Raw genomic sequence first — 144,179 nt, 5'->3', positions numbered from 1 at the left:
CCAGCTCCTCCCAGCACAGTACGGTTTGTGATAATGCCAAACAGTTCATTGTTTTCACCTCGTTTAAGTTCGTGTGTTCGGATGACGCATGTGTCCCGATACCATTATTTTACATTGTTATTTCAAGTCTCTAGTATGATTTTATTTTGTCCACTACTCCCCCTCCCCTCTTTTTTCTCTCTCTGTCTCTCTCCCTTTTGTTCTCACTCTCTCTCTCTCTCTCTCTCCTCCCACTAACCCTTCCTCTTCCTATCTCTCTGTTTCTTGCTTTCTCTGAGATTCTTCCTCTTTTACTCCCCTCTCTCCTGCATGGTTTCTTCCTCTTGTATTAGTTTTTCTTAACCCCCTCATTCCTCACATATTTCGCTTTTTTTTTTGTTCCGCATACATCCAAAATCATTTAAAGATTGAAAAACTGTAGATCACTTGAGAAGAAAAAAATGCTTTTTTTTCTTCTTAATTTACGTGACCATCTTTCTTTTGTGTCTGTTTTCTTTGCTGGGGGGGGGGGGGCTGTAATCATTTACTGGTTTTCAACTGGTAAATCAACTGGTATTCGTCATTGGAGGTCCAACTTGGGTGACTTTTGCTCAATTTATAGTAAACGAGAATGATGATTGACAAAAGCTTGCAATTACCTCTATCGTGTTGGGCAAATTATCCCCAAAATTTTATACAGTACTGTAATAAGGAATGTTTATTTGAAAACTCTTCATGGAAGCCCAACCTAGCATTTAGGATCGAAAATGAAAAAGAAACAAATTCCATTGAGGGCGCTCATCCAAGCTTATGTGTAATGTGATGGAGCAAAGCGACTGAGCGTTCAAAATTTTTTCTACATTCACATCCTATTTCGTATCCTACGCCGCTGGGCGAGTGACGTTTTTATTATTCTGAAAACCAGCGGCCACGAGCAAACGAACCATGCAAGTCAGTGTGGAAGAAAAAAGATCACTGTTTGCAGAAGAAGATTACAATGTATAGGGTATATTTATGTTTCGTTTAAGGACACATTCACTCTGAACACGCCCGAACAGATTCCCCCCCCCCCCATAAAAAAAGGAACAAAAACAGATAACATTTAAAATTTTAAAAATTCTAAGGCAATTTCTATAACCTTATCCATTGCCTTTTTAATATGCGAGCATCACAATGGCGGAGAAAGGGAATCCCAACATTACTTTATATAGACAATATAATGGGGTATATAAATTGCCTGACTTGATTTCTCGAAAGTCTTTGCGACGGTGTTTCTGGACAATGGGTGTGTTTAGCTCTCTGTAAACGAATAGAGACCTTTTATGGGGGGGGGGGGTAGCATTTAAGCCTTAGTTCTTTAATTTTGTTGTTGTTGAGGTATTCTTGCTGGCTTTTGAGAGCACATCATTATTGACTAAAAGCCTTGCTAATGTATTTGATTTGAAGAAAACCGATCAAGCGTTATAAAGTTCGACATTTTTTTTACTTCTGCGTTATGCTTCACGCAGTGAACAAATTCATGTACCCTCTTTCTGTAGTATGCAGGACTGAAATGATCAACTACACGTATGTGTCGGTATTCCTCTACTCTACAATAAAGGTTATCATATTTATAATTCATTAAAACGATAAATAAAAACTATGTAAATACCAACTTTCCAGTCCACCATTTACTTTATTACTAAGCTTGCTTTTGTACATTTTTTGTTGCACACGATATTAAATACAAATGATAGTTACAGTACTCTGCTTTTTATCATCGGTATCAGAAAGTAACTAAGTAATCAAACATTGAAACGAGCTACAATACAGGATGTCCCTTAAAATAGAAACACAAGCTTATTTTTGTAAATCACTCAATTATCCTAAATTATTTTTTATCATTACTGTATACTTCACTGAAAAGCTCATTTTCCTTTATATCATATGACAACAAGAATATGATCATTTAATCACATATGACTGAATTAAGATGATGATAGTTGTTTTGAAAAGACAAATTATTTGGGAATATTGATTATCGAAACTCATCATGTAAAGCCTGATATTCTCACCTTTCATTTGAATGATTGTAAGGCTAGTCTAAACACCTACCTTTCACACAGTTAATCAAAAAAGTATTTCTCACTTGATTATTAATTTCGTCATAATGTAGTTTGTCTGCGTACCTTTGCACGTTTATAAATTATTTGTCTTACATTTGTATTGATATACGTACATTCCTGTCATATTCCGTCATTAATTCGTGTAAGTTAATCATGTATATGGTTTAGAGGCACTTAACCTTGATCGCTGTATAAAGGTTAATTATATATTTATTTATTAGCTTTGCGGCTATGTGCATATTAACCAAAAATAATTCAGGATTATTGAGTAATTTAACGATAAACTTCAATCTCCGTTTTTCAGGGACACCCTAAACAATATTGTTTATACTTTAACAAAATCGGTAACAAAAACAACCAAATAATCTAGAATAAAGTACAACTTTCTGAGTAAAAAAATAAGAAGCACAAGAACCTGTATATGAAGTATAATCATAGAAAAAATAGGTAACTTCAAGAACTGCATGTATTTGTCATTACTTAACAAAGGTTTAAAGCCAAAAAATAGTACATTTTGTATCTCCTACGGTTTTTCATTATTTCGTCTTCACTTATCTATTTATCGTCAACCACCGCAGGAGTATATATATATATACATGTACATATATTTTTTCACGAGATTTACAAAATATGTCGGTCAATTAAATCTGGTGTCACCGAAGCCACTGGCCCGTCTATGTGGTCTAGTGGTTTCATCATTGGCGTTCTCTGTCAGTGACACGGTTCGATTCCCGGTGGAGACAATTTTTTCAATCTTTGCAAAGAAATTTATAAAAAGGGACAGCAACGGGGAACTTTGCTTTTAGTTACATAACCATCATTGTCTAATTTCCTTTCGCATTATATTTATATATATCATGTCATGACTAAAAAATGACTAGAATGAATTGCATAACAAAACTATCGTACCATTATCGTCATCATTATACTTTTTTCAAAAATGGACAAAACACTTCTCTGAGTAATACACCATAAAGTATCAAATACACAAAAATCTTTTCATCATGAATACTTCGACAAGGTACATATACATTGTACAGATATAATTCGTCATTGTTTAATTTCGTAAAATAAAGATGATAACAAAATAATATCGATCACCTGATTGCCCGAATGGTAATTGCAAAAAGCTCGGGGAAGGGGATGGAGGATTCTGTATAGCCTTGTGGTTTAGGCAATGGCGTTCTCAGCCAGTGACCCGATTCAATTCCAGACGGAGAAAATTTGGTTCAACCTTTGCACAACAAAAATCGGAAAAGAGGACAAAAATGGGAACCTTAGATTTACCATTATTATCTAATTTCCATTCGCAATATACATATATATATATATATATATATTATTTCATGTGTAAAATTTATTAAAAATGAAGAGAATAAGAAGCCCATCGTACCATCATCATCACACTTTTTCGATCAATGAAAAGACCTCTTCTCTGAGTAATACACCGCAAAGTATTATTTATAAAATAAAATCATCTGATCATGAATACTTCGATAAGCTACAATATACATGTATATAATGTAAACATCTAACTTCGCCATTGAATAATAATTAAGACGATAACAAATAACAATCTTCTGGTGGCCTGAATATGTGGTGACGGAATATTGGTAATTAGATAATTCTCGGGGAAGGGGAATGGGGGGGGGGGAGGGGGTCAGCCGACACCCAGCCCACCCCTCCCCTTAAAAATGCTTACAAATAAATGAATAAAAAGCCGTTTACTTTCATAAAAAAATCCAATATAAATGGATACATCGCTATAGTCAAAACCTAAACTGTGCCATTGACCTTTGCATAATCGGTGGTGCCACTGGCATCTATGTCACTGCTCTAATTTCCTTTGTTGACATCTGTTGAATCCATTGGAATCGTGACGGCATCATCACTCCTCTCATTGTGTTTGGTGCATCATTGCATCTCTGCATCATTAGGGAGACTGACGGCAGCATCCTTGTTGGTGGAAGAAACATCATCGGTGCCCTTAGTAGCTTTCCTGACATCAGTTGAATCCAGAGTAACTCTGACCGTGTCAACATCCGTGATGGAGGGAACACCATCATCTCCCTTAGTGACATTTGTGACAGAAGCATCAAGAAGGAGACTGACCGTCACGATCCGTGTCCTTCTGTTCTTCGGTGGAACTTTGGAGATATTTGTTCATACGTGGTGTGACCCCTTCCTCAACCTGGCTATCATCAAAGGTCGGATTGAATCTACACAAGGGATCGGGATTGTTGTCTTTGGTAGGCAACAAGGAATTACCCGAGGCTCCTGGGCGCAGATTGCTTATCACGCCAGCTGACGAGGATTGGGCCGTCGAGTTCATCGCACCGCTCGAAGTGCTTGCTTCTTTCTTTAGGAACTTGTCGAGACAAGTTAGACCCCATTTCTTACGGATGTCAGGGTTCCGGACGCAGTAGAGTAGAAAGATGAACAACCCTTGGAAGGAATTAAGGACAATGAAGATTGGCTGAGCCACCTGTTAAACGCAAATGTTTCAGAAATAATAATTAGGTATATGGCATTCTATCTCATGTTCTTCATATACTTAACATCTAAAGAGGTATTGCTGGTGTATGTAATTATCAGAACTGAGTTCTCAAGATACTTTTTAGAAGAGATATATACCACACTGGAGTTAATTGGCTTTACCTGACTGAATGAGGGGATCAAAAGAAGATATCCGGTGACCCAGGTCAGACCGAGCAGGAGCAAGATGCAGATCGCGTTCTGGACGCGTTTGATAGTCTCTCGTCGTTCTGCATTAGCCTCTTTTTTCACCCGACCAGCGATTTTGGCCGACTCGCGAAATTTTCGAACCACCAGGAAGAAGATGACAATGTTGATGAGGAGGATGATGGACATGGGAATCAGAAGACCACCGATTTGAGCCCAGAATTGTAGGAAGCATCTGTTGATAGTAAATATATAATTTGTAAAGAGACTGAATTAAATCAATCAATACTATCTTAGCGATAGTTATGCGAAATAGCTATCGTCCTTAGAACATTTTAACTGAAGAATTTTCATTGTAAATAATTTCCCTTTATTTATTTTGGCAATTCCAAGCTTTCTTGTCCCCTGCGTTACCAACAACATCTGAGATTTTTAGAGTGTGGTGATTTTATTCAGTTGGTGACCTTTCTAGAGCTTGGAATACACCACATATCCATGAAAGTGATAATTAGATACCAATTACAGATCATGATTGCATACTTGCTAACTCATGAGATACCAAAATACCAAATGCCGTTAAACAAGATTAGAGTACAGAAACGTGATTTAGCTGAATCCGAAATTTGAAGATCGTTAAGTATACGTTATGCTATGCAATCTAATATTCAAGCTTAACTTTCAAGCGTTACCACTTACAGATCTTCTTGAGCATAAGAGTCTCTAGCTATAGCTCCAGTAAGAACCACGATAAGTGCAGGAATTCCTGAAATGACATACGTGTATACGGAAATACAATTTGATTAATCATTCATATTACGCCTATATTAGCTATTCCTTTCCCCGTTTCTTCAAGAGGCCTATTCATGACTATCGTTGTGCTGTCCAGCTCACAATTTGTTTCCCACGGTTATGGCGACACTACGATTACTTTTTTAAATGAATGAGATATCTTGATTATTATACTCTCTGGGATTTAGAGTCTTCTTTGTACAAATCACTTGCAATTGAATTGAATTTATTTTATTCTGCAAGATACAATATAATAATAATAAATGATGACAATAAAACAAATGTTAACTGATAACACAATACAAATAATTATTAATTAAGAAAGTTGCAGAAGAAGAAGGGCTATTATGATAATAAGCGATTGCTTGATAGCGTGATAGCCCGGGGAAAAGGGAAGGGGGGGATTATGATAACAAATTCAAACAAAAACTGATAATGGTGATGATGTTGATGATAATGAATGATGGTGAAAATAAAAATGAAAATATGCTGATGTAAACATGTCTGACACAGAAAACTTTTATAAGTATACGAGAGTTATAAAATATATTGATGAATGTTTATAGGAATTTGACAACGATATTGATTATTAATTCAGAACTGGGAAAAGATCAAACAATGTACTCTGATAGAAACGCATTCTTCGTAATGAATTTAGATGAATTTAAAGTTTTACATAGCATTCGAAGGGTCTTTTTTAGGAAGATTAATTTTTGTCTCATGAAGTATTCCAGTATTCCTAGGAATGCATGTAATTATATGTCGTATGTGTTCACTCCAGCTCATAATTTCATCAATAACGATACCTACAAATGTTGTACATTTCTTGCGTTCTAAGACTATATCATCAATTACAATATTATAAGGAAAAGCTGGGGTTTGTGCATTGACAGGTTTAAAGTGCATTAAGCTTGTTTGATTAAATTTAAGAGATTTATTACTTTTAAACCAGTTTGATACTTTTGGTAATTCTAAATTGAGTGTACAAATAAAAGCATCCAAATTCTCATGAGAAAGAAAAAAGGGTGGTGCCGTCAGAAAATAATATGTAAACTAAACGAGAGATGATGCATTGGTTATATCATTATACAATAAGAAAAGAAGGGGATATAATATTGATCCTTGTGGGACTCCACATTTAAGTGCAAGATATTCCGATAAAAACCCATTCTGAACCACATACTGTTGCGGGAATGAAAAATAATATTTAAACCACGAGAGAGCAACTCCTCGAATTCCATAAACTGGAAGCTTTTCAAGCAAAGTATTGTGATTTAGCGTATCAAATGGCTTTGACCAATCCGTACAATCCTCATTGCATGTTTTTTATTGGCCCTTGCATTTAATATTTTATCATACATATGAACCAAAGCTAGGTCAGTGGCAATGCCAAGTACAAATGGCAGAAATTACGAATTCATGTTCATTTTAAGAAGATGTCTGTTGCAGTATAGTCCGTCCTAATGTGATTTATTCCATAGTTAGCATGACGAAATGAATATAATATCCTGCCAGAATTCAGGAATTTTTTGTATTTATTACAAATCAGAAAAGATAAACATATCCTTTTCTATATGAATATAATCGCAGCGAAGCAGGCCGCCGCATCTTGCCAAACTAATCGTTTTATGGATACTTTCAATACCTACATTTATATGTTTAAATAATTCGGTCGAATGTTTCTGATCTAGAGACATTCTATCTGTAAGTAAAAACATACAGGCATTTCATGTTAATCGTATATAATAGTTAAGCACTATTCCTAGAACAAGGATTTAAAGAAAGAAATATCTCACCCCATGCAGCTAAGAAAGCCTTGATCATGAAATTCTGGATGTAGGTGTTAAAGATCTTCACAAAGAAGAGGTACATATTGTACCCTTCCACACCCATCCATGCAATGGAGGACAAAACGAAGAAGTGAACTAGGGCCGTCAGGAACGCACAGGGTCCAGCTTGGACCTCACGATTATCTCTGGTAGAATCCAGAGAGATCATGATGACAAATGTCGTGTAGAGACACAGCAAGGTCAGGCACAGACAGATCAAGATCTGGTTAGTCTGTTTCGTCCTCGAATCCCTATCAAGATTGCAACATTGAAAAAAGGTTAAGAAAGCGTCGAAGCAATATTGTATCATACATGTACAGGTTTACCGAGAATAGAAACGTCAAACAACAAGAAAAAACAAAGTGAAATTGAGGGGGAAACGTTTGTAAAATGAAGGAGATTACGTGATTATGCTTTACTTATAAACATGTATCTCTTCTATTACTGGGCACGAACCCTCAGAATTGGCACATCGTTGTATCGATGTATTGGGCGCTATATAAAAGCGGAATATTATTATTATTATTATTAACATTAATTTAGGTGTAACTATTCAGGACGATGTCAAGTGTGAATCATATGTACGCCAAAGGTGTTCGAAATACAGACTACACACCATGGGACAGAGGATTGATCTACGACTTTGATCGCATATCAATATATGATATTAATATGATATAAACAAATTACTATTGTAATCTATCTATGACCCTCGTCATACCACCCCTACATCATCAAGCAACTAATCTATGGCAGTTTCCCTTCTTCTCCTTCCACCTCTTCTTCTTCTTCTCCTCCTCCTCCTCCCCCTCCTCTTTCCCTTTCTATCTGTCTCCTTTGTATTACATTGATGACTGCATTTTGTTTTCAATAGGCTCACTTGTTCCACAGGTAGGTTGTCAATGTGACAAGAAGACTGAATATAGAAATACAGCATCCAATGTAAGTCAGGATTTTTAATTCCTTGGCCAATGGATCCTCCGGTCTATGGATATCCTGTAACATGAAAGAAAATTGAGCCCAAACTGAAACGCCTTCTTCGATTGCTCAAATAACACTGATTATTTGACCATCAGCTCTCATCAATTCTATGTGTCGTTAATTAATAACTGAGAAATTGGGGGTTTAATATACATGCAATAGAAAGTGGTGGAACCTCATATTAACAAATTGAGAAAAAGAAAACAATATCAATTTACTACCTATTACACAAGACACTACACCTTCAAACTTTATTTGATCTCAAGAGTGAGAATATTATTCGTACCTAATTGAAGACCAGCTCTATACTTCGCCGTTCTTCGGAAGTAAAAGGGGAAATGTAAAAGGGGAAGTGGTCGAACAATGACTGGTCGTCCACAAATACCTGGTAGAATTTTGTCACCTATCTGGAAAGAAGCTAGCTAGTAGCCTAATATCCGTTCGTATTACAGCAGGCGTAAGGTATATTACATAGTACATATTTAATCCGCAGGACCAAGTATACCCCTGGGTCATCAAGAGGATTATCACGCTATAGCTCTATTGCGTTTAGTTAGTCGGGTTTTAGTTGTCCGGTGATATAATAATGCCTAATTGCTTTTCACTGACCATTATAACAGCGAAGTTGGTAAGATGATCACATGCACAGCGCACGCCCTCCTCATCATAGCGCTCATCAGATGATGTGAATCCAGAAACAAGAACACACCCATCTTGGGACCAATCTTCCTGCTCCTCATCCCAGAATGAACAATTGGGATTCCCGTATCCAGGCTACACAACAACAACAACAACAACAACAACAATAAATGCATGGAACCATAATGTTTAAATAAAGCATGAAAGAAGAATGAATGATAATTTTGATTGGTTTAGTTTAAAAGCCTATTCTATCATGAGGGGAATCAAACACAGGAGTTGAAGAAGAAAAAATAGATTAAAAAACATATGTTTAAATTTTCACCTATATATGTACGTCTACAAATTTAATTATTTACAAATACTGCTAAAGACAGATTACAAAAATTATATGAAAAACTTTAATTAACTTTTATTAGTATAGGTCTTACCATTATTGTAGTGAAGGTAAAATTGATGAATTCGGTCAGGGCTGCTACTTTCCCTTGACCAATACTGAGAGAAATCACGGGCGAGTTAGCTGATCGATTGAAGACTTCACTATCTTCACTGATGTTGCGCAATGACTTAGAAATGAACAGGGCTGGAGTTGAAAATACATTGAAGTTGACCCGGACGTGTGCACTGCCATTCGACGGCGATCCTGAGAGTGGGGCCGTGGACGAAATGACGGATGAAACTGAAGGTGGAATGTTGACGTGAGCGATGATGGCTGGTCTGGTAGCAATGACGTCATCGGGGTCATCTTGGGTTGGAGCACTGATGGTAATATTGGACTTGGTCAGGTCTGAAAAACTGGATCCAGCTAGCGTAAGCACAATACCGCTCATTACGTCGTCAGCAAGTACACTCTGAACCTGTTATGTGATTATTATTACAATCATTATTATCATTATTATTATCATTATTATTATTATTATTATCATTATTGATGATGATTATGATTGAAAATGACGTGATTAACAGCATACACAGACGTCCAAGTAATTAGGCATCCACTAAATTCAAAATGTGATGTATCCCGCACACATAAATGCATGAATAATGATGTTGTTTGGTAGTTATTTTGTTAAAAAATAACGACAAATGGTGGCAGTGTCGCGCCTTGTTGGACACCAGATTAAACGAGACCACGATGGATAAATGGCAGTGTCAGGTTTTTCTAATTCTTTTATTTTGAAAATCCATGCGAACAATTATATCAACATGGACATGGAATTCTATATTTTAGTATACTGGTTGAAATAAAATTACTTTTTCATAGCCTATGATATACATGTAAAATCACCTGTACGGCTACATATGGCTGCTGAATGTTGAGCATCCCACCATCGGCAACCTCAACACGGCCGATTTGTTCCTCAAAAGCCTGGACAAATTTACTTATTGCCCCATCTTCTTCCTCTGCGGCTTCAAGTTCCTCTGTTTCTACCTGAGCTATATTGCTCACAATACTCGTTATAGACGTTGTTACCTGTCAATTCGAACACAAAAGATGAAAATGATTTAATCTATAGTAAGAGAAAGTTGCCAAATCGTGGAAATCAATCTCAATGACGATTGGGTATTAAATAATATAGCAGCCTTGGCACAGGTGTTATTTTAAAGCTGTTACACAACTTTTGGAAGAACCAACCACCAAGGGGTCAAAAAATATGAAAAGGAGTGGCGTGACAGACCTAAATATGTCATAGAACCAGTCAAATATTATACACACTTTCTAAACAGAGCCTGATACGGTGTTAGGCTCTAGTGAATTCTTTATTCAAAGTAGTTTAGCTCCAAGGCGTCAAATATTGTTCAAACCGGTTATGGGATATACCTCTTTCATATCTATGACAATTGTTTATATATGTATCGGAGGGAAGACTTATTTTTTTTCTCCATGAGATAATTATTATTGGAGCATAATAAAACTAATCAACCATCGCAAGTTCATGTTCAGTAGGATTGATCTGACATCGTGCAGAATACCTCTTCACTAGTAAGATTTAGTTGAAAAATGTTTGATGTTATCTCTGCCACAAGCTTGATGTCATCTGATGTGATATCTTCGATGTTGGAAGTAACATCTGATAGTTGCTGGCTCACTTCAACTGCATTTTCTTCATCTACGATTACCTAAAATTTGAGGGGAAAATATCATTAAAGGATGAACACATTGAGTGAAACGACTTTCCCTCCTCAAAGGTTGTGTGTCCCTTTTGCAGATTTAAGATATAAACTTGTGTTAATGCTTTAGTAAACAAGAGATACTACCAACTAAAAACTCCCCTGAAAGAGAAGAACTGGTAATTGCTTTCATGTGGAATTATGTCGACCGTTAGGAATTTTTGCAACGCGTTTCGAGAACTATGCGTAGACAATAGTATGATTTTCAGACCCTTGTACTGTACTTTTTGTGCTGCGCAAAGATTCAATTCAGTCAGTCATTCAATAGTGTCTGACAGTGGGTCTAGAAAGTAAACGGGTTTCCTTGCATACTTTGAATACTAGGATACTGCTAAAGTTTACATTTCACAAATAGGACATACGTGACATATTCATAATTTCTGCAAAGTTCTACAGAATTTGATGTTGGCTGAAAAAGGGATACACTACCTATAAGGTAACATTGAAGATAAAGGTGAGTTCTGGTAATGCGATTGCATTGTGAAAGAAAAGGTGTGGAATGGATCAGAAAAGTTGATCATATAGCATGTAAGTATTGGTGTGTAATGCAAGGTTCTGGAGTCATCAAAATCATCATAAATCTGGCCTAGTCTTGGTAAAGTAACAATCACTGTTCACAGAAATGGTGTCGGGCTAGAACCTTGATTTCCTTATCTTTCTATGCTCCTTACTCAGCCAGTATACATTTTCTCCCAAAATTATTTGGCACCTGACATTTATTGTAAGCTTGAACATTCAGTGTAAGTGTCGTTACATTCTGTGAGAATTCATTTTTTTTTTTTTTTTTTACTAGAACTCAAGTTTATCTTTAAGGTAACCTTACGACACTACAATCACACATAAGTAAGTTCCTTTTTTCCATGTACCATCTTTACTATAAACATTTTTTTAATGTGTCCCATAATATCTAATTTCACAACTCATAAACCGGAAGATGGTAGATAATTTCCGAACAAATTTTGCGGTTGCAATCGCCTACGGGTGTCAACTGATTTTAATTAGACCAACATCTTATAAATACAATAGTTCAGTAAAATTCTACTACTTCAAAGTATTTTATGGGTTTAGATGCTGTATCAAAAGGTAACTAATGAAGATAAGTAGGTCAGTTGCAAGTGCTCCTATTTTAGTATTAGGGACTTTTAGATTCGCACGAAGACAATGGGGATTGCTACGGTCTACGTCATTTTAATGCACTGCCTTGAATGGACGTCACAGTATCAGTCCACGCAAATCTAAAAGTCCCTAATGTCAAAGGATATGACAGAGAATATGTTACCGCCTTGAATAAAAATCGTCCAATGCATTTGTGAATGCATTTGTGAAAGAATCAGTATAATTGATTGACCATAGCTTTTGTTACCCTTTAGGCATGATCTTATAGTTTTCAAATGTAAATTAAGAATACACTCTAAGAAAAAAAAAGGGTGAGTAAGAAAGGAACATTAATGTTTAATCGGGTAAAATTGAACACAGTTATGGGTAAAAATAATTTACCGAATCGGGTGAAATCTACTTAATGATAGGTCATTTTATACTTATCTTTTTGTCAGGATGTAATGATCAGTGGTATATACAATGTACTAAACACAATTCATTTCATATCAAGGTTATTATTAAAAAGCCTCTTTTCATTGACAACATTTGAAAAGAAAAGAAAAATCCAAAAACCTCTGCAATTTCGCTGAGAATATCTGTGACCTTTCTAAATGGTCCGCAATTATCCACAGCTTGCCACTGGCTCTTGGTTATACCATCGCCGAAACACCGAGCCCGTCCAATGGGTTCCTTGGCTGTTCGGTATTTAAAAAATACACATATATATATATTGTTATACATATCAAAATAACACATGGCAAACAATTATTAACATATACGAAGAAAGAAGGAGACACCAATAAAGTACCGCCTGCAATTTTCTCATGCAATTCATGAACTTTTCAATGCATTCAACAATATGCGCGGATATAGAATATTAATTTAGGTCCGAATGCTGGGTGTATTGTGCATTTATTTTCTACCTGTGCCTCGCATAAATTCACTTTTATTCATGAAAACAGTTTGGGGGCTTGAATATCTATAGGGAGGGGCTTCAATAATGAAGTGAAAACAAACTACATTGGTTAGATTATGATATCATGATGTCAAGGCTATTTTGGAAAGGATATTGCCAGTTCACGGTTGCAGTCTGCGCATGAGCAGATAAAGGTCATCGCAGAAAAAATTGTGAAATGCACGGAGACGAAATACTGGAAACGTGCTCATGAAAGTTATGTAATCATTATTTAATTATGCACTCCATGATACACAGGTGGAAGTATTCTTTGAAAAGGGGAAACAAAGGCTATTTATGTAGCACCTCCATCGCTGTAGGAATGATTATTTCAAAATGTACAAAGTGCGACCTCTTCATGGTTTTAAGATCTGTGGATATTCGGGGTCATTGCAGTAATGTGCTAACCGTGAACTGGTCTATTGTTCCTGATCGCGTAGTTTCCATTCATTAACACGTTACCAAAAAACGCAAGCGGCGGGTTTTTTGCGGCGGATTACTTAGCCATATCTGTGCAAGCATAAAGGGAAATTGTCATATTAATGGTGCTTTTCACCCTATAATCCCCCGTCTAATTCCTAAAATTAAAAATGAATGAAAGACCATTAAAACCAACCTTGAGTAGTGTTGAATGGACACATTCCTGTTGAATATTCCCATGTTCCGTTTTCACCAACCGGAAAATCGACTTTTTCAAACCGAGGAGATATCCATGAGATGTTCTGGCAAAAAGCTTCACAAAAAAGAGTGAAACGAAATTAGTGAGAAAAAAAAAATCCCCTAGGAAACGTCAATTCCATGTTTGTTTATCTACTTTAAATTGAATTGCTGCAAATTGTACAGGACCTTGTATTTTTTTTCCTGAGAAGTACCCAATGCTAGGGAAGCTCAACGTGCACCCAACAGGCTACGTGTTTAACACGCCAACGTACCATGATTAAGACGGGAAGGTGAAAAGAAGAATTGTCAAAACTCGTCGCGGCGCCATATAAGTAGAGAAAGCGAGAAGGCGTGTATTAACAAGATGCTAAGGCGCCTTCTTGTCTTCTCGGGCCTAACAAAGCGCCTTGGTGAGTTTTATCTAGTCGCCTTCTAGCATTCTCGTCGTAAACATGGGGCCTTGGTGACTTTAACAACTCGCTTTCTCGCCTTCTAGGCCCTAACATTAACAAGGCGCCTTGGCGAGTTAAACAAGTCGCCTTCTCTCTGCACGGTAAAGCTTCCATACAATGCAGAGAATTTGAATTACAATAAACAAGAATTAAAATTAATAAGTTCTGTATTAAATGAAGGGCCAAAATGCAACAGAAACATACAAGACCCGCGCACAAAGAAACACTTGCCAATATGTTTTTTTTTAAGAATCTCCTTGAAAAACGTGGGCGATAAATCTAAGATAACTATATTTTCCCACGGTTCATTTTTTTAAAAGCTTTATAATTTCGAAGGTTCATAATTCCATAACAAAATTTACCCATACCTGAGGGTTTATAATTCTGAAAATTCAAAAGGGTTTCCTAGACCCGGGAGATTCGTAATTCCCAAAATTACACAAGGTTCATAATTGTGAAAAAGAAATGAGGTTAAATATTTAAAAGGTTCATAATATCATAAACGAGACAGGGTTCTATTTCTTTATCAGAATTATGAACCTTCTGAAATATGGACTGTTTCATTTTTGGAATTACGAATCCTTTAATATTATCTGAATAATTAACCCTTTTCCATAACCAGAGATTTTAACAAATGGGAAAATGCCATGGAACTGGATTGGTAAATATAAATAATATTCAAATAAGACAAATCAAGTATAATCACATACTCACTTGATAGGTCAATGGAAATGAACTCAACACGCATTCGAATACAGGTGGGAACCTTCGCTCCTATGACAGTAAACCACATCTCATTGGTACCTATAAAGAATTCATCAGCGTAATCTCTACATCCATGGATAGTTGCGATGACAGACTGATTGTCAGACGGATCATTACCTGTCCCCATTTGGACTGTTCCAGTACCATGAGCGAGATAAAATAAGTGGAACGCGATTCGAAAACCATGTGCAGCAGTTGTTTGTAGCAAGGTTGTATTGTACAATCGGCTGTAGCTGTTTAACGGTATGTAGACACAATGTGATTCACTTTCCTGCAGATATGTTGGTGAATTATCTGTAAGATTTTTTTTGTTGTTTAAAGACAAGAAAGAAAAAAAGATTTGAAAAAATAAAGACCAAGGAACCCCCACAAGAAAAATGTGATGGCAAACCTCCAGGCTGATCCAATTGTGTGTCTCATTAATAACATAACAAATGTATCCCATTTCTACATAATATACCTGACTTATAGGAATGCGCAAGACAATATTTTAAATTACATGTTCTCGTGTAAAAACGTTTACCCCGATGGGAAAAGACATCAGTTACTTTAAGTTAATCGTGAAAATGTTGAGAGTTTAAATATTTTGGGGAAATTGCTCTTTGTCGCCTTAAATTAGGGGCACGTTTAATGTTGAGAGGAAAAGGGAACACTTATCGAAAGGGATAAGATACTTATTGGAAAAGGGAAGGAGCACGTCAAGTACAAATGGTAATTATCAGATATGAAAAGGAGCACTTATGAGAATGAAAAAAGGGGCACTGATAATAAAGGAAAATGGGAACTAGACGAAGGAAAAGGGGCACGTGTCCAAATGAAAAGGAGACTTATCAGATGTGAAAAGGGAAAGGGGCACTTTTACAAAGTAAAAGGGGCACTTTTGGGGTACTTTTGGGGTACCCCCCCCCCCCCCTGCACACCCCACTGATGCGCCGCACAGTGGGCCAGGGGGGAACCAAAGTGCGTCCAAACTCTTTGTTGGTGATTTATTTATTTATTTATTTCTTGCCCGGTTGAAAGATAATACATTGAAAAATACCTCAGTAAAATATTTAATTCCGTATGAAAATAAGGGTATAAATTAACTCCTTCAAACAACAAAATCTTACATATTCACAGTTTTAGTGCAAAAGTGACATATTTTTCAATCTTTCAATTTAACATGAATTGTTTAAGTTATTGATATGAAATTTCTCCCACATACTCCTGATAGTTCATTTCACTGCATTAATGGGTTAAAAATTGATATAAACACAATGTTCATTTCCGCTTTAATTGTATTACCAACATTTGTTGATGTCTAAGCTTTAAGTTGATATCAGATTTGGCTGCGTTGGTTTGCGTTTTATTATGTTAGAGCCGATTTGCCTTGCAACATTGCCCCCCAAAAATGTGTTTATTTTGGTCCGCGGCTGAATCATGAAGGATTCGCGGTCATAAATCACGGTGCGTGGGGGCGAGTGACATTTGTTGCAAGGCAACGTTGCAAGGAAAACGGCTCTTACATAAATAACGGGCAGCATCGGGCACTAATTCAATAACTTCCTCCAAAAGTTATTCAAATATACAGGAAAAATTCTTACATGGAATAAAGCCTTCATGCTAACTTACACATCAAGTTTAAACGTTGATAAACAGGTAAATCGTAACCGGTATACGTTTATTCAATGTTACTTACCCCCAACTGCAATGTGAATGAGGGATGTCATCCAAAGAATGAAGATAAGCTGGACAACTGAGTGAGTTTTTCCGAAACACGTCGTCATTTTTATTCCGTTCATGCCACTGGGATTAAAATAAAAAATATGATGATGTAATACGATACAAATATTTCTAATACAATAATAATGACAATATTATCTTTAAAGTTTTCTTTTTTTAATTCTTCAATTTGTGAGCCCTCCACAGGTTATTTATAAATAATATTCACACAGATAAACAAATCAAATATATGTGCATGTTTAAACGCATTCAAAATATTTTTTATATACAAACAACAATTGTAGCAACTGCCACTTTACAGCAAAATGTCTTTTCATTCCAGACATATTGCTCCGGTTGTCTCATTTTCGCTCGCTGGACGTTTATAGCAGACGACAATCGGCGGATTTGACGACACTTGGTAGTGAATTTGTATGTGAGATTGCTTTGCTAAATATAAAATACATGAACATTTTCATATCTTTAAACTATCATTGATATCTGATAATTAAACAGTTATTAAAATAAACCTACCAAAACTACATAATACAATGAAATACTTGACTTAAAGTAGGGGAGTTTGATGTGGTGCACGGGGTGGTGCACAATTGCACCCCTTTGTAAATAATCGAATAGTCCATGGCGATCATGATTTTAAAGTTTTAGCTTACCTCGGCAAAAAGTTTGCTTATCTTCAATGGAAAAATTACGGTGGGGGGTTGGATGAAATGGACATAATGAACCAATCAGAACTGATGTATTATAATTCATGCTTCTTATCCTTCGTGTGCTTGACCTAAAACCTTACAATCACTTGGCAAACTGAGTCCAAAGTTCGACTTGTTTCACATGTGTTATGAAGGCAATGGCGAGCTTGCAACCTATTTTGATCAAATTACGGTGGGGGATCTTTCAAAAGTCAATGGTACATGAGGGTTCCAATGAAAGTGCTAGTGATAACGTACGTCGGGTTGGATGTGCGTTTCGTTTAAACAAAAAAAAAGATTTTTTTAACGATTTTTTTTTTTTTTTTTTTGGGGGGGGGAGGGGGGATTCCATAGGCTAACATGTTAGGCTGCTGACTCTGACGATAGGGGGCGTTGTCATATGAGACTAAACGGACATATATGATAGACTTACAATATATTTATCATCTTTATAATATTGTAAAACTTTCTTTTTCAACATATCAAAAAGCGGAACCATACTATTCAGTTTACAAATAAACATCTGTTGTTTAATTAATATAAAAATGCACTTTATGGCATCGTTTCTCCTATCTTCAAAGCCAAAAATTATATTTTGTAAAGTAAACAAAATTCGAATCATTGAGATTCTTCATAAATCGAGTTTAAGGTTTCATTTTCAGATTTTTCTACTAATCTCACGTTCATTAAAGAGATGTATTATATCTTCTATTTCTTTTTCACAAAATGTAATTTTCTCATTGTTTACTATTTAAATAAAGTTAATAATAATGATAATATATAAAATGTGGATTGGTATAGCACATTTTCCAGAGGATCCAAGGCGCTTTCCCCCATTCAACCAACAAAATAAGTAGAATAAATTGTAGAGGTATGAATTCAGATGTTTTTTGAAGCAAGTCAAGTGAAGCATTATTTATTATAAATGCAGGGAGTTTAATGGAGCAACGGATAGAAAGGGTTTGAATCCAGCATGTTTATATAAGTCAACATAAAAAATAAAAAACTCATCAGAATTTAATAAAATATATTTAATTAGAACAACAGCAGCAACTATTCATTTCATATGGAAGAAGTATGTATGTACAACTTAAATGGGAAGTCCGGTCTGATGTTGCTAGACTAACAGGGAGATTCGAGCAGAGATCGACGTGTTGACCTAGTGAAAGCCCTGGGCCTAATGCAAAGTTTTGGGACATTTTGACAATTGGCTGAATAGTGATTCTTGAAATTTTTGATATATTTGGATGACCCTGTGGATGTACTATAAGCACTTGAAAATTTAGCTCCTAAAACACTTCTGCTTTCGAGAAATTGAATATCAGCACATATACGGCCATTCAATGGTAGCTGCGACCATGAAAATCTCAGAATACACAGTTCTGATATATAATTTACAAACGGGAACAGCAATTCAGTCGATTTTAGTCAAGAAACGTTGTTTTAAAGCTAAAGTAATATCAATCTTGAGAGGGAGCTATACAACATAAAGATTTTATATTTACAATTTCATTACTTTAGACTCGATTTCAACCGCGACAATGATCATTGAATGTTGTAAAATCGCTCATTCTTCCTTCATGTTTATTTGATTCAAATTCATTACCCCATACCAAAACTTTACATTACCTTTAATGGTATTTTGACGGTATATAAGTACTAGATGAAACAATGGAATCCATACGAAAACAAAGTGGCAGTGGTAATCTAAAATTCTGCTTTATCTTCCTCTCCACTTTATTTTCTACATTGTTTGGGTCCCCCTTTATTTATTATTTCACTTTCTTCTCAATAATTTTCTTTTGACGGAGATTTTTTTTATGGGGACAACAGCCCCTAAGACGTACCCCCCCCCCCCCGGCCGGGCAAAACGCTAGTAAAAAAAAAAAAGCGATAGATAGAGAACGCATGTTGAAAAATGAAAATAACCACCTCGGACAATTCTCCCCTCCCCCGAAAAAAATATGCTCTAATCAAAACTAACTTAATATCAGGATGGACACCCCCTTTATGAACAGGGGGAGGGTGTAACTTTCGGGGGTGTAATTGTCCTCGGTGTGGTTGGCCTTAGGTTTCCTGGGGTGGGAGATTATCTACGGGAGGTAATTGCCTTAGATCATAGACGAAAACTATATACCCCAAGGACAATAACCCCTGGAAAAATACCCCCTGGAAAGATACCCCCCAAAGACAATCACCCCCACGTACAATTACACGTCTATGCTTAGATGGGATATTTCCTGGTGTAATTGTACGTGGGGGTGATTGTCTTTGGGGTTATCTTTCCAGGGGGTATTTTTCCAGGGGTTATTGTCCTTGGGGTGTATAGTTTTCTAGAGGATAATTTTCCGGAAGCTGAATGTCCAGAACGGGTGCAAAGCATTCTTAATTTCAAAAGTACGTTGAATTGGAAAAAAAATAGATCACCAAAAAAAATCAAATGATACATTAAAAAGGTTGTCAATACTCGCTCTCCGCTTTATAATCAGGCTTACATCCAGATAAACAAATCTTACATCAGGATCCAGGGGCTGAAGAGCCTAGGGGGGGGGGGGTTGGTTACTATCAGTTAGAAACTCCTACACTCTTGCAAGCACCAAACATTCTTCAACCACATTGTAAAACATGAAAGGAGGAAATTGAAGAGAACATTTCAAATGAGATCTCCTTCACAAATGCCTGCGACGAGCGGCTAAATGACCAGATACTAAAATAAAGTGGAGGGAGAGGAGAGACATTGAAGACCAGGTAGCAGCAGAGAATACTATCATCAAGTCTTATTGGAATTATCTTTTCCCACCCCTAGCCATCTTTTCGTTGAATCATTTTGTTACAGAACGACAAAAATTCACGAGAAATACAAAAACGTTCAAATTACGCACTCCATTAATCAGTGTCTTTAAAATGTCAATTCTTATTGGAAAAATGTTTTCCCACCTCTAGCCTTTTCCCTTTTTAAAGTCCTTTTCGATAGAAAGTACATATATATATAATTCTCCATTGTCGTTTATCCAAAGAAATTAAGCTCCTTGACTTCAATCTAGATAAATAAATCTTAAATCAAGATCAAATCTACACTCGTGTGGAAAAAACCGATTATTAGGAAATCTCTGAAATATTAAGAGACTTAACTTAAAGGAATAGAGGGAATTTACAAATGAGTTCATTTTCCATTGCTCTCAACATTGAACAAAGTCTATGGATTAGCTTCTCTCCTAAATCATCAGCTATGGAGATCAACCAGTGCACATTAACAATGGATGCCAAATGTATGTCTTAACACAAATATAGTAATAATAATCTTTTAGTCCACTCCAAATTTTATTAAACCGAAACGGAAATTATATTTGCCCAAGTGATCGTGAGCCCGGCAGCCACTGAGCAGCGCCAGATCGACGTTGCTCTATTCCTTATTGTTGAACGCCAAACAAGGTAGCAGCAAATCATTAACAAAAAATGTATATATCACTAAGTGATGTTTGCACTTCCCTAGAAAAGTAGGCCTAGTAAAAAATATCGGTAAATTTCTACCATATTTAGGGATTTGATTTTCTGCACTTCTTACGAAGTAACATTCTAATATAGTTATAAACTTGCATGTATACAGTATACACATCACTCTATAGAGAAGAGAGTCACAAATATTTACAAGATATGGATATGGATATACTAGGCAAGCTATCTTATCTGGGATGGTTAGTTATAACTCAGACAATAAGTAACTCGATCTACACGTACTCCTGTTGAAGCAAAGAGCATTAATGTTTTCATAGTAAGTGCAAGTATTTTCAAGTGGCGGATATACATCTAACTTTGATCTGGTTTACGCTTGGCGAGCGCACCTCTGAAGCACCAAATGCCAACTTCTTCGTACTGTGGAAAATTTCACAATTCTGCAATTAACTAGATTCTTTTCATTTAAAAAATCAGTTCCTTACTTTGACTTGAGGAAATGTTAAATGTCATTGAATACATTTGTTAAAGAAGGACGATAATTCTTGAGGGATAAAGAAGTTGAAATTACGCGCTCAAATAATCAGTGGAGAAAGTTCAAACGATATTGAATACAGATTGACTATAATTCTTTAAAGTTTCATTGCTAATTTGATTCATGTTTTTAAAGACCTAGCCATCCCCTAAATAACAGTCTAAGCCGATAGAAAGTATATATTTCTCCAGTGGTCATCTTCTAACTCCATGAGTTCCTCTGTAGAAACTGTGCTCCTTCTGATCAGATTGTATTTTATCCTGCATTTATTAAGGATGAATTTCCTGAGAAGTCTGGGATTTTCCTACACCTAGGCTTTATACATTTGATGGAAATTTAGATAGAGGCGGTTGAGAGCATTTCGGTTAAAGTTCAATGTTTTAATGCAGCACACACACTAACAAACACACAAACATGCAAGCGCACACGCACGTACCCCCTTTCTCCCTCACACAGTTGAAGAGTTCACCCTCATAGTTTTTTTTCCTTTCATGATATGAAACGGCCGTGTTTATGACGCACATACAGACAATCACAGCCTAGATTTCAATACAGATAATCATACTAAAACACCATTGAGAGCATCGTATCTGGAACTCGTTTTCATTATGAGACATGTATCAAGATTAATCAGCCTTGGTCTTTGATAGTTCCCCTTTTGTTCACTGCATTGGTCCTCGTTTAAAAGAATGATTTGTGAAAAACATGCAAACGTCTATTGCTTTTCAAGCACATTTGGAGAAGAGGAAGAGGACAATTTAAAGGTACTATGTCCCTTTTGCAGCCAACCTCAAATGCTGTAGAACTTTGCAGGAATTATGAATATGTCATGTATGTCCTATCTCTGAAATTTAAACGTTAGCAGTGTCCTCATATTCAAATTATGCAAGGAAAACCGTTTACTTGCTAGACTTCACTGTCAGACACTATTGAGTGACTGACTGGCTTTTTTTCTTCTTTGGTAATAACATACATGAAAAGAGTTGTAAAGGGTACATGAGTATTTGTCTACATCAATAACCAACTTTTTGTGATGGCCAAGATTAAACTGATTGAATCTTTGCGCAGCATAAAACGTATGACCATTCGGTACAATTGTCTGAAAATCAAGACTATTACTTTTGGGCTCTATAGCCCTAAAGTCGATTTTACAAATAATAGTCATTATTTTCCCACTTGAAGACATTTTTAAGCCCCCCCCCTTTTTTTTTAGGGAAGTTCTAAATTAGTATTATCTTTCAAATGCAGTTGGAATTTAATTTTTTCATTTTTTTGGCCTGCAAATGGGACATAGTCCCTTTAAAAACACCCTAGTTCGTTTTAAGGACAGGAAACTGTTTTCGAGATAAAAGTTTGGATTTAATCAAAATTCTGCATTTAGTTTCGGTCCTCGATGTTTCACGGCTAGATTAAAGTTCCGAAAGACAAATCATGTTGATTATCTTTTCTTTTCTTTTTTTTTTTTTTTCGGGGGGGGGGGGGGGCTTTTTTCTTACAGCATGTTACATTCGTATCGTAGGATCCAGTCACCAACAAGTTACTTTTTCAAAATGTGTGTTGTAGCGCATTCATGACTATATACACTTTAACAGCTCTTGAAATAATTAGCACTAGTAATTGTAGGTAGTATATAATAGAAAAGTTTATAGTTACAATAATTTAATATATCTAAATGTCACGGTCCCTATTATGATAACTATCATTTCATTTTTTGTTTGTTTTGTTTTCGCACAGTAGCGGGAAATAATGAAAATTAATTTTGTTATGATTGTATGTAAAAATGTTTGCACATTGTAAAGTTAACAGATGTCTCATTGTATGTAAAAGCAATTTTAAGTACTAAGTTTAATGCTTTTACTTATACCATTCAAATTAAATCCTTTGAGTTCTAAATTTGTATTTTACTTTCATGAAACAAGAATATAAGATCTGTGTATAACAATACAAATTCATTCAGGACACACAAACGTTGTAGATCACAGCTAATTTTCCAGATCAGTGATTTTCTTTCTTTAAACCTAGATTGAAGTTTTAAATAGTTTTAGAGTAACGAGTAATAATCAAACACTGCAAAAGACGGAAATGAAACGTGTGATGAATAAGCCCTAATGTTACGCCTGTGTCCTGAAACAACAGCAGAAAGAATGTATATGAAGGATCTCACTCTATGGAAACCGCGCTCTAAATCGAGTTAGACAAAAGATATCTAATGTTCCTACCACTCCCTCTTTATCTTGTATTTTTAAGTATCAGCTACACACACCATATAATTTAAAAACAGACCATGTGATTTTAATAGAACAGATGCTACTGCTCCGTCCGAGATTAGTATAAATCAGTTGCACGCCCAAGCAGAGGAAAATCTGATCATCTAACTGTTCATTTACTGCCGAAATACAAACACTTAATCAAACGAGAGAAGGTGCAGGTTAAGAAAGTGAAAATATGGCTGGGTGGAGATTGCAATCGAGAATCTTCAAACCTGTTTCGATTTAACTGTTAACTTTGATGAAGCGGTGGAGATTGTGAATGGTTACATATTATTGTGTCAATATTTACATGTTTGTAATACAAATGTCAAAATATTTCCGAATAACAAACCCTGGGTTACGAAACAGGTAAAAATATTTGTTGGAGAAAAAGAGAATTTCTCGTTTGATTAACGACGAGAATGATCTTAAACATTTGAACGAGGAAATTAAGAAAGAAATAGAAGAAACAAAAAGTGTTTACAAGGAAAAACTTGAACATGCATTTTGAGCAAATAGTAGTAAAGATGCATGGAAATGTATGCAAACAATGACAGGGTGCAAAAATAAAAAATACTACCCCAGATTTTGCAGGAGGTAATTGTGCATGACACTCCAAACGAGTTGAACAGATTCTATGCCCGTTTTGATACTGAAAGTTTTAATGTATGGAACAGTTAGTCAACAGGAAAACCAGCAGAATAGTTACAGATGAGTTAAGGAATTGTGATATCCATTTCTTGATTCTGGAAATCCATCTTGAAATATTCTGAAAGTGATGAGCACTGATCTTATCCTTTTTTTTTTTTTTGTGTATGATTGAAATTCACATTTACTTCCTTCTCATTTACAATATTGCAAACATGAAACAAATAGAACAATCTACAGGAATCGGGTAAATAAATTCAAAAGCATAAGGAGTCGAAAAACCCAGAAAGTAAATGCTTATGTCGGAACGCCCATTGCATTACACGTAAGGACAGGTGATAGTAGAAACTGAGAAGAGAGTAAGGCATCGGAGGATAGGTTCATTTAAAATACTAATTATTGTCTCCATTCCTTTGAGCCTTCTATACTAACATCGTTTTCTCTTTTGCAATGACACCAAACAGACTTAATATATCAGTGCACTAGAATTGTATTAATAGTAAGCAACATACATCTCATTTACAAACCGCCTGAGAAAACCCTCCTGAGGAGTATTAGAAAGGAGTACATAATTATAGGCCCTACATGAAAATGTTAAATGTACGTACGTATACTGTATGGGGTTGTCCGGGATGATACATCCGACCAGCGAAGCACAGGCGCACATACTTTTCAAGCTAGGAATTATATTACGACTCGACTACTTTGACACGATTTAAAGAACTAGACTAAGCGTAAATAGTCAAATCAGACTGAACGCCATAAATACAACCAACAACAACAACTGTTAAAGATATTTAAAAAAAAACATGGTTTCCTCTTCAACAAGGTAACTGACATTGAATAATAGTAACTTCTTCTACCAGAAGGTACCAACGTCAAATACAAGACGTAAATACAAGAAAGGAGATTAGCTAGATAAACACATTCAAAATGTTCAAAATGTTTGCAAAAAGAGTGACTTCTGCAGGCTGGATGGTAGAGTGTTCTTAAAAAAAACAAATTATTAGGGTAGGCTCCAATAATGGGGAGTGATCTCACGAGGATATTATTCCTGGACTATGCACACGCAGACCTTCAAAGGCTGTTCCTAAGTTTTTTGTTAACTATTCACCGAGCGGGGTAATGGTCGCTTTACATTTGCCAAAGTCGGCGAAATGTCGCTGACTGTTCTTTCAATTCGTCGACTATTCGTGAAATAGAGTTTTTCTTTTTTCTTTAACTTTGCTTAAATTTTTTCAGATTTAGACTCTCATTGACTTTCAAACACTTTTCGAATAATATAGGGTCGACACAATAATCTGTCAGTATTTTTGACAAATACCGATTCGCCTCCTATCCCGCTATCGTCAAACTTCCGCTGATAAGTGAAATCAAATCTGAAGTATTCCAGTACTTTGAAAATGGTTAATTGCCTAAATATCGTCATATTCGGGTAGCGAAATGCTCGAATGTAAGATTCTTGTATCCTGTCTAGTGTATCTGTTTGACGAAATATTATTTACCATCACCATAGTAAACAAATCTTATATATTTGCTCGCTCTGTTCGTTCGCAAAAAAAATAGAAACAGGATGGTTGATGTTTTAGCAAAAGGACTCAGCCCCCTTGCGGAAAAAATGAGCATGTATTCCTATGGGATAAACCAACATTTAGCATACGCATGAACCTATCACTGGGGTGAGTTAAATGGCTGAAAAGGTTCCCAACATTCCTCCATTGTTGTGATATCTTACCTTTACTTTGTGAAGGAAATGCAGCTTTTAAATGATGGAAACTAAGCTTCAACGCAGCTATTCATCGTCATCATGATTTTATATGGCAGATAGTCATCTGTACAGCAAGCGCAGTTCTGCAAACGCGACCGAACTGTGCTCGAATCAGGCGGCGAGGAGAGTGATGTCTAGGTGACAATGCTTTGCTTAGATATATGATTTAATTTTGCATGCATGGTGCACACGATCAAAACATTTTAGCCCATATACGGTGTTGAAACAGAGGAAACTTATCGTAGAAGGTAACTTTTTTTCGTTGTAATGTCACAAAAAAGGAAGCATTTGAAAACAGAAAATAAATGGAAAGAAGAGTGAAAAAAATTGAATGTACAATTCAGGAGCAAACAATAAACTTCCATTGATACAAAAAACATTAATATTTAATCAAGTGAAATACAATAGCATACACATAGAAAAAACATCGAATAATAATATCAATAGTATACAAATAATGAAGTCTTCTACTCAAACCTCTCATCCTATCTACAACTTTCTGGTTTACAGTCCGTTTCAGGACTATACTCACTTCCGAAAGATACTCTTTCTTCCAACCTCCACTTTCTCGCCTTTCTATTTCACTTCTATTTTCTATCCACTTTCCTTAGTCCTCCTAGGACTTTACACATGGTGTACCGTAAACCTCTACCGCGATAAATAATGAATGGTTATGGAATAGAATGTTAATCTTTGCTCTCATGAAAATATTCGCACTATTGAACTAATGAAAAACATTCATTATTCGTTTTATACAACATCGAAGAAGATCTAATAGAACGTTAATCAACAAATTATGCTTTACTCCTTATATTAAATATAAATTAAAGTTGGAGTCAAGCCTTCTCGTTAACATTCAGATTGCCTTTGTGTCAGATACACGCAGGGATACGAGCACGGCAGAGAGGTATAACCAAAAATGCACGGCGAATATAACCAAAAAATGCACGCCCGTGCAATAGAACATCTATTGAATATCATGTGACCAAAAATCCTCCAATCAAATGACAAGGATCCACGTAGGTGTTGTATAATAGACTTTAATCACGGCGTGCTTGCTGCTCTATCGGTCCCGTATGCATGGTCGATCAAGCTGTAGGTGTGTGTGGACTTCCCTGCGATCCGACTATTCCATGCGTTTCGAGGATCAACCATGGGATCGACAGAGCATCAAAGCCACCTAGGCTACATCAACAGGGAAAGGAAAAGAAATACCCACAAGTAAATGAAAAGTACAGATTAGACGGATTAAATACAAAAGGGAAACAAGACGAGTACTATTGATTTTATTATTCAACGTTTTTGTGTATTTGTATATTATTGTATTTCATTTAATTAAATGTTTTTTTTTTTTTATTTCACTGGACGTTTATTTTTTGCTCTTGAATTGTAAATTCATTTTATTTGAAAAAAATGATAAGCCATATCAAATGATTATATTTGAATTTCCATTTACTTCCTCTTTGTAACAAAACAACGAATAAAAGTGATCTTATTCGATAATTTTCCTCTGTTTGAACGCCGTAGTACATGTGCTAAGCATGGTGCACAACAGCAATTCATTAAAAAAATGAATTGATGTTGTGCACCATGCGTGCAAATCATATATCTAAGCAAAGTATTGCCACCTAGACATCACTCTCCTCGCTGCCTGATTCGTGAACAGTTCGGTCGCGTTTGCAGAACTGCGCTTGTTGTACAGGTTACTTTTCTCCCACATAAAGTCATGATGAATAGCTGCGTTGAAGCTTAGTTTCCATCATTTAAAGGCTGCAATTCCTTCACAGAGTAAAGGTAAGATATCACAACAGTGGAGAGATGTTGGGAAACTTTTCAGCCACCTTTTAACTCGACACAATGATAATTTCATGCATGTGCAAATTTTTTATTCATTCCTTAGAAATACGTGATCATTTATGTTCTTCTTGTGCGTGCATGTGCGTGTGCGTGTTTGTGTTTTTGTTCGTTTGTGTGCTGCATTATAAAACATCGATACTTAATCGAAATGCTCTCAATCGCCGCCATCTAAATTCCCATTACATGTATTAAGCCTAAGTGTAGGAAAACCCCGAGACACGTTGGAGAAAATACATCCTTAAAAAATGCAGGATAAAATACAATCTGATCAACAGGAGCAAAATTTCTTCAGACCACTGAAGAAATGCATACTTCCTATCGGTTTAAACTATTATAAAAGGGATGGCTAGAGTTCGGAAAACATGAATTAAATCAGCAATAAAACTTTAAAGACATTTGAGTCAGTCAGTATTCATCTCGTTTGAACTTACTCCACTGATTAATGGAGCGCGTAACTTGAACTTCTTTATTCCTCAAGAATATTCGCCATTCCTTAATAAATTTATTCAACGAAATGAATCAATTCTTAAAGTCAAAGTAAGGATCTGATTGTTTTAAATAACAAGAATTTGGTGAATTACAAAATTGTGACATTCTTTTCACAGAACGAAGAAGTTAAGATTTGGTGCTTCAAACGTGCCTTAACTTTATCTAGTTAGTTCATGGAGCTATCGCTAAGCCCAAACAAGGGTTAAGGTTACATGTTTATCCACCATTTAAAATTACTTGTACTTAGTATTAAGACATTAATGCTCATCGGAAGCAGTTTGAGATGGGGGGGGGGGCAGACATGAGTTTTACTCATTTAATTACGGTCAGATGAGCATATCTTGATACCTCATCTGTGATAGTGGCAGATCATTCATTCATTCTTTCTCTCAATCTTAAAACAGAAAATGAGGGGGTGTTCGAGCCCCCGAGCCCGCCGTTCTGCAGGCTCTAGCTGACATGTAGGCTTAAAATAAGCACATTTTTTTTGCCTGAATGTAAATTTGGTTTTTTTTTTTAACAAACGCATTAAAAAGTATAAATTACACACAGAAAATAGAAAAAATACCGAAAAATCATGTTATTTCAGCAACATTTGTGAATCACTGGTATCGAATTAGAAATAAACCACGCTTGAATTTTATTTTGGGGGTAATTGCCCCCTCCCCCACATCAGTACGCCAGTGTTTAGGGAATTTAATTCCTGTGTACTCTCCTTTTCTTTGAATGAAAGATAATTGTTATGGATTCAATTCTGGTCTTATTATTTTTTATTTCCTTTTTGGTTATCAAATACAAACCATTTTAGTCCTTTACTGCTGATTTTTGTTTGGGGGGATGCGTCCCCCCCCCCCCACTTCAGGTGCCTATAATAGCAAGTTCCTCATTGTCTGAGCTATAATTACCAATGCCAGACAAGATTTATCCATATCATGGAAATGTTTGTGACACTCTTCTCTATTAAAGGTACTTGTCCCTTTTGCCGCCAACCTCAAATGCTGTAGAACTTTGCAGGAATTATGAATATGTCATGTATGTCCTATCTGTGAAATTTAAAGGTTAGCAGTGTCCTCATATTCAAATTATGCAATTAAACCCGTTTACTTGCTAGACTTCACTGTCAGACACTATTAAGTGACTGACTGGCTTTTTTCTTCTTTGGTAATAACATACATAGAAAGAGTTGTAAAGGGTACATGAGCATTTGCCTACATCAATAACACACTTCTTGTGATGGCCAAGATTAAACTGATTGATCTTTGCGCAGCATAAAACGTATGACCATTCGGTACAATTGTCTGAAAATCAAGACTATTACTTTTGGGCTTTCTAGCCCTAAAGTCGATTTGACAACTAATAGTCGTTATTTTCCCACTTGAAGACATTTTCAAGCCCCACCTTTTTCAGGGAAGTTCTAAATTAGTATGATCTTTCAAATGCAGTTGGAATTGAACATTTTCATTTGTTTGGCCTGCAAATGGGATATAGTACCTTTAAAGGCATCGTTTAACAATCTGAAATCTGAAATGCACGGCCCAACGTGTTATCATTGTCTGTGATATGGTGTAATATTGAACCCCTTAAAAAAATTGCGCTTCAAAATGATCAAGATCGAAGTGCCTCGAAAAATTAAAAATCTTTGAATGACCGGTTTTACCATACTCGTTTTCCCCAATAGACTGTAGTGTAATGAAAACCGTTAGGAAAACGCAAAATTTGGTATCGATTTCCAATCATAAATATCTTGATAATCAGACAGGCGATCGGCTTTTAAAAGTCTTTGGGTCCCTGAATCACCTAAAGGCTTATAATTATCATTGCAGCATGATCTAAATCCAGGATTTTGTTTCAGAATCTGAGACAAAGTTACCGAATGTTATTTATCTAAATTGAAGTCATATTCCAAAGGGGAACGGCAGGTAGTGACAGACTCTCTCCTGTATCATTTGATTCTAAATATTTATAGAGTATTTGTGATCTATTTTTTCAAATGTAATATACGTACACTTTTGAAATTAATGATAGATAAAAGGAACTAGAAGTGAAAATGAGCGTTGTTTTTAAGCTGCCCTCTTCCTCTTCTCCAAATGCGGTTGAATAGCAAAAGAGGTTTGTAAGGTTTTCACAGTTAATTCCCACGATCGAAGTCAAATGCAGTGAATAGTAGAGGAACTATGAAACGTCAAGGTTGATCAATCCTGACTCATGAATCATAGGGAAAACGAGTTCGAAATGCGATGTTCTCACAGGTGTTTTTTTTTGGTATGATTATTGACATCTGGGCTCTTATTGTCTCTATGTGCATCCTATTCACGAGTGAGTCGTGCATTGTGTATTGGAGAAGATGTGGGTAGGCTTGTTTCATATCAGGAAAGCATCTTCAAGTGTGTGAGGGCGAAAGGGTACGTATGTCTACGTTTGCTTGTTTGTTTATGTTCTCAATCATCTCCATCGAATTTCCCATGAAATGTTTCTTGCTTAGGTGACGGAAACCCCCCAGATATATCAGAAAATTTAACTTTAGAATGCAGAGTGAAATACAATCTGATTACAAGGAGCTTAATTTCTTTGGTTAACTTTTGGTGGCCATGTCAGTTTTAAAAAGCACGGTTCCAGATGGCCCTGCAATAACTGGATTTATTGAGGGACGAACGCGGGCAAAATACCTTGTCGAAGGATATAAGCACCAAGGGAGGATCGAACCCACAACCTCTCGTATGAGAGTCAACAACCTTCACTAATATAATTATCAAAGTCTCCCACAAAGTTACAAAGGACATACAAGAGGAACCTCTCATTTTTAATGGGGCAATTATTAGGAATGAAGCAAGCACTTATCAAAAGTGAAAAGGGGCACTTCTCGTACCTGACAAGAGGTACTTATAATAGATTAAAAAGGGCACTTATGAGAAGGGAATTGGATACTTACTGCATAGGAAAATGGAAATTTGTCGAAGAAAAAGTGGCAAGTGTCAAAACAAAGGTGGGAATTTATGCAAAGTGAAGAGGGGCGCTTTTCCAATGTAAAAAGGGGCACTTCTTACAAAGTTAAAGGGGCACTTTTCTTGAAAAAGGGAGAGGGATGGGCGGACACTGTGAGAACGCCGCCTCTGTGCAGTACAACTAGCAAATGAAAGGGGATCTCAGAAGATACGTCACAGAGCTGCTAATTCGTGTTTGATCGATTCCACGATCAAAACTTCATAATTAAAAATAAAAGTCTTTAATTGTAATTTTCTTAATCTTTCACCAGAAACGTGTTAGACATCTCTGCTTTCACCGTATGACAACAGGTCGATCTCTGCTCGAATCTTTATATTTCTAGTAACATCAGGCCGGACTTCCCCTTTTGAGCTTAAGATACTTCTTCCATATAAAATGAATATTTGCTGCTGTTATTCTAATTAACTATATTTCACTAAAAACTATGAGGTTTTTTTTAAAGCAGATCTTCACCTATATAAACAGGCTGAATTCAAAACCGTTCTACCCGTTGCCCTGCGCCTATGGAATAAACTCCCTGCATTTTTCACTTGACATCTGAAATCATATCTCTACAATTTTGTCTTCTTACTTTGTTGAATGACTAAGTAACAGCGCCTGTATCCTCTGGAAAATGTGCTATACAAATGCCCCCTAATATATATATATATATATATATCATCATTATTATTGTATCGTTTTACATTATCAGATTCTTTTTTTTAATTCCAGTTGCATGAACGGAATGAAAATGACAAAGTATTTTGGGAAAACTCACTTAGTCGTCCAGCTTCTCCTCATTCTTTGGATGACATCCCTCATCCACATTGCAGTTGGGGGTAAGTAGAAGAAGAAGAAGTAGTAGTAACAAGAAGTCGAAAGATATTGATAAATTCAATCATACTGTGGGTTGGTAGTGTGTGATGGGGGGGGGGGGGGGATAGTGAGCACAATTTTGTTGGGTGCCCTCGAAAATTTGAAAAATCCCCCCCCCCCCCCCCCTTGAGCGCCAGGGGAGGGGACCCATCTCCCCCAAAAAGGGTAAAATTAGACGTGTTTTTAACTGTATTTTTTGCCAGGGGAGGATCCGCCACCGTGACCGTTTATTAATCAATAAACTAATGATATCAATACGCTGGCCGGCTGGTTGTGCGTATTAAACCAACATGGAAATGAAGCCAACAAAAATACAACATTGACATAGGCTGGAATAAAACGTATAGGGCGCTTTCTCGTTTTTCAACGGCTGGTTCAAATTATCGAATAGAAATGGTTATTATGGATATTTCAGCCGTCTCAGAACCGATTTTGAGTTAAGTTGAGTTGAGGTTTTTATTATCCAAACGTTCGAATACAGTAATATAACAATAATAACAGTAAAAAATGTATGTTTAACAAAATCTCGAATGAATAATAGGGACCAGAAAATAGCATGAAATGCTAATCATGTCTGGTACCTTTAAAGTACAGTATCTTTACATTTAACAATTTGTGTGTATATATATATATATATATATATATATGAATTATTGAATACAGGTACATGTTTGTGTGTACGAAGCCTAAACTTGTATAAATAGACATTCCGTATATTAGAATAATACAGTAAAGTATCATAACTGTCTACAAATATAGAGTAAATGTTCATTGTCTATTAAAAGGCAAGAAGCTTGGTTAAAAGGTGACCATAGTTATTCTATTAACATTTGTGCAGTACTACGAAAACAGGAAACTGAAGATTTTTCTCGTAGAGATAAAGGTAAATCTTTCCAGAAGCATACGCCTCTAGGTATGACACAGAAAATGAACCGTGCGTTGTCCCTACTTTAGGCATACTTAGCTTTTTATGTTCTCTTTGTATTGTCTCATATCTGTACTCTACGGAAGAGCAGTACTGAATAAGGGACTGTGACAATCTATTATTCAATAATTGATGCACACAAACACAATGGATAGTTTATTAGTTGATACAAATTTAATAACTTTAACTCCTGGAATATTGGTTTTGAATGTGCCCGGAAGGAACTAATGTTAAAGCTCCGAGTGCCATCTTTTGGCTTAGGAATAAACATTCCATATCAATTTCATAATTGCTTCCCCAACTTCAATTCCATATGTATGTGTGGTTGAATTAATGTTTATACAATAAAAACAAAATATTTCTAGGTACAAACTGTCTTAATCTCTATGTACCTCCAACCTTTTTCCCAATACACTTATTTACTCTTTCAATATGAGCTTTCCAAGTCAAGTGTTGATCTATATGGATTCCTACGAATGATGCAACATCCACCTTATTTATTTCTGTGTCGACTATTTTCAATACTCCCTGAATTACTACTGGTTGTCTACTCCCTCTTATAAGTAAATAATTATTTTTTAAAACAAATTTACTGTAAGTTTATTCATTTTACACCACGTGGACATCTTATCGAGATGCATATCAATACATCCACATCTATTACATTTAACTTTAAATATGTGGAAATGTATGAAACAAGTTAAAATCATCAGCCGTCAAAAAGTCGAAAATTGAAATAATCTGTCGACTTTGGCAAACCATGTATATAAATCAAAAATAATGTAGGTCCCAACACTGACCCCTGAGGGACACCACACGTATCACCTGTCGTAATGAACCATTTCCATCATAATTCACGAACTGAAATCTTTCATAAAGATAGTCTTTAAACCACTGAAGTGGCAGCTAGTCCCCAAATTCCATAATGTTCTAGTTTACCAGCCAGTATTGTGATCAGTATTGTGATTAAACAAAGATGATTTTGTAATTTAAAATATGTTCTTTCAAATTTGACACTCAGTTTTTCATTATCTTACAACAAAATTATTGTGTGTAGCGCCCTCTACAACAACAGATAGGTATGCCATCTGTTGTTCTATCACTTGGGTTTTTCAACATAAACCAAGGGAAAATGGCCTTTTATACAAGAATTTGATGTCTTTTCTATAAACGCAATTCATATATAGTCCATCATTCACCTGTATAGGTTCGTTTTAAGAGATGGAAGATTGAACGGTTCTTCTGGAAGTGGAACGTGTCTTTATTAGCTTGTCAGAAATATAATGTTATCAATGACATTATGAGGCAGCAAATAGAGGGCGCATTTTCCGGTGTGAAAGGTTTTTCATCGCTGGATGGAGAAGATGATAGAAAGAAAACAAAGAATATTAATATAAGGTAATGAAGATAGAAAGAGGAAATGATAGAAGAATAAAAACAAAGACCAACATATAAGGAAAGATTTGTGTTTTCCCTTTTAACTCTGTCCCTTTTTTTAACCTTGATATTGAGAAGAGCGGGGGGGGGGGGGGGGGCCGGGGGGGGGGGGAAGGATGTCGTGGTCGATGCTCCGCATGTTAGTAGATGCCGGGAAATCATCACTTATACGGGGGTTCAAAATAGCAACAACGAAAAATCGCCTCGCCGCTATACACGGCTCGTGGACGATGCTCAGACCCCCCCCCCCCCTAGCAAAAAGCTAGATTCGCCCAGGCCTTAGTTCCGAGCACTTCCAGAGAGGAGGCCTATAGCTACAAATAATTAGTTATTTTTTGACCAGATCGTCTTATCACTTTTTTAAAAATACCAGATTCTTGTCACTAATTATAATCTTGACGAGGATTTCTAGTCGCTTTTATTTTTAAAGGTTTCATTCTTAAATTATTACGAGAATGCAACTTGTCAAAACTTCTTTATAATCTGATTGGTCAAGGATAGGCCTACGGTGTAACATACATCTAGCAGAGAACAAATTATCTGTTATGTAACCAGTTAGTAATTTTCGTATTTTTAATGTATAAAATATTATATTCCACATAAGACTATCTACGGAACACTTCGTTGAACATCAGTCTGAAATTATCAATCTGTTATGCCTCAGTCACATCTTTGCGTATTGGGCTTGCGTATTGCTGCGTATTGCCCGAACGCAGAGATAGGCAGTCATACCCAATAAAGCGCAATGAAACGTGCTCACTGAGTACTCAATACGCAGACTAGCGCAAAGGCCTGCGTTTGCCGCTCGCTTGTTTTAACATTTTCTAAACTATCGCAAGCAAACGCAAGGTCAAATCACCCACGAGCGGATACGAGTGGCAGCCAGTGAATGCGAGCAACAACAGCGAGTGGCTTAGCGCAAGTATACGCAACCATACGCACCTCTTTTTTTTGGAGCGCGTGTCACTGCCTATAGCTGCGTTCCCTGCACGATTTACCTCGCCAGAGCTCGTTGTCTTTCGCATGATTGCGCGTATTGTTGCGCTGTTGCTCGCCTACCACTCGCAGCAGCAAGAACTGTTGCAATTGCCGCTCGCGCTCGCTACGCTGAGAGTCTAGCTCGTAAGCCGTTCGCTCTCTCTCACTGCGATTAGTTGCGTATAGCACCAACCCCGTCGCTGCGCTACATAACGTTAATAAATAAACACCATTCGCCTCTGCTTCTTCCAGATGAACCAAAAGGTTAAGCTTTTGCAAGGCAGAGCTCTGCTCCCGGGCCATTTTTTTTCTTCATCAGATTGATTTTTCTTGTAGATGTAGACTCGTCCGAAGCCCGCAAAATGACTTTTATTTATCCGCCGTCGCAGACCGAGCAAGCTGGCACGCAGCAGTACGAACAACTAACGAGCTAAAGCGAGCGAACACGCAGTGAGACGCAACGAGACGTCCTGGTGCGAGCGGCTAGCGAGCAGCAAACGAGCAACCCAGAAGGAAAAACCAGTTGCAACTGGTCCAGTTAAACCAGTTAAAGCCAACTGGTAACCCTGGAAATTGAAATGGGCCAGTTGAACCAGACCAGTTGAATTCTTACTGGACCAGTTAGAATTCGACCAGTTGAAATCCAACTGGACCAGTTAGAATTCAACTGGTCAGATTCTAACTGGTCCAGTTGGAATTCAACTGGTCAGATTCTAACTGGTCCAGTTAGAATTCAACTGGCCCATTTCAATTTCCAGGGTTACCAGTTGGATTTAACTGGTCTAACTGGACCATTCAGACCAGTTAGAATTCAACTAGCCCATTTCAATTTCCAGGGTTACCAGTTGGATTTAACTGGTCTAACTGGACCATTCAGACCAGTTAGAATTCAACTAGCCCATTTCAATTTCCAGGGTTACCAGTTGGATTTAACTGGTCTAACTGGACCATTCAGACCAGTTAGAATTCAACTGGCCCATTTCAATTTCCAGGGTTACCAGTTAGATTTAACTGGTCTAACTGGACCAATCAACTACCAATTGAAAACTTAATTAGTAATTAAAGGCATAAGTAATAGGTAGATAGGTAAAAGGTAGACCTGTTAACTAAATATTTTGAATATACTTGTATTTTATTGAATCTATTTAAGTCATAGTTAATGTTTTCCCTAATTCATGTTTAATTAAATGTTATTTACACGAAGTAATGAAATGTCCTAATAATTGGCAATTTGTATTTGTAGTATTTTCGAAATGAATTGCACATAACTAAATCAGCAGTAATTAAGGAATATACTGTAAATTCAGGTAAATTGTATTGAAACATAGATATGCACGTACCCCATATCCATTATGCAAATTAGCTGGTGTCAACTGGAAAAATGCACACGGACCAGTTAGAATTTGACCAGTTGAATTTTAACTGGTCCAGTTGGAATTCAACTGGTCACATTCTAACTGGTCCAGTTGGAATTCAACTGGTCAGATTTTTAACTGGTCCAGTTGGAATTCAACTGGTCAGATGTTTAACTGGTCCAGTTGGAATTCAACTGGTCAAATTCTAACTGATCCAGTTTGAATTAACAGACCAGTTATCAACTATGCCCACAGACCAGTTATCAACTGGTGCAACTGGAAATATGCTCACAGACCAGTTATCAACTGGCGCAACTGGAAATATGCCATGCACAGACCAGTTATCAACTGGTGCAACTGGAAGTATGCAAACAGGCCAGTTATCAACTGGTGTAACTGGTCATTATAAGGACTGGTTTCAGTTAAATGAAATGCAGTCGCACCAAATATCCGCTTGATGTGCATCATGGACCAGTTAGAATCAACTGGAACCAGTTGAATCTAACTGGTTCCAGTTGAAGTTAACTGGAACCAGTTGGAAATTTCAACTGGTGGTAACTGGTTTTTCCTTCTGGGAAAGAACCAGTTACGTACGCAACGTGGCGAGCAAACTGCGTATTGAATCGTACTGCTATGAGCAACAGCGAGCTATTCATAGGCAACCGTAGGCAGTCTTGGTACGAGTGGCATATACGAGCTACCTACGAGCTAGATACGCAATAGTGTGACTGCTACCTTCAAATTTGCCGCGTATTGCTGGGAACGGCTGCGTATTGATATCGGGATTGATATACCCCCGTACAGCGCAGCAATACGCAGCATCATACGCAAAGGTATGACTGAGGCATAAGATTGCCTTCCATGATAACAAATAAAATTGATATTGCTTTTAATAGTGACAAAATAAATTGGTGATGTTGCTTTTCTGTAGGCACGTAGCCGCGGGGGGGGGGGGGGGGGGGGGGCGGCACGGGAGCATGTGCCCCCAAACATTTTTCAAGATCGGCTGAACTTTTTTAGACCCCTTTTTTTTTTTTACCTCGATCGATTACATGCATGAATGTGCCCCCCCCCCCCAAAAAAAAAACAAAAAAAAAACATCATACTCTGGCTACGTGTCTGCTTTTCTGACAAAATCGAATGGTGGAATTGATTTGGTGACAGAATCATCACATGTGTTACACTTGGCGCCCCATAGGATTGACATGTGCGTTTGCAGCTGAACCAAAACAAACGATACTCTATAAAACAAGTGACTGGGGGTAATTTGAACAGCAAGCTATAGACCTAGTTCAGAAAGAATTTTATCGGTGAGTAGACTATATGTTACTCTAAGATTCATGTTTATTTCATTCTTTAATGAATATTATCTAGAGTCTAGTACATCATAAATGGAAAGATTTCCTTTTGCGACAGCCACCTAAAATTTAGGCGCTATTATAGTTAAGAACTGCATATTGGACCCAACATACATATAGGTGCATCACTATCCTGGCTGTGTAGTACTAAAAGCTGTGCTATTTATTCTGAACATTTCAAACACCACTGTATAAATTTCACTCAGAATCGGTAATTTAGTGACAATTGATGACACCTAAATAGCAGTAAAATACTTTTTTTTTAAAAACTTACTGATGTTAAGAAGAATAATTAAAAAATTCAAATTGTCAAATTTGCCGATCAGCCCAATCGGTGCTATTGTGTGCAGTTTATAAAATGATGTGTGGTGTGTGTATATCTGTGTATAATACCTTCCTCTCAGTAAATATGCATTAGCATTGACTCTCTATGCAGCTTTGCTTTGCTGGAGTGTAATAATAATAATAATAATAGCTAGTTCCTATATAGCGCTTTTCAGGACCGAAGGCAGTCTCGATCAAAGCGCGCTTTACAGATATATATATATATATATATATATATATATTATATATATATATATTACAAGCACTGCTTTTCAATATCTCATTCTACTTCATCTAAATCAATTAAGAATCATTGAGACGTGCTCATTTTATACTACATGTGATGTATTGTATAATTTTTATTTCATTTATACTATATATGTCTATATTTTTTGTAAAATGTGGAACAATAAAACTTGAAACTTGAAGGTGGGTGTATTTTTTGTTATCCCTCTCTCAGTCTCTCATTTGTTTTTTAATTGGGGGTATTGTCAATAATTGTTGAGGGGTTCTTCTTCTTCTTCCAAGAAAAGTGCTGCTTCAAGGCCTTGACGATTGCGCACAGTGTGTGCCTGTGAGGTGCCTGTGTGAGTCTGCTGGCCAAGATCCTTGTGCATATGTACAGGGTGCGAATAAAAACTTTTAATCCTGTGAGGGCAGTTAGGGGTTAAATGGGAGAAAAGTTTATTTTATTTTCCTTTTTGAAAAATATTTAAAAATCATATTGTTTCCCTCTTGTTTTTTTATACAGTGTATATTGTCAATACCGTATTTGCCGGCTATAAGGCCGCACCACGGCATAGGCCGCACCCCCAACTTTGACATTTCAAAGAGGGGAAAAAAAACCGGACAAAACAAAATAATCATAATTTTCTCGAAAACACTAATTTTTTTTTACAAACCAATTCGAGGCATCATGCTTTTCGGGTAGTCCTTCCATCTCAAGAACCGATTGATGAATTCCCACCAAACTCGATATGTATGGGGTCACAAGGTCAAAGATCACATGGCTCGTTATGTATGCCAAAATAGCTTGTGATCATGTTTTCTCAAAAACTGTTCAATAGATTCATGGATGGGGTCATCTATGTATCTTGCAGAGAAAATGAACTGTAGATTTTTTGGGTCATGAGGTCAAAGGTCATGGGGCTCATGTGTGCAAAGAAGCTTGTGAACGCATTATCATTTGAACCGACGTATGGATTACCATCAAACTCAGGACATGTAAGTATCTTGCAAATCCAATGAACTGATTAGGGTCAAGAGGTAAAAGATCAAAGGGTCATACAGGTATAAGAAAAATTAGCTTGTAATCACGATATTCTGAGAACCTCTTAATGGATTACAATCAAACTTGAATTTGAAAACTTGCTTCCGTTTTGGTTTGTAAATTCGCTTCCGTTTTGGTTTGTAAATTTGCTCTATGGTGGAGGCAGCATTTTTCGACTGCGTGCAGTCAAACATCCATCTAGCCTGATATAAATTGTCACCTAAATATATAAAATTATGTTGAAATGTAAGAAAGTTCACATCACTTTTAAATTCATGTGTTTTTTAAAGACTTTTTATATCTCCTCCCCCATTGGCCAAAGACTGAGTAATTGAACATACACGAAATTCCTTATAATGCTTATTTAAAGGTTTGTTAAATTAATTTATTGTCTATTTTTGATAAAATTTGAGAAGTCTTCTGCAGAAGACTCCCTGTCTTGTCACTATTTTATCATCATTTTATTCCAAATGAAATTAACTTACTGTATTACTTACAATGTACATGTACAAATAAAATTGTTTTCTAGTAACTTTTCCATGCATGCTCTAAAGGGAGTGTAGTATGCCAAATACCGGTTAACGCTATCTACGACTTCTTTTGGACAACTGCACGTAAATGAAGGGGCTTGATTTTAACGATCAGCGCGCGCTATAGCATTCGTGAAACAGACCAAAGTTCTCCTCACGCTTCGGTTTTGTGTATGTCGCACCATGGACCACCAGGGTTGCACGCACGTGAATACTTCGGTCGCATCGTAGTCGTATTATACCACGGAAAAGACATGTGTAGTCTTTTTGCCTTATAATACTAGTCTTTTTTTTTTTGCCTCCTTTTTTTAGAAACATTTTTTGTTTTAATTTAAATGGAAATTCATACACTGTATGTAGTAATTTCAAATTTGCATCTGTATCATGGTCAAAGGAAAAAGAAAAAAAAAACCTCTTGTGGAACTGACTCGATCCATTTCCATAGTATTTGTAGTACTATATGGGAAAAATCATAGCTGTGATGTAAATTGCATGAAATGCATGTAATACAGAACTTGTTTCTTCTAATTTGAAATGTATATCAGAAACTGGCAATCATTTTTACTTGGCCCTATTTAAAATTTCCCCAAAATATGTTCCACTTATGCCATCATTTCAATTTTATATGGAACAAATTATTAAATAAGGATTATTTATCAAATCAACCTTGATGTCTTTAGCCCCCAGCCCGTGTCCCGATGGCTACTACTCTCTGGCCGATGCCACCACCTGCATTCCGTGTCCAGGGGGCTACCAGTGCACCGTCCAGTCATCTGACCCCGTGCTCTGCACGGCTGGAACCTACGCACCCAACGGTAGCGTGGCGTGCCAGGACTGTATTGTGGGTTTCTACTGCCCCGTTGACGGATTAGTGGAACCAATCGGGTAAGGAAGAGTTTTATTTCTTGTTGATGAAATCTGAAATTGCAATTACCGGTATAAAGATCCCTGTAGTATTTAAAATAATTGTATTTCCATGTTTTAGCTTTTAAAAAAGACCGTTGAGTTCTGGACTCTAGCTGTTTCATAAAACTTGTTATCAATAAAAAGGTGCAATAACCTACTGAAATTGTGGCATTTGATTGGCTGAGAGCAAGTTGTCATTAGAAATTTAACACTTGTTATTGATAATCAGTTTTTATGAAAGGCCCTTTACTCTTTACTCTCATGCCCACTTAAAATGATATAATGCTGACAATGCCCAATGGAAAGGATTGTAGAATTGCTCACTTATTTTAAGTTCATGTAGACTGAAAGTGGTTAACAACTTAGGACCAAATTTTGATGACATGTTTGTGTGGTCCAGTGTAAAGTTGTAAACATATCTTGGTCTACTGGTCCAGTGCTTTCGTTGTTTTAATCTGCTGCAAGATTTGGTTGACTTAGCTTGTTGAGTGTTCATAAGTTACTTCACTATTCATGATTGTTATGATTTAAATACATAATGATCAAACTATAGTCAGCATGATAGTTTCTTTTTTTGGATGCAATTATGTGAGGAGTACACATAATCGTGTCTTTTGGCAAGATATTAATCTACCATTGCCACGCTCCACCCAGGTGAGGTAAATAGGTGCTCGATATGAAGAATTTGAGTACCTTTTCATGGTAGCCTGGCTACAGCCAGGTAATGATAAGATTGCAGGGCCCTCTGGGAGAACAGTATTAATTCCTGATGAGGCTGCCCTGTGTAAACAAAACATTTTATCATATTATCATTACAATCCTTAATCATTCATATGTACTTTTATGCTTATGGTATTGCTATTCCAGATGTATTGATGGGACTTTCAGCATTGAGACCAATGCCCTTGCCTGTATGGTCTGCCCGGCTGGGTCTGAATGCTTTGACCACTACTCAACCCCTTCTCCCTGTTCAGAGACGTACTACTCCCTAGGGGGCAATTCCACTTGCACCATCTGCCCTGCCGGATACAGGTAAATATAGAGCCCGTTGACACCCCCTCCCCTTTAGGACCCCTTTTTATGGCCTAGCCCCAGAGTTCTTTTTTTTAATCGAGCCCCATATTATTTTTGATGTGACTACTCCTTTGGGAGTGATTTCACATACACAAGCTGCAGGACAGCATGAATGTAATTAAAATAAATTCATAAGTATTATCAGAAATATGTGATGTTATACACATACATGTAGAAAATTAATTGACGTAGAATTTAACATTTTAATTTAAATTTTTGAATTTTTAACCCTACTCATATCGTATTTAAGAAAATTTAACGATTTTTAATTATACCTTCTTTCCTTTTTTATTTTGTTAGATGTCCAACGTCTGCACTAAACCGATCATTTGCCTAACTAAAGGTCTTCTAATCGTTTAACCCGAGTATTATTTTGTTCACATTGTCATACTGTACCAAATGACATAAATTGAAAGTTTTAATTCACTTCTTCCTTTTGTTAGATGTCCAACGACTGGTGCCAAACCGATCATATGCCAAGCCGGTCAATATGCAGGCTTGGGTCAAACATCCTGCCAAGACTGTCCTAAGGGATCGTACTGCCCGTACGAAGGGTCTAGTGCCCCCACAGTGTGTTCGGCTGGCTGGTATGCAGATTCTCTGGGAAATGCGAACTGTACTGAATGTCCCATAGGTAAGAATCTTTTTTTTCACATGAGCTTATACCCGCACACAATGTATGCACATTTTCCACTCCCTGGGGAGCATTCCAGCCAGTCGTCATTTTACAAGTGCACACTTTCTCGTCCAACCACATGAACTTTTGCATCCTACTGGGTACCCATTTAACATGTGGGTGAAGAGTAGCAAGTGCAGGTAAATATCTTGCCAAAGGATAGTGCCGTGTCGGGATTAAAAAAAACAACTTGACCTTCGCATCTCCAGTCAAGCGCCTTAAACCACTCGTGAGGGATATGATTGAAGAAATAAAGCTATTTGTGTGTTCTTTTTGTTAGGTTACCAATGTGCTGACGAGACGAAGGCTCCTCAGGCCTGTCCTCCAGGTTACTACACAGATCAGACAGGACAAGAGACATGTATCACGGTAAGTCATACGTGTAGTATAACAATCCCCAATGACAGTGTCATATAGCCCCCTCCCTCCCTTTATCAAATGTACCCCCAACCAACCTCTCGGATGGATCGGTGTGTGTAACTGCAGCCAATCAAATTACGACAAATTAACAAGGTTTTTATGGGAGTGTTTCTTTTATTCTTTGGTATGAGCGTAGCTTCATTTCTTTGACTCCTTTCTTTCAACACCGTTCTTTTCACTCCGTGAAAACTGTGAGAAAAAAAAAAAAAAAATGGGCATTAATTAGAATGCAATAATAATTACAGGTTTCTTAATACAAATTTGGGCGTGACCCATAGGCATTATACCAAACCTTGCCATTTACTTAACCTTACTATTTCTTTGTGTTTCCTGAATAGTCTTCACACTTCTTTAAATTAATACAACTTACGTTCTTATACACAGATTCATCAACATAAATTCTTATACATGGGCACCTGCCTCAAAGTTATGGCATAAATATCATAATTATACACATATTTCCACAACTGAAACACTGCAAGCTTAAGTACTGACCTTGTTGCCTCCTTTTAGTCCATTAACTTGTCTGCAGCTAAGAATATGTTGCAATTAATCATTGATTTCTCATTGTTCTTCATTGATCATTGTTTGACTTTGAAACTCTGTCTATAAAAGTCTGTCGCCGAAGATGGCGCTCTAACCTTTTGGTCGACTAAATCAAATACACTTACATGGCTCCTTTAAATTAGTACAACTAATTTACCATAATAAACTGTTTGACATACCTGCGATACTTCTTACGTGTTCTACAGAACTAACATTTCTAACTTTGTATGTATACAAAGCACATCTAGAAGTAAATGTAATGCATCTAGCTGTACTCACTAGCTTCAATCTATAAGTTTAACTGGTTTTACAACTTATAATGTTCAATTCTAATCCTTCTATAACAGACGTTCAGAGATCAAGAATCTAAACTAATGCATAAATTTGACTCTGTAACCAAAACACCATCCATGTATTGTATAGTAATACATGACTTCAAATTTTGTTTCAAATTAGTCTCAGCCCTAATTAATCTTAAAAATTATTTTATGCATGTATAATTTTTGTTAAATAACATTAACTCCTTAGTCTTGCATCAGACACATAGATATGATTTCATGAGCATCAACCTTATGTCTACAATTCATTTTGCAAACAAATGAAATGTCACAAGGTAACAAGTCTGACTTCAGACCCTAGTAAGTTTACACTGAAATGAATAATCTTAAATATAGTCTCACTTGACTCTTAGATGTAGTTTTCATCTCAGACACAGATATATGTTTACTAACCAAGGAATAGTTTTATATTCCAAGTTGACCTTTTCAGAAAATAAAGCATGTTTAACCTTAAACATTTCAATTTAGTCTTACATCCAGACTCTAGCATTATGATCAAACCAGTATACATATACATAAAACAAAGGGGCATTTAGAAAATTGAAGATATTCTCCCTTTCAGACTTTAGAATTTTGGTTGAAATCACATTTATCAAACACAATGTCTGCGAAAATTCAAATTATTTTCAAGTTCAGACACAATAAACAATATCAAATGATAACATGAATTAGTCTTAATTCAGACCCCTTGGCTCCTTGTTATCCAATGCCAGGCTCAATCTCTAGACATGGCGATTTGGACATAACAATTATTACTTTAGGTTAATTAAGTTAAACCCCCTAGCCTCGTGGCTCCTTGTCAATCAAGTTCAACCTCCTAGCCTTGTGGCTCCTTGTCAACCAAGTTCAACCCCCTAGCCTTGTGGCTCCATGTCAACCAAGTTCAACCCCCTAGCCTTGTGGCTCCTTGTCAGGGAATTTCCCCTGGTCTTCATGCGCAACTAACAAGATAAGCTTATGTATTGGTCGTTCAAAATAACGTTGTTGGAAGATTCGCTTCCCGCGACTGTTTATCTTGGGGTTACCCATCACCAATTTAACCTTATGCACATGATTGTCCGAGGATGGGTAAACATCAACTACTCTGGCTAGCGTCCATTGGTTTCTTGGATTGTCGTCTTTCATTATTACGACATCACCTATACGGGCTTCACGCTGTGGGCAAGTCCATTTCTGACGTGATTGAAGACTCTGGAGAAACTCTCGCTTCCAACGCTTCCAGAATTCGTTAGCGAGATGCTGAACTCTCCTCCATCTTTTCCTAGAGTACAAGTCCTCTCGTTGGAAGTGTCCTGGAGGCGGCAACAGCACGTTGGTTTTCATCGTCAGAAGATGATTCGGTGTCAGGGGCTCAGGATGTGTAGGGTCATTCAAATTGTCGACAGTCAGAGGTCTGCTATTTACGATAGCTGCTGCTTCGTTCATGAGGGTGCGCAGGGACTCATCATCAAGCTGCTGTCCAGCTTCATACAGCAATGTTTCTAAAACACGACGTATACTGCGTATTTGTCTTTCCCATACACCTCCCATGTGACTAGCCGAAGGGACATTGAATTTGAAGTGAATATAATCACAGTCTTTCCTCAGAAGAAATTCCTGAATCTTGTCCTGGTGTGTATTACTACCTTCTCTTAGCTCAGCTTCAGCCCCGATGAAGTTAGTGCCTCTATCTGAACGAAGCTGGCGCACAGGACCTCTAATGGATAGGAATCGTCGAAGAGCGTTGATGAAAGAGTCGGTTGTCATCGAATTTAGTGTCTCAATGTGCACAGCCCTAGAAGCCATACAACTGAAGAGGAGGCCGTACCTTTTCAGTTCCTTTCGGCCTTCTTTGATTACCCATGGACCAAACACGTCCATACAGCTGTATGTGAAGGGTGGTGTAGGCTCAACTCTGTCCTTAGGCAGGTTTGACATCTTCTGCCATTGAGATTCGCCACGTAGCCTACGACATGTGACACACTTCCTTATGAGTCTAGAGACTGTTGAGCTCCCAGATAAGACCCAGAAGCCGCTGGACCTCAGTTGGTTGATGGTCATACCTCGTCCCTGGTGAGCTGTCTGAATGTGACAATGTCGTATTATCAACTCTGTAATATGGTGGTCCTGAGGTAGAATAGCTGGATGCTTACTTTCATAGGAACCTTCAGCACAACTTAGGCGTCCACCTACTCTCAGTATTCCATCAGCGTCGATGAAAGGGTCAAGACGATGAAAGCGACTATACCCTTGCTGCTTACGCCTGTGTCTCTTGTTTGCATTCATCTCACTACCTTTACCAGACTGGTTGTGTATAGCTGTCAGTTCATTACTGAATGCATCTCTCTGTACGGTCTTCAGGATTTCACATTGTGCCTTGTTGAGTTCCTTTGTAGTAAGCTTCTGTAGCTCACCATGGAATAAAGTCTTTCCAGTGGTGGATGACTTGCTCAGACCTCACTCTCGACATCGCCTTCTCAAATGCACCTTCAGTCTCATGCAGTTTGCTACTGCCCTTTTAGCTCTGTGCCAAGAGGAAAATCTGTCCAAACGATCGATCTCAAAGGTACAAGGCTTAGAGTGACCATGTACAACGTTTGCATGAGCTTTCTTCACTTCTGGATCATCCAACTTCACATCAAACTTATCACCTTGAATGAACTTCTCTGCGTTGCTCTCCCACAGGAACTTTGGGCCAGTAAACCAAGAGGAAGACAGGAGTTGGTTGACTGTAGCTCCTCGAGAAGCAATATCAGCTGGGTTATCCTGTGTACCCACATGTCTCCATTGTGAGGGGGAAGAGTGTTGTCTAATCTGATGCACACGGTTGGCAACAAAGACATGAAAGCACTTCGAGTCGTTACTAACGTAGCCCATTACTACATTGCTGTCCGTCCAATAGAACTCTTCAGTGTCTGAGGGTACAAACTCTCTCTGAAGAAATGCACTGACTCTAATATTGAAACAACTGCAGCTGTCAGCTCCAGACGTGGTACAGTGATTGGTTTGAGAGGTACAACTCTGGCCTTCCCCATCAGGAGTGTACAATGCACCTTTCCTTCATCATTAGTCAGCCTTAGATATGTGCACTCGCCATAACCAGTAGTACTGGCATCAGAAAAATGATGAAGCTGCGTTGTCTTTACTTCTCCGAAATGTGCAGGCTTGTAGCATCTTTGTATGGAGATTGAGTCCAGATTATGCAAATCAGCTCTCCATTTCTCCCAGCTGCTTCTCTGTTCATCAGGCAGTTGATCATCCCAGTCTACTGCTTTCCTGCATAGTTCTTGCAAGATCTGTTTTCCTCGCAGTACAACTGGCGCCAACAGACCCAATGGATCGTAGATTGACATAACTGTGGCTAAGACTCCTCTTCTCGTCAGGGGTTTGTCATGTAGAGTGAGCCTGAACTTAAGTGTGTCGGACTCAACACACCATAGAACTCCCAGAGCCTTTTCCATGGGTGAATCAACTCCCATAAGATCCGTCTTGGAGACTCCCTTCGCTCTATCAGGCTCCGGAACAGATTCCATTACTTCTCTGCTGTTAGATATGAACTTGTGTAGATGCAGTCCACTTTTCTTACACAGTTGTCTTGTTCTCGAAACTAGGTTGATAGTGTCCTTTGTAGAAGGAACGGATTTCAATCCATCGTCCACATAGAAATCCCGATGGATGAAGTCCTTCACATCATTTCCAAATTCGGCTGCGTGATCAGTAGCTGTCTGCTTCAAGCAAAAATTGGAGCAGCCTGGGGAGGAAGATGCGCCAAACAAATGGACAGTCATACGCAGCTCAATGGGTTCTTGAAGAATATCTCCGTCTTTCCACCACAAATATCTCAAGTAGTCACGGTGGCCTTCTCTCACCTTGAATTGGTGAAACATTTCCTTTATGTCGCAACTGAATGCAATCTCGTCTCTCCTGAATCTGCAGAGTACGCCTACGAGAGCATTTGTCAGGTCTGGTCCAGTGAGAAGATAATCGTTAAGGGATTCCCCCTTGTACTGTGCACTGCAGTCGTATACGACCCGAAGTTTGTTGGGATGTATAACACCGTGGTGGGGAATATACCAGACTGGACTATCAGCTGTCTTGATTTCTGGTGCTAACTCTGCGTACCCTTTCTCTAAGAGTGCTTCCATCTTCTCTGTGTATCTACGGTGGTAGTTTGAATCTCTTTCAAACTTTCGTTTGAGATGTTGTAGTCTCTTGTCTGCCATATACCTGTTGTTTGGCAGATCTGGTTCCTTTTCCTTGAAGGGAAGTGGAGTTTCGTAATGTCCATCTTCTGTTAAGCGAACATTATTCTTCATGATGTTCATGAATCTAACATCATTATGTGAGGAAGGTTCGCTGTTGTCTCTTAGGTCCGAGAAGTCTGCTTCCATTATCCTCAGCACCGATGAAGGACTTATCTCTTCCTTGATGGTGACGTTGTGTGAGAACATCACCTTTTCCTTGGTTGCAGTTTTGCTTTCAGTCAGCTCAGGGAGTATCTCACAGGTGATCAATCGATGACTGAACCCTATTCTGTCGTCAGGGCTGACAGCAAACTCCTTCTGACTTGATATACCCACAACACACCAACCTAAATCTGTCTTCATCCCGAAGGGTCCATCATCATCATTAGGAGAAAGAATTATGCTGCGAGGAATTAGAGCATGTGCACAATCATATCCGATCAGCAATCCTACCTCACAGTCTTGTAGTGGTAGCAGTTCCTCTGCAATTTCAGTCAGGTGAGGAAAGGACATAGCCACTTCAGGCACTGGAATATACTCCCTATTTGCGGGCATGATGTCTCGTGTATAGACTGCAGGGAGATCAATCGTCTTCATACTGTTGTGAGCACGAACCGTGAGTCCTTGAATTTTCTCACTAGGGATCCTCTCATCCTTCTTGGACATAGTAGAAAGAAGAAGATTCACCTTTAAACCTTGTAGATTCATGGCTTCCTTGGTAGATTCCAGCAAGAATGTGGTGTCCGACTGAGTATCCAATAATGCATATATCAGCCTTTCATCAAATCTGCCCTTCTGTGATATCCAGACTGGAACAACTGCTGAACACTTTACAGCCTGTTTCTTCAAGGTCATGTGGTTTACTGTTGTGTGAGAACTCGATGACCGGAGTTCTTCTGTTGCGTTAGAACTCTCATGATCAGACCATTGGATCTCCATTCTCACATCATCTCTCTCTTGTACTTGATTACTCCGATTCCAGTCTTCATGAAGAGAAGTGGGATGTCGCCGTTTGCAGACACTGCATGTGTCTCTCCTTCTGCATTCTCTTGATGTGTGTCTTCTTATGAGACAACCATAACACAGTCCATTGTCTCGTACGTAGGTCTTTCGCTCCTTCAAAGTCATTGAAAGGAACCTTTTACAAACTCCTAGTTGGTGGTTTTCCTTACAGAGCACACATACATACTCCTGCTTCTTCCCCTTTCTTGGATGCTGAGGGCGTTGATCTGTCGAGGCATACATGGATGTTGCGCCCGGAATCGTCCGCTGCTTGTCTACCTTCAGCTCCTTTACACTATACAAAGAGGTAATTGGGTCACATGCGATATTGGCCTCCTCCTCAATGAAGTCACTGAACTCATGAAATGATGGGAAATTTCCATGAGTTTTCTTCCAATGAGCAACTTTCCTACCCCAACTCACAATCAGGTGGTCTGGGAGTTTAGCCAAGATCTTCCTATTTTCCCTCTCATCATTCAATTGAGCCAGATTTCCGATGGTTGTCATTGCTGTACAGCACTGTTTCACAAAGTCAGACAGCATTCGAAGACCTTGGCCATCTCTGTTGCTGATTCTGGGCCAAGAGTCCAATTTATCCCTGTAGGCGCTAGATAGGACAAAGGGATCTCCGTACCTCCTTTCTAGGGCCATCTTCGCAGCAGCATAAGAGTTGGTATCACCTAGCAATGCGTATCCTTGTACCAGTTGCAAGGGTTGGCCCTTTATGTACTTCAGAAGATAATAGAACTTATCTGCTGCGTTTATCTCTCTTTTTTCTATTAGGAGGTCGTAGCTTCTTTTCCAAGTTGGATATTGGAGGGGACTTCCATCGAACTGAGTGGGCTCTGGAGGGGGCAGGTGACTTATCCTCATCTGGTCCACTAAACTCGCTGCTAACGAGTTTCCCGTTTCAATGTCCGGAGCTCTTGGGTTAATCTTCTCCATCGTAGGTGGGTCATCTTTTGGTTCGGCGTTGACCCACTCTTCACAATCATTCTGTCGTTTTGGAGAAGGTTTAGAGGAGTGTCTGGATGACGTCGATTGGGTTACAGAGCCTCCTTGTAGAACCTTCACTCTTTCGTGGGTTTGTTTCATCAGCTCTGCATGCTGCTCCTCCACCTCTTCAATCTTGTCGAAGCTGTCATCATGCAATTTTAAGGACACCTTAATCTTGCTGAGAGAATCCTGAACTACCGTTGCCTTGTCCATAGCAGCTTGGACTTCATCTCTCTGTTGCTTGATAACCAATACGAGTTCTTCATCACTTAAAGCAGCTCTCAACTTATTGGCCGCTTGACGCCAACCTCTTAATGAATAACGAAACTCCAGTTCATGTTGGTCGTTTTGGTGCTGGAGTCCAAGTTCGGTTGGCTTCGGGTCGGATCTCGTTCGCTTAGCCTCTTCTTCCTCTGGCATCTTGTCGACAGTGAACAGTAACCAATCTTAGAGCCAGAAGTTTTCACTGTAACTGCAGCCAATCAAATTACGACAAATTAACAAGGTTTTTACGGGAGTGTTTCTTTTATTCTTTGGTATGAGCGAAGCTTCATTTCTTTGACTCCTTTCTTTCAACACCATTCTTTTCACTCCGTGAAAACTGTGAGAAAACAAACAACAAAAAATGGGCATTAATTAAAATGCAATAATAATTACAGGTTTCTTAATACAAATTTGGGCGTGACCCATAGGCATTATACCAAACCTTGCCATTTACTTAACCTTACTATTTCTTTGTGTTTCCTGAATAGTCTTCACACTTCTTTAAATTAATACAACTTAAGTTCTTATACACAGATTCATCAACATAAATTCTTATACATGGGCACCTGCCTCAAAGTTATGGCATAAATATCATAATTATACACATATTTCCCACAACTGAAACACTGCAAGCTTAAGTACTGACCTTCTTGCCTCCTTTTAGTCAATTAACTTGTCTGCAGCTAAGAATATGTTGCAATTAATCATCGATTTCTCATTGTTCTTCATTGATCATTGTTTGACTTTGAAACTCTGTCTATAAAAGTCTGTCGCCGAAGATGGCGCTCTAACCTTTTGGTCGACTAAATCAAATACACTTACAGTGTGAAATATAAATGTATACATTATTATTATTATAATTGTTATTATAAATTTTATTATTATTATTATTATTAATATTTATTGTCGTTGTTGTTGTTGATAATGTTGTTGTTGTCATTATTGTTATTAATATTATCATATTATTATTAGTGTTTGTATTATTAATACTTTTAACATTATTACTATTGTTATTATTATAATCATTATTATTATCATTATCATCACCATTATTAAAATGGAATGTTTTATCCCCTAAATAGTGTGCTGCAGGGACCTACCAGACCGCGTCGACCCAGACGAGTTGTGCTGAGTGCCCAGCTAACTTCCGCTGCTCAAACAATACCCAAGAACCTGTTGCATGCGAGGCTGGCTTTGTAAGCTTACTAATGCTAATACTAACCATACCTGATGCTCATATACCTGTTTGAAGAGATATGATCTGTTTGCAGCCAGAAGGGCGTTAACGCATTTACTATAACACAGAGTTAATGCCCTTGTGGGTCTAAACTGGGGGTGTTTCACAAAGATCGTAAGCCAAACTTAACTCTAAATTGGACTTAAAAGTTATGGAGAGCCATTTGTAGCCTTAAAAAAAAGTATATTCAAAAGAGAAATTTTAAGTATTTTAGACATTTCTTTAATTCCACATCAAGAACATAAAATCTCTTTGATAATGAAAAAATATGAATGATTTGAATCAACATTTCATGCCTTTAAAAATAACTTTTACAAAATATTTTCAAAGATTCTAATGGCTTTCCATTACTGTTAAGTCCAACTTAGAGATAAGTTCAACTTAGCATCTTTGTGAAACAACCCCCCCCCCCGATGATATATATGATAGTGAAACTACGTCCTCCAAAGTACCATTGAAAAGCTTTGTCTTATATTCCTAAAATTGGAATTGAAAAGAGAGAAATAATGAGATTGAAGTTGATAAAATAGATAAATAAATAGGATAAAAAAGATAAATAAATAAAGATCTAAATAAATTAATTACTTTTTGTGCAATTGGGTTTCTAAAGATATGTATCAATCAATTATATATGATTATATACGTCTGGGGATACCCCTAATAAAATAGAAATGAATAAATAAGATAAAATTAAATAAATATATAGATAAATAGATATGTTAATGAATGAATTATTTGTAATTGGGTTTTAAAGGAGATCAATTATATATTTATGTATATATGTACGTCTGGGGACTGACTTTTAATGTCCACATCTGAAACATGTGAGATGAATTTTGTTATTTTGAACCCCGGTCTGTCTGAGCCAGGTGGTAGGAGAAGGCAGTGAGCTGACCAAGTGCCAATGTACCACTAGACATCTCACATCTCACTTTACTGATTAATTGATTAACAAACAAATAAAAATGAAATGTTTTGAGAATTTAAACGTTTAGGGGATTTATTTCACAATTTCACATTAACGCCCACATCAAAAGAAAATATGAGTTAATTATAAGTCTTTTGTGTGTGTCTAATTTGATGCAATTTGAACAAAGTGCGTTTTCTATCGATTTTTAAGTACAGTTTTTGGTTTTGTATTGTGCAATATAGCTTCATATCAGTGCATGTAATAGTAAAGCTAATGTTATGATTTACCACAGGAAACAAGCATGAAAATCAAATATACAGAACAAAATACTCAGCGTATATATTGCAGTGATTGGTTTTCTTGAATTTAATTTTTTTGTTAAGGAGTTGTGTATGTGTATGTAATGATATCAAGTGCCAAAAGGACATTGTTAATTGTTGTTACCAATTTGAATATTTCTCCTCCCTAGTTCTCAACAAGCGGGTCAACCAGCTGTGCGGAATGTCCTGTGGGTCAAGCATGCGGGTCATCAGGTCAAGGGTTATGTCAGGTCAGTCACTGTCAGTCTCTTCTTGCAATCTTCAGTTTCCAGTTTCATGTACAGGTAACTTTGCATAAGTTGTACCTCTTGGAACCACAGAAATATATTTGACTTTAATAGGAGAATTTCGACTTATAAGAGGTAAATTACACATGGTTTGCATTATCTGGTCGAAAAAAATTGCTTTGACTTGGGCGATTATTCGACTTAAGGAAGGTCGACTTATGCAAGGTTAACTGTATTTACCTCTGTACGTGCTGTTGTGCCATGAACACAATATTTGTATCTTATTTTGTAAATGGTAATTAGTTGTATGGATGAAGACCACCTGCCAATAGGCCATTTTCTTGATGTAATAAAATATAATGCACAAAACTGTTACATTCATCTTTAGAAATTATTTCATTCTCCTGTTACAAATAATTGTATTTTGATAGTCAGAATGTGAATTGTAAACATCACTCGTCGATAGGTAGGGCAACCTGTAATGTTTGTACTACCTAGCAATAATCTGTGCATTATATTTTATAACCTTCTAAACTGGTCCATTGTAGTCCTGTACCAGGGTTTGAGAGGAAACTCTTATTCCCGTCCCCCCCCCCCACTCCAGGAACGGAGGGACCGCATGAGTGTTCCCAAAATCTGACTTGAATAAAATTGGGAGTTTGAAAATTTGAGAGGAAAAATTAAGTTAATGGAATTGTTAAAGTGTCTCTGAGACGCTTGACCTAGTGGTAGTAGTCTCTGAGATACATGCATATTATTATGTACCTGATTGAATATCTGAAATGCTGGTGTTGTATAATGCAACTTTTTTGCGACTCCAAGATATTTGGTCAATTGATGTTCCATACATTACAGAATATTGTTGAGTTCTAAATATAAATTGACATCAAATGTGTCTTTTCACTTAATATTTTGTCAGATTCTTTTCTGGTAGGACATAAACTTCATACAATTATCAGATAAACCTACATGTACTTCAGAGGAAGATAACATATGGGACGAAATAGGCTGGGGTCTCATTTTTATCCAACATTCAGACTTGACGCATTTGATTTTGTTTTTTAAAATCATATATCATCGAGTCCAAATTCTTTCAGGTCGGGGAGTACTCCAACAGAACCGACTGTCTGCTCTGCCCCCAGGGTTTCATGTGCCCCTCGCCCCTGGGCAACCCTCAAGCCTGCCCCGGCGGTACTTACCAAGACACCACAGGCAAATCCACCTGTTACCTTTGCCCTGGTGGTTCCTCCTGCCTCTCGGTCAGCGGGTCCCCGACAGCCTGTGATCCCGGCTACTACAGTCTTAGCGGTCAGCAGGTATGTAGCGTATGTCCGGAGGGCCAGTGGAGCGAGGAGGGCGCATCGTCCTGCAGCATTTGTCCGGCCGGTCAAGAGTGCCTGGACGGGTCGGATAGGATACAACCGAGGAACTGCACCGCGGGGACATATGCTGCGCAGGGTGGGGGTATATGTACCCCTTGTCCACTTGGTAAGTCACTTAGTGAAAATGTATGCTGGAGGTTGAGGCCGTCAATTAAGGGTTTGGAATTGTGCCTTAGACGTGTACATATTTCTGCACCTCTTAATAGTACTCTTTGTATATAACTTACACACTTGTGTTAGTTGGAAGATGATGGATATGAGAATTATGCAGCTAAGACATCACTATTTCAGTACCCCATGCCCTCTTGGTACATATAAGTTACTTTTGTGTGCAGGTCGGATGAAAGGTGATGGCTTTTAGAGATTGAATCTATGTGAAGGAAAGTGTGTGTATTTGCATTCCTTTTCCTCTCTGTAAGTCATTTACGATCCATAATGATAAAGATAAGGGGTTAAAAATTACAAGAGATTTCTTTTTCTTTTTATGTAAGATAGTTAGTAGGTGTAGTCCTGATCCTAAGTTGTAATCTGAGTATTACACATTTATCCATATATCCATTCCCTCTCTCTATCTCTCTCTGTAATAATAATAATACATAACATTTATTAGGCGCTTAATACTGATGTTTCTAAGCGCACAGTGTTCTGATTAAGAGAAGACTATAACCCGTAGAATTAAATTAGAAGAAAAAGCAAAAATACAAAAGTAACATAGATAAGGTAAGAAAAACAGTGGCAATCAACTAAATAAAGACAAATATGGTGCGCACCTCCATTGACCGACGCACAACTGCAATTTACAATTTGAAAAGATAGGTTTTCCCACCCTCCCTCTATCACTCCCTCGCTCTCTCTATTCTCTATATTACAGGAATGTACAGCCTGGAGCAGGCTTCGTCATGTACCCCATGCCCAACAGGGTCTCTGTGTCTGGTAGCCAGTGATTTACCAACTACATGCCCCACTGGAACATACAGTGGACTGGGAGAGGTAAGGATATTTTCTTACATTCATTCCTTCCTTGGCTATGACATTAATCTACATCCACTCAACACTCAGGCGCAGTAAATGGGTACCTGGTAGGAATTTGAATGCTCTTAAAGATAAAGTTGAGTTCTGGTCATGCGATTGCATTGTGAAAAAAACGGTGTGGAAATCAGAAAAAGTTGATCATCATGACGAAAACTCGTCGTTTAAAATTAAAACCCCCATTTGACTTTCACTATTCCTGGAGCTAAGCCTAAAGTAAACACTAGCGCTATACAATGTAATCCCCCTGCTGAGACCTTGACTGGGTGATAAAGAGGGATAGAGAGATAATCATGAAAGAGGGAGAGAGGAAGGGAGAAAGAGTGCTAATTTCCACAATTAAAATTGTTGTTATATCACCAATTCTGGGTCATTTTGCTTCGTTTGAACTTTCATTATGGTCTTCATTCAAATTAAAAGTGACTTTTGGACATGAAAATATCTTAAAACAAGTAAAATATATATTTCCTACTTTTCATTTCCTTTCAGGCAGAGCCCCAAGTAAGAGTTTGTTTACACTATTACGTAAGATGATGAAGAGTACAGCTGCCATCTCTCACGCAGAGCTGCAAGGCTCTGTCCAAGTTTTAATGAGAGAAACAAAAGTGGGGTCCTGATACCCCACCTGATTTACATTGGTGCCTATGGTTCACCTCTCCCCAGAACTCGGCCTTTTGTTTAAGCAGCTGAGGGCAGCTGGACCAAAGCCAGGGTAATAGTACAGGCAAACCCACTTTAGCAACCACCTGTTTAGGAAGACCACCTGTCTATAAAGCCTACATTTTCATTTCCCTTGAATATGGTTTCTCATTGAAACCTGTTCTAAAGGAGCCTGTTCATAAGAGCCAACTGCCAATGAAGTTCACTCAAGGGAGATGTCCACAAAAAAAAATATCCGTTCCCTTTAATGGCTGTCTTTATAATTTAAATAAAGCCTCATTATATCTAAATATTGCTATTTGTTCTGTAATTTTTTTTCTTATACATATATTTGATCTAGTGTGATCAATAATAGAGTTATTGTGGTTTATTTCAAGCCCCCCTGTGGCACTAAAGTCCTTTGGCAAGATATTAATGTTCATTTGCTACTCACCACTCGGGTGTACTGTACCCACTACAAAGAAATTTCCTGAATGCTTGAGTACCTCATCGTAACAATTTGACTGCAAAAATTTCTTGAATGATTGATTGGCATGTGCCTCATCGTGGTAGCTCGGCTAACGCCAGGGTAACAATATGATTGTAGTACCCTCAGGAGAACAGTATGGACACTGATGATTCTACCTCGGTTATACAAATCAAGTTATTGATATAATAAAAATCCATTCCTTCATATAACAGGGAACATTGTGCACTGACTGTCCAGCTGGTTTCTACTGCCCTGACCCTGTCAACGTTCCCCAGCCGTGCCCCTACGGGACGTACTCCTCGGCTAGGAACGACTCCTGCACACCATGTCCTGAGGGCATGTCTTGCCTCGACCCTGCAGATGCTCCAGTGGCTTGTGACAGTGAATACTACAGTCCTGAGGTAATTGGATTTATTGATGCCATTTCATAATTTTGAAGCTATATTTGAAGTTCTATTATAGCTTGGGATTGTGGATGTTACAGTCCTTAGATAATGTAGATATTGTTAAGAAATGAAAAGCCTGATTGCAAAACGCAATAAATGTAAAATCCATAAACAAAATGAATCATAAGATCAAAGAAAGATAACTCTCTGGATCTATTATCAATTTTTCACTTTTAATCTTCACATATTTTAGGGCAAAAAGAATGTTTATTTCCCCAAAACGCAATAAACGCCTGGCCCGATTTCAGTGTAAAACGTGTTATAGCCAGTATGCAATCCCGCTTGCCCTTAGCATATGTGGACAAGCCTTTATAATTAGTATTCCCTTTTCCTCTTATTAGATGGTTCCAAGGTGCCTGCTCTATCCAGCCAACTGCCCTCTAGGAACCTACCATAACTCATCAGGTTCTACATCAGCTGATGATTGCATCGCTTGCGACCCCGGGTAAGTCTCAATTCCAATTCTATCTTTAGATTTTGAAAAAAATCTCTGCAACACGATTACATGATATGTTTTGTTGATTATATATATTTTACACGATTCACCTTAATCGTGACTTACACGATTGAAGATTGTCGCTCTGATTCGTGTAATCGTGTAAATAGTTAATTGCGTTGTGATGATTCGACAATTGCAGCTACAACAAATTTAACCGTTTAATTGTGTAGATTTACATGATTGAAGACCTTTTGTTTGCTTATAGTTTCTCTTTGGGGCAGGGGAGTTGAGAACAATGACAAGCTTTTATTAAAGCTTCAATCAAAACATTTAAATACAGACAGGATATGGTTTCTTGTACATTTCATAATGGGCTGTGCCTTTTGAAAACATAACAATACAGTGTCATGTCCGGAACTTCGCGATCAATGCCTCACTTGTTCGCGCATAGTATGATTACACGATTCGTATTTCCATCGACCTGAATTGAGAAATCGTATAATTTGTTCGGAGAGGTGATACCTAATTGTCTCTAACGTTTAAATATGTCTGTGAAGCCTGCAGTGCACCAACTCGCAGCCATGTTTATGATGCCATCAAACTTGCCTATATTTCCAGATACTACTGTGCTGGTGACAACAACCCCGAGCCCACAGGCCCCTGCAACCCCGGGTACTACTGCACCGGTGGCTCCGGTACCAGCATTCAACACGAGGTCCCAGAGGGCCACTACAGCGGCAGTGCTGCGTACAAGGCCGAACCGTGCGAACGCGGCACCTACACGACCGCCACAGCGTCTTCGTCCTGTTTGGACTGCCCTCAGGGGGCGTATTGTAATGAGTCTGGGACTGCAACGCCGCAGCCGTGTCTTAGTGGTCATTACTGTCCTCCACGGACTATTGTACCCATTCCATGTCCAGAGGTGAGTGTGAAACTTAAGTAGAGTATGATTTTTATCTGTATGTCCGTTGATGGATTCCCGCCAAACTTGGGTCATGTATGTACCTTGCAGAGCCAATAAACTGATCAGATTTTGTGGTCACAATGTCAAAGGTCACGTACAGCGCTCATTATGTATGCAAAAATAGCTTGTGATTGCGTTATCTCAAGAACTGATTGATGGATTCCTGCCAAACTTAGGTCATGTATGTATTTTGCAGAGCTAATTAACTGATCAGATTTTGGGGTCACAAGGTCAAAGGTCGCAGCACTCATAATGTCGCAAAAATGGCTCGTGATCACATTATCATTAGAACTGATGGGCAGATTACCATCAAACTCAGGACAATCAATTAGTATTAGAGTCAAGATAAAATAAGAGGAAAAAGAACACTAACAAAATATGGTTAGACTGGACTTACAGTTAAATAATGAAGCTATTATTTTAATGTATGGTATTGGTGGAGAAGCCCTGATGTACTAAGAAAAATTTGTTTATTTCATTGGTCATTTCCATTACCAGGGTACATATCGTGTAGAGGCCAGTGCTCAAGATGTGGGAGACTGCCCTTCATGTCCACCAGGGAAGTATTGTGGTGAGACTGGCCTGTCCACCTGGAGTGGGGACTGTGCTGCTGGACACTTCTGCATAGGAGGAGCCGACACCTCGCATCCATATATAACAGAATGTGTAAGTTGAGCTTGGTCTCGTATCCAGAACTAATGGTTAAGATGATTTCAGCCAAATTGAAGTGCCCAAAAATATAGTGATTACAACTTTGAAAAATTCATGACCTATATTTAGTCAGATTTAATTGAAACTTTTTTTTGTTTGCTTCTCTGATTTTTCTGAATAGTTGTCTGTTTGGGTTGGATTTTCGTTTAAGTGTAAAATGATAAATGATTCTGTAAGGCTTGTGTTGGAACAGAAAAAGCTGTGATACAGAAGATGTGTGGTGTGAAACTGTCTGATAGAAAGAACACAAGGGAGCTCAGGGAAAGATTGGGTCTACAAGAAACTGTGCCGGAGGTGGTAAAGATAAGTGGAATGAATTGGTGGGTCATGTGTTGAGAAGGGAAGACGATTACCGGTAACCTTTGAAAAGAGCATGAGATCTGAAGGGGGATGGCATAAGAGGGAAAGGAAAACCCAATTTTATGGAAAAATATGATGAAGAGTGAAAGTAGTAAGGTTGGTCTCGATGAAGAGGATTCTCCAGACAAGCAGAAGGAGGGAGGGAGGGGGGAGGGAGGGAGGAAATGCTGTTATGGCGGGAAAAGTCAGTAACCCCTTGTAGGAAGAAAAATGCTGACGTAAGAAATGATGATGAAGAAAGCAGGACATACACAAATCTTAAGTACCGGTAGTGTTTTACACCCTTTATTACAGGACAGCCTTAATACAAGACAACCAGGATATAAACTACTCGGATCTCATATCCCAGTAATTCACTTTAATCATTTTTCATGGTTAACAAATTTGTTGTTACCTCTCTTTTCTCCCCCCCCCCCCCCATAAAAAAAAAAAAAAAAAATCCCTTTGGAATCATCATGACCCCCCCCCCCCCCCCCACCCCCTAAGTCAAGCATTTTTAGTTTATCTACTTCTATTAATTAATTCTGAATCTGATTTCTGAATTCTCTTTGAACGCCCAGGCCAATTCCACTATCCTCGGGGGTGGGGAATGCCCGGCCGGATACTACTGCCCTGAGGGGACCGAGACGCCCATCTCCTACCCGTGCGAGATTGGAACCTTCCTGAACGTGACCGGAGGACAGGAGATGGCTGACTGCTTGGACTGCCCAGGAGGCAAGGTCTGCAGAGGATACGCTCTGACCGAACCCAACGAGCTCTGTGCACCAGGTAAGGTTAAAGGTCAAGTGATGAGGTCAAAGGCTAAAGGTCAATGATGCTAATGCAGGCAAAACCTGTCTATGAAGGCCATCCAAGGTAAACGGAACAATCGACCACAGCAGACACATGAAGATGTGCAAGGTAAACATATCTTTGAAATTATTCAACATTGATAGAATTTGGTGATATCATATTTTTATTAGTAATCTAGTGCCTTGATCATGTTTTTATACAATTCATGAATCCATTTTGAGTGTCAAGAATAAAGACTCTCTCTTTTTCAAAAATATAACAGAGGATGACATGAATATCTGTGCCTTTGATATCATCTATAGCACTGAAATGGGTGACAAGATATCATTACATTCTATGTCTCTCGTTTTAAATTGTTATGCCTCCGCTTTGAAGTATCCAGAGGCATAAGGTTTCCAGGCTGTCCCTCCGTTTGTACGTACGTACGTAGTCTCTAGGTCCCGTTCTCGTAATCGCATTATCTCAAGAACGGTGGGTTCCCGCAACACTTGAGTCATGTATGTATCTTGCAGAGCCAATGAACTGATTAGATTTTGGGCTCACTTGGTCAAAGGTCACAAGGCTCATTATGTATGCAAAAATAGCTTGTCATCACTTTGTCTGTAGAACCGATTGATGGATTCCCATCAAACTTAGGTTACAAGTGTATCTTGCAAACCAATAATCTGAGTAGATTTTGGGGTCAAAACCTCCAAGATCAAATTTTACAGGGCTCATTATGTATGCAAAATTAGCTTGTGATCACGTTTTTTCAAGAACCGATCGATGGTTCACGCTAAACTTGGTTCACATATGTATCTTGCAAAGCGAATGAACTGATTAGATTTGGGGGTCAAAGGTCACATGGCTCATTATGTATATATGCAAACTTGGCTTCTGATCGCATTTTCTCAAGAACCAATTGATGATTCTCGCCAAACTTGGGTCAGGTATGTCTTGCAGAGCTTGATGAACTGATTAGATTTTAGGGTCATGAGGTCAAAGATCAAAGGGTCATGTACATGAAAAAATAATATTCTGAGAATCTGTTGATGGATTATAATCAAACTTGAAATTGAACAATTGCTTCTGTTTTGGTTTGGTAATTCACTCTATGGCAAAGGCATCATTTTCAACTGCGTGCAGTCGAAGATCAATCTAGTTTTCAGGGTACTTCTGTATCGGCAAGAATAGCTTTCCTTTGTACAATATAACAGATAAATATCTTTCCCTCTGATATTATCTATAGCCCTGAAATTGTTTACAAAATGTAAATTGCATTACACGTCTCTCATTTTATGTTTTCAGGGTACTACTGTATTGGGAAGGCCAAGACCAAGTACCCAACGGACGGAGATACTGGGAACATCTGCCCCGTTGGTCACTACTGTCCCGAGGGTTCACCTGCGGCCATAAGATGTCCGGACGGGGAGTATAACAATATAACTGGAAAAGCGGAATGCTTCACTCGTCCACAGGGTAGGTCAGCTTGGCTAATAAGGATTTGGGGGGGGGGGGGCACTGAATGCTTTTTAATTAACTTGTGAAATGGTGGCTGACTGAAATACTTCTCAGAGATTAGAGCGTGTGCTTGATCATGTGTGGAATAGCAACAGAATCTAATGACTGGGCTGATATAATAGTGTGAATAATTTATTTGTTAACTGTACAGGTTTTATACATGAAGAATAAAAAGATATTGAGACCCCCCCCCCCCCCCTAATAGGTTTTAGTACTTGTATTAATGAAACATTTCAATTTGTCTATAGGATTCTACTGTGCAGACGGTGAAAACATTTTGGAATGCCCACGAGGTCATTACTGTCCCGAGGGTACCGGTAGCAACGGGTCTATCCCCTGCCCCCGTGGGACCTACAATCCTGACCTTGGACTGGCCTCAGTGGACCAGTGCCAGCCCTGTGCTCCAGGCTACTACTGCACCCAGCTAGGGGCCTACTCATTTGGAATAGCAAACGGGTCGGCAGGGCCTTGTGATCCTGGCTACTATTGCCAATCAGGTACATGTATGTTCTGCCTTAGAGAGAGAGAGAGAGGTTACTACACCCGACATGATTCAGAGTTTAAGGGACTGCATGATGATTTCCTAATGAAAATTTATGTGGGTATAGGATGTGTCTAGGGTGGGAATTGATAATCTAATCCCGAATTACTAACATTTATCTTTGTATTAAAAATTTACAGCTAGAGCTTTTCTCTCTATTCAAGTGCGGATATCAAACAAATTGGCAACCCTCTTCTTTCTATTAAAGGTGTGAACATCATCAAACCAGACGGTGAGACCAACAGCGGTATCGGTGGACCGTGCCCTCAAGGTTTCTTCTGTCCGCAGCAGACCTCCGTTCCTCAGCCGTGCCCCAACGGGACTTACTCCGACGCCCTCTATCTGTCGGAGGAGTCACAGTGCGAGGCATGTGATCCAGGGTTCTACTGCGGTACTTATAACCTGACTGGACCGCAGGCTCCCTGTGACCCTGGGTTCTACTGTCACTACGGCTCCTCCTATCCAAACCCCATCGGTAAGTCACAACTGTCCACTTAGTTTAAAAGACGCAGAAAGCAGGGGATGGGGCCACATAATCTACTTTGGTCAATGTACTGATGAAACGTGTAATTGACTGCCACAGTCCATTTCTGTCACATGTTTGATGATTGTTTGTGTGTCCGGACACTTAACAAATACAAAAAGCACCATCATGAATATTAGTCCTTTATGATATTGCTAAACATGAGAAGAATTATGAAATATCGCTTGTGAACTTCTTTAGATTGCTGTTTTAAATCATCTGTCCAGACACACAGCCTGTATAGACGCACAGTGTCTTGGTATACAATGTGTATGTACAAGATATATAAAAAAATATCCTGGCAGTTGGCAGTCAAGGATATCATTTCATAGCTGATAAAGAGTTAACATTCAGTTTTAGAAATGAAAGTCTCTTGAATATTCAAATTTATTCATACATTAATATTTGATTTGCGATATAAAATGATCTTGTAAGTTTGGTACTGTGTTATTCAAATTAATCATTTTTGGACCTGTATGACGGTCATTTCCACATTGAAATGGCCAGTCAAATGTGCTTTAGTGATCACCTGTATAGAAAGAACACCTATATATCTATCTATATAGACCACAATTTCCCTTGAATATTGTTTCTCATGGAAACCTGTACTAAAGGAACCTGTACATAAAGACCACTGCCCTTGAGCGGTCTTCATATACCCGTTTCATTGTAGTCAGAATTGTTGTGTTAAATTCTTTCAACTTTAACCCCTGTACCTTCCGCCACAGGAGATGACATCACTGGCGCTCCTTGTCCCGTGGGTACCTACTGCGAGGCAGGGTCCAGCGAGCCCATCGGCTGCCCGCCAGGAACATACAACGAGAACACCCAACAGTCGGAATGCCAGACCTGCCAGGGTGGGTGGTATTGTCCTGGAAATGTGTCCAACTTCAGGCCATTCGACTGCCCAGCCGGTTACTACTGCCCTGACGGTAAGCCAGTCTCTCTGATAGGATGTAAGTCAAAGGTCCCAAAGACAGTATGAAGAACTATGGGTATTCTTGAAAGCATTGTGAAAGATCCTTTGCTTTTAGAGAACTTGGTCGGTGGAATATGTTGAGTAAAGTTTTGATGGATTATTAGTACTGCCCTGATAAATTGGAAATTAAACTATAGGCTGTTTGACTGCCCAGCTGCTTACTACATTTCAAATGGCAAGCTGGATCTGATAGGGGTGACAACTTAGTACTACCATCAGGTATATCTAAATCTTTTATGGAAAAGGTGATGTATTCACAGTTTCTTTGATTTCTCATGTATTACTTCAATAAAGCTGAATACTCTTTCCATACCTTATGGGTACATCACATCATCATAATTTGAAATTACCAATCCACTTTCATCATTTGTTGTAAATGGTGATGTATGCATGGAGCAATTCCTCTGACTTTCTTGTGTATTCAGTGAAGCCAAATACTTTCCCTTTCCTTTTCAATACATCATAATAATTTGAAATGACTAATCCACTTTCATTACATGCTATCAGGTACCGAGCATGCTTATCAATATCCATGTCCAAAGGGAACCTACCGACCCAACGAGAATGGCCAGGCCCTTTTGGACTGTACTATTTGTGACCCAGGGAAGTACTGTGCTTATGAGGGAGACACCACTGTCACTGGAGACTGCGATGAAGGTGAGATCCTTAAAAAGCAGTAAAATGGCAACATGTGTACATGTTAGCAATATTTGCTACTCATGTAGATTTAAATTTTACTCCTTTTTTAGTGCCGAACTAGGAAACGGGAGCGAAAAATAATCGGTATTAGAGGCATAATTAGTTGAAATCACATTTACTTTAAAATTACTTCATAGCATTAATGTTTTATTTTTGTATTTCATTGCTTTTACTTTCTCTGAACTGATATTTATATTGTACATTAATTGAAACAAAAACCACAATGACTATTTAATTTTCTATATTTCATGAAGCAAATCATTGAATTCTGTGATGGCAAATTATTAAATGCTATTGTTAAAGTGGCTGCTATTAGCAGTTATAAAAAGGTTTTATTTGATCAATATCGGTGACGGAGACCAATACATAAAAATATTGTTCGAAATGAAAATGACTGCACGATGGCTACAAAACTTAAAAATCTTGTTTATTGAAAATGGCTTCACCATTTGCATCTACATTACATATTACTATTTTTAGGCAAGAGGCTTGGACTGCCCAACCAACAGACTTTGACAACTACACAGAGAAAAGTTTTGTGTCTCAAAAATTTCTTGTTTTACAGTATTCTATTAAAGTAAGAGACACCATGACTACACATTCATTACATGAAAATCATTAAAATTGAAAATTACTCCACTATTAACCTGTATTTTTTCTATTTCTAGGTTTCTTCTGTATCCAAGGTGCTTGGACTGCCCAACCCATGGACTTTGACAACTACACCGATGGGGATTGCCTCTGTCCTAGCTTGAGCACTGGAGGGCGCTGTCAGCCTGGTTACTACTGTCCGCGAGGATCGATTGAACCCGAGAAATGCACAGAAGGAAACTACTGCGACGTTGAAGGTAATTACACCTAACAGTTAGATTCATAGAAAAGATTTTTGATGTTGTAATAATAATAACAAATAATATGTCTTGTTTACCTAGGGTATAGCCTCATCAGTATTCATACTGTTCTCCCTGAGGGCCCTGCAATCATATTATTACTCCAGCTTTAGCCGAGCTACTATGAAAAGGCGCTCAAGCATTCAAGGAATTTCTTCCTATGGCATACCCATTTACCTCACCTGTGGAGTGTGGCAAATTTAAATTAAAATCTTGCCAAAAGACACTATTTCTAAATGCTCCATTTGTTTGTTCTTGTGTGGTTCATGTGTATCTGTAAATTTAGCCTTGTTTTTATGAGGTTGCATTTAATAAATATGTCAGCTTGTAACTTCTATGAAGAAAAATTGCAACTTTAAAACTGAAATCCCACTCTAATAAAGGTTAACAAATAACTCAAGAGTAGTCTCTGCCTTCTCCCACTATTGAAGGTAAATAATGAGTTAGATATCGTGTGGGATCTCATAGAAAATCAGTACATATATTTCTCCTTGTTATGCTTTTTAAACCTTGTAACCATTTCATTTTGTCATTTTATGAAGAGGGGAGGTATATGTCTTGTGATGGTTTTTATTACAATTGTACTGGCTATGTGTTCTTTATTCCATGTTTTACTGATTAGTCCCCATTAGGTACTCAATATTTCTGTTCTTGTCTTTGCTCATGTAGGTCTAGCCGATGTAGCCGGGAAGTGTATGGAAGGCTTCTATTGCATCAGCACAGCAGTGAGACCTGATCCTACGGACGGTATCACAGGTGATATATGCCCTCGAGGAAGATACTGCGGTAAGTTTAACACAATGAATACTGAGCCCAAGATAACTTTGGACCAACAGTTGAATCTGTATTGTCCCCTGTGTGCTTATTTTCATATATGTTCTGCTCCGGGAATACAAATGTGCTCTGCTTGTTTTTTACACAGTTTTTTCTTACTTAGTTCTTTATTTTGTTTACTCTCATAAATCTTTCTAGGAAATGGAACTGGAGCCAATCCTCCCATGTGCCCATCTGGGACCTATTCGAACAGCACTGGTCTAATGATAGAGGACCAATGCACAGACTGTACAGCAGGGTCCTACTGTGAAGATCCTGGACTAACACAGCTAACTGGACTGTGTGATTCAGGTAGGGCTTGGTCTAGCGATTGTACATTGTTATGAAATTAGCAACTGAAAAAATTACAAATAGTGATAGTGATGGTGGTGATGACAGTGATGATACCAATAATGATGATGACAATGGTGATGATGAAGATATTGATGATGATGACAATGCTTATTGTGGTGGTGGTGATGACATATTCTATATCTTTGTAGGAGAAAACACAAATGACTAATTAAAGCATTCAAAGATAAGTGACCATAAGGACAGGTTTGACTTCATAATTGTTTTTTTCTTTCTACAGGTTATTACTGCCCAACCGGTCAGTCCTCTAGCAGCCCGTTCCCCTGCGGTCAAGGGTACTACTGCGAGGAAGGCAGTGCCTCTGAGACGGCCTGCGTATCAGGGACCTACCAGGACGATATCGGACAGTCTTCATGCAAACGCTGCAACAGAGGTACAAAAATGACATTGTCTAGATGTTATGGTGCTGTCATGCTACTACCGTAGGAGAAGTGATTCATATTTTTTGCCCTCAAAGTAGTTTTATGAGCCCTATGTAATATTTTCCTCTCTTTGTCAGAAGGCATCTGTATAAAAATGTGTAAAATACACTGTATTCCTAATTAAGACAGCTACAGTATGCACTGCTGCTTGTGGTCCAAGATTTTCCCTGGTGATATTTGCTCCATTTGCTGTATTTTCAGAGATATCTGGTTATGATTGCGAGTGGTTTTAAGTATGATTTTATACCTTTGGTTAGTTATAGGATGGGGTCTGAGGTTTACCGTAAGTTGGAATATATGGGGCTGAGGTATTTAAATGAACCACTTACGCTATGTTGTGTAGTTTTTAATCCAAGAATAGTTTTAATTCATGTGAATGTCATTAAGCCATATCTGGGTGGTTTGTGAAACTCTAGTACTGAAAGCATTACAAAAATATGGTATATTTTATTGTTATGACTATTGTTGAGACACATCATAAAGTTGTGCGGTGTTGAGAAAATAAAAAATGTACACAAATGGAGAAGCGTACATAAACGCAACACCAAATTGTTATGAGCTATTTGGTAATATCTGCATTTTAACAACAATTGTGATAGAACATCAAAAAGGTTATTGAGATGAAGATTGTTTCTGAACACCAGGGAATACCAAAATCTCATGAAGCATAATGATGAATGAAGATCGACAAAGCTGGATCTTCTTCATTTGTACGGAAGAAAAATGTACAACTGAAAAAATTGTTTTGAACCATGCATGCAGTACCCAAGAAACGTATCTTTAACAAAAGTTTTACCTTTATACGCATTATCATCATCATCGTCATCATTCATCATTATTTTTCTTCATTTCCAAAGGATACTACTGTGACGTCGCCGATGCCCCCATCTCGGACTACACCATCTACCCTTGTCCCGTGGGGCACTTCTGCCCAAACCGAACCGAGTTTGACACCCAATTCCCCTGCCCAGCCGGAACGTACAACCCTTCGGAAAGACTGGTGAGGGAGGATCAGTGCTTAGACTGTCCTCCTGGAAAGTTCTGCGACACACCAGGCGAGGATAATTGGATGGGTGATTGTGCCGCAGGCTACTGGTGCATCGGGGCGTCGTTGAGTGCCACGCCCGACGACGATGTGACTGGGGTAGAGTGTCCTGCAGGGAAATACTGCATAGAAGGTGAGTGATTTCATTACAGAGACTTGCAGCATGGGCCTGTGTAACTTTTCCTGCTTTAAATACAGGCATGAACAAAGTTTCTAGAGTCAGGACTCAGGAGAAATCAGGAGATCTCATTTCTTTATGTAAGTGAACAAAAAAAGTATCTTGGTCTCAATTTTATGTTTCAGGGAAAAACATTGTACACTTTACAGTATTTTAAGTGAGAGGCTAGTGTCGTTCAGGGAGTAGCATTCTACTTCTTTCTGATTTGAATGTTGTACTTTGACTTTTGCCACCATTTGCCCCTCCTTCATTGAACAGATTTGTAATATTGTACATATTTTCATTCAGCTTTCAATGTATTCTGTCATAAGTAAAAGTGTATACAGAAAGGTACAGGAGTGTTTCAGTACAAAATGTTGCTATCATGCACAATTTATATGCACAGCAGGATTTATAGTCTATTAATGATAATAAATTTGATATCTTTGTATCGCACGTATCCACTTCGCAAGGTGCTCAAGACACTCCAATATTACCCCAGGTCTGCTCGGCTACCGATGTCGGTGCTCACAGCATTCAAGGAATTAATTCCTACCGGTTCTTAATTTAACACATGGGTGGAGAGCAGCAAATGTAGATTAATGTCTACTCCAATTCTATTCTGTGACTGAGAATAATGATGTAACCCTTTCCCACCAGGCACTCCTGCCCCAGAGAACTGTCCTGTTGGGACCTGGTCTGATAGCGTTGGCTTAGAGAAGGCTAGCGACTGCTACCCATGTTCAGGCGGTTTCTACTGCAACGGCACCGGACTGACCGTTCCGTCAGGACCATGTGATCCAGGGTAAGACCTTTGACCTATGACATTTAACCTTTGAATGGCAGTATGAAGTTTATATATTTTTTTTCTTCAAATTATGGTACGTTACTAACTTATCAATGTTTTCATCAGTTTGCTCTATCATAATTCATTGGATTATTAATACAGTATAAACCAAAAAGAATGGTGCCTTTTAGTAAAAAGTTTCTATTTTAAGTCCCACAAACTATGAACAAATCTTACGGGAAAGGTTATTATCATATATAGCCACTGTAAAAATGAAATAAATTGCTGGAATATCTTAGAAATAAATAGACATACAAAAAAGTTCGGTATTTGTTTATAACATACTTATTTAGCAATTTGTTAATCCCACAGTTATGAACCTAGTGTACAATTTCCGCTTCTGTATTCTGTTCCGTAAAGCATATAGAGACATGCAATTATGCCTATGTGTTATGCGCTAAACAAAAACGTCTGATTAGAAGTAGTAGTAGTGTTCACTAGATTGAATTACTAACTGAAACTGGTTACATGTACATCATGTGGAATCAAAATCATCTTTAATACAGCTATTACTGCTCCACCAACGCATCCATGGCCACACCCGAGGATGGCGGCATCACCGGTGACCCTTGCACCACCGGGCACTACTGCCCCGGTCAAACAACCTCACCGTTGCCATGTGAGGCAGGGACCTACACGACTACCACGCATCGTAGCGAGTGCGATACCTGTCCGGCCGGATTCTTCTGCACAACAGGATACGAACCGAAGGAATGTCCACATTGTGAGTTTTTTTACATTTAAACAAAAATTCTAAAACCCTGCTTGCTTTTTTAAAGGTACTGTAACTGTACCCATTATTTGTTACAGTGCAGTAGGTTGCTTAAACCATATAAAATAGTATATCTGTAAAGCGCTTAGAGACATTATATTAAGCGTTATGCAAAAGAGGAATATTATTAATATTATTAAAATTACCAATCTCCGAAATTTCTCAACTTCATTCAGATTTAATTTGTACTGTAGCTCTACCAATTACCTTGTGCTATTTCTTACAATGCAGTAGGCAGCTTAACTCATATCCTGCCATAAGGCTGCTTGCACACTACCGCTATAGTGCTTTGTACACGCGAGCGCGCTATCGATTGGTTGCTTCATTTATGCGAATGAGCTACCGCTTATCTGCTTTGTGCATGCATTCTCGCATTCGTAAAAGCAGTTATTGTGCATGCCCATTGCACTGTGTCTCTTGTTTCGCACATGCTATTGGTAGTACCATCGCGTTAATCTGATTATATCAAAATTAACTTGGCACAGGGGGATTTGAGGCTTGGCACAATGGGGATTAGCCCTGTGGCATTAGGCCGTATTCATTATGGCAGGATAAGAGTTAAACTATCTAAAATTGATGTTGAATTTGCTGCAGAGTGCCCAATAACCCAAAATATCCAACTTCTTTTGGGTTGAATTTTCATCTCACAAAATAAGAAACTACACGACAACATTTCAAATGGTTTTCCTGCTCAAACCGACTCATAGGCTTCTACTGTCCGGCTGGAACCGGTTACGACTGGCAGCCCTGCCCAACAGGATCCTTCTCCAACATGGCCGGCCTGGCCAATGAGTCCCAGTGCACCCTCTGCTCACCGGGGAAGTTCTGCTCTGAGCTCAACGCGACAATGGTAACGGCAGACTGCGAGGCAGGGTACCTCTGCACCGAGGGGTCGGACAGAGCTAGGCCGGAGGTCACTTTTAAAGGTAAGCAATGTCCTTGGGTTTGGTATGGCAAACCATCATGTGCTACTATTGAACAAATCAAAATTTTTGGGAACCAGCTTTTTCTTTAATGATAATTTATTAAGAATTCAAGATATGTTTTACATGATTTCCAAAAGAATGAATTCCCATCAGAAAATCTGATCTTCAATCATATTCAGCATTTGAGAAGTTTAGCTGATAGATGAAAAATAAGTTTCTTGTTATATTTGCCATCTACAGTATTGTAAAAAGCTTTGTTTTCTATGTTTGCAGAATCTCACGGAAACAACTGCATATTTCTGAGAAAAATATATAACACAAAGAGACAAAGATCCACATGCTCACATAGCAACAAATAAATGAAGTACCGTACTAGGTTTTATCCATCAACTGGGTCGAGTGTGGCAAATGTAAATTTATGTCTTCTCAAAGAACATAAGTGCCACAGTAGGACTCAAACCGCGAACCTTGTGATCCACATACGGTGATGTATCCACTCAACCATGACACGTATATGTGTTTGTGTGTCTGTCCTTTTGTGCATTGGTCGTGTTTGTTTTTGCAGCCTTTTGGTCCTTCATTTAATAATGAACTTCTTAATTTTCATTCTTGTTTATAGTGATCCAAATTCTCTGCATTGTACGGAAGCTTTACCGTGCAGAGAGAAGGCGACTTGTTTAACTCACCAAGGCGCCTTGTTAATGTTAGGGCCTAGAAGGCAAGGAAACGAGTTGTTAAAGTCGCCAAGGTCCTATGCCTAAGACGAGAACGCTAGAAGGCAACTAGATAAAACTTACCAAGGTGCTTTGTTAAGGCCGAGAAGACACAAAGGCGCCTTGGATGCATTTTTACAATTCGCCTTTTCACCTTCCTGTCTTTCATGGTGCATTGGCGTGTTAAACAAGTCGCTTTTCGCTGCACGTTTAAGCTTCCCTGGCATCGGGCACTTCTTGAAAACAGAATACCTGGGGGGTGTTTCACGAAGATCCTCAGTCAGACTTAAACATAATGGAGAGCCATTTGTAGCCTTGAAATAAAATATATTCAAAGCCAAAATTCAAGTATTGTAGACTTTTCAGAAATTCCCCATCAAGAACATGAAATGTCCTTGATAATAGAAACTACAATTGATTTGAATCAACACTTTATGCCTTTCAAAATAACTTTTCACAATTTTTTTCTTCAAAGGTGCTAACAGCTTTCCATAATTGTTTAGTCCAACTTAAAGATAGGTTTAACTTATGATCTTTTTGAAACACCCTCTAGGTCCTGTACAATTTGCAGCTATTCAGTAGAAAAACAAACGTGGAGTTGAAATTTTGTTAGGGGCTTTTCTTCAATACTATTTATTCACTCTTTTTTGTGAAGCTATTTGCCAGAATATCTTGTGGATATCTCCTCGGTTTGAAGAAGTCAAATTTCCGGTGGGTGAAAACGGAACATGGGCAAATTCAACAGGGATGTGTCCATTCAACACTACTCAAGGTCTGTTTTGATGGTCTTTCATTCATCTTTAATTTGAGGAATTAGACGGGGATTAGGATGACTATAACGATCAATATCATAATTTACCTTTAGGCTACCGTTCAGATATGGCATGATAATCCGCTGCAAAAAAAACGCATTGTTTACTGGTTACGTGGTAATGAATGGCAACCGAGCACTCGAGAACGAGTCATTTATTTGCAATATATTTTGCAAAAAGCCTCGATATCATGATATTCAACCGATGTAATTGGTGTTCACTTCATTATTTAACACTAGCGAATCAAGATAGGGGCTTGGAGTCTAAAAGCCCCTTCCTATATATATTCAAGCCTCCAAACTGTTTTCATGAATGAAAATGTATTTCATGTTTGGCACACGTACAAAATAAATGCAGAAACCTCAAGCACCCAGCAGTCGGACCTAATAGTTGGAGACCAGCCTGTAGGTCCCGTGACGAATCTCTGGGAACAAAGGTTTGAAAGTGTTTTTGTGTTCCCTGATGAATACCGAACAATTTTGACTTGGGCTGCCCCCTTGAAAACCCGGGCATTCTTGTGAGGGGTCAACAAAGGTCATACAGGGCAGAAATTCAAATGTATTCAAATCGTGTCGATATGCATATCAAATTACTTGTCTGGTCATGAGGATTCTAAAAATGTACAGTTTGCTACACCTCCGACCTTAAATGAGGGCGCTATGGTCAAAAAAGTTGAAAGGTCAACACACTTTAGTGACTGGTGGTCAAATTCACCAACACAGTTAACCTTATCAAATTGCATATCAAATTACTTGTCTGGTCATGAGGATTCCAAAAATGTATATATTTTTATACCTCCGACCTTAAATGAAGGCGCTATGGTAAAAAAGGTCAATGCACTTTAGACTGGTGGTCGAATTCACCAACACAGTTAACATTGTCCGATTCTAATGATTTTAGTGTCTATGTTTTCTGACATATCAAATTCAACTAAGCAACGTTTAGATCAAAAGTGGTTGCCATAACCTTGAAATTCCCCCCAAACCCATGGATAAGAAGTTGTTAAATTTTTGTCAACGAAAAGGCAGCCATTTCGAATGTTCATGGTCAAGATAAGCAATTTTACTTTTGAAAGTTGTATAGTTGAATCTGCCATGCCAGAAAACATATTATTAGACACTAAAATCATTAGAATCGGACAATGTTAACTGTGTTGGTGAATTTGACCACCAGTCTAAAGTGCATTGACCTTTTTGACCATAGCGCCCTCATTTAAGGTCGGAGGTATAAAAATATATACATTTTTGGAATCATGACCAGACGAGTAATTTGATATGCAATTTGATAAGGTTAACTGTGTTGGTGAATTTGACCACCAGTCAAAAGTGTGTTGACCTTTCAACGTTTTTTACCATAGCGCCCTCATTTAAGGTCGGAGGTATAGCAAACTATACATTTTTAGAATCCTCATGACCAGAAAAGTAATTTGATATGCATATCGACACGATTTGAATACATTTGAATTTCTACCCTGTATGACCTTTGTTGACCCCTCACAAGAATGCCCAGGATTTTCAAGGGGGCAGCCCAAGTCAAAATTGTTCAGTATTCATCAGGGCACACAAAAACGCTTTCGAACCTTTGTTCCCAGAGATTGGTCACGGGACCTACCGGCTGGTCTCCTACTATAAATTAATATTGTACATCCATGCGTATTGTTGAAAGTATTAAATAGTTTCAGAGTCATGAATTGCTTGAGAAAATTTCAATCATAGATGGTACTCTTTCTTTCTTCGTATATGGTAATAATTGTTTGCCAGTGTTCTTTTTATATATATATATAACAATAAATATTACCGAACAGCCAATCAACCCATTGGACGGGCTCTGTGTATCGGCGATGGTATTACCCAAAGCCAGTGGCAACCTGTGGATAATTGCGGACCATTTAGAAATGTCACAGATGTTCTCACCGAAATTGCACAGGTTTTTGGATTTTTCTTTTCGAAATTTGATAATTTAAAAAAGGCTTTTTAATAGCCTTCATATGAAATGCTCTTGTGTTTAGTATACTGTAGATACCACTGATCATCACTACCTGAAAAAAGTTTGATGGATTATTTTTTTCTAAGGAAGATGAGTAAAAAAAAAAAAGGACCTATCATTCGGTAGATTTCACCTGATTTGATCATGTTCCTTTCCTACGTTTTTTAGAGTGTATCCTTAATTTACATTTGAATACTATAAAATCATACCTAACACAACAGGTAACGAATATCCCACGGTCAATCAATTCTACTCATTGTTTTAATGTCATTCCATTCATAAATGCATTGAATGATATTTTTTTCAAGGCGGCAACATATTCTCTGTTATATTCATTGATAATACGAAAATAGGAGCACTTGCAACAGGCCTTCTTATCTTCATTTACTACCTCTTGATATGGCAGTTAAAATCATACAATAGTTTAAGATAGTGGAATTTTACTGAATTATTGCATTCATAAGATGTTGGTATAATTAAAATCAGTTTTTAACCGCCAAATTTATGTACCATTTTCCAGTTTATGAGTTGTGAAATTTTATATTATGGAACATATTTTTCTTTAATTTTTCAAATAAAGATTGCCGTATATAAAAAAAAGGAACTTATGTGTCATTGTAATGTTGTAAGGGAAATGTGTTCGCTAATTTTATGTTACCTTAAAGGTAGTGTTTCCCTTTTGCAGCCAACATCTAATTCTCTATAACTTATGAATATGTCACATATGTCCTATCTGTGAAATTTAAACGTTATGTCCTAGCATTCAAACTATGCAAAGAAACCTGTTTTCTTTCTAGACTTCACTGTGAGACGCTATTGAGTGACTGACTGACTTCTTTTTTTTCTTTGATAATAACATACATGTACATGAAATGAGCTGTAAAGAATACATGAGCATTGTACACTTCAATAACTCACTTCTTGTAAAATTGAATCTTTGAGCAGCACAAAACGTACGACCATACGGTACAAGGGTCTGAAAATCAGACTATTTTCTATGCATAATTCTCGAAACACGTTGCGAAAATTCTTAATGGTCAATATACTTCCACATAGAGGCAGTTCTAATTTTATCAGGGGAGTTTTTAGTTGGTATTATCTCTTGTTTACCATAGTATTCACACAAGTTTATATTTTCAGCCTGCAAAAGGGACACACCACCTTTAAGGAGGGAAAGTCCTATCACTCGATGTGTTCATGCTGTAAGGATATTTACCCCTCAAATTTTAGGTGATCGTAGGTGAAGAAAACGCAGTTGAAGTGAGCCAGCAAGTATCATCTGTTACTTCCAACATCGAAGATATCACATCAGATGACATCACCTCTTTGGCAGAGATAACATCAAACATTGTGCAGCAAAATCTTACTAGTAAAGAGGTAATCTGCACGATGCCAGACCAATCCTATTGAACATAAACTTGCGATGGTTGATGAATTTTATTATGTTCCAATAATTATCTCATCAGAAACAAAATTGAAGTCCTCCCTACGATACATGTATAGCCTACAATTGTCATAGATGTGATAGAGGTATATCCCATGAATGGTTTTTAACAATATTGGATACCTTGAAGCTAAACTACTTTGAATGAAGAATTTACTAGAGCCTAACCCCGTATCATACTCTGTTTGGAAATTGTATAGTATTAATGACTGCTTTGAGAGAAATAGTTGTTTTTATACGCTCAAGGGAAGGTTAGAGTTGTGCTATTGCCCGAGGCGTGCTGAGGGCAATAGCCCAATTGTAACCTTCCCGAGAGCGTATAAAAACAACTATTTCTCGAATATTAAAGCAGTCATTGATACTTTTATATGCTAAAAAAAAAAAAAAAAAAAAAAAAAAAAAAAGAAATAATAATAATTTTTGTCGAAGATGGGATTCGATCTCTTGCGTACAGAAGGTGATGTTACTAAAATCACCGCCTTAAACCGCTCGGCCATCGCGCTCTGATACCTTACTTAGCAGTTTTCTCTAATATATACATTAAAATGGATTGAAAACGGCTTCGCGTGGTGGATGCTTCGCGGCTGCTCCATTAAACGGGCCCTTCTTTTACTTTTGCAATGCATATTGGCACGAACTTAGATCAAGATCTATCGGCAGATGTTGTTTTTTTGTTTTTGGAAGTTTATTTTCGTCTTCATGTCAACAATGCAAGATAATAATTGTTCGGTAAGATCGATCGAGATTCAATTGTATTGAAATTACCGACCAATTCTTCGCACACGTACGGTATCCTCGATCGCTCAGACCATTTGTTAACATGTAAACCTATGGGGTAACCATGGAGACTGAACTATTTTCCCGGTAACCATGGTTACTGGGATTTTAGAACTGTTTTAACCATGGTTACTGGGAATTTTACAGAAATAGTTAAAGTTTATGAATGCAATTTCGACCAATCAGATGGCTGGATTTCTTAAGTGAGGTATATAATGTATAATATTTTACTGGTTCTATGACATATTTAGGTCTGTCACTATCCTTTCATATCTGTTTGACCCCTTGGCTGTTGGTTCTTCCAAAATTTGCGTTACAGCTTCGCTTAGGATGTCAAGTTTTGTAATACCCTATCGTCATTTAGTTTGATTTCCAAGATTTGGCACCTGTCTCCTACTATAGATTAAATCATCTTCCTCTTTTGTTTTTGATTTGACAGGTAACAAAGTCTATAACGAGTATTGTGAGCAATATAGCTCAGGTAGAAACAGAGGAACTTGAAGCCGCAGAAGAGGAAGGTGGGGCAATAAGTAAATTAGTCCTGGCTTTTGAGGAACAAATCAGTCGTGTTGAGGTTGCCGATGGTGGGATGTTCAACATTCAGCAGCCAAATGTAGCTGTTCAGGTGATTTTACATGTATATCATAGGCTATGAAAAAGTAATTTGATTTCAACCAGTATAATAAATACAGAATTTCATGTCTAAGCTATATAAGGTTTGCATGGATTTTCAAAATAAAAGAATTAGAAAATTCATCCATTGTGGTTTCATTCAATCTGGTGTCCAACAAGGCGTGCTACTCCCACCATTTTTCTTTATAATTTCAAAAAAGATCTACCAAACAACATCACTTTTTTTTTGCTTTTATGTGTGCGGGAAACATCACACTTTGAATTTGGGGGATGCCTTACTAGGACGTCTGTGCGTGGTGCTAATCGCCTCATTTTCAATCATTCTTTATCAATAATTATAATAAGAATAATGATAATAACAATGATAATATACAGTAGGCTTGCGGTTGCACCATGTGAGAGAGAGGGAGGATTGGGAAGTCCTGAAAAGGACTCTCGATAATCTTTCTTTCTTGAGTGTGTGTAGTCCTGAAAAGGACTGTTGGTGTAGTCTTGAAAAAGACTGTTGGTTATCTTTCTTAGCTTATAGTTCTAAGGAGAACTATAGCGCCGGTTGGAGAGGATAGGTGCCCGGAGTGGCTCGACGTTTCGAACAGGTTGACTATCCGTCGTCAGGAGTGGGGAATAGCTGGCGTGCGTGAGCTTAAGTCACCGATAATGATAAGAATTGTAACATTTCACAGCGAAGGCTCTGCATGACCAAAGTTTCCCTCTCCCAGTTCCTATTTCCAGATAATGATAATGATAATAATTATAACAAAAATTGAATATTAATATTGATATTATTGTTAATAAAGATAATAATCATAAGTACAATGATAATGATAATAACAATAATTATAATTGGAGTTCAAATTCACATCACAGGTTCAGAGTGTACTTGCTGAGGATGTAATGAATGGTCTTGTGCTTACGCTAGCCGGATCCAGTCTTTCAGACCTGACCAAGTCCGATATTACCATCAGTGCTCCAACCCAAGATGACCGCAATGATGTCATTGCTACTAGACCAGACATTATCGCTCACGTCAACATTCCACCTTCAGTTTCATCCGTCCTTTCGTCCACGGCCCCACTCTCAGGAGCGCCGTCGAATGGCAGTGGTCAATATGTTCGGGTCAACTTTAATGTATTTTCAACTCCAGCCCTGTTCATTTCTAAATCATTGCGTACATTCAGTGCAGATAATGAAGGCTTCAATCGATCGGCCAACTCTCCCGTGATTTCTCTCAGTATTGGTCAAGGGAAAGTAGCAGCCTTGACCGAATTCATCAATTTTACCTTCACAACAATAATGGTAAGACCTACAATAAAATAGCAGAATAACATTTTTTCATATATTATAGAGCAGGTGATTTTGCTCAGTCCGTAAATCGTCTGCCTGTCGAACCAAAGATCGTGGGTTCGAATCCAACCCTGGCAGATGACTGAAGCCTGCATTATGTGTTAACTGGGTATTGGTGTTAATGCATTATTTTGTATAAAAATTCCTTATTCCATTGTGTTTTAAATTCTCCCCCTCTAAATTACATATTTCTCTACTGCTACAGTCTTTTCATCTACAATACTAATTTTACCAGGAACCTATAATATACAAGCACTGCTTTTTATTAGGTTCCTCACATTCTAGTTATCTAATATATGAATTGAGAATCATTGAGACGTGCTCCTTTGTACTACATGTATTGTATAATTTTTTATTTCAAATGTATGTCTATATTTTTTGTAAAATGTAGAACAAATAGAACTTGAAACGTGCCCCAACCCTGTTTCATAGACACAAGCTGAAAACACACCATCCCTCAGAAAGGATGTTAAATGGAGGCCACGTGTCACCACCTTTGCACGTTAAGAACCCACTGCGCTATTCGTTTAAGATTAGGGGAAAACCCTGGTGTAGTGGTCCACTTGCACACCCCCAATCAGTCAGGGAGGAGAGACCCAAGGATTACAGTGATTCATTTCACTTTTCGCTTCCCAGGCACAAGTGACGCCAAATACTTAATAATAATAATACGTATTTGTAATCTGCCTTCAGCAGTAGTTATAGACAATTAAATTTGTAGATATACATATATATAGGGGGAAAATTAAAACATTATTTTTTAATCTATTTGTTTCTTTTTCAACTCTTGTGTTTGATTACCCTCAAGATAAATGGGCTTAAACTAAACCAATCAAAATCATCATTCATTCTTCTTTCATGCTTTATTGAAACATTATGGTTCTATGCATTTCTTGATGTTTTTGTTGTTGTTTTGTAGTCTGGATACACGAATCCAATGTGTTCATTCTGGGATGAGGAGCAGGAAGATTGGTCCCAAGATGGGTGTGTTCTTGTTTCTGGAATCACATCATCTGATGAGCGCTATGATGAGGAGGGCGTGCGCTGTGCGTGTGATCATCTTACCAACTTCGCTGTTATCATGGTCAGTGAAAAGTAATTAGGCATTATTATATCCATTATCATCACCAGTTAACTACCGGTACTCCCGGACAACTAAAACCTGACTAACTAAACGCAGTAGGTTACTAGTGCTATTAAGCAAATAATTACCGTTCATGAAGGTGATGGGACAAACTATCACTTCCGGGGTGATCTGGATGTAGCTATCTTTCCGAAGCGAAGCTGAGGAAAGATAGCGTATACATTCAGATCACCAGCCGAAACCTGAAACCAAAAGGTGATTATTTGCTTTATATTCCACATCGGAAAAATTTCACTTCTTCCGTCATTTTAGAGCAACAAGTCATCAATTAACATCTAGCAAATGGTGTACGATACGTACAGTGTATATAGTATGGCAATGTGACCATAGTTCGCGCGTGACCAAAGTTTGCATACTAACACTAAACGCGCTTAAAGAGGAGAGCAATACGTAACGTATACAATTAAAGTGAAAGTGTGTTGCACTATGTAGATAGTACTACACTGTAAAAAAATAATAGTCGAAATAACTCAATAAAATTGAGGAAAAGAATTGCCTTATTTTTATGAAGTAAATATTACCTACGGCATCTTAAGTAGAATTTACTTATTTTGCTGAATAAATTTTTACTCAGTTAAATCGAGTTACATTAACGTAAATAATTTAAGTATTGTAATCATTTTAGATAATTAAAAAAAAGCTATGATAGGATTACATATTGCACGATTTGGTACCCATCTAATCGAACAAGTAACATCCACTAATCATTCACTACTTCTATTTAAGATTAATCACTAATCACTAACACTACTTCTATTTAAGATTTAACCGTACATATATATATATATCTACCACCATCACAAACTATTACATACGCTTCAATTCGACACATATTGAAAGGCTCCAAATTTTATATATACTTGATCGTAGCATCTTAAAAGGAAAATTGGTTGACAATTTCCTGAAATATCAAGTTTTGATTTGTTTTGAACTGGGTAAAAATTAAAAATTGTCTTGTCTTTGCTTAGCCATGTTAAATGAATTAGTAAATGTTTTAAAGTCCTTAAATTTTCATTCAACCACAAAAAAGAATTGTTTTATTTAAAAAAGAGTTTAATTTGGTCTTAATGAATATTCATAAATTATGTAAATATTTCTATTACGCACTGCATCGGTCCTTACTTTAAAAAGATAAGAATAATCAACATAAATTGTTTGAGTAATATGTATAATTTCTGATTTTGAGTTAAAATTACTCAATTAATACAAGCTGAAATTACTTAAAGTTCTTATGTATTTGATTTTACTTAAATATTCCACGTATGTTCTACTAAATTGAAAGTTTGAGTTAGCAAGACATAAATTTAGTGCGTAAGTGGCAAAACTAATGTTTTCAAGTAAATTCTACATGGAAAAAATATGTAAAAATTACCAATGAACAAATTCTTTTTTACAGTGTACTATCTACACACTGCAGCAAACTTTTCTTCTCCCATCAATGATGGGCGAACTATCTTTCATCACGTGGAAATATTACGTGGAATATAAAGCATGATAATCCTCTTGATGACCCAGGGATATAGTTGGTCCTGTGGATTAAATAGAATGGTGTATGTATTATACAGTATTGTATTGTGGGAGACAGTATATCTTACACCTGCTGTAATGCGAGTGGATACAGTGGACGAGCTGTCATTATTCTACCTCTAACATTCCCCCTTTACTACCCCAAAAACAAAACAATGAAGTATAGAGTTGGTCTCCAATTGGGTATGAATGATATTCTCACTCTTGAGATCAAATAAAAGTTGATGGTGTGGACTCTCGTGTGAAAAGTAGTATAGTGATATTCATTAAGTTTTTTCCATCAGTAATATGAAGATCTGCAACTTTCTATTTAAAGAAACCCCCAATTTCTCCGCTTTCAATTAACGACACACAGACCTAATATGAGAGCTGATGGTCTAATACTCAGTTTTATTTGGGTATTCAAAGAATATGTTTCAGTTTGGGCTCAAATTTCTTTCATGTTACAGGATATCCATAGACCGGACGATTCACCAATCGAGGCTTACAACATCCTGACTTACATTGGATGCTGTGTTTCTATCTTCAGTCTTCTTGTCACATTGGCAACCTACCTGTGGAACAAGTGAGCTCATTGGGGAAAAAAATGCAATTATTTATGTAATACAAAGAAGACAGAATCTGTAATTATTCACTGGTCGTTTTATCTTCAATTTTAGTTGGTAGCTTATGAACAAAGAATAGTTACATGAACTGTGAAAAAGATGCTTCTGAAGAATTTAGTAATAAATGATGGAAATGTAAATGCTCTCCCCTTCCTTTTATAAAATTATCTTGTAATCAAATGATTTGTGAAGAACATGTAAACCTGCAGCACAGTTCTCTACGGTATCACTTCACTTCCCTCCACTTTGAGCTAGCAGGGGCGGTATTCTGAACCCTGTGTTAGCTCTAATATTGTTGTATCTTTGAAGATAAGATAAAGTTGGTATTCTGAACATTGTTGTAACTTTTGTGTTATCTTTTGTTGTATCTTTTCTCTCATCTTATTGGCCGCGCCTGCGCTCATACTTTGGTGCGCTTGTAATTGTGCGTATTATTGATAAAGTGGCATTTAATCCTCATTTGCATATGCGCACGGGAGATAATATGTCGAGATAATTGGTATTCTGAATGTTGTTGTAACTTTTATCTTATCTTATCTTGCATGGTATTTACAACAATATTTACAACAGGTAGGGGGTTGTTGTATCTTTCGTGGTGTCGTGGTGATATAATGGCGGCAATATTTTTTGCCCAGAACCAACTTCGTGCCAATAGACGAGTTAGAAGAAGATTGTGTGTTGACCGGAAACATCACAGATGAGAACTTTCTAAGATATTACATGCTAGGATATGACGATTTTAATGCTCTCATCTTAACCAATATAGTGAAAGCATGATTTGTCTTCATGATCCACATTCAACAGCGCATAATGATGACGCGCGTAATAAGTGCTCAAATTACGCCCAAGATTAGTATGCGCTAGACGCATCTTCAGATATGGCATAAAGTATTCCTATTGGTTGACCTACTTATCATGCTTATATAAAATAGATTTTGATTGGTAGGGTCCATAAAAAATGGGCGTGTCATCAATGGTCAAAGATAAGATAGAGGCGGTCCTTCAAGAGATAACACAGGGATAAAACAATGTTCAGAATACCAACTTACAACAATATTAGCGCTGTGTTATCTCTGTGAGATACAACAAAAGATAACACAAAACTTACAACAATGTTCAGAATACCACCCCAGGGCTGTTGAGAACTACTATCAACAATGTACAGTTCATGATAGAAAAGGGAATGGGGAGGAAGAGGGGAACAAGAAAAGACACTGCCAAAATATTATTAGTTGCTTTAGGGGTGGTGTGACGAGGTTCATAAATAGGTTACAAAGATTTATAACATATCAATATTAAATATTGATATTCTATCAAATTCCTAGACAAAATCCTCTGCCTCATGGTGTGCAGTCTGCATAGAATAGAAAGCATATTCATTTCAAACACCTTTGGGGTATATATATTGCTCATTTGACATCATCGTGAATAGTTACACCCAGAGTGATTTTATTTGACACACATCGCCATTCTGAGGATTTGTGCCAAGTAATAGAAGAAATACGTAAAGCAAAATTATGTATTCTCCTTTATTTCTCAATCATTTTCCCTGTTGTTTATCTTTCTTTTTCTTTTTGTTTGATCTTTCCATTCTTCTGTGTTGCTTACAAAGTAATGGTAGGCCTGTATATGTATAGTATACTATTGCTCCGACGCATTCCTAACCCTATTTTAATGTTACAATCTTGATAGGGATTTGAGGACCAAACAGACTAACCAGATCTTCATCTGTCTGTGCCTGACCTTGCTGTGTCTCTACACGACATTTGTCATCATGATCTCTTTGGATTCTACCAGAGATTATCGTGAGGTCCAAGCTGGACCCTGTGGGATCCTGACGGCCCTAGTTCACTTCTTTGTTTTGTCCTCCATTGCATGGATGGGTGTGGAAGGGTACAATACGTACCTCTTCTTTGTGAAGATCTTTAACACCTACATCCAGAATTTCATGATCAAGGCTTTCTTAGCTGCATGGGGTGAGATATTTCTTTCTTTAAATCCTTTTTTTTTTTTGGGGGGGGGGGGGGATAGTGCTTACGATTAACGTTAAGTGCCTGTATGTTTTTACATACAGAAAGAATGTCTCTAGATCAGAAACCTTCGACCAAAGTATTTAAATATATATATGTAGGTATTGAAAGTAACCATGAAACAATGAGTTTGGCAAGATGCGACAGCCTGCTTTGCTGCTAATATATTTATATAACAAAAAGATTATTTTGCCCATACCAACCCATTATTAAATGAATTTAACATTGGCAATTGTTTATATAAACGCACAACAGAGTTTGACCTTCATTTTTAAATATACACATGAATAACCTGCTTCCTGATTCATTCAATAATTTTTTGGATTAAATAACACTATCCATGCTTCCCCTACTCGGAACTCATTAAACTTTCATTTGATAAATCCTAAATTATTAATCCTGGCTAAATCAATAAATCATGGTCCAGACTCAATACAATCATGTAAAACTTTGTTTGATCTTCTCCCAGTGCTGAATTAATATTCAATATTATTGTCAGATTCCTATAAATCATCCATCAATATATTCTATCCTGTATACTTATACAGGTTTTCTGTGTCAGACATATTTTCATCAGCCTATTTTCATGTTCATTTTCACCATCATTCATTATCATCAACATCATCAGTTTTTGTTTCAATTCTTTATCATTACCTCCCTCCCCTTTTTGATTTTTCAATCACTTATTATGGTAATAGCTCTTCTTTGCAATTTTCTTAATGAATAATATTGGTATTGTGTTATCAATTAAATTTAGTTTTGATGTCATCATTTATTATTATTATATTGTATACACATTAAAAATACTTGTTATATTTTGTAGTTGCTGAAATGTAATTGGATCTGTATGTTGCAGCAGAAAATAAATTCAATTCATTCCAATTGCAAGTGATTTGTACAAAGAAGACTCTAAATCCCAGAGAGTATATTAATCAAGATATCTAACTCATTTAAAAAGTAATTATAGTGTCACCATAACCGTGGGAAACATATTGTGAGCTGGACAGCACAACGATAACATGAATAGGCCTCTTGAAGAAACGGGGAAAGGAATAGCTAATGTACACCTGTAGGTGTAGTATGATTGATTAAATAAACTGTATTTCCTCATATACGTACGTCATTTCAGGAATTCCTGCACTTATCGTGGTTCTTACCGGAGCTATAGCTAGAGACTCTTATGCCCATGATGATCTGTAAGTGGTAATGCTTGAAAGTTGAGCTTGAATATTGGATTGCATAGCATAAAGTATACTCAACGATCTTCAAATTTTGGATTCAGCGAAATCACATTTCTGTACTTTAATCTAGTTTAATGGCATTTGGTATTTTGGTATCTCATGAGTTAGCAAGTATACAATCATGATCTGTAATTGATATCTCATTATTACTTTCCTGGGTATGTAATGTATTCCAAGCTCTAGAAACATCACCAACCAAATATAATCACCACATACTAAAAATATCAGATGTTGTTGGTAAAGCATGGGTCAAGAAAGCTTGGAATTGCCAAAACAAATAAAGGGAAATTATTTACAATAAAAATTCTTCAGTTAAAATGTTTCAAGGACAATGGCCATTTCGCATAACTATCGCTAAGATAGTATTGATTGATTTAATTCAGTCTCTTTACAAATTGCATATTTAATATCAATAGATGCTTCCTACAATTCTGGGCTCAAATCGGAGGTCTCCTGATTCCCATGTCCATCATCCTCTTAATCAACATTGTCATCTTCATCCTGGTGGTTCGACAATTGCTCCGGTCAGCCAACAATGCAGGCCGGGTGAAAAGAGAGGCTAAGGCAGAACGTCGAGAGACTATCAAACGTGTCCAGAACGCGATCTGCATCTTGCTCCTGCTCGGTCTGACCTGGGTCACCGGATATCTTCTTTTGATCCCCTCATTCAGTCAGGTAAAGCCAACTAACTCCAGCGCAGTATATATATCTTCTAAAAAGTATCTTGAGAACTCAGTTATGATAATTACATACACCAGCAATACCTTTTTAGATGTTTAGTATCTGAAGAACATGAGATATAATGCCATATACCTAATTATTATTTCTGAAACATTTGCGTTTAACAGGTAGCTCAGCCAATCTTCATCGTCCTTAATTCCTTCCAAGGGTTGTTCATCTTTCTACTCTACTGCGTCCGGAACCCTGTCATCCGTGAAAAGTGGGGGCTAACTTGTTTCGACAAGTTCCTAAGGAAAGAAGGAAGCACTTCCAGCGGTTTGATGAACTCGACAGCCCAATCCTCGTCAGCTGGCGTGATTAGCAATTTGCGCCCAGAAGCCTCGAGTAATTACTTGTTGCCTACCAAAGACGACAATCCCGATCCTATGTGTACATTCAATCCAACCTTTGATGTTAGCCAGGTTGAGGAAGGGGTCACACCACCTATGAACAAATATCTCCAAGATTCCACCGAAGAACAGAAAAACATTGATCGTGATGCAACAAGCATTGATGTTGTGACGGTCTAGTTTAAACATACCCATTCGTGGAAAATAGCCCCTTTTGCCAAACTACCCCAAAGCCCTGATGGTAATAAACTCCCAAGAAAGTGCCTATTACTTAGGGGACACGTCCCTTCATTGTTGAGAAAAGTATGATGATGGTACGATGGTTCTATTTTCAATCCATTTTAATCATTTTTAGTCATGAAATAATAGATATATGTATATTTCGAATGGAAATTAGATACTAATGGTAAATCTAAGGTTCCTATTGCTGTCCTCTTTACAGATATTTTTTGTTTGCACAGGTTGAATATTTGTTTGTCTCCGTCTGGAATCGAATCGGGTAACTGGCTGAGAACGCCACTGCCAAAACAACTAGGCCTTACATAATCCTCCATCCCCTTCCCCAAAGCTTTTTGCATTTACCATTCAGGCAATCAGGTGATTGTTATTTGTTATCATCTATATTTTACGAAATTAAACAATGACAAAATTATATCTGTACAATTTGAATTTTTTAAAATTTGAATTTGAATTTATTAACAACAACAACATAACACAATGTTACAAAATGTTTTCGAGTGGGTAACAAAATATCATGTCGTATACATATACATGTACATGAGTTACAAAGAAAAAGAAAATATCCATAGTTGAACTATATGTACAAATTAAATTGATCATATATCATGTCATATCAAACCTGTGAATTAGCTATAACTTAATAATACGTAGAGATTTGTGGCTGGAATTGAAATTCACAGAGTTCAAATAGCATATAAGTGATTCAAATAAAGGATATTTTAATACTTAAAAAATTAAAATGTTGATAAAGGGAGAACCGAAGTTAGCACGAGTGCTAGTCACGATTGTTTCTCCAAGTTTCTAAAACTGTATGGAAAGTCATATTAATATTTATTTTGACTTAATATCATATTATTTGATCCTTATGATTCATCTCTGCTTAGGAGTTTAATTCTGAGATTTTGACGAAATCAAGATCTTGTTTTTTCTTCTCTTATATTTATGGGCAAATTATCTTCCTCCTTTCATAACTAACAAAATGAAACCGTTGCAATTTGTGTTCACTTCAAAATGTAATATCTTTCCTATTTTTAATTGTTTATTGCTAAAACTCTCAATTATTTGTGTCTTTCATTTCCTGCTTTTATTAAAACCATCTTAATATCAGTGTTGACATTCCCTTGAACCCTTACTGTACTTACTGTACGACATTTTCGGAGATTGCGCTGCAACCGCTTGGAATTTTGAATTGTCGTTTCATGAATTTCTTCCCTTAAGTCTTATGCATATTTTGATACCATTTTCGTCGAAATCAGATATACCTGTAAGGTGTTACATAACAATTAGTATGCGCATGTCATCAAAAATATGCTCTAATTGCATATATTCATGTACAAGCAGATATGTGAATACAGGTTTGGATGTATTTCTTCCTAAGTGGGAGATATGAATTGATATCAAATTGCTTTTATATGTTTCTCAAAGTAACTTGATGTATTCCAGAACAAAAGAATACATTAGAAATAAAACAATAGATATAATAAGAAATAAAAACAATAAAATACAAAAGAAAATAAATATAAAATCACATCAAATTTGCCTAAATTATCATTATTTATTACATCAGAATAACTAATTTGTGTTAAAAAAGAAGTTTCATATGAATAAAGGGTTTCAATTAACATTCAAAAAATGGAGTCTGACAATTTTTGTAATGATTCTAGTTCCCTGTTTATTTCCAGATTTGATATTCATGAATGCGTATTCATAATTTATGCAAATTAACCTATGCATTTTCAAATATCATAAAAATAATGTAGGCTCATGAATTTGAGATGAAGGAAACATTTATTCAATATATTTTTAACATTCTTCACAAGTCTACAGACAAATATGTAGAGTTTTCTGTAAAATGCATAAAATTAGCATTTTGCATAATTAATTAGAACGACAAAAATGTGCATATCAGGAACAAATTAATTATACCATCTTGTTCCTTACGTAAATATCTACAAATTTGCAAATTTTCGTGTTCATCGGACTTTCAACGGCCGAGATCATGGGGAGGGGGGGGGGGGGGGGGGGGAGGGGCCTCCCAGGTGCCCCCCCCCCCCCCCGTCACGAGGTGCTCATGCAAAATAACCCAGTAAGGGTTAATAATGTTGAATTACAAGTAAGTACAAGCAAAACTAGGTGATTTGATTTATCTTCTGTAATTATTTTTATTCAATATACCTCGACAATGTTAAAACAATTATATTTCTTGTAAACAAATTGACACGTGAAATATAACATATGAAATAAACCGTATTAACCCTATGTTAACTGGGGGGGGGGTCAAATTGACCCCCCCCCCCCTTTAGAAATTTCGCGACTACTCCGAAACCGCGGCAGATATAAAATTTTCCTTTCATGACTTTTTACTTTAGAGTCTTACGCATCTTTTAAAACAATTTTTTTCGAAAATCGGACATACGGTTACAAGGTCACGTGACCTTTTGTCTTTGCATGTCAGCCCGAAAATTGCTCATTTTCGTGATTTGTGTACAAAACATGTAAAAGTCATTTTTCCTAAAAATAGATAAAACATTGGTTATTCAGTCTTGTTTAAAGTTTAGATGTTTGTTTTGGAGTCAAAATAGTTGAATTGTAGTTATAAATGAAATAAAACAACAAAAGCAATAAAATACATAAGTTAAAAAAAACAATGAAATACATAAGAAATTATAAAAACAAGAGATAACATAAGGAATAACCTGGCTCTTCCAATTTTTTGTGTTGTATTATTATTCCTTATGGTCTAATAAATATATGTAGTGAAAAAGAATACGTAAACATGAATAATCTATGATTTATGGGCAGAAATGTGAATTTGATGACCTTATTTGCATAAATTACCATAAATATGCAAATGAGTGAATTTTTCAAAAATTTGAAATTACCATAGTATTCTATTCACTTCACTTGACATGCATGCAAATTTTCGCGGCGATCGGCGGTGAAATGGCCGAGATCTTAGGGGGGGGGGGGTCAAATTGACCCCCCTCAGTAAAAACCTGGTCTGAAATAGCCCAGTTAAAATAGGGTTAAACTGAATTAAACAAAACTATTCGAATGACGGCCTATTTAACATGAGAGTCGCTCGATATATTTGTTTTCCCATGCAAAGTGTGTCAACCGAGAGCAGTGGAAAAATGTGGAATTCCCCCTTTATTGTGTCGACTCTTTCATTTTTCTTTCTATAGTTCTTCTGTGTAAGGAATACATATCGTCATGCATAATTGTTATCCTGACTAGTAAGAGAAAATCGATTTCTGGTAAAGATACAAAAGAAATTTGCCAAGCTTTTTGTATTGTATGGCTTTGTGGGAAGCCAGAGCGTCAGGAAACGAGTGTGCCCTGAAAGAAAGAAATCGGAAGACTTAACCACACTTTTAGGCCAATTTCTATGGGCAGTGCTGCTCATTGTACATTGCGTCCCAGAAAAAAAACTCAGTCACAATTATAATTAATAAATGACACATATTTGTAAATCTTAGATCCTCCTCTTTCATTTGATGCAACTCATATGATGCATAGTTCGCAAAAAAAAAGATGAAAGACTTGATGTATGGCTGTTCGACAGGAAAAGGAGTTAAGTCTTTTGTCAATTCTGTTTGTTGCTACGGCAGGCAACCAGTGAAAACGAATTAGTTTAATCAAATTATGGAAAAGCAAGCATTACCTTAAACAAACAGAACTTTGTTATTCCTGGCTCAATTTTCTTAATTGTGATATGCAAGGACAGATAATGAACTTTCTAGAAATGTGATTTTCTCTTTGAAATTCAGATGCCGCCCTAAAAATGACTTTTTAGTTTCCTCTCTTCAAATTGTTTTTAATTACTCATGCATGAAATATGCATCATATGAGTTACATTAAATAAAAGAGTAGGATCTAAACTTAACAAATATGTGTCATTTATTAATCATAATTGTTATTAAAGCCATACTGTCCTACTTGTAGCTACTTGCTCACTCTATATAGAAAACTTCCCCAATCGGTGCCTGTTGGTCCCCCATGATCCTCTTTTTCTTATGTTAGTTGAGAGCTGAGATAGCCACCTGTCAGTCACCTCGCTGTGTGGTCTAATCCCCTCTGGCCCAGTAGTATTGACGGTCTTTAAGTTATTAAAAATTGATTATTCTCGGTTTCGTTTTTTCTAGGACGCACTGTATAGGAAGAATGCCCCGGCAAATTACCAAATGACCTTTACTCCCTAGGCTCCCAGAAGACATCCAGGCCCATGGAAATTTCACCTCGGAAACCCCCTCCTAGGACAATTAAACCGTGGACCATTACCCACTGGGACCCCCAGTACCTCCTAGGACAACAACTGGATAACGACCCAATGGTAATAACTGCCTTAGAACAATACCCCATTTTCAAATTACCCCAGGAAAATGATCCCATTAAGACAATTAACTCTTTGGGCGATTACTCCCTTCACTATAATTACCACTAGGATAATTGCCCTATGGAGTAATTGTCCTAAGGGGATAATTTTCTGGGGGTAATTGTCATCAGGGGTAATTGACCTATTAAAATTATGGGGATTAATAGGACGCTGCTGATTTCCTGGGTTGATTGTCCTGATAGGCTTTGGTGGTGATGGAAACAGTGTTTTCTTCACATGTGATTAGCATAATGAGAGTATGTATAATCGCAAGGGTAGCAACAGGAGACAGGTAGTGAGTCATATAATAACATATATAATATATTATGTATATACACATATCTATATCATATACAGTGTGAGTAAAAAAATAGTTTACACCTAGAGAATTGCTAATTATTTTAAAAATCATCTATGAACAGTGAATTATTATACATCTTATGAAAGAGTATTTTATCCCAGATCGTACGGTATCATTTTTGTGTGGTATATGTTCACGCTTGGATGAACAGGAGGCATTGTTTGCGAGAGTGCATAAATCGACTTGCGCCAAATTTGCTAATGTGATGTTTGATTAAAACATTTGAGAATTGGGTATCAATTCGGTCTTTGCAGATCCAATTAACATCCCTAACAAAAATAATCATGCCGCACGTATCAAAAATTGAATATAAAATATCAGCGAACAATTTGTGCGCGTGTGTGTGACTTTGCTTCTGCAAAAAGCATATGCAATGCATTTCATTTGATACATTCAATTCATTCTCTCACTCCGCTAATCCCAACATAATACATGCTGTTGGCATCACTTTGGCGCAAGTCGAATTTTGCACTCTCGCAAACAATGCCTCCTGTTCATCCAAGCGTGAACACATACCACATGTAATTGATATCAAATGATTTGGGATAAAACACTCTTTCATTAGATGTATAATAATTTACTATTCATAGATGATTTTTAAAATAATTAACAATTTTCTAGGTGTAAACTCTTTTTTTACTCACCCGGTAAAGTGCAAGCCGATTAGATGGCAATCATAACCATTCAAATGCATTTACCGTAATGATTATCAGTCCACAATTAGGTTCACGGTAATTGTGACGATTGGTAGTCATCTATCCGGGATATAATCTTGAGAACGTTCTATTGGTCCAATAGTGATTTTCTAGATGATATGCGTCCGCGGGCAGTCCTTTGGGGTGTAATTGTCCTAAAGGGGAGTCCCAGGAGTGATTGTCCAGGGGGTAATTGACCTAGGCGTTCATTATCCTCAGAGTGTTATTGTCCTAGGGGGGTAATTTATTTGTTGGGGGAGGTAATTGTATTTGGGGGTAATTGTCCACGGCGGTCATTGTCTTAACAACCTATTACCGCGCTTTTTCACGATTTCTGGCCGCTATTTTATTGTCCTAAAAGGGTTATAGTCATAGGGGTGATTGTCCTAGGCGGTCATTATCCTCAGAGTATTATTGTCCTATAGGGGGTAATTTATTTGTTGGGGGAGGTAATTGTATTTGGGGGTAATTGTCCACGGCGGTCATTGTCTTAAAAACCTATTACCGCGCTTTTTCACGATTTCTGGCCGCTATTTATAGATCATTATCCATTCATTTTAAACATATCCGATTTCTAGCTGTATATGCCTCCATTTGCCTATACGGCCAGATGTCGGATATGTTTTACGTTTCGTGTCTGTTATATATATTGATATTAAAGGTAAAGACCAGTATTGGAAACGCCCCAATTTCAAAAAATGAAATGGAATCGAAGCTCTCGTTACCAATCATTTGAAAGAATATGTTTTGACTAATACATGATGATAACAAATTTGCCGGGAAACCGCCTACTAATTCATATATTTGGTAAATTTGTTTCTCTCATGGTCTGTGAGAGATATAGGGTAGTCCCATATACATCTTTCTGTGTATAGTGCTTGTAACTTTACGAAGAATGGGCCAAACTTCTTATCATTTTGATGATCCCAGAACCTTGCAGATGCTAGATGCTAGATGATCAACCTTTTCTGATCGATTCACAACGTTTCTTTCACAATGCAATCGCATGACCATAACTGGTCTTTACCTTTAATAATTTCAAACTCTAGATGAATAATATGAAATGCTGATCACTATTGCAATTCTGATATTTATAATAACATAAATTATACTACTACTACTACTACTACTACTACTACTACTAATAATAATAATAATACTAATTCAATAAAAAAATCATAATAATATAATAACAATGATATGCCATAATTATGATAATAGCTTTATATGTCTTGCCCATGCAATTTTGTACTTTCACGACTATTCCTCTTCACTGTTGAGATTAATCTAGTATTCTAAATGTTAATTGATAATGTAAACAGATCACAGTAGACAAATTGTCAATGCCTGAAACTTAATACCTGACTGTAGTTCCTAGTTTAATTTACATGGTTTTATGCCATCGTTCTAAATTAATTTCCATTTCTTACTCTTCTTCTTTTCCCTTCTATATTTAAAGATGAAGTTGAGTTCTGGTTATGCGATTGCATTGTGAAAGAAACGGTGTGGAACCGACCAGAAAAGGTTGATCATCTAGCATATAAGAATTTGTGTATATGGCAAGGTTCTGGAATCATCAAAATGATAAGAAATTTGGCCAAGTCTTGATAAAGTTACAAACACTGCACACAGAAAGATGTATATGGGACTACACGAACACGTGGCGTAAAAAGCCGGCCCCCCGATTTTACGATGTTACATGCATATTTAGAATATGAAGGCATTCGAAGAGCCATGCTTTTCAGGGAACATGTCTTATCTGATGTTCTTCCACACTTGCATAATAAGAATGAGTAATGCTCACAAATTATTTTTCACCTCTTCCCAGAACTCAACCTTCTCTTTAATTTGTCCTTGTGCATCCACTGTAAAAAAAAAGTTGGGCAGATGTTACTGGATAAATCGAATTTGGGCCAATTCTGACCAATGATTTTTTTGTGTTCTCTTATCCTCAAGCGAGGTTTTTATTTCCATAATTTCAATCGTATTTACATTAATGATCGACTCAATGATTGAGTGAAACATAACATAGGCTAAAAATTAAAATATATTCAACAATTCTTTCAGCTTAGTATTATTTTCTTACCTAACACATTCATATCTTAGAAAATAATCTAAGCAACGACTTGAATTAAAAAAACAAAGTATGTGGGTAATAAACAGAACCATTAACAATCTTCTTAACGTAACATTTATAAATTGCATATTGCACATAATTAGAAATAATATTCAGGAGAGAATATTTCTTGTTTCCAATGTCCTTACCTACAACTAATATATTTGTAACATTCGTGTTCAAAATCATTATCATAGCTTAATCTATCTAACTAACACTGCAGAAATGCTTTCTTTAATTTTGAATATTTAAAATTAAATAAGAGCTGTAATGCTTCCACTTTTGTATTGGGATAGTTTCTCTCATCCATTTACTATATAACGTTACCTAATAAAAGGTAAACAATAGGTTGTGTAGTTGTTACTTGGCAAAACGATGTTGGGCAAATGTTGTCCAATAATTGTTTTTTTTTTCTATTAATCATATAGTTACCGATGAAATAATTGGGCAATGTTATTGGGCAAATTAAAGTTGGGCCATTTTTGTCCAACAATTGGGTTATTTTCTACCAACCATTTACTACGATCTACAGTAACCCAATTAAATGTTTTAAATTAATTGGTCAGATGTTACTTGGCAAACGTAAGTCGGGCAAACATTATGCAACAATAGGGTTCTGTTCTTATATTAGAGTTGTCGCGGTCGAGTGGATATGTCACAGGACTGTGGATCACAAGGTCCACAGTATAAGTTCCGCCGCGGCACTAATGTCCTTTCATATATAATATATATAATATTTTGTCCAACTTATTTGCCCAGCTAGTGTGTAATATGCTACACATTATGGTGAGAATTGGGTGAATTTCTGATTGGGTAAATTTGTGTTGGTTAAAAGTTGGGTATTTTCATTTTATCCAACACTAGGTAAATCATGCAAATTTTTTAATTTACCCAACAGTTGCTCCGAAAATAATCGCCCTCATGTTGGGTAAAAATTGGGCCATTTTTTTCCCAATATTTTTTAGAGTACGTGTATGGGATTCGATAGATCAGTTCATCAGATATTATGTTTTGCTCTTGAATTGTAAATTTTATTTATTTCAGCCTTGACAAATAATAAACCATATCAAATAAATATATTTGAATTTTCATTTATTATTTGTGGTCAAATACATTCTCTTTGTGACACAACCACGAAAAAGGGTTACCTTATTCGATCAGTTTCCTCAGTTTGAACGCCGTAGTACATGTGCTAAAATGTATTGATCTTGTGCACCATGCGTGCAAATCATAGATCTACCATATATCAAAGAATTGCCACCTAGACGTCACTCACCTCGTGGCCCGATTCGAGATCAGGTTGTGTTTTTGAAGAAATGCGCTTGCTGTACAAGCTACTTTCTGCCATATAAAGTCATGATGGATAGCTGCGTTGAAGCTTAGTTTCCATCATTTAAAGGCTGCAATTCCTTCACAGGTAAAGGTAAGATATCACACCAGTGGAGGGATGTTGGGAACCTTTTGAGCCACCTGTTAACTCACCACAATGATAATTTCATGCATATATGCAAATCTTTGGTGCATACCATAGGAATAGGTGCACATTTTTTCTTCTTCTTGTGCATGCGTGTGAGTTTGCTTTTTTGTATGCTTGTTCGTATGTGCGGTGCATTGAAAACATTGATATTTAATCGAAATGCTCTCAATCGCCTCCAACTAAATTTTTCATCGAATGTATGAAACCTAGGTGTAGGAAAAAACCCAGACACCTCAGGAAATACGTTCTTAAAAAATTCAGAGTTAAATAAAATTGGAACAAAAAGGAGCACAATTTATTCAGAAATAGTAACTCGTTAAGTGAGAAGATGACCACAGGGGGGAAATATAAACATTCTATCGGCTTAGCCTGTTATTTAGGGGATGGCTAGGGGTTGGAAAACATGAATCAAATCAGCAATGAAACTTTAAAGACATTTTAGTCAGTCCGATTTCATCTCGTTTGAACTTTCTCCACTGATTAATGGAGCGCGTATCTTCAACTTCCTTATTCCTCGAGAACTATCGTCATTCTTTAACAAATTTATTCAACGAAATGAATCAATTCTTAAAGCCAAAGTAAGGAAATGTTTTTTTTAAATGACAAGAATTTGATTATTTACAGAATTGTGACATTTCCCCCACAGAACGAAGAAGTTGACATTTGGTGCTTCAAGCTTCACTTACTTGACCTAGTTAGTTTAGGGTGCTTTAGCTAAAGCTAAAGCCGGATTAAAGTTACCTGTACATCCGCCAATCGAAAATACATGTACTTAATATTAAAACATTAATGCTCTTTGCCTCAACAGGAGTACATATAGATCAAGTTGCTTATTGTCTTAGCTATAACTACCAATGCCAGATAAGACAGCTTCCCTAAAAATCCTGGGCACATCTCACAATGCCTTACCTAATTTTATAAATGATCAGAACTCTAGGTGTTGTACTTGACTCTTCTTTGAACAGGTTACTTCACTGTGTAAGTCATTAAATTTTCATTTGGATAACACATGTAGGGTAAGAAGGATGTTAACTGATGGAGCATGCCATCACGCTATTCGCTCTCTTGTTTTAAGCCGTCTTGATAATGTCAATTCTCTCTTGATTAATATTAATCGATAGACTTTAACGAATCCAGAATCGTGCAGCCCGTATTGTTTCAAATGCAAGAACCTCTTCTGCAAATCCCCCGCATCAATTCGAAGAAGGATCAACAAAATATAACTTTTTCTGGTCCCACTATTCGGAATAGTCTCCCATTAAGCATTCGTTCCTGCACCTCAGTCGCATCATTTAAGAGAAATCTCAAAGCTTATTTGTTTTCTTTGTAATTGTTATTTTTTGACAAGGCGTTGTGTGGAGTTGTGTGGGATGTGAACGAGGTTGTGCACTGTATGAACCAGGCTTGGTTCATGGTTGAATTACTTTACACAGCTTTACACAACAAATTTACAGTGTATAAGCACTTGGAGAGCTAAAATAATTATTCTGTTTTATTTACTAATGTACAGCAAAGCGCTTTGAGCATGTTTATGTAAAGGCGCTATATAAATATTAATATGTATGTTTGTATGTATGTAAACAAATATCTAATTCTAAAGATATTGCCAATCATTTTAACAATATTTTGGTAAATATTGGAAGCTGTCCAGACAAAACCTTCTCATGTTTTTTTTTTTTTTACAGCTGTGCCTTATTCTGTTTTGTATTAATTCATGGTACATGTATATGTTACCCTAATTTATGTATTATATTTTACATGTCATTGCATGTTTTTACCTTTGTAATTTTTTTCTTCAAAGATGGAATTGAATAAACTGAATTGAACTGAATAACAATAATAATTTGGATTCACATAGCGCTAAATACGTTATATCGTCTCTAAGCGCTTTACAAATTGTATTCCCCCGATCATCGGATTTATCACGCACAATGTGCACCGTCTCCACTCCCTATGGAGTATTCCTACCATATGTTTACAGTGAGAGCATAGGCAATTACTATCACAAATGCTTTCGTCATCCTACTAGGTTCCCATTTCTCTGTATGGTATTGAGTGGCAATTGTAAATTAATGCCTTACCAACGGACATTAGTGCCGTGTCGGGGAGAGAACCACGAACATATCATGGGAATGTTTGTGTCTCTCTTCTCTATAGAGTAATTTTTATACTTCATACTTTCAAGTTAGTTACACTATTTGAATATTATTTTGTCAGAATAGCAGAAAATCAAATCCCTATATATATGGTAGAACATTACTAATATATTTAGCAGGCTTACGTTTTAAGCGTAGTGCAAACATCACCAATGATCTGTACATATTTTGAAATGATTTATACAACTTTTTGTAACGATATTTTTGTTATTGCATACATTTGGCACTGATTTTCAATGTGCACTGGATGATCTTCAAGGCTGATTGCTCTTGAGCAGAAAAGAAACGGTATCTCACAAGGCACATCGACTGACGCAATGAAAGAGGGGAGCTTCTAGCTCATCCACAAGTCGACTGTATGTAACATTGTTATGATAATACAGGTTCAATATTAACAAATCAGAAGGAATGCAGAAAGATTTAAGTCTTTCATAAAAGCTGGTCATGCAGGTCATGACAGAGGGGAGCTTCTAGCTCATCCACAACTCGACTGTATGCAACATTGTTATGATAATACAGGTTAAATATTAACAACTCAGAAGGAATGCAGAAAGATTTAAGTCTTTCATAAAAGCTGGTCATGCAGGTCATGAAAGAGGGGAGCTTCTAGCTCATCCACAAGAGTCGACTGAATGCAACATTATTTTGATCATACAGGTTCAATATTAACGACTCAGAATGAATTCACAAAGACTTAAGTCATTCATAAAAGATGTATACGTTATGTTACATCATTAGCTACATTGTAACCTCACTAAATTAGTCCAAACTAAATGCCATCTCTGCTAAGCTTCCTCGCTTTTTCCTCATTTGAATCTTTTCAAACACTTTTTTGTGTGCATATCTTGCACATTGGCCCCTTTCTCCTTATTAGCTTCTGATTATAAGAACTGTTATCCTAAATAGTGTAATCTCTAATGACTTTATTCGATTTCTTGTCCCCCAACATATCCATTAATCAATCATGATAAAATAAGATGAATCTTATAGAAATCAACTTTTGGCAAACTCTACGCAAAGTGAGGAAGGAAGTAAGAAGAGTATGTTTTTGGCAGACATGAAAAGGGGAGAGTTGCAAGTTATGAACCCCATTACCAAGTACGTTCAATTTTTTCACCTTGTAAATCCTGTCTATTACTTTAATTTAAGTCTCATATTATTTCAGAGATTTCCAGATCACCGGTTTTTTCCACATGAATGTACATTTGATCTTGATTTAAAATTTATTTATCTGGATTGAAGCCATATTCTAAAGTTAGAGCGGGTAATGACGGACTTTTCCCTGTATCATTCAATTCTAAATGTTTTGTGAAGTATTTGTGATCTATTTTTCCCATTTTAATGTACATGCACTTATGAAATTAATGATAACTAAAGGGATCTAGAAATGAGCACTATTTTAAAGGTTTCCCTCTTCCTCGTCTCTGGATATGCTTGAATAGCAGTAGACTATTGCATAGTTTTCACTGTATATTCTCATGAATGAGGTCAAATGCAGTGAATAAAAGAGGAACTATGACACGTGTGCTAACTTTACCTATAGCCGGATTAAAGTTATATCTATATATCCACCATTTGAAATTACATGTACTTAGTATCAAAATATTAATGCTGTTTGACTTAACAGGGGTACATGTAGATCAGGTTGCTCATTGTGTGAGCTATAACTACCGATGCCAGATATTTATAACAAATTTATCCATATCATGGACATTTTTGTGACTCTCTTCTTTATACTTTATACCTGCAAGTTAGGTACAATATTAAAATATTACTTTGTTAGAATAGCAGAAAATCAAATCCCTATATATGGTAGAAAGTTAACAATATAATTCCCAGGGTTACATTTCTAGCGTAGAGCAAACATCACCAATGATCTGTACATATTTTGAAATGATTTATACAACTTTTTGTAACGATATATTTGTTATTGCATACATTTGGCACTGATTTTCAATGTGCACTGGATGATCTTCAAGGCTGATTGCTTTTGAGCAGAAAAGAAACGGTATCTCACAAGGCACATCGACTGACGCAATGAAAGAGGGGAGCTTCTAGCTCATCCACAAGTCGACTGAATGTAACATTGTTATGATAATACAGGTTCAATATTAACAAATCAGAAGGAATGCAGAAAGATTTAAGTCTTTCATAAAAGCTGGTCATGCAGGTCATGACAGAGGGGAGCTTCTAGCTCATCCACAAGTCGACTGTATGTAACATTGTTATGATAATACAGGTTCAATATTAACAAATCAGAAGGAATGCAGGAATATTTAAGTCTTTCATAAAAGCTGGTCATGCAGGTCATGAAAGAGGGGAGCTTCTAGCTCATCCACAAGAGTCGACTGAATGCAACATTATTTTGATCATACAGGTTCAATATTAACAACTCAGAAGAAATGCACAAAGACTTGAGTCATTCATAAAAGATGTATACGTTATGTTACCTCATTAGCTATATTATAAATTCACTTAATTAGTCCAAACTAAATGCCATCTCTGCTAAGCTTCCTCTCTTTTTCCTCATTTTAGTGTTTTCAAACACTTTTTTTGTGTGCATATCTTGCACATTGGCCCCTTTCTCTTTATTAGCCCCTGTTTATAAGAACTTTTATATTAAATAGTTTAATCTCTGTCTGTCTTATGAATCCAAATCTCTTGTTTGTTCACTAATGACTTTATACGGTTTCTTGTCCTCCATCAAATCCATCAATCATTCATGATCAAATAAGATGAATTTTCTAGAAATCAACTTTTGGCAAACTTTACGCAAAGTGAGGAAGGGAGTAAGGAGGGTATGTTTGTTGACAGACATGGAAGGGGAGGGTTGCAAGTCACGAACCCCATTACCAATCAAGTACGTTCAAATTGTTCACCTTGTAAATCCTGTCTATCACTTTAATCTAGGTCTCATATTATTTCAGAGATTTCCTGATAATCGGTTTATTTCACATGAATGTAGACTTGATCTCGATTTAAGATTTATTTATCTGGATTGAAGCCATATTCTAAAGGGGAGAGCAGGACTGGTTATGACAGGCTTTTCCCTGTATCATTCGATTCTAAATGTTTTGTGAAGTATTTGTGATCTATTTTTTCCATTTAAATGTACATGCACTTGTACATGCACATGAAATTAATGATAACTAAAGGGATCTAGAGAAGAAAATGAGCACTATTTTAAAGTTTCCCTCTTCCTCTTCTCTGGATATGCTTGAATATCAGTAGACTATTGCATGGTTTTCAAAGTATATTCTCATAAATGAGGTCCAATGAAGTGAATAAAAGAGGAACTATGAAACGTGTGCTTACTTTACCTATAGCCGGATTAAAGTTATATCCATATATCCACCATTTGAAATTACATGTACTTAGTATCAAAATATTAATGCTATTTGACTTAACAGGCATACATGTAGATCAGGTTGGTCATTGTCTGAGCTATAACTATCGATGCCAGATATTTATAGCTTCCCAAGTTGATCCATATCATGGACATTTTTGTGACTCTCTTCTCTATACTTTATACCTGCAAGTTAGGTACAATATTAAAATATTACTTTGTTAGAACAGCAGAAAATCAAATCCCTATATATGGTAGAAAGTTAACAATATAATTACCAGGGTTACATTTCTAGCGTAGAGCAAACATCACTGATGATATGTTCATATTTTGGAATGATTTCTCTTTGTCACGATATATTTGTTATTGCATACATTTGCCACTCATTGTTAATGTGCACTGGTTGATCTTCAAAGCTGATTGCATTTGAGCAGAAGAGAAAGGGTATCTCACAAGCAGGCGCGTACGCAGGGGGGGGGGGTTAACCCCCCCCCTTTGGTAATTTTATGTATGTAAACCCCCCTAAAAAAATCTAAACCCCCCCCCCCCTTTTTTTTCTTTTTTTTTATAAAAAAAAAATTCCCACGGCCGACCTAAAAAAGGTGACCTTACCCCCCCCCCCCCCAACTGTGCAAAATGTCAAATTTCCAAATTTCGAGACAAAAAAAAAAGAAAAAAAAGTGTCCTCTTACCCAAGATTCTGTGTTTTTTAAACAGAATTGTGACATTTTCCCATAAAACTCATTACTATAATATTAGAATGTTACTTTGTTAGAAGTGCAGAAAAACAAATCCCTTAATATGGCAGAAAATTACCTTTTTCATTTTTTACTATGCCTACATTCCAAAGCGTAGAGTTTGCATCACCAAAATATACATACATATTTGGAAATGATTTATGCAACTGTGTGTCCCGATATTTTTGTTAATACATACATTTGGCACTCATTGTTAATGTGCACTGGTTGATCTTCATAGCTGATTGCTTTTGAGCAGAAAAGAAAGGGCATCTCACAAGGCACATCGATTGAGGAGAGAAGCTAATCCACAGACTTTGTTCAATGTTGAAAGCAATGGGAAATGAAATCGACAGCATAGGAAATATTATTTGGTCTAACTGTACTTAGTCCGTTAGCTCTGTGTGTTCGCATAATGATTTAGACGGACCCCGATTAGAAACATATCAAATGTACATCTCGAGTCAAATGAAATCAATAATAACAATTGGGTCTTATTTATCCAGAGTAGCCATATTAGTATAAAGAATGCAGTTCCTGATGGCCCTGCAATAACTGGACTTATTGAGGGACGATTAACGCGGGTGAAACACTTTGTCGAAGCCTGTAAGCACCACCGAGGGAGGATCGAACCCACAACCTCTCGCATGAGAGTCAACAACCTTCACTAAGATACCACAGTGCTCCCGTAAAGTTATTCAAATAAGACAAAAGTCTCAATAATAATTGTTTGATTGGACGGTTTGGTTTATTGCAAATATTACCCTCATCATAATGTTAACTTCCTGTTCACGATTTAACTTGATTCCATCAGCCTACGTGATTCCCGATGTTCTTGGATAAATTTCAGACTAAGTAAACTGATGTTTATCTAAAACATGGTTTCTGCAATCATCCATTATAACCAAATTATTTTCGCGCTATTTCTGCACCCTTAATTTTGTTTACAAGAAAGAGAAGAACAAACCGAGTTCCCATATTATTTTCATGGTAAGGCACACTTCACCCTTTACCTAGGGGGCAAAACGATATATGGGAAGTTGTTAACAAATCGTTTGGTATCAACGTGTTTAGGTGACCTCGATGCACAATAATATTTGTAGATGGACTACCTTGGAAATATGCTGCTGAAAAAAACATTTGCCGCCATTATTCAAAACTGTTGAACTATTTTTTAACTAATTTTTTAACAGAACCTCTTTTTACCACGTGGGAGTTGTCTTATGAGAGATAATTAAATTTCCTTCGAGGTGACATCCAATTCAATAGCTTTAGGGATAATTTGCATAATCATTTTGAGCTAAACATGTGATTTTTTTTTAACAATTTGTCCAAAAATATGAATTGCCTCGAAATACCTATTTCTCCATATTCAAAGAATTATAATTTATCCTAACATCAGCTAAACTACTTCTGTATTTAGCGTATAAACTTAGATGAAGTCGTAATAATAAACATGGATGCAACAATTCTCCTCTCAAGGCAATAATGTTAAGACTTTCTGACATTTTCTAGGTACCCAGACTCAGAGCTAAATTAACATTTCTTGTCCAAATATCTAGATAAATGAAATATCCATCAAATTGACATAAATCAACATATCATTCGCTATCAACACGTTTTGATGTGCCTAAATTATACATGCAGTTTGACCTGGAGCTGACCTACATAGTTTAGTATTTATGGCAGTTTATCATTTCGTTTTTGAAAATAACAACTGTTATATATATTTGCATATTTATGATTCATTGTCAGCAAAATACTTATTGTAATTTATATTATTGTTCTGTTTAAATTCTGTTTGTATGCTTTCAAAATTCTCAATCATTTGGCACCTGAATATCTTATTGACAACCTCCAAATATATACACCAAATCGTAATTTTCGATCAACAACCGACACATGTAAACTTATCATATCTAAATCTAGACTCTTAGCAGCTGAAAAAAACGTTTTGCACTTACATGAACGCAAAAGAAAACCAAATCAAATCAAATCAAATGGTGTGACCATGTCATTCACCTAGACATACATACAGCTTCACTCTTCAATAAACAAAACCTGCATCTTCTGTATTCATTTAAATCATGATTTTCAACAATTATAAGTCTATCTCTTGTACATGACAATTTCATATACATTTGTTATCTTCTTCAAATGTTATGGCATATAAAACAGGTTATCCTTTAACTTGACCTTATTTTACAAAGGCTTAGCTATGTCCTATACATGTTATGGATCCATTGTCATGTAATCTACACTCGCTGCACGAAGATTCAAATCGAACCTATTAATGTGCACCTCTAGTATACAAATAATACACAGCAGTGAGGGCATTAGTAAGAATTACCCACACAAGGTACCTTTGGGAGGGTGTCTAACACGCCCGAGGCGATAGCCGAGGGCGTGTTAGATTTTTTCAAAGGTACCGAGTGTGGGTAATTATACTAATGCCCGAACAAAATGATGTGTATTATTTGTTTTATAAAATTATAACGTGGATCCTTGTTATTTGATCAATCGCCCTCATCTCAAACTCAAAGGTCCGAATTCACAAAGGAGGTTTAAATCTAACCCATGGTTTAAATTCTCATTTACATAACCCATTATTCAAAATAAGCGCAAATTGAGGCGTACCTTGCCTTGCGCGCGTCTAATATTTAACCTCTGACTTGTGTCGCGCTTATTTTGCGCTAATTTTAGCTAGATGTGGTAATGACCGGTCATTACCACTGGGTAATGACCGGTCATTACCCAAATTTTTTATTTATTTATTTATTTATTTCTGATCTTTTGACAGGGTAGCCCATTCACCAGCAAGTAGTGGTCTTCCATGGGGCCCTGAATGAACATATTTACATCGTTTATAACATTTATACAGAACAGTTACAAAAATAATACTCGTTTGCAAAATTAACATATATCATTAACTTAGTAAGCAGTAATGTCAATAGGAAAATATTAATTAAGTCGCAATTATGTGAATAAGACATGTAAATATTACAGAACATGCACGTAGTGTATGTACGGCTGAGCTATTCACAAATTACAACTTTGTTTAAACAATCTCTTAAATGAATTGACAGAGGAAGCCGTTCTCAACGAATTATCTAGCTTATTCCATTCAAATATGGAAGAAACAATTGGGCTACACTTATAACAATCAGTGTGAAATCTAGGCACACGTAAACATCCACTGTCTATTTGCCTTGTATGATGCTCATGTACATCATTAGGATTGATTAAGCCTACCTGAAGGTAAGAGGGTGCTAAGTTATGAACGCATTTATATATCATCATAACGCGACTTAACTCAAACCGCTTGTCTAGTGTCATCCATTTAAGACTTGTGAACAAATCAGCCGACGGTGTGTCATATGTCTTGTTCAATATTATTCTTGCGGCCCTCTTTTGAATTTTTTGCAGCTTAGTTGTATGAGAATGAAATCGGTTCGACCATACAACAGAGCAGTAATCTAATCGTGGCAACACTAGACTGTTATAAAGTAACTTTAAGGATTTTTGAGGCAAAAAATTCTTTGCTCTCTTTATCATGCTAATGTTTTTCTGGGTAAGTTTACTTACGTTTTCGATTTGTTTAGACCATTTCAATTCTTCATCTATCAAAAGTCCTAGGCATTTGGTGAATTGAACTCTTTTGATCAAATTGCCGTTTAATGAAATGGTGAAAGATTCAATTTTCTTGAGATTAGCAGGAGAGCCTATTAACATGACACAAGTTTTTTCAGTGTTACGCGTTAGGCAAAATAAATGCCTGGTCACGTGTACGCTTTCAACCAATCATTTGATTAGGATCTACGTCATCATCTTATAACATACAATGTTTCATGAAATACACCATTCATGTTATAAACTAGCCTCTTTGCCCCATTTATTCACTAAAATGAAATACCAGGTTTCAAGGATGTCCTGGAATTTAGGCAATTCTTTCCTCAAAACCAGACCCATGTATTCATTGTTTAACTGTAGGATGAGTTGGGCACAAGGTGGCGCTATTTCAATACAGGCCCAGGGGGGTGCAACTCCGCTTCTGCATCCGTCTAGCCATGGGGAGATTTTGGAGGGTCAAAAGTGCACACTGCTTCCACTTATCGTGTATTAGCCTACGAAGACGACAAATTTTTAGTGCACCAGCGAAATGGGGATTTTGGACTGCGCGCAGCGCGCAAAATATTTAAATTAAAATTTTGAATATTCATGAGCTCTTTTCCACTTATTAGCATATTATCGCAATGAAAAAAAGACAATGCGCATGCGTTACTATATCGACAGAATCCTAATTGGGCCGGATAAATGTAGAACAAAGGTCAGAGTTAAGGAGGTGTGTGGGGAGGGGGGGGGGGGGGAGACTTTTAAATGGTTGACTTAGTTGGGGCCACAAACTTCACTGTCACCAGGATGGAAAGTACATTTTTTAAAATTCAGTTCAGTTAAAAGGCAAAAATAATGACCCCATTTCACTCAATTCATTTTTTACCTCTTTTTTTTCTTTCGTTTATTAACTTAAATTTTTTTTAAATAAGACAAATTGCACTGATCATTTAGCCCACTTAACAAGTGATATTTTCATATTTTTAGTGTCCAATTAATGAATCATTCTCACCTCGACTTCAATGATCTTCATATTGTGCCCCATCCCCAATGAAATTTCAATTTTGTCTCGTTCTTTTCATTCTTGCATTCGTCGCCACTGATTTTTTTTTAATCCCCCCCCCCCCCCCCCCCCCAACAGTAACATTTTCAATACAGGGACCCCTTCTAATAGTGACATTTCCATAGGCTCTATTACCCCAATTACCTATGCTTTCATCATTTCGGCGCATCGACTTATTCTTTATTTAACCCCCCCCCCCCTCATCTTTATTGTAAACCATTTTTTATACTGCATTTATACATTAGTCTTGCCCACTCTCTTGTTACATTTCCGCTTTCTCTCTCATTAGGAAAGATGGTTAAATCTATCTCGCTGATGCCAGATATAAACAAACATCAAAAGGTCGAACACCATACTCAATTCTACACAAGACTGCATCAGCCCCCATCTCACCTCAGTCATACAGCATTATCATTATTATTATTATTATTACAGAGTGCCTACATCATCATAATCACCAGCATCATCACATATATTTCACAAAATAAGAAAATGAAAAGAACAGAATTCAGCAGTATTAACTAATTTATTAACATTTATGAACTCATTTATCAACATATTTTGTTTCTATAAAGTCTTTTTAAATCCAACATGACATCAACAAAACGATGACAAATGGATGGGGGGGGGTGCTGTCTCTTGAATTCAAATCTTTCAGTTGTAAAAATTTACTGTAGATTTTGAAGAAAAAAATATTCAATAATATCGACATGCTATTTTATTATGTAAAGCACAGGTATATACTGAGTTTTATGAGTACTTTATCTTACATCGGACATTATTGTTGTTGTTTTACTACTACCTGTATTATCATTATTATTACTGCTATTATCATGATCATTGTCATTATTGTTACTATTTTTAATATTGTTATTATTATTTTAATTATATTAATACAGTCTTACTATTGAACTACATCATTTACCCCCCCCCCCCCCCCTTCAATTTACTATCCAGTTCAGCATCCCTCATATTTTTGTCAGAACTTGACTTAAGATTAAATATCAAAAAACTATGTTACATGTACACGCATTTAAAAGAACAAATGATTACTTTCATGATCCTCGATATATCTTCTTCTTCTTCTTCTGGTAATCTTCAAAAGGCGTTGTAGCCTATCACGAAGATGAACTAATACTAAAGATTACAAGTGGTGTGAGGAAGACAGATTGTTTCTAAGTGGGATAAGGAGAGTAGATGCCTCAGACTATCTTGTGCACCATTCTCAGTCTTCTTGCAGAGTGCCTTGTAGTTGTAGATATAGTAGGCAACTAAAAGGTGCTGATCATCTCAGTCAAACTGCTGCTTCTCTTGTGGTCCCCATTGTGAAGTAGCGTCCTGGACATCTGAGATGTTGTAGGGATCCCAGACACCGGAACAGTTCTCAAGATGAGGGTGGACTAGGGACTTGTACAAAAGAAGCCTGGATATCAAACCCTCTACATGGGACAACCTGAATAATAAAAACAAAAAGAGAGGAGAAATCAAATAAGATTAAAACTGCTGCATTATATTGGATTTTCAAAAATAGTACCTCCCCACTTTTTTTAGGTCTTGCATTTTAATTTTACTAAAAATGATAAACTTATGTCTATCTGAGTGATAGGGCCTTTTTTTAAGAGAAGAGTAAAGGTTTAGATGTATTTCCAATTATTTTAAAAGTAAATTCCAATTTATTTTAAGTTATTATTTGCTAGACTTTTGTGAACAAAAGTTTGTTAGATATAATTGTAATATTTAGGAAAAAATGCCTTTGAGAGAATAAACTGTAGCAACACCATAGTTTGTCACCTAAATAAAGCTAAAGAATAAATGAGAATTACAAGATATAATGCAACACAAGATGACAGTTCCCCAAATCTTTGTATATAGTCCAAGTCGAGTGCGGTGTTCGCATGGGCTTAGATTATACAGCCTGAATATTTTCGAACTTCATACAAACATACCTTGCCAGAGTTCAACTTGGGTGTCTTGTTCCTGATTAGATCTACACCATAACATTTGATGATCAGGTCCTGGTGCTCTTTGTTGCACTTCTGTGATCATTATCTGCTTCTTTGTTCCATAGGATCTACAATTAAAAGAAAACAGAAACTTAGTAAGGTTCCTGCTTATATCAAATGCATGCATTAGTTATCAGTTTATAACTTTGTTCATGTCCTTTAGAGAAAGAAATATCAATGTCATATGTAGGGTTGGATCCAGAATTCTCACCAACATAAAAGGGGTGGCATAAAATCCTGAAAATAAACCAATTATTTCAAACAAGGCACAATGACATAACTAAGAGCGAAATCAGGGGAAGCGAGAGGGGGGGGGGGGGGGAGGTGATACCTTGTTTGTTTTGTTCTTGTTGTTGTTGGTAGATCTAGCCTAGATCTACATTCAAACTAAGCTGAATCTGGACCTGGATCACAATAATGACACATGTGCACGACTAGTCTAGTAGTGGAGCAAAACGAGCCTAGACCCATGGCTATGGAAGTCTTTGCTAGGCTATGGCATAACACAAGCTATAGATCTAGATCTAGACTTTTGCCTATTTTTAATATTATTAGTAGACCCTACTAGGGGGCTTTAGCCTTTAGACCTAGATCTAGACCCGTGAATAAGGGGGCACAGAATGATGGTGCACCCCCCCCCCTCCATAACTTCCACATTGACCCACCTAAACCAGGCATTTATTGAGTCTTTTTTTTTTATTAGAATGCATTAGGCCTAGGCCTAGGCCTAGAATCTAGCCCTAGATCAAGGCCTATACTAGATGCGGGGTTAAATGCTGTTTATACTTGGTTAAGTGCTAGATCTAGACTAGACGGTAGACCTAGCCTAGCCTAGGCTCTGCTCAGCCTTAGCCCGAATTTTTCTGTCTCTTTCGTTCGTTAGCCTCTGATTTGGGTAGGGTCGGCTAAAGAGAGGAGCCGACCCTACCCAAATCAGAGGCTAACGAACGAAAGAGACAGAAAATTCAGGCTAGACTAGATCTATGCTATGTATACTAGCCTAGAGGTCTAACGTACTTAGATCTAGGCTTTACAGTAACACACTGTAAAGTTATAGCCACGCCAGCTCAGGAAACGCAGTCGCTTCTTGGTGGAGTGCTACAGCCGGCTAGCACCGGCGAATTGAAAATCATAAACCGCTCGACGAGATCTCGTCGGCTTGGACTAGCAATGAGCCATTTGCGCAGTCTACAACAGGTCCACATCTACGACCGATTACTATCGGTAATCAAGCTATGAACTGAACTTAAAATTATGAGATGTGTTCTAATGAAAATAACCTACGGTAAAATCCTGATTGTTTCTAAAAATATTACCGTCGATGACTTATATTAGAGTTCATTCAATCAGTTAATATTCTTTGGTCAGAAGAAAGAAAAGAGGATGGGGTAGGGGGTTAACCGGGTAATACGTTGTGACAATGCGGAGAGCCCCTCACTGCAATGACGAACACATCACAATCATTTCAGAGACCTTCACACAAAATGGATCTTTACTTACTTTTCTTGATATCATAGGGTATCACTTCGATTTCAATGTTCGCCTGAAGATTTTCTGCTTCACTGAGATGTACTTGACAAACTTCTATTATAATAGAAATTCACTTAAAAGAAAAATGTTTCATTGTTCGTAATTGAATAACTTGAAAGTTGCAGTTCATACAACCGCCATTTTCGTGCTCAAATCGTAGGGAATTCTGGGAATGCAAAAAATGTTTTATGCATGACCTAATACATAAAACATTTTGTCGATGGCCAATCAACAAACAGTAGTTGGCGTATTTTTTACGTCATTGCTCATGAATATTCATTGACCCTCCAAAACCGTCGTTCAAATCGGACAAAACCCCCATAATGCATCCAATGCAAAACCTATGGAATGTCAAAGGTCACGATTTTAGTTGGCCCTCTAGTCCTCCTACGGAGGACATACTGTGTATGATCGAATCTCTTTGTACAGGCCTTGAGGACCTTGAGTGCTGTTGCATGTACAATGTTGAGCAACATACATAATAGAATCAATATGTCAAAGGTGCACAAATTTGTGTGTTTATCTAGAGAAAACATCTTTTAAACTTCATGATAAGAATGACAGAATGATATGGGATGAATCACCAATATTTAACATCATTATTTTGAAAGGAGAAAAGGTACATCTTTCAATCAACTTTCAGTACACTACCCCTCCCTCCTTTGAAATGGCCTCCCCCCCCCCCCCCCCACCCATTAAAATCAGGACCCAGGTGATAGTCATGGCTTTCAATCTGAATTATGAAGATAATGGATGTTGGAGTTTAGAATTCGCACCTAACTTCCTTCTGTGACCCCCCCCCCCCCCCCAAGTACATTACAATCGATATTTCTTCCTCCAAGGACTTTTGTATATAATATCAATCATATTAGTAGACATTTTTTTCAAAAATGTCAAAGTTTTTTGGCTTATACAATTAGATTTCTTTCAAAATTGAGGGAGGACATGTGAAATGATTCAAATGATTTTATTTCTCATGCAAAACATAATACAAGAATAATTATATCACATTGCGAGACAAACGAATATCACTAGCGATATTATTTTCGATACTACATCCGCAATGAGTAATATATTTAGCATAATTATATCAACAACAAAAAATTGCAATGAAACGACAAATATAATGGAAAAAAACACGAGAAAAGAGGAACTAACTTGAAGCAGAGCTTGTTGAAGTGTCAGTTCCTCAGATGCTGTTTGACAATATAACATGAACAAAGTATGCTTAGAAATCAACACATAGACAAATATGAAGGTAAGAAATTCTATAATTTTTTTTTTTTTTTTGGGGGGGGGGGAATAAAAAAAAAAAAAAAGGGAAAATGGAGGAAAATAGTAGAAGGCAAAAAGAAAAAAATATACACAAAAGTGGAAAAAAAATGATTGCAAAAGCTCTGGAAAAGGGAAATAAGATCAGAGGGAGAAAAAGATTGAGAAAGAGATTGAGTCGAGAGTCGAACACACCGAGATTAGATCATGTATATGTGTTTAAAAGTTTAATCTTTATCTTTGTTTAAATGTGTATAGACTGGTACTTTGATTAAAATACTGCAAGCAGGGGCGTCAAGCCGGGAAATTGCAGAAAGAAAGAAAAAAAAAACATGTATCACGAAGGGAATAATGAGTTAAGGCTAAAGCACACTATCTATGTCCTAAAATGCTCATTGGTGCAAAAGTTTTTTCTCGGTTGCTATGCTTCCTAGTAGAATGTACATTACCTTTTACATAAAGAAGATATGTAAACCATAAAAATGATATAATCCGTGAGGAGTTGTTTCCTGAAATTAAAAGGGGAAAAATTAAAATGCTAAATAGGTGCCGCCAACCCTCATAGGGGATAAGATCATTTGTAAATATAAAGCTAAGAACTCAAATTGCTTGAGTGATCAAATATTCTCTTATTTGCAGATCTCAAATTACTGCGACTTCCAGAAATAAGATATACATGTAATTCATCGAAAGGCGACGCTATAAATACAAAGCACCCCCTGTCTCAATCCCACATAGTAATACCCGAGTCGTATGCACTGTGTCATTGTCCCACTATCACATGATGAATAAATATCCAGGGATGATGGCGGGGAGGGGAAGGAGTTGAGTTTGAAAAGACAGGTTAAAAACATTTTAAAAAATGGTCTTTTACAGTGTTTAAACTACATTTCAGTGTTTTAAGTAAGCACTGGAAAGCCCTCGAATTATAGTTCAAGTTCAAGCTCACTTTATTCATTACTTTCATTAAAAATATACAAGGAAAACAAACATATAAAAGTTAGAATATAATACATGTATCAATATATAACATGAGGATAACACAAGTGGAGAAGATATGATGGACAAGGAAAAAACATTTTAAACATGTACATTAATGAAAGTATTTGGAGAGTAGACAGAGTAGACATAAGGCCGGGCCTTATATAAAAGTCTGTCTCCAGTAATTGTATAAAAAACTAAGTACATTATTTAAATTTTGTATTTGTTATAAAAAGGAAGAAAAAAAAAAAGGAAAAGAATTTGCATTCACACATACACTCTCTCCCATACACACCAACACACACTTTTCTGTCTGATGAACATTAAGAGAATATAGGTTATTGCACTATTGAGTATTGTCTTAACAAGTACAGTTTAAATTTTCTTTTACAATTATTTAGTGATGGACTCAGTCGAATATCTATGGGTATGTCATTCTAAATTTTTGGACCCCTGGAAAAAATTGTATTTTGGGAAACTAGTGTCCTTACTCCTGGAATATGAAAATTATTTGAAATCCTGGTCTGGTGGCCATGACTATTCTTATTAGGTTGAAAATATTGTAAAATAGTATTTGGTAAAAGTTTTTTAAAGCATAAATACATAACAATTGCACATTGATAAACATAAATATCGTTTACTTAAAAAAAAATTAGGTTGTAAAAAAGAGGTATAGTATGAGCAAGGTATTGGCTGTGCGATATAATTCTTATAATTTTCTTTTGTAAAATTAAAAGCCCATTTGTATTTTGCATACTAGAGCATGCCCATACAAGAATACAATAATTTAAGTGGGGTAATATTAATGTATTATACAATGTACATGTCAGAAAATAGCCTGTAATGTTAACATTATGTGAGAGAAAAAAGGTTTTAAAAAAGGGGACATCCACCCTGATTTGATTGGTTTCAATAAAAACGGAAAATTAGAGAAAAGGTTCAATAAAGGTTTGAGCAGAATCTGATAAATAAAGTGTCACCAATTTGCTTCTTACCATTATGAGATCCTCTTCTATTTGGTACGTATTACATATTTTCTGACATGTACATTATTTGTTTTCCCTCGTTTCTTACGTGCAATGATTATATCTAAGGTGCATGTATGATTGAAACCCTCTTTAGAAGTGAATGTTTATTAACATTAGCAAATGAGAGGGGACCTCACAAGATCAATCTTTTACCGGAAACGTGCTACACGTCTCTGCTTTCAAGACAAGACGTCTATCTCTGCTCGAATCTCTCTATTAGTCTAGCAACATCAGGCCCGACTTCCCCTTTGAGTTTAAGATACTTCTTCCCTATGAAACTAGTATTTGCTGCTGTTGTTGTAATTATATATATTTCACTAGATTCTAATGAGTTTAATTATTTTAAAAGCACATCTTGATCTATATAATTATTATTATATTAAAAATAATTGTTTCGTATTACATTATCAGATTTGTTTGTTTTAATCCCAGTGGCATGAACGGAATGAAAATGACGACGTGTTTCGGAAAACCCCACCCAGTTCTCCAGCTTCTCCTCATTCTTTGGATGATATCCCTCATCCACATTGCAGTTGGGGGTAAGTAGCATTGAATATATGTATACCGGTTACGATTTTATCATTTTATCAATGTTCATACATGTAGGCCTAGATTTTGGGGGATATTTAAATGTTCATCTATCATGATTGTATGTGGACTTGTCCAAGGTAAATAAGGAATTTGTAGACACTTTCAAAGGGCCCCTCTCACCCAACTTACTTAGCCTTTTAAAACATGAATGCACCTCTACTTATTTTCCAGCCTAAGATTTTTCAGAAGATCTCTATATTGACCTAAAAATAACCATCCATTTTAAACTGATCTCACGCTTGCTAAGCTCCACCCCTCGAAAAAAAAAGGTAAATACGGTCACGTGGTTTGATGTAGCTAGATATTGCCTGATTTTCAATTACAAGAAGTATTGGATTACCTGCTCTTGTCCCTGGATTTGCTTTAGTTTTTACATCTAGCTAAACCATGGTGAGAAAGTCTCTCTAGATTACGAAAGTATTATGATAAGAGAAAATGACTTCTATTCAATTTGCTATTTGCAAGTTATGGTTATTTGTGATACCTCATGAGCTAATCAAAGTAATTATTGCAAGCCACTTGTGTTTCTTCAATGAGAAAAGCTGGCAGCTGCATCTTTCTACTCATATATGTTTGCACAATGTTGATTTTATTTGTGTGTGTTTGTCATAGAACATTGTAATTTTAGGCAACACTAACAATCAAGAAACACTTGTTTCCAGACAATTGTTTAGCCTTTGTTAAAACACTGCAAATTTGTCTTTACAATTTAAAGGTACCAACTATGTGCAGAAGGTCAAATCTGTATTGCATTAAGAGTTGCTAATTCAATCAAACACGAGTTGATTTAAACAAAACTATATTCAAGCATTTGACACTTGCGTTTGATTTTTTTTTTAGATGTGATTAATCGCATTTCTTCATGCGACATGGCCCATATATACTTATTTATTGTCTATTTGAGGGATTTAATTCTATTTTAACAATGAGTAACTTTATTTATTCAGTTGATGTTTTAGTTGGATAATGACATTTGTTTCTGAGTTTATGGGTATATACTTAGTCCAGCATTGCCCAGAGGTCACTGTTGGTCAACTGTTGAACCTTGAATTTTAAACAATGCATAATGTACAGCTTGCCATTCCTAAGAAGAAAAGGGTATCATTTGCTGAATGTTTTTAATTTTTCTGTTATGTTAGCATCAAGGTTTCATTACATGTTAGCCTTTTAGCATAGTGGATAGTGCAGGTGCCCGGCTGAATAAGTAATCTAGTCAAATCTGATCAGTTCTGATCATATTTGACTAGTTATTTTTTTAGAGTGTATGTATCAACACTTGATATTAATAGAATTTCGTAACTTTGGTATATACAAAAAGTTGAAATAAAAGAAAGGATGTACGAACCAAACTTTAAAGTACATATTGTATTTCCTTACCAAAAAAATACGAAAAAGAATGAATGCAGTTATAATAAGAAGTGAGTAAATAATTAAATTTATCATTCTCTTTGTGGTTTTAGATTTCTTTCCTTGTTCGGGATCAGACATTGTCGTGTCAACGACGCTGGTTTGCGATGGATATTACAACTGTGATAATTATGAGGATGAATCATTATGTAGTAAGTAACACACTACCTCCTTAGTTTTGATACTGAAATTCTTTTTGACAACATTCCTGTGTTCCGACGCATTATGTTCCGCTGCCTACTACCAAATATATGATATAGAATACAACTCGGGTATATTTGCAGAAATCCCAATTACCATATCCCCTAATCAGTTACACCAGGGGTCTGTTTCATAACAAAAAAATATCAGCCAATCAAATACCACTATTTAGCTCGTTACAGTTATTGTAACAAGTTATTGATAACATGCATGTTTTACGGAACAGGGTCCAGGTTCACGAACATGCAATTGTTAGAATACGGGTGCGGAAATATGAAGTCATATATATATATATATTTCGCATTCTTTCACATTCTTGTCCACTGTTTTATGAAATTGTGAAACTCGTTAGTGTCTTTCATTTTTACGGTGAACTTTCTTTATTTCAAGACAGACTTGTTGTACCTGTCTCATGGACTTTTTTGGAATATTTTAATCACTGGGGTTGTCTACCCATCTCTAATTAAACAACTGATCAGAATCATCTACAGATTCGAAAGTTACTTGTTTTTCTTTTCTTCCCATTTTTTGGTTGTTTTTGTTTTCTTTCTAGTTTCATACAAATCTTTCTTACAGATTATTCAGCAACATATCTTCCGGAAGGCGAATCACATTTCATCTCCTTACCATTCACCACCACAAGACGATTGTATAACACAACCTTACTACAAACAAACGCTACAAATGGATTTCAAGTTGTGTTCCAAAAGTTAGTTATCGGTCATAGTGATGAAGTCCAAATAGGGACAGGTAATGATCCGTCTGACAATCAGTCTGTCATCACAACTATCAAAGGATATACAAGATACGGTCCTGATGATGTCTATGTAGATACCAATGAGATGTGGTTTGCTGTCATAGGAGGGCGGCAAAACAGTCGTATCCGCCTTGTGGATGTTAGTATTACTGCCATTGATTTGCTGAGTGAGTATAATTGCACCAATCAGACATTACTGTTCAACTCCTTGTGACTTTTGTTACTAATATAATGACTCGAGATAACATAAGTGACATATAGATGTTGGCTTTATTAATAAACAGTAACATCGCTAAATGTAAAACAGGACGTGAGAAGTAGATTTCCCACTAACTTTGACAACACCTATCCAACCAGCTTAAGGAGAGCATATGCATCGCTGTAGGTTAAAAAGTATGATTCAAGATTCTCCGAGACATGAGTGTCCAATAAATGGGTATCCCACCTCCACTAATTATTATCAGCCTTTTGTAACGTAACTATTAAGTCGGGCTGCCTTCCGTTAAAAAGTATTTAAAACTATTAACACGAAAGAGCATGTGCAATAGTCTAAGTGCAAGATCAATTGTAACTGAAAATGTATCAGTTGATGTCAAATGTCATTATAAAGGATCAGAGATTAACGTAACTATTGTTAAGAGATTATGTTTATTTTCAGAAGTAATCAAATACTCCTAAAAGACACATCGTCCTTTTTCTGTTTTAGATTTCTTTCCTTGTTCGGGATCAAGCATGCGCGTGTCAGTGACGTTGGTTTGCGATGGATATTACAACTGTGACAATTATGAGGACGAATCATTATGTAGTAAGTAACAGAATACCTCCTTAGTTTTGATACTGAAACTCTTTTTGACTACATTTCCGTGTTCTCATGCATTGTGTATCGCTGCCTATTACCATACATGATATACAATACAACTTAGGCAACTTTGCAGAAACGGTAAATTGCATATCTCCTAATTACTTAAACCAGGGGCTTGTTTCATAAAAACTTGTTATTAATAACAAATTCTTAAATTATATGAAAACTCAGCTCTCAGCCACTCAAATGCGACAATTTCATATCAGTTATTGTAACTTGCTATTGATAAAATGTTTTACGAAACAGGCCACAGGTACACGAACATGGAATTGTTGAAAAAAGCGTAATGAAATATGCAACCATATATTTCGCATTTTCTCACATTCTTTTTCCACTGTTTGATGAAATTAAGAAATTAGGAAACATCATTAGTTTCTTGCATTTTTATTGTGAACTTTCTTCATCATTTCCTTATTATTTCTCACCTAAGCTCGTCTAATAGTAATCAAAGTGCATGGAGGGGGGGGGGGGGGCTGATGGTCCGCACGCTGATAGTCACTTCGAGGCGCTTTTGTGCAGAATTGACAAGACACGACTTATTATAACATTGGGGAGACGCGTGCACCTTATCGGTCATGGTATTATTTTTTATATATACTATTTTCGATATATTTTCTGTAGTATAGAGGTGAAATCGATGCACATTCCTTCATGAACTTAGTTGGAACATTATCTGATCAAGATCATGACGTTCATGTTTTACAGCAGCATTTCATGTCCTCAAATAGTAATATTTTTTCTGGTATTAAGCCTTAGATCTTAGGTAGGGGTTTGATGATGGATCCCTCGGTGTGCAGCCGCCAAAGACATGGTACATTTTCCATTTTTGATCAGTTCGATTGTAGCTTGATTTTGAAGGTGGTCATAGTAAAGTAAAAAAGACCCATGAATATGATGACTACTGAAACATATTCCGTTAATCCATATCCTAGCAGGAGCGGTGGAGTGTCTTTTAAAGTAGGGGTGCACAAGCAAAAAAAAAAAAAATTCTGGAATAGGGGGCAGCTACAAAGGGTAACCGCAAAGCGAAAAATTGCAATCTTTAGACATGTATTTACCCCTACATTATAATTAATTCACCATCAAGGATAATCTTCTCTTTACATGGTCTAAGATACTGCTACAGCACAATACTTTGACATTGTATGTGATGGTCTGAATATATTTATTTGTAAACGAACGAAGCGAGTGAGAAAAAAACTGAAAGATTTTTGAGGTCACATTGCGACCACTTATTTCTCATTATTAGACGCAATAACCGAACCTGATGGAATTTTAAGCACAAAATCTCAATGAAAGAAAAAAAGACCTTCAATATATTTTATAAAGAGATAAACTATAAATGCAAACGAGCATAGCGAGCAAGCTTTGAGGAGCATTTGAGAAAAATTGTACGCAGTCACTTTAAATTTGGGGCATCAAGGAGACTATATGACAAATCTATTGTTTCGGGGAGCTAAGGGGCGATAAAACAAGTTGTCTTAAAGCAAAATATTATGGTCATTATGTTTCAGTCTTTTCTTATCATGAATGACAATAATAAAACGCAGATGCCTTAAGTTGGAAAATTCCTATATACATCGTCGAGACATTTATATCCCTGAACAAAGAGCAGTAAGATTCCTTGGCATTTTATGACGTTCAAAAGGGCATGAGGTTTAAAGAATGATAGGTTGGAAAATTCGTCTATTAGCAGTTGAATAGAAATTTTTGTTGTAGTTTAAAGGGGCAATTTTTGTGTAAAAATGTCTAACTTTTTATACATATCTAGAGAATGAACATCTGATAGCTTTGAAAACGAGCATGATTATATTTCTGAAAAGGGCACAGTTAGTTCTTATGAAATTTAGGGCATATTTCCCCCGAGCCTGACCACCCCGGCTTTGCTGCCTTTCATTGTGGTGGTGGAAAAAAGTTTCCCGTCACTACACAAAGCTGCTTCGATTCTTTGAAACTAGATATGGCTGTTTAGATGACCGCTAAAGGCCAGAATGTGTAAGCGATAGTGGGAAATGTAGGATAAAAGGGGCACATATCAAAGGGATATTACATCAAAAGTATCAAGGAGAACTTATCATATTTGAAAGGGGCTCTTATCAAAGGTGAAAAGAGGCATTTATATGAACAGGAAGGTGCACTTTTATGAAGGGAAAATAAGCACTTATCAGAAGGGGAAAGGGCATTCATTAAAAAGTAAAAGGGTCACCCTTCAAGTAAAAGGGCACTTATTAGAGCTGAAAAGGGGTATTTCTCATACCTAAAAAGGAGCACTTATAAGAAGGAAGAAAAAAAAGGGCCATTTACTGCAAATGAAATCGAGCACTTGTCAAAGTAACAGGGACCCCTATTATATTAGAGTAGGGGAACTTATTATAGGTTAAAGAGCACCCAGGAATAGGCGAAGGGGCACTTATTGGAAATAAAAGGGGCACCTATATGTAGGTAAAAGAGGCACTTTCCGATTAAACACCCCATCACTTATCAAAGGTTTAAAGAGGCACTTATAAAATGGGTGAAGAGCCAGTATTTCGAAAGAAAATGGGCACTTTTGGGTTACTCGAATGAGTGGCCTCTGCATCCTAGGCATTACTAGGAAAGATTATGATAATAACCAAAAAATAATAATAACAATAATAATAATCATTTGCGTAGGTAGGGGGCACGGGGGTGATGCCCCTCCTCAAATCGAACGGGGGGAAAAGAAGGTGAGACTGAGGGGAGAGATGAAGGAAAAGAAAAAATTAACATGACATAACTTAAGGAGATAGAGTGCTCTAAAATGCTCTTCAAAAATTATACTACATGTATTATGTGAATCAGTAAGTGGGGACAACACTTTAATTTTTAAATGAATCTACTTTAAGAGTTGCATTAAACAATTATCAAAAAAACAAATTGTGGTGATAAGATCTGCGTCCTTGATGTAGTGTACACCAGAAAAGATAAAGGTATACGGGAAAAGAGACCGAGATAGTATGCATGTGTGTGTATGTTTCTCTTTTAAATGCGAAATGTTCCCAATCTGAAGGGATATTGCACCTCCAGGTGTGGACAATCTGCCCCCTCAAATTTTTAACCATCTAGTACAGCGTTTTTCAACCGGGGTGCCGCGGCACCCTGTGATGTCGGGAGAAAATTTTAGTGGAATTAAAAATACATTTTGGAATAGCGTCAATTTCATGAAAACAAGGGATCAAAAACCGCAAGATACCCAAATATATACACCTTTGGTATTTTGATGAGGAAATAACATTTCAGAAAGAGAGTTAAGCGTAAAACGGGGATAGTTAAATGCTCCGAGGTTCATGAATATCCCCATATGATAATAAACGATATTAGGGCACCTCGCTGCCCTAATAGCGTCATTATTCGGGCAGCATGGCGCCCTATCATAACCTTATTATTTTTGTTTTTAATATCTAAATGAAATTTATACCACAACAAATATTCTTTTTTTCCCCCTCGTTCCCTGCACTTTTTCACAAAGTTGAAATATTAGGAGGATACCTGGCGACGAATTGACCCTACATAATTGTACATTTTATCTAGTTTTTGAAATTAACATTTTTGATTTATCAAAAGTGCCATCTTTTGGTTGCTCACTCACAATAATCGGGATCAGGATAGTACACTAAAAAAATGGCCTGTACGTCAATGTGTGCGAGGGGTCGAAAACAAATCGTCTTTGATGAATTTTGGAGTGGGGTTACGCGAATCTTTTTTACTCTTTAAAGGATGATGTGACCCCAAAATGTTAAAAATACGCTTATCCAGTGGACGAAAGCCTGGTGCCCACCCAACGACAGGGCCTACGCTATGCCACTGTTAATAATAATAACAACACAAATACATTATTTTTCTTCTATAGCGCATTTCAGGACCGTAGGTTCTTTCAATGCGCATTACAATTTACAACTTTTAATTTATGAAAACACTAGTCAAAAATTTAAGTTTTAGTGCGTTCTAAAATACTTTGGCGTATACCATAGAGCGTAGCGATACTGGGAGCGTTCCAAAGTTTTGGGCCAGTGCTCTATCACTTTAGGTCTTGTATTGATCTGGGTTTGATGGTGAGAATGTGCTGTGAAGAAGACCGTAGACTTGGTGGGATGTAAGGTACACATATACGAACATGGAATAGGGATATCGGACATGGGTCCAAAAAGACTTTGAGATGATTTTTGCTTAAATTGTGAATGACAAGATTTAGCCCAGTACAAGCCATTTAGAGCTTTGCCAATTAAGGCCAAATGACTTTCCACAAGCTTCATCATGGTAATGATAGCTTGAGCAACTTTGATTTCTATTTTTAACATGTGTAGAACAATTGACCATGCAGAACCATAAACTCAACAAGAAAATAGTTCATGAATTCTTCTTCTAATTTACAGACCATTCATCAATATACCTCCATGAAGGCAAATCACATTTAAGCTACTGAAAAATCACCACCACCAGAATAGTGTAACTTGCCTTGCTACTTACAGTTATTGTATCTTGTTATTAATAACAAGTTTTATGAAACAGGGCCCAGGTACACAAACACGGTATTGTTGAAATACGGGTGCGGAAATATGAAGCATTTTAACTCCCATTCTCTCACATTCTCCTCCGTTATTTTATGAATTTCATTGGTGTCTAGCAGTTTTACGATGGAGACAGTCTTGAAGATAGGCTTGTTTTGTTTGTCTCATGGACCTTTCTTGGATATTTTAGTCACTAGGGCTATGGCTTTTGTGCTCCCGGACTATTGGGTATCCAATTTTGTTCCAACGACTTGTTACAACTTGGTAGAAGCAAAAGACTAGTCCTGCATAGTCATCCATTTCAATCTTACGATTTTGACTCTCAAAGTACCCTTAAATTCATTGATAACAAGTGTGGCAGACTGACTGTAGCTGTCGAGTTAATCCCCGTATACCACTTCACCAGACCCCATGAAGTTGGGTCCAAGGCTCCAAGCACCATATTCTGTAAATATGAAGTCGTATGTTTGCATATCAGGACAGGTTTATTTTGTCACTTTTTCGTATTTGTAACGTCTAATCACAATTTCCTCCAAAGAATTTGTGTGTGCATAATGTAGATGGGTGAAAACTGACCTGATTTTAGGCTCTGTTTTTGGGAGCTCTGACAGATAACCTTTTTTTTTAGAAATGACCTAGATGGTCTAAGTAACTTAAGGGGGTTATACCGTATGGACAATATAGGGTACTGGAGGGGGGAGGGGAGGTCCTAGACTAGTAGGTGCAAGATGATGAAGCTTATCTACCAATCTCTAGTTGAAGAACTGATCAGAATCATCTACAGATGTTAAAGGGAACCAAAACCTTCATACTAAGTTACCTTTAATGTAAAGTTTAATACAATTGAATAAGATGAGTAAACATTTGAACAAAATCAGGCAAGGTATAAGGATGTTAAAGCTTTTTTAATAACTTGTCACCAGAGGGCGATATTTAATTTATGACATAAATTATAGACAACTGTCCGTGCATTTTGTATTTCAAATTTCGTGTTTTTCCTTCTTTCTTGTGATCGAGATAATCTACTCCCCTGAAAACAAGATATAGAATGCAGAATGATATTCTACTTCACATTTTATGAAGTCGAACTTGAACACAAATGAATACGAAGAAAATGAAAGAATTGTGAAATTCCATGATCAGAAGGCATGGAGAGTTGTCCATAAATGATGTCATAAATTAAATATTGCTCTCTGGTGACAAGTTATTAAAAAAGCTTTAACTTTCTTATACCTTGCCTGATTTTGTTCAAATCTTTTAAACTTTACAATAAAGGTAACTTAGTATGAAGGTTTTGGTTCCCTTTAAAGTTACTTGTTTTCTTTTCGTTTCTTGTCTTTTTTCCTGTCTTATAAAAATATTTCTTACAGGTAATTCAGCAACATATCTTGAAGAAGGCGAATCACATTTCATCTCCTTACAATACACCACCCCAAGACGATTTTATAACGCAACTTTACTACAAACAAACGCTACACATGGATTTCAAGTTGTGTTCCAATATTTGTATCTCGATGGTGATGAATTAGTCCAAATGGGGACAGGTAATGACCCGTCTGACAATCAGTCTGTCATCACAACTATTGAAGAATATATAATTAGATCCGCGCCTGATGATATCTATGTATATACAAATGAGATGTGGTTTGCTGTCATAGGAGGAAAGAGTTACACCAGGCTTGCAATGGGTATTGAGATCATTTCCATTGACCTATCCAGTGAGTGTTAAATTATTCTCGATTTGTCTTATAATATGTTTGTTAGATATCAATTCATTGCCTAATGTAGTTCATAATCTAGTCACACCAACAATAAGACCAACTTTAGACCGACTAGGGGCCGAACAAATAATAAAATCGTCATGATTGTCTCCAATGGCCAATGAAATCCGCGGTATGGAGTCGGTTTGGAGTCAGCTTGACGGTTCGACTAAAATAGATAGATGGTTAGATAAATGGTTTATTGATTTATACAAAACAAAAATCTTTGCGGCAAAGCTGATATGTGATAATATTACAAAGATAGAATGCACACACAAAAAGGAATCAGGTTTGGCAAAAACAAAACAACAAATAACAAATCATAATCAGCAACAATTAAGTTCATACAAACAGTAATAACAGTGGATAATACGACGAACAATTTTACCAGTGATCAATAAAAACCTTTACGTTGGGGTATGAGAGGTTTTGGGTTCAACCCCCGGATAAGAACCCATATGTCAGCTCATTGGCATTTGTAAATGTAGGCCTATTATGATTTGGGGGTTAATTAATCGACATGATTGAATTACTTATTATTTTTTTATGGTTTGATTTGTTTTGTGGGAGAATGAATGTTTTAACTTCATGTTTTAATTGCCACGTTCCAACACAATCATTGGTGAAATTTAAAATAACTATTTGTTACCAAAAGGATAGCTTTTCCTAATAATTTACTCTCTCTTAATAGCCTTATTCACGTGTTCAATCTCCAAGAAGATCATACCATCGACTGTCCTTTGCGATGGGCTTTACCACTGCGATCATTATGAGGATGAACTAGCATGCAGTAAGTTAAAGAACAACTTATATTAACTTTCCTATCTGCTCAACATATTTTCGTTTTATTCAACGTTCTCAACACTTTCACGATCACCTTAATGTAATTTATGTATTTTACCATCGTACTATGTGCCATTTGCAGGCCAAAAAAATAAAAAGGTTAAATTCCAACGGCATTTGAAAGACAATACTAATTTAGAACTTCCCTAAAAGAAAGGGGGCTTGAAAATGTCTTTAAGTGGGAAAATAACGACTATTAGTTGTCGAATCGACTTAGGAGCTATAGAGCCAGTAAGTAATAATCTGATTTTTCAGACCATTGTACCGAATGGTCGTACGTTTTATGCTGCGCAAAGATTCAATCAGTTTGATTTTGGCCATTACAAGAAGTGGGTTATTGATGTAGACAAATGCTTATGTACCATTTACAGCTCATTTTATGTATGTTATTACCAAAGATGAAAAAAGCCAGTCAGTCACTCAATAGTGTCTGACAGTGAAGTCTAGGAAGTAAACGGGTTTCCTTGCATGATTTGAATATTAGGACACTTCTACCGTTTAAATTTCACAGATAGGACATACATGACATATTCATAATTCCTGCAAAGTTCTACAGAATTTGATGTTGGCTGCAAAAGGGACATAGAAGTCAGGTATATCATGTAGAAATGAAATAAATGTGTTATATTATTAATCAGACACAAAAGTGGATGAGCCTGGAGGTTTGCCAGCCCGATTTTCTTGTGGAAATTTCTCATTGATTTCTTTTCTTACGTTTTCTTCTTTAAATTTGTCATTCTCTCTTGTCTTTACAGATAATTCAGCAACATACCTGCAGGAAGACAAATCACATTTCATCTACATATCGCTCTACACCACCAGCCAATGGTACAATACAACGTTGCTACAAACAAATGCTACGTATGGTTTTCGAATCGTGTTCAACTATTTGTATCTCAGACATGGTGGTGTAACGTTCCAAATAGGGACAGGTAATGATCCGTCTGACAGTCAGTCTGTCATCACAACTATCTATGGATATATAGACGAGCCTAATGATGTCTACGTAGGTACCAATGAGATGTGGTTTACTGCCATAGGAGCGAAAGTTTACACCTGGCTTGGAATGGATGTTGAGATAATTTCCATTGACCTATCAAGTAAGTGTGAAATTATTCTCGATTTGTCTTATTTGAATATAATGTATGTTGGATATCAATTCATCGCCCAATGTTGTTCATAATCTAGTAACAACCAACAATAAGACTAGGGACCGAACAAATAATCAAATCGTCATGATTGCATCCAATGGCCAATGAAAGTGATGGTATGGAGTCGGTTAGAGGATGATGCGACAAACATGTTACATGACGATGCACAATGTCCCCTTTTGAGGAAAAGAAAACTTAGTGTTATTAATTGTGAACATTTCAAGCATTATGAGCTACCAATATTTTCCATTTTCTAACTTCTACCAGCCTTGTTTGATTGTTTGAGCTCCAGTATGAGCGTTTCACCGACTGTCCTGTGCGATGGGTTTTACCACTGCGATCATTATGAGGATGAACTAGCATGCAGTAAGTTTAAGGTCAACTGATATTAACTTTCCTATGTGCTAAACAAAGTTTCCTTTTATTCAACGTTCTCAACACTTTCACGATTAACCTACAAGTAATTGATGTTTTTTCCCATTGTGTTAAACATCGTCACATAGAAACCTGTAATTTAAAAGTTTGTCTTGTGCATTTTGTTAAGTCAGGTATATTATGAAGGAATGAGATAAATTTGTTATATTGTTTATCAGACACAAAAATGGATCAGCCTTGAAGTTTGCCAGCCCACTTTTTCTTTTGGAAGTTTGTTTTTTCTTTTCTTTTCTTACGTTTTCTTCTTCAAATTTTTCTTTCTTACTTGACTTTAAAAAAAATGCTTACAGATCATTCCACGACATATCTGCAGGAAGGCAAATCACATTTCATCTCCATACCGTTCCACAGGACCAGCCGATTGTACAATCTAACCTTGCTACAAACAAATGCTACGTATGGTTTTCGAATCGTGATCCACTCTTATCTCTATTTTGGTGATGCAACATTCCAAATAGGGACAGGTAACGATCCGTCTGACATTCAGTCTGTCATCACAACTACCCAAGAATATACACGCTACGCGCATGATGATGTATATGTAGGTACCAATGAGATGTCGTTTGCTGTCATAGGAGGGAAGGGTTTCACCGGGCTTGAAATGGATGTTGAGATAATTTCCATTGACCTATCAAGTGAGTGTGAAATTATTCTCGATTTGTCTTATTTGAATATAATGTATGTTGGATATCAATTCATCGCCCAAAGTTGTTCATAATCTAGTAACAACCAACAATAAGACTAGGGACCGAACAAATAATCAAATCGTCATGATTGCATCCAATGGCCAATGAAAGTGATGGTATGGAGTCGGTGAGAGGATGATGCGACAAACATGTTACATGACGATACACAATGTCCCCCATTGAAAAAATAGTCAAAGAAAACTTAGTGTAATTAATTGTGAACATTTCAAGCATTATGAGCTACCAATATTTTCCATTTTCTATCTTCTACCAGCCTTGTTTGATTGTTTAAGCTCCAGCATGAGCGTCTCATCGACTGTCCTGTGCGATGGGCTTTACCACTGCGATCATTATGAGGATGAACTAGCATGCAGTAAGTTTAAGGTCAACTGATATTAACTTTCCTATGTGCTAAACAAAGTTTCCTTTTATTCAACGTTCTCAACACTTTCACGATTAACCTACAAGTAATTGATGTTTTTTTTTCCATTGTGTTAAACATCGTCACATAGAAACCTGTAATTTAAAAGTTTGTCTTGTGCATTTCGTTAAGTCAGGTATATTATGAAGAAATGGGATAAATTTGTTATATTGTTTATCAGACACAAAAATGGATCAGCCTTGAGGTTTGCCAGCCCATTTTTTCTTCTGGAAGTTTCTTTTTCTTTTCTTACGTTTTCTTCTTCAAATTTTTCTTTTTTCTTGTCTTTACCAAAACAAAAATCTTGCAGATAAATCAGCAACTTATCTGCAGGAAGGCAAATCACATTTCATCTCCATACCGTTCTACAGGACCAGCCGATTGTACAATCTAACCTTGCTACAAACAAATGCTACGTATGGTTTTCGAATCGTGTTCCACGATTTGTATCTCGAATATGGTGGTGTAATGTTCCAAATAGGGACAGGTAATGATCCGTCTGACAGTCAGTCTGTCATCACCACAATTACCCATGGATATAGAGACGAGCCTGATGATGTCTATGTAGGTACCAATGAGATGTGGTTTGCAGTCATAGGAGCGAAGGTTTACACCTTCCTGGAAATGGAGGTTGAGATCATTTCCATTGACCAATCAAGTGAGTTTGTGATTATACTCGGTGTGGGTTATCACTGCATTGCTCAATGTAATAATAATAATAATAATAACCTAGGTTTCTATAGCACATTTCATCTTCAGAGAAAATAACAATGCGCTTTACAATCATAAAACAAAAAAATTACACATAACTACTAATTCATAAACTAAGGAAATATCAAAATAGGGACAAGATTAATAATAATCAATTATTATAAAAATCAATTACAGAGAAATGAAAGCAAATTATGACAAAGTACAGTAATGTTATTAAATTTTGATGAATACAATAATGCAGTTTAAATGACATCAGAAAGCGTTTTTAAACAAGTAAGATTTCAGTTGTGATTTAAAGAAAGTTAAGTCTGTGGTGGTTCGGAAGGTAGTGGGGAGAGAGTTCCAAAGACGCGAAGCTGCAGATGAGAATCTTCTGGATCCGTATGACTTTGTCCTATCGTTCGTAGGTCCAATGAGGTGTTGAGATGCAGAGCGGAGGGGTAGAGTGGGTACTTACGTTGTAACAAGTTCAGATATGTAGCTGGGACAGAGTTGATGAAGTGCCTTGAAAGTTAGAAGGATGACATTGTACTGGATCCTCTGGGATACGGGCAGCCAATGGAGTTCCTGTAGAGTAGGAGTGATGTGCTCTTGCCTTGGTAATTTGGAAACTAGACTGGCAGCTAATTTTGAATTCGCTGAAGCTTGGCGATGTCTTTATTGGGGAGATTGATGACGAAACAATTACAAGAATCAAGAAGATAGGTGACAAAAGAGTGGACAAGGATCTCAGTTGTCTGATTGTCGAGGATATTTCTTATCTTTCCGATTTTGTAGAGAGTTTGGGATGCATTCCGACAGATGGAGTTAACATTTTGTAGAGTTAAGTGATTATCCAGCACAACTCCAAGATATCGTACAGTTGTGCTGCTGGTGTCACCAACCGTGAGCGGAGACAGTTCCTGATTAGGGCCACGCTTCCTGGATGATGTTAAATGAAGCATTTCAGTTTTGTCATCATTGATAACAAGCATGTTATCCTTCATCCAATTGCGAATCTCCCTGATACATAACTCTGGTCTTTCTTTTGACTCGTGTCTTATAGCAGGATTCGTAGATGTGTACAATTGCAGGTCGTCAGCATACATCATACACTCAACGTTGTGCTGCTCTGCAATACTCTGAAGAAGAGTTGTATAACATATGAATAGCAGTGGCCATATCACTGACCCCTGTGGTACTCCCCATCTAATCACTTCAGAGCTGGACGTCTTACCACCAATGAGTAATCGTTGTTCCCTTCCCTCCAGGTAAGAGGCAAGCCACGTTTTTACAGCACCAGTGATGCCAAAGGAGGCTGAACAGTGTCAAAAGCTGAGCTCAGATCGAGGAGAACCAGCATTGCTTCATTACCGTCATCAAGGGTTTTCAATAGGTCATCTTGCACTCTGGTCAGAGCTGTTTCAACACTAAATGATGGTCTGTAAAGCTGACTGTCTTGAAGCAAGCAGAGCGTTGTTTCTCAGATAGGTCATAAGTTGCTGACACACAACTCGTTCGATGATCTTGCCGAGGTAGGGAAGATTTGAGATAGGCCGATAGTTTCGAAGACAATCAGGATCAAGGCTATGTTTCTTAAGTGTTGGTATAATCAAAGAAGACTTGAGAGCTTCAGGGAAGACTGACTGCAGAGACTAATGTGTAATGTCTGTAATGGCTGGTAGAAGTTCCTCCATACATTGCATAACGACCTGTGCTGGTATCGGATCAGATATACTTGATTTTACTTTAGAAGATTTTATGATCTTCAAAATGTCCTCTTCACTGACAGGTTTAAAGTTCTCGAGCCGATAATCCATCTTGATATCATTCTCAACACCAGTATTCCGCGATGTCATTTCCAAGGTGGCTCGAAGGTTGCCTATTTTGCTGGTGAAATAACTCAGAAACTCACGTGCTATATCAGTTTCATGAGGGTATGCTGGTAGGGATTGAGCAGGCCTTTCAGTAGTAAGACTCTTCACGACATGAAAGAGCTGTGTGGAGTCAGAGGTCTTAATCAGCTCTCGGTGATATTCTTGTTTCGTCCTCTTTAAAAGGTAGCTATATTCTGTTACTGCCTTTTTCATGTTCTCATTATCCTGCGTTGATCTGGGATTGGACTTTCTCCACTTCCTTTTTAGCCGACGAACATTCCGTTGGATGTCCGGAGAGCGTTGTCGTACCATGGTGCATGGGGTCTTAATTGCACATCCTTTTCACGAGCAGGGAAATGATGGTCGAGAGTGGTAGAAAGGCTGTCATTATAAAGGTCCACTTTCGCGTTGACATCAAGTTTTTCCACGTCTGTGGCTACTGCAAATTTTTCTACGATGCTACTCCTGAAAGACATGTAGTCAATACTGTGCAGAGAGCGAGTGGTGGAACATAACATTAAAAATAACTGCTGCATGTTCTAATGGTGCCGAGGTAAGGACTGTAATATCGTTAACAGCTTCATCATTAGTTTAAACATATTTGTGGCTTACACCCAGTAAATAAGATCGATTGATCGATCTGTAATTGAAAAACAAGTCAGAAAAAATCTTGGAACCAGCGGGATTTGAACCTGCCATCTACTCTAGGTTTTTCTGACTTGTTTTTCAATTAAATATCGATCAATCGATCTTATTTACTGGGTGTAAGCCACAAATATGTTTAAACTATTGAAATTTCTCCCAGGAAACATTACATTTATAAAAGCTTCATCATTGTCTTTGACAATCACGAGGTGAAGGGTGTGACTGTGTGTATGCGTATCCTCGTGGACAAGCTGTTTTAAGCCTGCTGCCTAACGAATATCACTCAAAGTTTGTGCCTGCGGGTTGGAAGGATCGTCCACGTGGAAATTGAAATCCCCACAGATGACAAGACGACCTGCACAAAGATTAATGGATTCCAGGGGCGTTGAAAACTCTCGGAAGAATATTGCTGATGAATTGCTTCTCTGTGCAGATGGTGGTCTGCAGATAGTAACCAGTGTCAAGGTTTCTCTACCATTGCAGCTAATCGAAAGCTGTAAGCATTCAAAAGTCTCAAAGGACAGGGGTTGTGATTTACAGGAGAACTGGCTGGATCGAACCAATACACAGATGCCTCCACCTCGCCGTCCTTTACGAAGCAGTTTTAGAGGTTTGAAGTCTCGCAGGGTGTCTTTTATTTCGGCAAAGCAGGGTCCGTCACGGCCGTCGCCAAGGATGTCCAACTTCTCAGAAAGAACAATGTCACACACTTCAGCTGCCTTGTTCTTCATGGGATGAGCGTTCCACACTCCGATTCGCGTGGATGAAGCTATGGCATTTCTTAATGCCGGGTCTAGTTTGACTGTGATGAGTGAGCGTGGACGCTGAGGCCCTGGAAGGTCCTTATGAATATTAGGGCTTCTGTCTGGCATAAGAACTGGAATTGGCCGCTGTCGCTTGATCCATGATCTCCGGCCACGCCTGGTGTGTCGATTTGACCATATACCGCCATCTTTCAAAGTCTGGTAGACATTTGAGGATATCTTAAACTTCTCAACTCCACTGCCAATGTTCTTAAGACTCTGTGTGCTGTAGACACGTCGATGGCTACAGTTGAAGTTGAAGTCAAGTACTGCCATAGTGAAAAGTAGGGCAACTACTGCACATGTATACAGTATATTGTGCCCCATACTACAATCAGTCACTATGTCCAGAGAGATCGGTCAATAAAAGGAGAGTTTAATCACCCCATTCCATTGAGAAAAACCGCACATTAACAATAGGGTTCCTCAATACACAAAAGAACTCGGTCCAAGTGTAGATATAGGCTCTTGTGACACGGACTGGGTGTATTTTAGAATAGTTGACTTTACGTGAAACAGTCAAAACCAACAGTGTATACATAGCATAGTTGGGAGTGCAACCTGTGGCGCAACTCGCTAAATGTACTTCATAACCTAGCCACACCAACAATAAGACAAACTCCAGACCAACTAGGGACCGAACAAAACATCAAATCTTTATGATTGTCTCCAATGGCCAATGAAATCGGCGGTATGGAGACAGTTTGGAGTCAGTTTGACTGTTCGACTGAAATAGATGGATGGTTAGATAAATGACTGATCTAACAAAACAAAAATCATTGCGGCAAAGCCGATATACGATAATTTTACAATGGTAAAGTGCACACAAACAAACGAATCAGCTTTAACAAAAATAGCAAATAACAAATCATAATCAGCAACAATTAAGTTCTTACAAACAGTAATAAGAGTGGATAATACGACGAACAATTTTACCAGCGATCAATAAAAACCTTTTTGTTGGGGTACGAGATGTGTTGAGTTCAACCCCCGGACAAGAACCCATATGGTAGCTCATTGGCATTTGTAAACGAAGGCCTATTCTGATTTTGGGGTAAAGGAATCGACACGTTTGAATCACTTTATGTTTTAATCATGGTTTGATTTGTTAGGTGAGAGAATGAATGTTTTAACTTTAATTTAGAATTGCCACGTTCCAACACAATCATTGGTGAAATTTAAAATGACTATTTGTTACCAAAAGGATAGCTTTTCCTAATAATTTACTCTCTCTCAATAGCCTTATTTTCGTGTTCAAACTCCAAGAAGTTCGTGCCATTGACTGTCCTTTGCGATGGAATTTACCAATGTGATCATTATGAGGATGAACAAGTATGCAGTAAGTTAAAGAACAACTGATATTAACTTTCCTATGTGCTGAAGATATTTCTCTTTTATTCAAAGTTCTCAACTTTTTCACGATTACCTTAATGTAATTTATGTCTTCATTGTCACATTAAACAACCTGTAATTTAAATGTTTGTCTTGTGCTCTTCTTCAAAGGTACTATCTCCCATTTGTAGGCCCAAAACATGAAAAGGTTAAATTCCAATGGCAATTGAAAGATAATACTAATATAGAACTTCCTTCAAAACAAAAGGGCTTGAAAATGTCTTTTTGTGGGAAAATAACGACCATTAGTTGTCAAATCGACTTTAGTGATTGCAATCACTTTAGAAAATAGTCTGATTTTCAGACCCTTGTATCGAATGGTTGGTTATATATATGTTTTGTGCTTCGCAAAGATTTAATCATTTTAATTCTGGTCATTACAACTTACAAGAAGTGGGTTATTGATTTAGACAAATGCTCATGTACCCTTTACAGCTCATGTTATGTATGTTATTACCAAAAAAAGAAAAAAAGAAGTCAGTCAGTCACTCAATAGTGTCTGACAGTGAAGTCTAGAAAGTAAACGGGTTTACTTGCATAATTTCAATACTAGGACACTGCTAAAGTTTAAATTTCACAGATAGGACATAAGTGATATATTCATAATTCCTGCAAAGTTCTACAGAATTTGATGTTGGCTGCAAACGGGATACAGAACTATTAAACCCCTTCTAAAGTGCTGGTAGCCCCCAAAATGTGATGGCAAAATTTCACTTAAATTGTATCATAATGTTAAAGAGGATGTCATTTAGGACACAACTCTGCAAGGTTTTCTCAAAAACAAATGTGCTTGAAATTGAATATTGATGAAAGAATCCCAAATTATGTCTCTTTTATCAATATTTGTCTCCAAACACACTTTTTTTGTTGGGAGATCTTAGCAGAATGCCTTAAATAACATCCTCTTTCACATTATGGTACAATTCAAGTGAAATTTTGCTATTAACATTTTGGCGAAGTTTGGGGCTCCCAACACAAGTCAGGTATATCATGTAGAAATGGGATACATTTGTTATATTATTAATCAGGCACAAAAGTGGATCAGTCTGGTGGTTAGCCATCCCATTTTTTATGTGGGAGTTTTTTTCTTCTTTTTTTCTTTTCTTTTCTTACGTTTTCTTCTTCTTCAAATTTTTCTTTCTTACTTGACTTTAAAAAAAATGCTCACAGATCATTCCGCGGCATATCTGCAGGAAGGCAAATCACATATCATCTACATATCGTTCTACAGGACCAGCCGATTGTACAATACAACCTTGCTACAAACAAATGCTACGTATGGTTTTCGAATCGTGTTCCACAATTTGTATAGCTATGATAATGTATCAGTCCAAATAGGGACAGGAAATGATTCGTCTGACAATCAGCTGGTCATCACAACCATCCATGGATATACAAACCTTACGCCTATAAAAGATGATGTCTATGTAGAAACCAATGAGATGTGGTTTACTGTCATAGGAGGGAAGGTTAACACCTTCCTGAGAATGTACGTTGAGATCACATCCATTGCCCTATCAAGTGAGTGTGTGATTATACTCGATTTGTCTTATTTGAATATAATTTATGTTGGATTATGTGTATATATATATACATGTATATGTATATATATATGGGTACGTGTGTGTGTTCCTTTTTGCGCGGGTCTTGTTTGTTTCAGTTGCCTTTTTCATTACGGCCCTTCATTTAATAAAGAACTTCTTAATTTTCATTCTTATTTATAGTGATAAAAATTATCTGCATTGTACGGAAGCTTTAACGTGCAGAGAGAAGGCGACTTAAACAAGTCGCTTTGTTAGGGCCTAGGAGGCGAGAAAGCGAGTTGTTAAAGTAACCAAGGTCCCATTTTTAAGACGAGAATGCTGGAAGGCGACTAGGTAAAACTCACCAAGGCGCTTTGTTAGGCCCGAGAAGACAAGAAGGCGCCTTAGCATCTTGTTAATACACGCCTTCTCGCTTTCTATACCTAAACATATGGCGCCTTGATGAGTTTTGACAATTCGCCTTCTCACCTTCGAGTCTTAATCATGGCGCATTTGCGAGTTAAACACGTCGACTTTTTTGCTGCACGTTTCCCTAGCATTGGGCACTTCTTGGAAAAAAGAATAACTGGGGAGGGAGTGTGTTTCACAATGATCCTTAGTCGAACTTAACTCTAAGTTGGAATTAAACATTATGAAGAGCTATGAGTAGCCTTAAAATATAATATATTCAAAAGCAAAAATTGTAGTATTTTAGACCTTTCATAAATTCCACATCAAGAACATGAAATGTCCTTGATGATAGAAAATATGAATGATTTGAATCAACACTTATGTCTTTTAAAATAACTTTTACAATTTTGTTTTCAAAGATGATAACAGCTCCCATAATTGTTAAGTCCAACTTAAAGAAAAGTTCAAGTTAGGATCTTTGTGAAACAATCCGTAGGTCCTGTACAATTTGCAGCAATTCATTTTAAAGTAGATAAACAAACATGGAATTGAAATTTGTTAGGGGCTCTTTTTTAAAATAATTTTTATTCACTCTTTTTTATAAAGCTATTTGCCAGAATATCTCATGGATATCTCCTCGGTTTGGAAAAGTCGAATTTCCGGTGGCTGTAAGCGGACCACGGACATATTATTCAACAGGAATGTGTCCATTAAACACTACTCATGGTTGGTTTTGATGGTCTTTCAGTCATTTTTAATTTGATAAATTAGACGGGGATTAGGTTGAATAGCACAATCAATATGATAACTTCCGTATAGGCTTGTTCAGATATGGCGCGGAAATCCGCCGCAAAAAGACCGCCGCATTTTTTTTCCAGTAACTTGTTAAAGGGACTTGGTAACATTGTTCAGATGAGAGAAAATGGTGCTGAGGTAGTGACTTCAATGCTAGACGTACAATTACAGATAATCTGAAAGTTTGAGTGAAAACAGACCATTACTAATGATAAAAATTGGGAAAAACTGATCTGATCTATCCCTTAATTCTCCCAACTATATTATTACAATTTAATTACATTTTAGGTGAATGTACATCGTCACAAAGCAATGAATTGGCTCTATATACCATTCCAGACATGTAATTGTCTTATTTTCATGGAAAACGGTTGGGAAAATTCAAAAATGGTTGGGAGAATCTACTGTTAGAGGGTGTCGCACAGTGACGCCTTCAAAGAAAACCATAAATATCTTCGTGGTTTGAGAATTTTTTCAGGATTTTTTGCATGTTAGAGGGTTAGTACAGCAGAAGGAATATAATAAGTAACGTTTCATGCAAAAATTACGCATTTTTTTCACCAACCTTCAACAATGTTACCGAGTCACTTTTTAATGAATTGCAACTGCGCGATCGAGAACGACTCATTTACTTGCAATAATTTTTCAAAAATAGCCTTGATATCATGATATTCAACCGATGTAGTTTGTTTTCACTTCATTATTGAACACTAGCGAATCAAGATAGGGGCTTGGAGTCTAAAAGCCCCTCCCTATAGATATTCAAGCCCCCAAACTGTGTTTATGAGTAAATAGGAATGAGGCACACGTAGAAAATAAATGAACCCCAAGCACCCAGCCTTCGAACCTTAAATTAATATTCTAGATCCGTGCATATTGTTAAATGTATTGAATAGTTTCAGAGTCATGAATTGCTTGAGAAAATTTCAGTCATAGACGGTACTTTATTAATGTCTCTTTCTTTCCTCGTATATGGTAATTATTGTTTGCCAGTGTTCTTTTGATACAGGTATATATAACAATATATGTTTTTTTTTTAAACCGAACAGCCGAAGGACCCATTGGACGGGCTCTGTGTATCGGCGATGGTATTACCCAGAGCAAGTGGCAACCTGTGGATAATTGCGGACCATTTAGAAATGTCACAGATATTCTCACCGAAATTGCACAGGTTTTTGGAATTTTCTTTTCAAATTTGATCATTGAAAAGAGGCTTTTTAATAACCTTCATATTATGCAAAGCACTGTGTTTAGTCTATCGTAGATCCTACTGATCATTACGACCTGAAAGAGCTTGTTAATTTTTTTTTAAAACAAGATCATTGCGTAGATTTTACCCGATTTGGTACATTATTTTAACACATTATTGTGTTCAATTTTACACAATAAACATTCATGTTCCTTTCTAACTCACTTATTTTTTTTATAGTGTATCCTTAATTTACGTTTGAAAACTATAAAATCATGCCTAACATGTAACGAAGAGTCCATAGCCATGGTCACTCAATTCTACTGATTCTTTTAATGATATTCCATTCACAAATGCATTGGACGATTTTTATTCAAGGCGGTAACATATTCTCTGTCATATTAATTGACAATATTAAAATAGGAGCACTTGCAACAGGCCTACTTATCTTCATTAGTTAACTCTTGATACAGCATTTAAACACATCAAATAGTTTGAAATTTTTACTGAATTATTGCATTTATGAGATGTTGGTCTGATTAAAATTAGTTGACAACCGTAGGCGATTATAACTGCCAAATTTGTTCGGAAATTATCTACCATCTTCTGGTTTATGAGTTGTGAAATTAGATATTATGGGACAAATTTTAAAAATGTTTATCATAAAGATGGTATATGGAAAAAGGAAAATGAGTATTGTAAAACCTGTCACCCAAATCTTTTACATTTTTGAGGCACCTTTTGATCATTTTGAAGAGCAATTTTTTTAGGGCTTCAATATTACACCATATCACAGACGCGGATAACACGTACGGTCATTCATCTCAGGTTTGGCATTGTTAAACAATCCTATTAAGGAGGGAAAGTCATATCACTCAACGTGTACATGCTGTATTATTTTCCCCTCAAATTTTAGGTGATCTTAATAGATGAGGAAAACGCAGGTGTAGCGAGCCAGCTAGTATCAGATATTACTTCTAACATCGAAGATATCACATCAGATGACATCACGTTTGTGGCAGAGATAACAACAAACATTGTGCAACAAAATCTTACTAGTGAAGAGGTATTCTGCACGATGCCAGACCAATTCTATTGAACATGAAATTGCGATGGTTGATGAATTTGTATTTTGTTCCTATAATTAACTCATCGAAAAAAGAAAAAAAAATTGAAGTCTTCCCTCCGATACATGTATAAAATTGTCCTAGTGTCATAGATGTGATAATAGTCCGTGGGCCAGATGGGGCTACCGTGCACTCCCCTATGATCCTACTTTTTGGGTGTCATTTTGTTCATTGGGATCCATAATATCAGAAAAAAGATGTTCCCAAGAAAAAAAAACTCATTTGGACACTGTTTTCTGCTCCTTATTTGACGATATGTAAAAATGTCAGTTTTTCGTGTTTTGCACACTTTCTTAGGGTTTGTGAATTATGTGCTTACATTTTACCCTTTTTCTCAGCAGATATAAGTCTAACCTCCATCAAATTAATAAACAATCTTTTGTAAATCATACAACAACAGGTAGACAAAATTATTTTAATTCATTTTATTGTCTTCAATTATTAATGACGTCATAAATTTGCATATATTTAATATGCAAATTTCTGTCTCAAAAACCTATCAAAATCACCTACACGTTGAATTTTGTCTGCTATTATCATGAAATAAGTTTTCTAGCCCCCTAATTTGGTGTAATATTATTCATTGATATGATTGGCTTGACTTTGCCGGTTACTTTAAATGCGCTTGTGGAGTCACAGCCTGAGAAAGCATGTATTCCAAGGAGTGCTGGGCAAAATTAGTGACATCTTTGAGCCGCTGCTTGTTGCCTCTCCCTGTATGGAAGAGTAATGTAATGTCTGGAGTGAGATGAGCGTAATGAAGCAATATAACAAATATATCGCTGTTTGGGCTTTTGATCTGCACATGATCACAACCTTGCTCCTTTACCGTATTGGCAGTAAAAGATCACGCGTGAATCTGTTTCTTCTTGGGTTGAGTTGAGAGATGGAATCTCAGAACACAGTGTCTCTCTCCCATTCTGAGAAGTGAGCAGTTGGGCTTCTCCTTCTTTGATGAATATCATCTTTTCCCATACAGCCTCTTAGCCAGGCTCTTAGCCATATCGTGCTTACTCCAGACATCCAGAAGAACTTGAATAAGGTGTTTCTTATTCTCATCATTCGTTAGGGAACTGCTTCCAGTCAAATGGTCTTTTGGTCTTGCCTCCTTTAATCATCATCTTCTCTGCACACCCACGCCGTGTCCGTTCACTTGACTTCACAGAGTCTGGCTTGTACATGTCTGTGCTAAAGATGACATCGCATTTGGACAGCACTCCATTGTGAATTTTGATGCAAATATCGTGGAAGTATGCAGGCATCTCCTTTAGGTAATAGAAAACAGCATTATCTTTCACTACCAAGGAATTGCCAGTGGTTGGCGGTTGCGAGTTCTCTACATCCTTCCGGAGATAGTGTAGGCCCTTATGTGTATCTGTCTTAGCAAAGACGTTGTTCCAACGTTCCAATTGAGTAGAGAACAGGGATCAAAGAATTCCCGTAAATCAAATTGGCTGGATGAACTTTGTGCCTTCACCATCAGCTGGATATAAATGTCCCCTTGTTGCTTGTATTATATTACTTTTCGTTGGGATGTTTTAAGCTTGAATTTCTTTTTTGTCTCTGCCATGGTTTGAGCTTCATTTTCTTGATGGGGTCAGAGAACGATGTCTTTTTCTCTAATCGCTCTTTGATGAACATCTCTTTCTGGTCTTTCCCTGTGGTAAGTGCATGCATGACATCTTTCTCAACCTCAGCTGGAACGCGGGCACCGGAAGAGAAAACATACAATCATTTCTTGTCATCAACATCAACATGATTGAGGAAGCTTTATACATCATTTATGGCCTTTAAAAAAAAAATACACATCCCTCACTTTTCCTTATCTGAGTTGGTTGTTGATCTCTGTGTTTATTTCCACGGTGAGCATCAAACGTCATATCTGCATATATTCGAGCCCTCCTCTGATATACACTGTAGTTCTCAATTATGCCAGAGAGACCGACACCACTACCACCCCCACCGCGAGATTTGCCATGCTTCAGGATTATCTCCTCAATTGTCTTGTCGACAGCACATCGGTTCCCGGGAATGACTGACCTGGCAACACTTATAGCACCTCTTTCGAGCAATGTCATGGCACCAGGATGTGAATCTTCAATGTTTACCAAGAATACATAAAGGTAGGTCAGATATCGGGAGCAATTGTGACCAGGTCAGGCATAAGGAACAGGCAGTGCAAGTACAATGGACAGTTATTTTCTTTCAAAGACCTGATCAATGAAAGATCAATCTAAACGCAATCAACATACGACATCAAAAATTGTGCCATCTTCCCAAGAGATCCTCTTCGAACATCAGCTTTGAAGCTCTCATATGACTCTATCAACGCCTTCAGATCTGCATTAGCCACAACCTTAGCAAGCCTCTCCTTTGTTGGTGATCGAATTAGCTCTTGGAAGATATTCTTTGATTCCTCAGCTATACCAACAAGTGCATCATCTTTTCCAATCATTGACAGGAACTCATAAAAAGGAGCCTTTCTAAGCACTCCACCATTGTCTTGTGACAATGCAGACTCCTGTCGCAGTTCTTTCCTGTTATGACGTCTTGCATAGACCCAGAAGACATGAGATCAGCTTCCAAGAGGATATCTTCAAGTCCGGATCCTTCCATTTTCTTTCCAAGCATCTTGGAGTATACACAAATCAAATGGAAAGTGCCAGTCAACACAATTAGTCCGGCAGCCATCTCGATATACCTTGTTTTAGGGTCTATAGTTTTTGTTATTTTTTAGATTATAGTTCCTTAGACCATCAATTTGAAGAATCCGATTGCTGACACTCCGTCAGCCTTGAGCAATTTGAGATATGTGACGTCACACAAAATGGCCGCCAAAATACCCTTTTTGATCAAAATTAATGATAACAAAATTCTTTTCAGCATTTTTCTTCATCAAATGGCAGTCAATTATCTTTATTTTGTCTAGGATCATCACTAAATATAAATTAGAAATGTTGTATGATCACAAATGACATAAAAATTTGCATAATTTGGAATGGCGCCCTCTACAGACACGTTAACTTTCATAATTCAAAATGATGGCCAAATGCCAATTCAAACATGAAATTAACATTTTTCATATTAAAGTCAGATGCACTGGCTACAATGAGTACAGATCGTGCTCCACATTTTGGTGCGATTTTTATTTTGTTTTGTAATTTAATACTCAAAGAAAACAAGTTAAAATTTCATGCTGTCTGTCCCATATATATGAGGTGGCATATGGTTATAATTGCCCGTTTTCAGTGAGAGCGTTAAGAAACTTGATTTGTATTTTGAGGCAATATATTCTTTTATATGAACCAATCATGAAAAGGTTCCTCTCCTACGAGGAAAATTTATGAGTTTCAAATAAAAATAATCAAAGATTTCAAGTCTTTACAAAGCTTTATGTAGTAACAATAAGGCGATATATCCACCCATAATGACAAAACATGGTTACCTTTCAATGGCTATCAATTGCTGCTTTAGTTTGACGTTACAACACTCGACAGAGGCGCAAAAACATCAGAAAATTGCGCATGCAAAGTTCGCTTTGTTGCATCGGCACCCTGCTGATATATATAGGCTTCCACTCGCGCAAGTGCACCTTGTTAACCTTAAACGGCCCATGCCATCAAAATGCAAGTTTATTTCTGTTGGTGTGTAGTCCTCCATATATCTCATATTTTGATATGTAAGCTTCTGAATGTGTTTCATAGATTTTTAAATATTAAATATTTTGTTTTAATATTTTTTTCAAACTTGCTAAGCTCCACCCTAAAAATCCTCCAGATCCAATGTGATAACTTGAGAAAGTGGTATGTAACTTTGCCAAAGTATACCACCTGTTACAATACGTAATACTAGAGCAACATAAAAGTTGCTATGTCAGACAAGCATCACCATGAAGACAAAGGCAATGATGATGTATTGTACATGTATGGAAGCATGCAATTTTATTATGAGTGTGTGCTGAGCTGGGGGAAATTGCATACCATTGTCTAATGTAGAATATTAGTTTAGTCTGACATGTCTGACATAGCAACTTATATGTTGCTATTGTTTGTTGTATTGTAACAGGTGGTCAACTTTGGCAAATTTACATACGAATTTCTCAAGCTAGCTCATTGATGACTGACAGATGATGTCACAAGGGAATGAGATTTGGAAAAATCTTAGGGTGAAGCTTAGCAAGTTTGAAAAAAATATTAAAACAAATATATAAAAATCTATGAAACACATTCAGAAGCTTACATATTAAAATATGAGATGTTTGCAGGACTACACACGAACAGGAATAAACTTGTATTTAGATGGCATGGACCCTTTAATATGTTGTCCGGTGCGATTTGTACATTTGTAAGTACTGTGACAGGGATCAGGGATTTGGTTTCCTCTTCTTTTTTATGATCCAATGGTGAGATTCGTGACTGTAAAGCGTGCTTTCACACACATGTTTGCAGATGAGCTCTCTTGACATTTTCTTCCAACGTTTCAGTAGTTGGAGGTAGTGAGGCAAGGTTTGGATGATTTGTAGCCCCTAGTCTTCCTTGATGTCCACACGTTGATACGAGCCTCTGACAATGAGCTGGCTGATGAATGTCCATAACAATGAAGCAATAAATTGCATAGGTTGCGTGATGACATCTGTCTATGTTGCATCAACATTGCCAACTGAGTCCGAAGGGAGTCGAATCATCTGCTTCATCACTTTCAGCATTCTACCCTTTCCAATGCCGAAGTATGCCCCAAAAATGTTGTGTCCCGGCAGCGCATGTCCTGCCAACTTCGATGGAATAATATCTCCCAACTTGTCTACAGTGGCAGGAATATCAATAACAGTTCGCTCTTTGATGGGCGACTCCGTGGTCTTTGGCGTTCTAGGTCCTTCAAAAGTAGTACGTATCCACGTATGTGTTATCCGCCAGGACATACCTGTTTTCATTAGCAGCAATTTGAATCGCTTGCTGTACTAGGATGTTGTCTGCTTCTTCATGTGTTGTGGACATATCTTCCTTTGGCATGACATAGCTGCCTGGTATCACTTCAACAGATACCTCATCTTGACCAGTAATGACCAGCTTGTGCTTTTGGCTATTTCTGAACACCTCGTCATTCTGCAGAATCGCGCATATATGATGTCGATCAACTGTAGTCTGTTGTCAGTAACAGTGAGAGATAGTTTCTTGGAGGGCAGAAGTGATGTGGGACTCAGTTAGATGACTTTCAATCCATCATGACCTAGATATCCTGGTGGCACACCAAGCAAACATCGTCAGATTTTAATCTAGAATAGAGCACAACCATCAATGACTGTACAAGGTTGTTCAAGTGCCTCATGACTGGCTGGCATCTCAACCTTTGTCAATTTATTTAAGTTCGGCTTTGACTTGGGAGTGCACATGTTTCCAGAATCATCAAAGAGTGCTGTTGGGACTGGGAAAAGCTTCCATGACAAAATGTCCTTGACATTGACATCTCATGAAATTGCCTGCAGGATTCCTATTACTCTGGAGTAGATCAACTTGGTGTCATAGACCTTCAGACCCCCAATATTAATTGACTTCTTCATGGCTGCAATGGTTTGTACTTATTCTTCTGCAATTGCAGTACAGGCCACCATCAGGAGTATTGTCGTACTGTTTTGTAGATGCAGTGCAGATGTACATGAATGTACGATGTCTGATAAAAGGTACAGTCAGCTACGTGCGAGTAAACATGACTACCGTTTTTAATGGAGCCGGTCTTGTGTACTCTTGCTTGAAGCTGTTAAACATAGGTACAATTGAAGGTGTTCAGAGGGAGGGAGTTCCAGAGTCTTATTGTATCCGGGAAGAAGCTCCCCTGGTAGACAAGCAATCGGGAAAAAAGGAACAATGATCTTCTTGGAATGCCCTCTGTGCAGGGATAATGATGGAGTGAGGAAAGTGTGTGGGATGTCTATCAGCGAGTTGTTGATGCGATATATCATCACCACCTTGGCCTGTGCCCTGTGTTCTTGTTATGATGGCCACTTGAGCTGGTTCAGCATGGCTGCTACGCTGCTTGTCCTGCGGTTGTCACTGAAGATGAAGCGAACATATAGCGCCGTTGAACCATTTCAAGCTTATTGATGTGTGCTAATTGCTTGCGTGTGAGGGTCTTATATATAATGCTAGCATATCCCATGATTGGTTGAAAGAGAGTATTGTAGCACAGTTCTTTAACCTTTCCAGGACATGGTCGGATATTTCTTTGAAGAAAGGCACAGGTGGAGTTGGCCTTTTTGGTGATAATGTTGATATGTTGATTCCAGCTGAGATTCTTCTGCAACTCAACACCTAGATACTTTGCTGTATTTTTGTCAGCTAGGGTCT

The 144,179-nt window shown here is 37.1% G+C and overlaps 3 protein-coding genes and 1 long non-coding RNA gene across 4 annotated transcripts; 1 reads left to right on the top strand and 3 right to left on the bottom strand.

Annotated features, from left to right (window-relative positions):
* Positions 1-3,440: 3,440 nt before the first annotated feature.
* On the bottom strand, positions 3,441-5,155 carry LOC115921454 (CD97 antigen-like). The gene is made up of 2 exons (XM_030978949.1): positions 4,743-5,155; positions 3,441-4,569 (listed from the first exon to the last, which is right to left on the bottom strand). Exons 1-2 carry the CDS (start codon positions 4,953-4,955, stop codon positions 4,180-4,182), a joined length of 603 nt encoding a protein of 200 aa, XP_030834809.1. The 5' UTR covers positions 4,956-5,155; the 3' UTR covers positions 3,441-4,179.
* A 303-nt stretch (positions 5,156-5,458) lies between these two features.
* LOC105444987 (adhesion G-protein coupled receptor G6-like) lies at positions 5,459-15,233 on the bottom strand. Its single transcript, XM_030978227.1, has 9 exons — positions 15,056-15,233; positions 12,848-12,969; positions 10,979-11,125; positions 10,293-10,478; positions 9,436-9,861; positions 8,975-9,139; positions 8,265-8,380; positions 7,352-7,635; positions 5,459-5,529 (listed from the first exon to the last, which is right to left on the bottom strand). The coding sequence occupies exons 1-9, from the start codon at positions 15,231-15,233 to the stop codon at positions 5,459-5,461; spliced, it is 1,695 nt and encodes a 564-aa protein (XP_030834087.1).
* A 25,979-nt stretch (positions 15,234-41,212) lies between these two features.
* Positions 41,213-88,231, top strand: LOC589029 (neurogenic locus notch homolog protein 3-like). Its single transcript, XM_030977553.1, has 37 exons — positions 41,213-41,433; positions 42,322-42,486; positions 42,972-43,162; positions 43,485-43,573; positions 52,076-52,189; positions 53,610-53,690; positions 54,785-55,175; positions 55,941-56,059; positions 57,440-57,628; positions 58,015-58,118; positions 58,731-59,034; positions 59,575-59,742; positions 60,708-60,915; positions 62,227-62,397; positions 62,688-62,936; positions 63,189-63,455; positions 64,232-64,435; positions 64,990-65,139; positions 65,850-66,029; positions 66,741-66,857; positions 67,044-67,196; positions 67,477-67,629; positions 68,536-68,856; positions 69,541-69,685; positions 70,234-70,451; positions 71,207-71,425; positions 72,794-72,910; positions 74,755-74,876; positions 76,167-76,313; positions 77,597-77,782; positions 78,658-79,086; positions 80,054-80,218; positions 82,255-82,370; positions 84,103-84,386; positions 85,570-85,636; positions 86,098-86,356; positions 86,530-88,231. The coding sequence occupies exons 1-37, from the start codon at positions 41,219-41,221 to the stop codon at positions 86,929-86,931; spliced, it is 7,179 nt and encodes a 2,392-aa protein (XP_030833413.1). The 5' UTR covers positions 41,213-41,218; the 3' UTR covers positions 86,932-88,231.
* Positions 88,232-107,856: 19,625 nt separating this feature from the next.
* On the bottom strand, positions 107,857-110,572 carry LOC105442910. The gene is made up of 3 exons (XR_004062580.1): positions 110,433-110,572; positions 108,876-109,000; positions 107,857-108,382 (listed from the first exon to the last, which is right to left on the bottom strand). It is a non-coding gene; the product is annotated as an uncharacterized LOC105442910 (long non-coding RNA).
* Between the last annotated feature and the right edge of the window lie 33,607 nt (positions 110,573-144,179).

Source organism: Strongylocentrotus purpuratus, unplaced genomic scaffold (genome assembly GCF_000002235.5).
Source record: "Strongylocentrotus purpuratus isolate Spur 01 unplaced genomic scaffold, Spur_5.0 spur5_scaffold_1, whole genome shotgun sequence".
NCBI lineage: Eukaryota > Metazoa > Echinodermata > Echinoidea > Camarodonta > Strongylocentrotidae > Strongylocentrotus > Strongylocentrotus purpuratus.
The sequence above is the reverse complement of the archived record's forward strand: the minus strand, read 5'-3'. Positions and strand labels throughout refer to the sequence as shown.

Excerpts from the sequence above, each read along its gene's own strand:
- LOC115921454 (XM_030978949.1), bottom strand. The coding sequence starts at position 4,955 with ATGTCCATCATCCTCCTCATCAACATTGTCATCTTCTTCCTGGTGGTT. Across the intron at positions 4,570-4,742 it reads TGATCCCCTCATTCAGTCAG|GTGGCTCAGCCAATCTTCAT; the intron begins GTAAAGCCAATT and ends TGCGTTTAACAG.
- LOC105444987 (XM_030978227.1), bottom strand. The coding sequence starts at position 15,233 with ATGGGGACAGGTAATGATCCGTCTGACAATCAGTCTGTCATCGCAACT. Across the intron at positions 9,140-9,435 it reads TTACCTTCACTACAATAATG|CCTGGATACGGGAATCCCAA; the intron begins GTAAGACCTATA and ends GTTGTTGTGTAG. Across the intron at positions 5,530-7,351 it reads GGCTTTCTTAGCTGCATGGG|GAATTCCTGCACTTATCGTG; the intron begins GTGAGATATTTC and ends ATGTCATTTCAG.
- LOC589029 (XM_030977553.1), top strand. The coding sequence starts at position 41,219 with ATGTCTTTAGCCCCCAGCCCGTGTCCCGATGGCTACTACTCTCTGGCC. Across the intron at positions 66,858-67,043 it reads CCCTCGAGGAAGATACTGCG|GAAATGGAACTGGAGCCAAT; the intron begins GTAAGTTTAACA and ends AAATCTTTCTAG. Across the intron at positions 70,452-71,206 it reads ACCGAAGGAATGTCCACATT|GCTTCTACTGTCCGGCTGGA; the intron begins GTGAGTTTTTTT and ends ACCGACTCATAG.